Consider the following 144,179-nt stretch of genomic DNA (forward strand, 5'->3'; position numbering starts at 1 on the left):
GTCACATGAAGCCATGCGAGAAGCAGACGTGTGAGCGACTAGCTCTGCGCACTTTGCTAGTTTTTTTATTAATTTCACGTTATAACCGGTGAGATTCGAAACACCCAGTTACATATTTGCTCACTGAGGTAAACCTGGCAAAGAAGTCAAAATCATCAGACTCTAGAGACATTAAAAGACACTTACGTGTTCAAGCTGAGGCCTCTGATGGGCCTGCGAGCTGGGGACTTGATTTGGGAAACACATCGGAAGAAGAATTCAGCATCAATTGTCCAACATCTCAGTGATGCTGACGAAGGTTGTTGCTGACTTGGAGGATCTCGCTGTAATATATTGATCGATTATGGCGATTTGATCGATTATGAATTCTCTAAGTTGGTCACAAGAGTGACAGATGTTGAGAAACGGATCGATTATCTGGAGTCATCAGAAAGGGAATTATCTGCTAATCCGCCCGCGTCCAAAATAGACTTAGAATACATTTTGGAAAAACTGGAAGATCTCGAAAATAGGAACCGAAGGAACAATATTTGGATTGTTGGAATTCCTGAGCATGAAGAGGGCAGAGATATGGTGAAATTCCTGGACGAGCTCTTCCCGAGTCTGCTCGACATAACAGGCCATAAGCTGAAAATTGAGCGAGCTCTTAAGAGTCCCAGCTCGGAGATCTGCAGAGGGAGACAGGCCCCAATCAATTCTGGCCAAATTTCTGAGATCATCCGATAAAGATCTCGTGTTATGCGAGGCGAGGAGCAAAGGAAAGCTTTCTTGGAAGAATCACAATATTTTCTTGTTCACCGATTTTGCAAATTCGATAAGAGAGAAACACGATCAGTTCAAGGAAAGTAAGAAACGCTTACATCAACGGAAGATCGCTTTTGCACTGATGTTTCCGGCCAAACTGAGAATAGACACCAAGGATGGCAGCAAAGTATTTTTATGCCCCAAAAAGGCACTGGTCTTCATACAAACTATGGGTGAGTAAACCATTGGGCGTTTCTTAAGTGAGTGGACTGACTCAATGTTCAGTGTCTCAACTGTCTAAGGAAGCTGGGCGCCATTTTTTGTTTCTTTTTGTATTGGCTCCGCCTAGTGGCTGGAGTTTGTTTTGTGGCATGACTCCAAGAAACTTTTACATTGACGGAAGATCGCTTTTACACTGAAGTTCCCGGCCAGATTGAGTATGGACACTATGGATTACTGCAAAATATCTACATGCTCACATAAAGGACGTCTTTTATAAAGTGGACGGACTGAGTAAGTCATGGTGTATTTTTTATTTTTTTTATGTGGCCTCAGAGTGAATTTGACTTTTGATCATCTGAGGAACCGGCATGCCCGTTTTGTTTCTTTTTGTGCTGGTTCCATCTAGCGGCTAGAGTTTGTTTTGTGAAATAACACTGCTTCGGGACAGTGTTGTGGATGAATCTGTTCGTTCTTTGTGCTTATGTCTCCTGTTGGCTGGAGTTTGTTTTTGTGGAGTATTTTTAAGGGACATTAGAATGATTACATCATCTGCCATACTCATAAACAGCTGGCTCACTGAAAAATTGTTTGTCTGTCCGAGGAAACTGAATGGCTTTATATCAGCCGGAGTTTGTTTTGTGAAGGAACACACCTTCAAGACAGTTCTGTGAATGAATCTACATGTTTTTTGTGTTTATTCTGCCTGTTGGCTTGGGCCTGTTTTACAAAGTATTTTCTGTTATATAATTTTGCCTCACAAAATTTGTAAAGAAAGCACCAGATTTGAGAAATCCGATGGCAAAGTTGTCGCGGGGGCTCTCATAGGCGTACATGGACCTTTTGAGTTTAGAGGGATTGACGCCGGTTGGCGCTGTCGTGCGCGGGGTTAATGCGCACATTTTTCTTTTTTCTGTTTGTTTTGTTTGGGGGGAAGTTTGGGGTTTGATTGTTGCATTAATGGAGAATGTGGTCTGTATGATCTTGCTTTTGACACACACATATTATATCAATATGTCAAATGTTAATATGAGTGGATTATCTCTCTCCACATGGAATGTGAATGGGTTGGGGCACCCCATAAAAAGAAGCAAGGTTATTTCTCTTAAGCATAAGAAATATGAAATAGTCTTTCTTCAAAGAAATCTTTCCCCACAGGAAGCTGAAAAATTTGGGAAGATATGGGGTGGACATGTTTTCTTTAGTGCTGGCTCAAGTAAGAGCAGGGGAGTCATTACATTGACAAGTAAACATCTACAATTCAAATTCCTCAAACAGATTAAAGATAAATTAGGAAGAGTCATTATTGTTTTAGCAAACATTCAGGGGCAAAGGTTGATTTTGGCTAATATTTACGCACCTAATGCTGATGATCAGGGCTTTTTTATAGATCTTGAAGGGATGTTGCAGGCCGCTGGCACCCCTCATGATATAATATTGGGAGGAGACTTTAATCTATTGATGGACTCAGTCCTTGATCATAGTGAAGCAAAAGTGTGTAAGACCCCTAGAGCAACATTGACGCTTCACAGGATGTGTAATAATCTTGGTCTTGTAGATATTTGTCAACTTTTGAACCCATCTGATAGGGACTATACATTTTTTTCATCAGTCCATAAGATTTATATATATATATATATATATATATATATATATCTAAGTCCCTCATTTCTTCTGTTGTTGATTGCTCAATTGGAAACATTTTAGTCTCAGATCACACACTGGTGGGTTTAGAAATCATGGAGAAAAAGAAATCATATAGTTGGCACTTTAATGTATCCCTTTTGCAAAATCCTGAATTCCAACAAATGCTAAAGGCTGAAATCATTGTCTATATGGAGACCAACTGGTCCTCAGTATCCTCTGTGGGCGTGACTTGGGAGGCACTTAAGGCGGTTCTAAGGGGCCGGAACATACAGTATGCCTCATTCACCAAAAAATCCAAAGCACAAGAACTCGTGGAGTTGGAAGGGAATATTAAAAGTTCCGAGGCAGAGCTGAAGCACCGAATGTCATCTAATGGCCTCAGGGAATTGACCCGATTGAAATACAGATATAATACTATTTTGTCACGGAGGGTGGAGTTTTGGCTATTCAGGGCAAGACAGTCATATTTTGAGTCAGGGGACAAGGCAGGGAAACTTCTGGCTAGATATATAAAAGAGTCTTTTTCTAACATTCCTTAAGTGAAATCTGCTGGTGGTGAAATATTTACCTTAGCCATTGATATTATTAATGCTTTTAAAGAATTCTATCTTGATCTCTATAGCTCCACGTCTTCATCTACTGATGAGGATATTAGAAACTTTGTGGAACCATTAGAACTCCCTAAACTGATGACTGAGCAAAATAATTCTCTTGATTCTGAGATAACCTTGGAGGAGCTAGGCGAGGTAATTAAGGCCTTGCCTACAGGCAAGGCTCCAGGGCCAGATGGCTTTTATACGGAATCATTAAAGAATGGAAAACTTCTGCCAACCATGACACAAGCCCGGATCAGTCTGATTCTTAAAAGGACAAATATCCAAGCAAGTGTAAGTGTTACCGTCCAATTTCCCTGATCCAGCTAGACGTAAAAATATTGTCAAAAATTCTGGCTAACCGATTAATTTATGACATCTCTTATACATATAGATCAGGTTGGGCTTATTCAAGGCCGTAGCTCTTCTGATAACATTAGGCGTTTCATGTGGTCAGTGGCGAATGATCAGACTCCGGTCCCTGCCATCTCATTTGACGCCGAAAAGGCGTTTGATATGGTAGAATGCGATTATCTTTAAGATTTTGGAAATGTACAGGTTCGGGAATATTTTTATTGGATGAATTAAGTTACTTTATAGACACCCAGTAGCGGCGGTACAAACAAATGGATTAATTTTATATTATTATTAATATTTTTATTTCTTTTTTTTTTCTTTTTCCCCTTTTTCTCCCAATTTGAAATGCCCAATTCCCAATGTGCTTTTTAAGTCCTCGTGGCTGCGTAGTGATTCACCTCAGTCCGGGTGGAGGAATCCCAGTTGCCTCCGCATCTGAGACCATCAACCCACGCATCTTATCACGTGGCTTGTTGAGCGCATTGCCACAGAGACATAGCGCGTGTGGAGCCTTCACGTCATCCACCGCGGCAACCACGCTCAACTCACCAGGCGCTCCCCCACCGAGAACGAACCAAATTATAGGGACCACGAGGAGTTTACCCCATGTGACTCTACCCTCCCTAGCAACCGGGCCAATTTGGTTGCTTAGGAGACCTGGCTGGAGTCACTCAGCACATCCTGGATTCGAACTAGCGAGCTAGTGAACTCCAGGGGTGGTAGCCAGCGTATTTTACCACTGAGCTTCCGGAGCCCCCAAAATTTTATATTATTTTACTCTGGATAGTGGCACCCGGCAGGGTTGCCCTCTTTTCCCATTATTGTTTTGTATTGCCCTGGAACCATTAGCAGCCATAATAAGAAAAGAGGATAATTTTCAAGGGGTGATGGCGGTAGGTGTGGCGCATAAGCTTTTGCTTTACGAGGTGATATTTTATTATTCGTCTCTGACCCCACTATATCTACACCTTGCCTCCACAGAATTATTAATTCCTTTTCTAAGTTCTCAGGATACAGAGTTAATTGGTCTAAATCCAAAACTTTGGCTCTGACAGCATACTGCCCAGTAACGGCTTTCTAGCTGGGCATGTTCGAGTGGCCCAAACAGGGCATAAAGTAATTGGGTATTTTATTCCCAGCAAATTTGGGTGATTTCGTTAGAGCTCATTTTGACCCTTTAATAAAAAAGGTTTAAGCGATGTGGGCAGGTGGGCTTCATTATATTTAATCTATGATTGGGAAGGTTAATGTTATTAAAATGAATTGTATTCTAAAATTCAACTACCTGCTACAATCTCTCCCTATAGATGTCCCCCTCTCTTATTTAATGCAATTTGATAGCATAGCAAGATTTTGTTTTATTATTATGCATTCAGTCTCAGCCATTTGGTTCATTGGTCGCTTCCACCTGAGAGAGCCCCTCCCTGGTTTTGTATTGAACAGGATGTTCTTGCCCCTATTTTGCCATCGCAAAGCCTTTCTATCAAACTAACGGGAGAAGTTACACCCCGTTATCTCGTATTTGCACGCAGTATGGACAAAAGTGTCCAGAGTGTTTAATTTGGACATTTATTTAAATGTTGCCTCATGGATATGGCTGAAACCTAAATTATGTATTAATAAGTCCCCTTTCTGCTGGTCAGAGTGGATTGCGAGGGAGGTTAATACACTTGGTGAACTATATGAGAGTGGAGTATTGAGATCCTTTGAAAATATGGTTCAACATTTTGGGATTCCCTGGTCTCAATTCTTCAGGTATTTACAGCTGCGCCACCTGCTCTGTACTATTTTTGGGAGTATGATACCAATGGAAAAATTGGGTCCTAGTCAGTGTTATGATCGGCAGACAGATCATTCTTAGGGGATGGAAGTCGGCTGAAACGCCCTCATTTCAAGAGTTGTGCACAGAGATGGGCAGGGTAAGCGGCATTCGAGGAAATGTCATGTAGAAGGCTAGGCAACTTGGATTCATTTAATAAAAAAATGGGGCAGCTATTTGGCCTTTTTGGATGGCTCTCGGGGAGGGACAGTGGAGAGAGATGTGTAGTTTTAAGTGTGTTGATTATTTTATTTGTTTTAATATATTTTTCTGTGTGTGTGTGTGTGTGTGTGTGCATACTCAAGTTGTGACCACAGGGATATTTGTTGAGGGGAAAGGGAATAATGGGGGTTAAAAGTTGATTTTGTGAATATATTTGTTGCTTTTCTGTTTCAAACGTGTGAATCAATAAAAAGCATTAATCGGAAAAAAAGCACTTACATTAAATCTTCTCATTGGTAATTGCACTATATTGCGAAAAAAGTTTATGCTTAAAGCGTATACGTATACATAAGTCAGGTATATGAGGTACTATTTGAAAGCCTAGAATCTGAACTTTTCAGAGATAACCATCACTTCTGCATTTAATAAGGCCTCAAAACATTCACGTTGAAAATTAGCACCCATAGAGATAATGGGGTAGAAATATTTATATGAAAATAAGTCCTACACATAGCACCTAAATGGACAAGTAATATAGCAAATGAAAGATCTCATTCTCAGGATGAGACTACAGTTTATTTTGCTGCCATAATAACACAGTTCGAATGATTTTCAAAAGAATCACAAAGTGAAATATGATTTCGATAAATACAAACGTCTCTTATACACCATTCACTGCTGCTGTAAGACCCAAATAGATAAAAACTTTATAACTGCTTTTATCTTAGGCAGTTTTCTAAAAAAAAAATGAGCCATTTTTTACTTGTCTGTGAGCTTGCTTGGCTGAATAATCTTATGTTATATCTTAGATGTCCAGAACAACATTTGAAATCCAGCAGTAAAAACATATTAAATAAATTCAGGAAAATTACTGGTGATAAATTTATAGATCACTACAGAGGGAAGAATCTCAGATTTCTAATACCACTTAGACTGAGCTTCTAGTCCACTCAGAGGCCGAGATATTCGATGAAATAACGAGGGTGGTGTATTTTTCTAGTGCTTGCTGCCATCTAGTGTAATGAAATAGGACTTTCAAAGTGAGGTGGAGTGAACAGGAGGAGAATTACATGATTACAAAGGCCCCGTTTCGACCTGGTATTAAGATGTGTTTCGGGTGATCCGGTCACATGTGGTCAGGTGAGACAAATCACTGTTTACATCTGGTCATTTAAATGAGTCTCCGGTGACCACTTGTGTTCGGATTTGGAGGGGAGGATCTCTTTTTTTTTAAAAAAAAATTATTTATTTTTTTATTATTATTACAGAACAAGAACACTTACAACAAAATATACATACAATGATCACAATGAACTCTGATACAATTATAGTAGCAACAAAAAGTAAAATTATAAAAGAAAGAAAAAACAATAACAAATAATAATAATTAACCAAATAAAACCAGGGGATAACTTAAAATGAATTAACAAGAGAAAAGGTTTCAAGTATTCTATACATTCGTTTTGTCTTTTTATTTCTTATATCTTTTAGAGTCTCAATATAATGCATCAGTTCAGTTTTAAATGGTATGATGTTAGGTTTATTGTTTGCCCATTTTTGTTTGTGCATATGGTATTTTCCATATATAATTAACAGATTTATCACCAAATTTTGTTCCAAACTCTTATTCTTAAATAATAAAAATATATCTTTACCAGTTAGTCGAATCTTTAATTTTGTGTGTTTAAGTATTAAATATTCAATATCAATCCAAAAAAGTTGGGTAAACACACATTCAAAGAATAAGTGTTTTATGGATTCTTCCTCTAAGTCACAAAAAACACATGTAGTCTTCGTGTCCTTAAAAAATCTTGAGACTACTTGTCTCACTGGGTAAATTAAATGAATAATTTTATATGTGACTTCTTTAACTTTATTGGTGAGACAGTATTTACTAGGTAACTTCCAGACCTTTTTCCATTCAATCTGATTATACAATGAATTCCAATATGGTTTGCATTTAGGTAACGATGTATTTCTGCATATTGTTTTTATAAATAAGTTGTTAAATTTTTGGGAGGATCTCTGTTCCATGACGACATACATCAATGAATGATGTCAACAATGTCAGAAAAGACAAGGAAAGCGCAAAATAATGGTGCTGTTTCTCACAGATGCTATTGAAATTTAATCCAAGCACAAACGCAACCTGTCAATTATTTAAAAAATAATAATTCTGAAAAAAAAAATTGCCATTTTTTGCAATTAGTACACAGTGTTTGTGAATGGTGAGCTTTTAATGAGTGTGAAAAAGTGACAAAAATGCACCATAGTTTAAGGGGTTAAAAATAGTAATTTTTGCAGGATTACAGGGTTTACAGCATTATGTCATCATGGCAACGAAGATGTAAAATTGGATAACTTTACACAGAAAAGCTTAGCAAGTAATTTTATAACAAAATCATGTTAACACGCATATTGTTTATGTCTTGTGGCAATACTTTTGAAATAGTGAGTATTGTAAGTGCCTTACTGTAACCCAGAATTTTTTAAAGAAAAGGAGGAACGAGTTGATATCTTTGTGGTAATCAACATTATTCCACAATTGCTGTCTGAGCTTACCTTGTATTGAACCCGGAATATTCCTTTAAGTGAAAATATCCATTATGCAAGATATTTTCTACACTATTGTAAATATTGTTCGTTGGTGAGCCATATGATACGCCAAACTAATCGAGCATGTTTTGATGACAAGAATGAGTTTGCTATTGACGCAATAGTAAGTAAAAATAACTTGCAAGACACAAAAGTCTTTTGTATGACAAATAACGCTTTGTGATTTTAAATTAAACAAACGCGCACGAGGATCCATCAATCCAGATGCGCCAATCATGAGCGGCGTTGCGAGACAACATTTAAAAGTGCAACAAACTCACTTCAAATAATCTTCGTCACAATTACCTGGTGTAATTTGAAGCATAGAAGCATATCCTTCACGGTAGCTACTAGCGGGCTCCACCCCGTTGTGAGTGTTTTGTGTCAGTTTAATTATTGTTGAGGAACACCTGTTAATTTTAACGCTTTCCTGTGTGGACCAGTTTAATCGTCAGTCTGTGATAACTTCTTTTCGATGTTGGTCCGCGTGAGAAAATAGTTCGAGTGAATCCTGCATTATTAGTGCAATGCACATTTGTCAAATAACCAAGAGCGGTTAAAATGATGATTATGTTGTGAACAAGGATATTGTTATTTTGTACAATAGCTTACAATATTTCCCTTAAAATACAAAATAGTTGCCTTTATAAAAGTTTCTTGAAGAAACTGATCTCAGGAACAGTGCCACAACCGCATATTCCCGATATCAAAATTTAATTTAAAAGATACAGTAAAGCTGAAGTTATTAGGTAAACCTATACTGTAAAATTATTAGACCCATTAAAAAAGCAGACCATGAAAACATTTGAATCAAATGTTTGAATATTCATTAATTAAATCTTGAAATTGATACCAATAAATGATATTGGTATTACAAAATACTAGACACATTTTAGAAGAATTAGACAAATACAAACATATGGAATATACATGTTATATTTATTTACATCCACAACATTAAAACCACCTGCCTAATATTGTGTAGTTTCCCCTCAAGCCACCAAAACAGCACCAACCCGCATCTCTGAATAGCATTCTGATATGATATTCTTCTCACCACAATTATACAGAGCGGTTATCTGAGTTACCGTAGACTTTGTCAGTTCGAACCAGTCTGGCCATTCTCTGTTGACCTCTCTCATCAACAAGGCATTTCCATCCACAGAACTGCCGCTCACTGGATGTTTTTTGTTTTTGGCACCATTCTGAGTAAACTCTAGAGACTGTTGTGTGTGAAAATCCCAGGAGATCAGCAGTTATAGAAATACTCAAACCAGCCCGTCTGGCACCATTTTTAAAAAAAAAAAAAAAAAAAAAAAAAGGAAGTACTTTATCAATAATAAACATAGACATATCTTGCCACAACCTTTTCACATAGCTATAATGCCAGAAAAGTTGGGGCACAGTTTCCAGTTGCAAAGAGAAAAAAAGAAAAGTTTACATCAATGTCCTTCTTAAACTTACAAAGAAAATGTTTAACAGGATAGAATTTGTGTATTATCCTAAAAGAAATGTATTTTACTTTATAACAAAAAAGTTTTGAGGTAATTGACCAAACATTTTGCCAATTAATGTCACTAACAAATTTGGTCCAATAAACAATAGTATATGATTTGGTGGCTACCTCCTTTTTAATCAAAGAGCGAATAGCTTTGTTATTGTTTCTAACTTGCAAAAAAACAGATTTTACCACACACAGTATCGACTGGGTTGATTACGGGCAAGTCAGGTAGATTAGTTACACCTCTGCTATAGAGATAACACTAGAATGAATGGCACAAAATATAAGAGAAAATTCCTTGGGGGTTACAGGAAACTTGAAGTGCAAATTAAATTAATTATAAGATATCCTTGAGAGTTTAACAACTGACAAACCATAAATATCCCTTTGTCTAACCTATTTTTAAAAAAAATAATCTTGTGCTTATGCAAAATGTTACAATTATTCCAAATGTAATACCATTGCAGGGGGAAATTGTGTTTGTAAATCGTCTTCCATACCAATAAATCTTGCCCATGAAAAGCTGATAGTTTCACTGGAATTTTGTCTATTTTATAATCACACAAAGAAAGGCCACCAAGATGGTCAAAAGCAAACTTAGAAATAAAGTTCCACATAGAGAAAGGATTTTTCATGCTGTATTTTAGCCAATTAATTTTGAAGGTGAAAAATCTAATAAATCAAGGCCACCATTTTTATAAAAGTTATTAATCACAGATTTCCAAACTTTGGAGTTGTGCCATGACCTAATTTCAATTTACTGTTTCCACTAGCATAGAGTGTTTTCATAACATTAGTAAAAAAGATCCCAAAACCAAAATGTTCTTAACAAAAAAATATATATATATAAAGGGATGCTCGTTAGTGTTAATGGCTTTGAAAAAGTCTAAAAAGAGAATTAAGCTATCATTCATTATAAGGTCAGAGTTTTAAAAAGGTCAAAAAAAAGTCTAATATTATTAAAAATATGTTGATTTTTCATAAAACCAGATGGAGAAAGAAGCTCAGATAAAAGTTTATAGAATTCACTGTGAGCCCATCATTCCCCAGTGATTTATTATTTTTCAAGAGAGAAATTGCTTCCTTCATTTCGTCAGCAGTAATTGGGGAATCACACAGTATTTTTTAAACTTGACTAATAGAATTAACATTTCCAAGGTGGTTACAGAAAGAAAACATATCAGCCTCATTGAATTTAGATTTGTACTGATTAACAGTTATAACAGAATTGAGAGATTTTACTAGAATTTTCTGTAATAGACCCATCAATGTTTAACTGAAAGATAGAATTGTATTTTCTCAAGCTTAAAAAAACAAGCAGACCTCTGTTCTCCGTACTCTAGCCACTTTTGCCTTGATCTAATGAAAGCACCTTTTTCCCACATTCTATACATATGATCTAACTTATCTTGAAAATCAGCTAAATGTGCTCTCTAACCTTCTAACAGACTCTCAGGCAGCATACTAGCAATTGATGAGATTTCACTGACTACGTTTACATGGACAACAGAAAGTGTGTTATTGCAAGAAAACAGCATTCCAGTTTACATGCACTGTATAAACGGCGAACTCTTTACTCCCATATACATGGGGATCAGTAAGTAAGCAGCTTTCTCCACAGCAACATTCCCCGCGACGCTTGTGTAAATAACAAACATGGTATCGAGGAAGACTTCACTATTTGTATTCCCTGTTGCTTCTGTTTATATCCAGATATATTCCAGAGTTGTTGCTGTGTTTCCTTAAGTTTCTATTGTTACCTGCAGCTGAATTGCGCTTCAATAGTGGGGTTTACCTCTTATCAAATCAAATCAAATCAAATCAAATCACTTTATTGTCACACAGCCATATACACAAGTGCAATGGTGTGTGAAATTCTTGGGTGCAGTTCCGATCAACATAGCAGTCGTGACAGTGATGAGACAGTACCAATTTACAATAGCACCAAATTAACACAACACAATTTAAACATCTGATATACACATAATTACACTCAACAATATACAAACAATAACATACACTGTACAGTATACAGTACACACTATATAGATACACATTATTCAATAAAAAAAATATATATATATAAAAGTATATATAGTATATATAGAATGTACAGTATTGTACTGTATTGACATTCAGCTGTCGGTTGATAGTCAGTTATTAAGAGAGAATATATATAATAATAATATAATTTATGACAGTCCGGTGTGAGATATAAGAGTAAGGGTAATAAAGTGCAGTGCTGATGTATTTGATCGTGAGAGATCAAGAGTTCAGAAGTCTGATTGCTTGGGGGAAGAAGCTGTCATGAAGTCGGCTGGTGCGGGTCCTGATGCTGCGATACCGCCTACCTGATGGTAGCAGTGAGAACAGCCCATGGCTCGGGTGGCTGGAGTCTCTGATGATCCTCCGAGCTTTTTTCACACACCGCCTTGTATATATTTCCTGGAGGGAGGGAAGCTCACCTCCAGTGATGTGTCTGGCAGTTCGCACCACCCTTTGCAGTGCTTTGCGGTTGTGGGCGATGCTATTGCCGTACCAGGCGGAGATGCAGCCAGTCAGGATGCTCTCTACAGTGCAGGTGTAGAACCGTGTGAGGATGTGGTGGTTCATTCCAAACTTCCTCAGCCGTCTCATGAAGAAGAGGCGCTGATGAGCCTTCTTCACAACGACTTCAGTGTGGATGGACCATGTGAGTTCCTCAGTGATGTGGACACCCAGGAACTTGAAGCTGCTGACTCTCTCCACTGGTGCTCCATTGATGGTGATGGGACTGTGTTCTCTGTCTTTTCTTCTGAAGTCCACCACAAGCTCCTTTGTCTTACTGACGTTGAGGGAGAGGTTGTGCTCCAGACACCAGTGTGTCAGAGTGTGCACCTCCTCTCTGTAGGCTGTTTCATCATTGTCAGTGATCAGACCTACCACCGTCATGTCATCAGCAAACTTAATGATGGCATTGGAGCTATGTGTTGCCACACAGTCATGTGTGTACAAGGAATACAGTAGTGGGCTGAGAACACAGCCCTGCGGGGCTCCAGTGTTGAGGGTCAGTGATGAGGAGATGTTGCTGCCTATTCTAACCACCTGGCGTCTGCTTGACAGGAAGTCCAGGATCCAGCTGCACAGCGAGCTGTTTAAGCCCAGAGCCCGGAGTTTCTCATCTAGCTTGGAGGGCACTATGGTGTTGCATGCTGAGCTGTAGTCTAAGTGTTCTTTTTTTCCAGGTGGGAGAGAGCAGTGTGTATTGTAGATGCAATGGCATCATCAGTGGAGCGGTTGTTGCGGTAAGCAAACTGCAATGGGTCCAGTGATGGAGGCAGCACAGAGCAGATATAGTCTCTGATTAGTCTCTCAAAGCATTTGCTGATGATGGGGGTCAGAGCAACAGGACGCCAATCATTTAAACAAGTTATTTTTGATTGTTTTGGAACAGGCACAATGGTGGATGTTTTAAAGCATGTGGGGACTACAGACAAAGAGAGGGAAAGGTTGAAAATGTCCGTAAAAACACCAGCCAGCTGGTTCGCGCACGCTCTGATGACGCGGCCCGGAATGCCGTCTGGGCCCGCGGCTTTGCGGATATTCACCCGTCGGAAGGATCGGGTTACATCCGCTACAGAGACGGAGAGTGAACTAACCTCTGTAGTTTCAGCCGCGAGAGCTCTCTCCGCGAGGGCGGTGTTATTTCCCTCGAAACGAGCATAAAAAATATTTAGCTCATCCGGGAGAGAGGCAGCGGTGTTCATGGCGGAGTTTTTATTCCCTTTAAAGTCCGTGATGATGTTAATTCCCTGCCACATGCTTCTAGAGTTGGTGGTGTTAAACTGTCCTTCAATCTTGTTCCTGTACTGGCGTTTTGCTGTTCTGATAGCTTTTCGGAGGGCATAACTGGCTTGTTTATGCTCCTCCGCGTTCCCGGAATTAAAAGCGGAGGTCCGCACATTAAGTGCCGCGCGAACATCGCTATTAATCCAAGGTTTCTGATTCGGATAGATCCATACTGTTCTGGTCGGAGCCACGTCCTCTACGCACGTTCTGATGAAGCAAATTACGCTATCAGCGTAAAGCTCAATGTCGTCATCAGAGGCGGACCGGAACATCTCCCAGTCCGTGTGATCAAAACAGTCCTGTAGCGTAGGGTCTGATTGGTCCGACCAGCACTGGATCATTCTGAGGGTGGGAGCTTCCTGTTTCAATTTCTGCCTGTAAGCGGGCAGAAGCAGAATGGAAGAGTGGTCCAAATTGCCAAATGGTGGGCGGGGGGTGAGTAGCAATGGTCCAAAACCCGGTCCCCTCGTGTGTTGAAACTAATGTGCTGGTGATATTTTGGTGCGACTGATTTTAAACTGGCTTTATTAAAGTCCCCGTGGTTTCCTGCTTGCTTATAATCCCATACAGTTCCTTGAGTGCCCGGTCTGTGTCGGCTTGTGGCAGGATGTACACAGCAGTGATAATGACCGCTGTGAATTCCCTCGGTAGCCAGAATGGTCGACACAGAAGCATAAGAAATTCCAGATCAGGAGAGCAGAAAGACTTGATAGAATGTACATTCCTCTGATCACACCAGGATTTGTTGATCATAAAACATACACCACCACCTCTAGTTTTACCTGAGAGGTCTTTCGCTCTGTCCGCTCGGTGCACGGAGAACCCCGTGGGTTCAGTGGCTGAGTCTGGAATCTCCGCAGACATCCAAGTTTCCGTAAGGCAGATAATGCAGCAGTCCCTTGTATCTCGTTGGAAAGAGGTCCGCGCTTTCAGCTCGCAGAGCTTGTTATCCAGAGACTGAACATTTGCCAGTAGAATACTGGGTAGCGGGGGTCGATTTGCGTGGCGTCTTACTCTGATGAGAACGCCGGCTCTGTTTCCCCTTTTCCTTTTGCGTTTCCGCGGCCGTGCTGCCCAGACAAAGGGCTCCGCTTGCGTGTTTGTAAACAGTGGGTCGGCATTGAGGAATGTGAAGTCCGGTTTACGGTGTGAAATTGCTGAACCAATGTCCAAAAGTGTTTGTCTGTCGTAGACAATAAGGTAGACAACATCCAAGACAAAAAAAACGTAAGAATTGTGAACAAAACAAACATTACTATGTTGTGTCGGAGCTCGCAACGCAGCAGCCATACTCGGCGCCATCTTGAGTCCAACCTTGGGATTCCCCCAATGTACGAGATATATAAGCAAACGTGAGGACAGCCGATATTTTACATTGGTGTGTATTAATGGGTTGTGTATGTGCTTTTCCCACATTTCCCACATTTTGAAGGTATTTGGTATCATGATTCTGTGAGATTATTTCCCAATAGCTGTATTCTGTTTGCTTGCTTGACCAAGAATGTATGTGAATGACGACATGTTTCTCATGCTAACTAGGTCTATCACCTTTTTGCCTGTGTTGGTTCTTGATGGCTCAGTCCCATTCTTTGACAGGTTGCCATTGTTTCTGACTCAATCACTTTCTGAGTATCGCGAATGCAGTGCCTAGGTGTGAACCCCTCAAGCACTTTGGAGATACTATTTATGTAGATTAGGCATGCTGGAGCTCACATTAAATTTTCTCACCTCTGTTTCACCCCTGTGTGTAAGGCCAATATGAATAAGTACTGTCAACTGAATGCCTATAAGATACAATGTATGCCTCGCTAAGTCAGACTTGATGACTGCAGCGCAACATGTTCTGATGTGTAGACTGATGCTCCTGATCTTCTACAGTAAAGAACCTTGCTGAAACTTTATCCAAGTCTCCTGGTGTTCTCTGAGAGTTTCCAACAATGCACATGTGCACTCTTCAAACACCCATCAGAGCGCCGCTTATGTGTTTGCATGGCCACATAAACTGCGTTCTCCGGGAGAAACCTATGTGTGTTAAACCGCTTCCTCTTAATCCCTTAAACGGTGTAAGGAAATCGGAAATTAAGGAAATTCTCCTTTACATGATTTTTTTATTTTTAAAAATTGTGTGGGTAACAGACCTACAGACCAAAATTGCACATGTTGTCAGCCATTGACTGTGTCTTGTGAGACACAAAGTTTTATTCCTGCAGGGGGCGCTTGATGCTCTCAAAACACAATCCTCCATGCATCCACATTTAAATCTCTTAAAAATTAAGTGTTTTTTATCCCTTTGGAGACATTTTACACTGAATAGTTATTTTAAATAAAAACTGATAATTGCAAGGATTCATACCAGATGGAATGGATATCAGCCTCAGCATTATCTATAAAAACATCCTCATCCAGTAATAATAGAGGACTGTGATTGGCCCATTCTGGCAAGAGCAAAGAAAAGTAATGGGTACTATGTGAAACTGCCATCTAGCTAGAGGGGGATTGCCCAACACTAGTTGGGTGGTACCAACTCGTACAAGGCAGGGGTGACGCCAAATTTTTTTTTCTTTTTTCTTTTTTTTTTTCTGATCATGACAGACTCACAGTGTCTGTCTTTAAAGGTGCTGTAAGTGATTTTTACACACACACACACAAAATTGCCTCCACATGACGTTTTGATTTAGCTCAATTAGAACAACATTTTATTAAGTATTTCCCAATCTCAAATTTTAACACTTCCCAATTACTACTAAATAAATGTTACTTTTTAGCCATATTCCAATACTATTTAATAAGACTCTCCAGCTATATGGAGCGAAGATAGGTGTCCAGACTATGACGAATTCCATGACGTCATCGGGTCTGAAGGCGGAAGTAAGACAAACAACAGAACACGGAACAGTGGTGGACGTTCTTGTTTAGTGTCTAGAAACAAACAGTCTCAGGAGGATTTTTTTGGGTTTCCCGTACTTTAAAACAAGATGTCCGTATTCGGCAAATTGTTCGGCGGTGGCGGGAAAGGCAACAAAGGCCCAAGCCCACAAGAAGCGATCCAGAAACTCCGCGAGACAGAGGAGATGTTAACGAAGAAACAAGAGTACTTAGAGCAAAAGATTGAAGCTGAACTATCGACAGCAAAGAAAAACGGCACGAAAAACAAACGAGGTATGTATTTAAAGATAAACATACGAGTTATAGGGATGGTTTGCGTCTGATTTGCTCTTCTATAACTTTTAAAAGAAGACGATTCCCCTCTCTCGCCCTACCTGTCGTCGATTTCGGTGGGGTGTTAGTTAGGAAGCTACACCCATGAGTTTCCTACCTTAAACTGAGACATATTCATTAATTGACCGATTATAAGACCTCTGTCTAATAAAAAGAGCGTTGGTAGAGAAAATGTAACTTTCAGGCCTGCTGTCAAAGAATTGTTTTCAAGTGTTTTGGGTGACTGAATGTCATATCACTTAGTTACGTCTATTAGTGTCATGTGGTCTGTTGTGAAAGAACAGCCATTGACAGGAACCATGAACTACATCAAATGTATTGTTTGTCCATTTTAAACATCCCACGACATGGGCCGCCCATTTCTTGTTTGGATATGATTTCGTTGATCAAGTATTTACAGTTTAAAACCGAAAGTAAATTTATTTATTTCCATTTTGACAGTCCACATGTCTTGGGAAGGCAATGACATCTTCTGTATTTAGAGTTTACAAGTTTTTTGTATTAACAGTTTAACCTTTCTTAAAATGTATTTCTGTGTATGTTTCTCCACAAGTATGTTGCCTTTTTAAGCTGCTTTACAGGCCCTGAAAAGAAAGAAGCGATATGAGAAGCAACTTGCTCAGATAGATGGCACTCTCTCCACCATTGAGTTCCAGCGAGAAGCATTAGAAAATGCTAATACAAACACAGAAGTGCTTAAGAACATGGGCTTTGCAGCCAAGGCCATGAAGACAGCCCATGAAAATATGTAAGATATCTGAAATGTCACATTGAATGCAATTGGTAGTGACCAAATATTCCGAAGTTTATTTTCCTGATTGACTTTCTTTTCAGGGATATAGACAAAGTGGATGACCTCATGCAAGACATCACAGAACAGCAAGAGTTGGCACAGGAGATTTCTGATGCTATTTCACGGCCTGTCGGTTTTGGAGAAGAATTTGATGAGGTAAATCTAGTCAAAAGGAACAAACTTATACTGAGTACAATTTTTAGATATTTATATGCATACTTCTACCAAACTAATCACAATGTTTAGATGTGGACCTTTTCTTGGATGTTTCCGTAAACAGCAATGTGCCATACATTCTCTACAAAAACAGTTATTATGGATGTTGTGACTTTCACTATCCTGAACAATAGAAGTCGACCGATAGTGGATTTTGCTGATACCGATAACTTAGGTGGTGGAAAAGACAGATAACCAATTAATCGGCCGATAGTATTTTTCAATCATAATCCCAATAATAATAAGAAAAAAGGATGACAGGGTGCATAACATGGAACTTTTACCACTAAACAAGCCTGAAACACACCAGGGACTTTTCTTTTTAAATGGTGTAGACTTGGCTCCGTTACAATGTTCCATATTTAATATGTACCAAATTAAGCTTTTTATAGCCCATATAATATTATTATTATTATGATTATTATTATTATTATTATTATTATTATTATTCACAATATGAAGTTGGAGAAACAATGTATGTGCTGACGAGGGATGTTTCTATATAGTCACATTTTTCTTTGCATGCCCTCGCTTCAATTTAAAAAACATCATTTTCAGAGGAACACCGAGAAATAAAAAAAAATTATTGACAGCTATCGGCATAGTTTTTTGGCAGTAACCGATAGTTCCAAAAAGCAACTATCGGCACAGATTAATCAGTAAAACCGATATATTAGTCTACCTCTACTGAACAGTATCATTCTTGTCCTTTCTAGGAAGAGCTTGAGGCTGAATTGGAGGAGTTGGAACAGGAGGAGATGGATAAGAACATGCTGGAAATCAGTGGCACAGGGGATCTCCCTCTGCCCAGTGTGCCTTCAAACCCATTACCCAAAAAAACAGGTGTAAATTCTTTCTATGCTTTCCAGTACATACCAACATGTGATTAGATTTAGTTTTGTTGTAAAATTAAAAGATTTAAAAGATTGGCTGGCTATTGTTAAACAAGTCATACTCCTGTAACCTTCTGTCTTTGTGTTTTTTCAGCCCACAAAAAGAGAGAAGAAGAGGATGAGGATGATATGGAAGATCTTAAAGCATGGGCAATGTGAACTTGCCCCAATCAGACAGACTCTCATTGCTCACTATGGTTGGCTTGAATGGGCAAACCTGAGCACCTTCAGAGGGTTAACACTACGAAAAAATTTTTTTGAATAACATTAGCTCTTGCATTATGGCTAAAATAAGTCCAGACAAGAGTTACAAATGACAATGGATATGAAGCAGGTTTTCAAAGTTAATCAGACAATACAAATCTGATGACATAAAGACACATGAGAAGAACCTTAAATGTTTTGCCATGATTATTCAGATAATGGATTGGTGTCTCTAATTTTCACTTATTTGATAGGAGAGTTCATTTGAATTCTCTACTTTTCAAAAACGAGTCATTTTGTTTTGTCATAAGCATGTTGCCGATACACAACGCGTTTTACATCATTTACATGCTCTATTTCTCAACCGAGTGACCTTTCTCATCTGCTAAATTAAATAGATTTGGTACTTGTTGTTTACTTCAATCTTTGATCTCAGTGTGTTTTGTTAAATTAACATAATTCAGCACTTCCAATTGCATAAACTTTTTTACCATTTGTTGACAGTGACATATTACAGTTTAGTAACAAAACAAAAAAGTATTAGAATAAATTATGTTAGCTATTGCTCCATGAAAACAAATCCTCTTTGACTGCCCTTCATGAGTTATGTGTTGTTGTTTTCAAATATTTGCAAAAAATGACCCATTTAATTGCAGGTCTTGCCCATTATGCCCATTCCTGGCCTAATACATTAATGTGCTTAGGGTTTTGTCTGACAGTAGATGGTTGTAATTATTGAAATATACAAAATAAACATTATTACTTTGTTTTTTTTTCCTTCTTTGGAAGCATAAACCTTTTGCTGTATGCTGTATCTATTCAGGTTGAGATGTAAGTGGGATTTGTGTACATTTGTATGTTTGAAAATTTTCAGATGGCTTATTTGAAAGAACATTAAACTTTTGGATTCCTTTGCTCTGGTGGTGTTAGTTTTTCTCTGGTAAAGATAATATCCTAGTTCTTAAAAAATTATAATAATAATAATAATAATATATCTCCAATAAAGTAACTTGTCTTGATTCATGCACTCTAGGAATATGAACATTTGTGCTATGTGCCTTAATAATTGACATGCTTCTGTAACTTGAGTGGCATGTCTTTAAATGACAGACTGAGTGTAATGCCTGATAGTTGACAAGGGAGATTCATGGAAATATGGGGCAAGGCATGATGTATGTTTTGTATATTTTCTTTTCACTGTCATGCCTGTATATTCCTTGTAAAATAAGTAAAAATAAAAATGTTTTTTTTATTTTATTTTATTATTATTTCCCCCTCTTATTTGAGTGGTTTTGGGGTGGGCTAATAATTTTCAATAAAGCATACTGCAGTTGACTTTTCCCTTTTGTTCAGTTGTTTGCTGTTTTCAATTGATGACTTAAACATAATTTAATAATTATAATTAATTAATTAATTATAGGCACATAATAGGAATATTATAAGTTTAAACTCAAATTAAAATATATGAGAACAATGTAACACATATGTGAAATGTATTTCATAGAAGAGATCGTTTAACTTCAGCGCTTCGAGTACACCTGACGCTGATGTCACGGACAGTCGCATGATAATAGGCACGTTAGAGATGAGCGAGTTCTGCGCAGTACGGAAGTCCGGAGAGCTTTTTATTTGTGGACACGTAACGTGTACAGACGACATAACATGTGTTCGCGTTATTGCGCCTACATACGTCTATGTATTGTCCAATGGCGAGCCCGAAAACTTGCATAAAATTGATTAACCATGTGATGGTGACCTAATCATCTACGTATGTCACTAATTAATAATGTGTATGAAGATGACGTGCCGTCATGCGTGACGTCATTTCCTCTTTCCATATATGCCAGCGCTATCAAAAGTCATGTGATGATGACGGGGCGTTAAGAACAAGATAAAGGACGACTTTTAAAATACATAGTGGAAATATGGCTTTACGAAATTTCATGAATAATTGCAAACGCATTTTGCAAGAATGCGCTCACTTGTGTATGTATAAAATTACGCAGTGCAATTCTTACATTATTTATTAGATTATGGTAGCATTGAATTGAGTCCGCATTTGTAACATTCATTTTTAATTGCATCCATTCACGTTTAAATCAATAAGCGTCCTATAAAACTCGAAACGATCCAGCATGAAAATGACTGAAAATGAATTCATCACAGTTCCTTGAGCTTGTGAAGAAGAATCTCTCCACTGGACTTTATCTTAACTTCCAAAACTATAATTCCACTAGATGACACAGGTGTGGACCATTTTAAACGGCGTATGCAGGACCATACGGTTCCGTTTTTTATTTTGTTTATTTATTTATTTTATTTTGCTGCGTTAGCAAATAGTTTTTACTACCTAGTATTTATTTAGCTGTTATGCCCATAAAATAAATCGTACATATTTGCTTGTTATAATAGGCCTATTGAGTCTCAAAAATAATTATTAATATGAGTAGCCTATACTTGCATCTGTGTAAATATCAGTAATTAACCATTTATTCATCTGGAATTTTTTGTATGGAGTGGGAACATTTACAGTTGGTAGTAGATAACTGCAATTTAATAAAATATGTTGTCTTGAATGCAGGGGTTAAATTGAGATTTTAGAGGTGGGGAACCTTAATAGTGTGACTGCTGTTATAACATCCATTCAATTAAAAATATGTGCGTCTTAATATGTATATATTTATAGGCCTGTGTATGGTATTTCATTTATATATGTTTTTTTTCTCTCAGATGAATCTCTTTGGGATTATGTTATATAATTTATCATATATATCATTTTTTAAATTGAGAAAATAGTTATTTGATTTACATTAAATGACAAAAATAAATGTTTAATAATGATATTAGATGTATTTTATAAAAATTAGATGACAGCTGGGACAAGTTTATCTTCTTCTTGCCCGAGGTAAGGTGTCACCTTGCCTTTGAACATGCTAAACTATCCAATTATTTCACAATTTAAAAGTAAATGCACATTTTATGGGGTGTACAGCTTTGAAATAATCTAAGCAAAATTGCTATTGCATATTGATCTCAGAAATGGGTGAGCAGTTGATTCTTACTGCAGTTCGTTCACCCTCCGGCTATGACTTGGAAATATATAGAAAGACTTTATCAAAGACAACAAAGCCGGTATATTTGTCAAATTTTAGCATGTTTTTGTTTAAGGTGGTTTGAAGTGTCAGTTTTTGCAGTGATGCCTCATAAATGATTACAGACCATGGAACTACAAAGACTAAACTTTGAGTAAGATTTTAGTCACCTATCGGTTTCAAACATCTCAATTTAATATTCATTAAGTTAATAAGAAGAAATGAATAAAAAATGTCAATAAAAACATCAGCAATAAACAGAAATGAACAGGAGTGAACAGTCAACAAGACTAGAATAACATTTAGAAAATTCTGAACATTCAGTGAACTGAACAATAACTCAACAACAAATGAATTATTAATAAAAATCATGAGCACTCACATGAGATAAAGATTCCAGTCATATTAGTAACCTTATAAAAGCTAACTCAACTTTAAACATATTTATAATTGCAATGCCTATTTTATTTTATTTATTTATTTTTTATTATTATGTTTACTAAAGCTTAATTCATGTCAACTATAGTTTGTTATAACAAGTCTATGACTTGGTTGCCTTAAAATTCATTACAATTATGATCTATATTCTTTAACATACGTTAACATGACAAAGCCCTCTATCTAGCTATTCTGGCATGACTGGTGTGACAAATAAACCATCATAACAATAAAAGAGCACATTAACATTCATGTTTATTTTAAGTTTACAACAGAACAATTTACTGCATTCTCTGGCTAAGACACAAAGCATATATGTATAGTCTATTGGCTTTAGTTTTGTGAGAGCCAAATGCTTGAAAATGTCCCCACAAATATAGTGAAACGTCAAAATATTTGAGATTGCCATACAACAGCAATCTTTATGACAATTTATTGGATTACCTCAAATCATGTGTATTTCAACGTCTTGGGTACCTGATGTTTGGAGCATAAGAAGCCCCATAAGTACAGCAAAAGCATATGTGACATCCTTTAAATCACTCAGAAATATCTCTTTGAAAATCAATGTCACATCAGTGATCTGCTTTAGGAGATGGTTTGCAGCATTCCCTTCTGTAACCCAGGATTCCCATTCCTTTAACCACCTTTTTGTCATCAGTTGGCTATTCAGAAAAAAAGGAAATTATTTTTAAACATAACACATTACATTCCAAAGCATTTTGGTGAACAACAAATCATTTACAGACAGAGTTGAGTACACACATCAGTGAGTGTTAGTGAATCAGCCATAGTGTGGATATTTAATTTACATTTTTATTTTTTCATTAATTTAAAAAATACATACAAAATGTATTTTAAATTGAAGCTCTTTAGCTTTATATTCTATATGATATAATAACATATAATAATAATCATTTACTCACCCTGTTGGTTATCGTCTGATTTACAACTCAAGTGAATAAGTAGGCCTGCTAGTGCTGTCAAGGTCATTCTCATTATTAACTGAAAATCGTGAAATCTTTACTAGACTAGACACGTTGTCAGATTCATGAAATAGTCATTGTTTTGAGTCGACTCTTTTTAATGAATCTCTTAATACAGTTCAGCTCTGGGTGCGTTTCACAAAGCATCTGAACTGAGCTCTTGAAAATCATAATAGATCTACAGGCGCTCTGGCACTCCTGCAGGACAACAACAAAATTACACATAAATATAATATAGTTAGAATGCTTACACTCTATGTGCGACTTTAATTAAATGAATCTTTATATTTTGAATTTATAATCTAAATATATATAAATTAATTTATATCACATTGAATTTAATTAATATCACTAAATAATATCAAATAATTTATATCTAATCTAATAATTTAATTAAAATCTAATTATAAGTATTAAATAATATTTAATACATGAAAGAATATAAAATGAATGAATAAATAAATAATAGAAAATACATACAGACAGTAGCCTACACTGTACTTATAGTTAGTACAAGCAAAGTGTTGTGGTGATAGCTGCAGACAACTGTGCAAATGAAATTCTGAGAGATTATAGTCTATATCAATGAGTGGTTGCCGTGTTAGTTTGTCAGATTATCATCTCACACCTCTGACCCTCACCGTGCACACAATGTAAAACAATGTGTTGTCAAGTAGCCCATCAAACGTGGTTCACGTCGTAACATTTAAATTAACCAGTTTTATCCTGACTATATTTGAATTCACCAACAAACAGAATTTTTAAAGATTACATATGGTAGATATATCTCAACAGCCTGTTGCCACTTTTGATTAAATATAATACATATGAAAAATACACAATATTTAAACAAAATCTACAATATATTATCCATATTAAGTAATATAAACGAACATACACTCGGTATACGTTACGCCTAAAGATGTTGATCAGCGGCAGGTGCATGCCGGTTTTCTTTCTTTCTTTAAATGCTTTATTTAGTAACAAATCACACAATAATCAAATACAAAATAGCAATAACAATAATTGCAAGAAAATCAGTAAAAAATAAATAAATAACATAATACAAATAGATAAATAAAATAAACAATAAAATAATACAAAAAATAAGAACTATATACATAGGGGTATTGAAATCAAATCCATATCTCTAATTGCTAAATAAACACAAAAAACCTTAAAAATGATAATATTTCAAGGTTTTACAACAATCGATAGTCTTTTTTGCTGGCAGCTGCATGCCGGTTAGAAATCTGTCCGACTTGCTGTGATGTCATGGTGACGTATGCCAAAAAAGTCTCGTGAGAGCGAGGCACGCGCAGTTAAGTTTTTCCTGCTGCAAACTGCAATCATATGGGCTGCGTGCCATTTCAAATTTTATCCGCTTCCCTTGCAAACTTCACTCCGTCTCATGGACTCGGATGTACGTCACTGCTTACATTGTGCGAGTGTCCACTACTGGCGGAAGACGTGCAATGGGTTTAACTTTAACCACCTTTAAACACCTTTAACCCTTGATCACTTGGAGCATGTTCGGACGGTCAGAATCAAGGGGTTGAAGGTCTGTCAATAGAAACTTCCCTCGATCACTGAACGAAGTGGAACAGACTTCAAAATGGAGGCAGAGATTCCCCCGAGGGGAAGTGCTTAGGGGGGAGTTAGCGAGTGGATGTTTAAAGTGAAGTGGAACACATTCCCGGAGCGTGAAAAAGCTCTGGTGTCGTGATCATGATGTAACGTTTAAGCACGCATGCGCGCTAAACTATCCTGTGCTGATGCAAGAAGATATGTGAAGAGAAGCTGTGTGATCGAGATTAAACAGACCGAAACCATTTTTGGACAAAGCCATCATGTCAGAAGACGAGGTATTGTGGCCTTTTATTATCATATTTTGTCATTATTCAAAGTCGAGGGGAAATATTGAGTCATGCGACTCAAGTCATTATTCATTGCTCGCAATAGACAATTTAACTTAGCATTTTTTCCTTTGACAAAGTGAGTAATGTTTGAACAAATGAGCATGATGCATTATTTGCCCTCAGATTTTATTCGACCCTACAACAACAAAGAAGAAAAAGAAGAAGAAGAAGCCCTTTATGCTGGATGAGGATGGAGATGGTCTTGGAGAAGAGGTGCAACAGACTGAAAGGCGTGAAATTGAGCCTGAAGCAGCAGAGGAGCGAGAAATGGAGCCTGAAGATGATGAAGTCAAGAAAAGAGGTGAGAAGAGTGTGTTGTGATCACGAGTGTTTGTCTTTATTTCCAAAAACATGATGTTGTTTGCTGTTCTCTTGTAGATTTGTGCCATGGGGTTACTCAAATTCTTTTCTGGCAAGATATAAAATGTATTTAAATGGGAACCTTACAGCTGCATACAGTATTTTTTTTCCACATATAAAAATTTTTCCTCCTAAAGAACATAATAGTAATTTTAAAACATATTTATAAAACCATGGCCACTCACATGAGATGAAGACTCCAGTCATATCAGTAACTTTATAAAAGCTGTTTTAATCTACATGGAGAGGGTCCCCTCATGGGGGTGGCCATGTTAGAATCACATGACCAGCTGAATACTTCTATCTTTTTGCGCCCATGAAGAGTGAGATGCAACTCTAAGGTTCATTCCAAACGAAAGATATATATATATATATATTTTTTTTTTTTTTTTTCCAGAAAGGGTCCTTCCACAACACTGTTAGCGAAGGGTACATTCCTACAGTAATGTCATGCTCCCTTCAGAAAGTCCTTTGGAGTGAGTAGGGCATATGGATAATCCCTTTTGAATGGAATTCGCCCTTAATCTCAGTAATCGCCCTGTAATTGGACATTTTCACTCATGGATTAATTAAATCATGGTGAATAGTAAATTTCTACAATAGCGTCGGTAACTGAAAACTATTGCATTTGAATGATGCTGCATCCAGGCCCCTAGGTGTAATTCCAAGATGACATACTGTATTAAAAAAATACTTTGTGCACCTTTAAAAATTGTACGCTCAAGAGCAAACTAGTTAATGCCCTGCATCCGAAACTGCATACTGTCACTGTATGTACTGTATTTGATAATGGATGCACTTCTTGGCCTGTAAAACAGTATGTACTTTAGGAATACAGTGCATCCGGAAAGTATTCACAGCGCTTCACTTTTTCCACATTTTGTTATGTTACAGCCTTATTCCAAAATTGATTAAATTCATTTTTTTCCTCAAAATTCTACAAACAATACCCCATAATGACAAGGTGAATGAAGTTTGTTTGAAATATTTGCAAATTTATAAAAAATAATGTACATAAGTATTCACAGCCTTTGCTCAATACTTTGTTGAAGCACCTTTGGCACCAATTACAGCCTCAAGTCTTTTTGAGTATGATGCTACAAGCTTGGCACACCTATTGTTGGGCAGTTTCTCCCATTCTTCTTTGCAGGACCTCTCAAGCGCCATCAGGTTGGATGGGGAGCGTCGGTGCACAGCCATTTTCAGATCTCTCCAGAGATGTTCAATCGGATTCAAGTCTGGGCTCTGGCTGGGCCACTCAAGGACATTCGCAGAGTTGTCCCGTAGCCACTCCTTTGTTATCTTGGCTGTGTGCTTAGGGTCGTTGTCCTGTTGGAAGATGAACCTTTGCCCCAGTCTGAGGTCCAGAGCGCTCTGGAGCAGGTTTTCATCAAGGATGTCTCTGTACATTGCTGCATTCATCTTTCCCTCGATCCTGACTAGTCTCCCAGTTCCTGCCGCTGAAAAACATCCCCACAGCATGATGCTGCCACCACCATGCTTCACTGTAGGAATGGTATTGGCCAGGTGATGAGCGGTGCCTGGTTTCCTCCAGACATGACGCTTGCCATTCAGGCCAAAGAGTTCAATCTTTGTTTCTCATGGTCTGAGAGTCCTTCAGGTGCCTTTTGGCAAACTGCAGGCGGGCTGTCATGTGCCTTTTACTGAGGAGTGGCTTCCGTCTGGCCACTCTACCATACAGGCCTGATTGGTGGAGTGCTGCAGAGATGGTTGTCCTTCTGGAAGGTTCTCCTCTCTCCACAGAGAAATGCTGGAGCTCTGTCAGAGTGACCATCAGGTTCTTGGTCACCTCCCTGACTAAGGCCCTTCTCCCCCAATCGCTCAGTTTGGCCAGGCGGCCAGCTCTAGGAAGAGTCCTGGTGGTTCCAGACTTCTTCCATTTACGGATGATGGAGGCCACTGTGCTCATTGGGACCTTCAATTCTGCAGACATTTTTCTGTACCCTTCCCCAGATCTGTGCCTCAATACAATCCTGTCTCGGAGGTCTACAGACAATTCCTTGGACTTCATGGCTTGGTTTCAAATCAAATCAAATCACTTTTATTGTCACACAGCCATATACACAAGTGCAATGGGGTGTGAAATTCTTGGGTGCAGTTCTGATCAACATAGCAGTCGTGACAGTGATGAGACATATACAATTTACAATAACATCAGATTAACACAACACAATTTAAAGTCTAATATACACATAATTACACACAACACAAGATACAAATAATAACATACACTGTACAGTATACAATACACACAATATAGATACACATTATTCAATAAAAAAAGTATATATAGTATATATAGAATGTACAGTAGGTTGTATTGTACTGTATTGACATTCAGGCTGTCGGTTGATAGTAAGTTGTTAAGAGAGAATATAATAATAATATAAATTATGACAGTCTGGTGTGAGATATAAGAGTAATAAAGTGCAGTGCTGATGTATTTTGATCGTGGGAGATCAAGAGTTCAAAAGTCTGATTGCTTGGGGGAAGAAGCTATCATGAAGTCGGCCGGTGCGGGTCCTGATGCTGCGATACTGCCTGCCTGATGGTAGCAGTGAGAACAGCCCATGGCTCAGGTGGCTGGAGTCTCTGATGATCCTCCGAGCTTTTTTCACACACCGCCTGGTATATATTTCCTGGAGGGAGGGAAGCTCACCTCCGATGATGTGTCTGGCAGTTCGCACCACACTTTGCAGGGCTTTGCGGTTGTGGGCTGTGCTGTTGCCATACCAGGCGGAGATGCAGCCAGTCAGGATGCTCTCTACAGTGCAGGTGTAGAACCGTGTGAGGATATGGCGGTTCATTCCAAACTTCCTCAGCCATCTCAGGAAGAAGAGGCACTGATGAGCCTTCTTCACAATGACTTCAGTGTGGATGGATCATGTGAGTTCCTCAGTGATGTGGACACCCAGGAACTTGAAGCTGCTGACTCTCTCCACTGGTGCTCCATTGATGGTGATGGGACTGTGTTCTCTGTCTTTTCTCCTGAAGTCCACCACAAGCTCCTTTGTCTTACTGACATTGAGGGAGAGGTTGTGCTCCTGACACCAGTGTGTCAAAGTGTGCACCTCCTCTCTGTAGGCTGTTTCATCATTGTCAGTGATCAGACCTACCACCGTCGTATCATCAGCAAACTTAATGATGGCGTTGGAGCTATGTGTTGCCACACAGTCATGTGTGTACAAGGAATACAAGAGTGGGCTGAGAACACAGCCCTGTGGGGCTCCAGTGTTGAGGGTCAATGATGAGGAGATGTTGCTGCCTATTCTAACCACCTGGCGTCTGCTTGACAGGAAGTCCAGGATCCAGCTGCACAGCGAGCTGTTTAAGCCCAGAGCCCGGAGTTTCTCATCTAGCTTGGAGGGCACTATGGTGTTGAATGCTGAGCTGTAGTCTACAAACAGCATTCTCACATAAGTGTTCTTTTTTTTCCAGGTGGGAGAGAGCAGTGTGTAGTGTAGATGCAATGGCATCATCAGTGGAGTGGTTGTTGCGGTAAGCAAACTGCAATGGGTCCAGTGAGGGAGGCAGCACAGAGCAGATGTAATCTCTGATTAGTCTCTCAAAGCATTTGCTGATGATGGGGGTCAGAGCAACAGGACGCCAGTCATTTAAGCAAGTGATTTTTGATTGCTTTGGAACAGGCACAATGGTGGACGTTTTAAAGCATGTGGAGACTAAAGACAAAGAGAGGGAAAGGTTGAAAATGTCCGTAAAAACACCAGCCAGCTGGTTCGCGCACGCTCTGATGACATGGCCCGGAATGCCGTCTGGACACGCGGCTTTGCGGATATTCACCCGTTGGAAGGATCTGGTTACATCCGCTAGCATGATTAGGGGGTTACATCAGAGCATGTCAGTGCTCTGACATGTTAACTGTGGGACCTTATATAGACAGGCGTGTGCCTTTCCAAATCATGTCCAATCAACTGAATTTACCACAGGTGGACAATTTTGAGTGTCATGGCAAAGGCTGTGAATACTTATGTACGTGATTTTTTTTTTCGTTTTTTTTTTTTAATAAATTTGCAAAGATTTCAAACAAACTTCTTTCATGTTGTCATTATGGGGTATTGTTTGTAGAATTTTGAGGAAAATAATGAATTTAATCCATTTTGGAATAAGGCTGTAACATAACAAAATGTGGAAAAAGTGAAGCGCTGTGAATACTTTCCGGATGCATTGTACATGTGAGTAGTATGAATAGATTTCAGACATCATCCGGGGACCTGGGTATTGACCTGTGGCCCAAATATATGACGTAAGAACAAGAACCGCGAAAATAATCCACTCTGGTTTTGTTAAACAAGCACCATTTGAGCATAAGAAACAATTTTCTTGGTATGTATAGCACTTACATTTGAGAGGAGCCATCCGACTCACAGTTCACTGCTGTTCTTTTAAATCCAGTGTTTTGAACATTGAGGGATTATGGGATTGTAAAGTGTCCAGTTGATCCGCATTTCAGAATCTCACCGGAAATAGTAAAACATCCAGGTATTTCTCGCTTACTGCTTCATGATTATTGAGGATTCTGACATACTACTCCATTGGCATACTGTTTTTGGCATGCTATATAGTAGGGGAGGATGAATATTTTCAGACCCAGCGATTGTATGTGGTTACGTGAATGAGTATTACTATAACGTTTTAGGATTAGACTTTGGCACTTATTGAATGTATATTTCTCTTCAACTCTCTTCACAGAGCCTTCGGATGATTTAGATGATCTGAACTTCTTTAATCAGAAGAAAAAGAAGAAGAAACCAAAGAAAGTGTTTGACAATGACATTGAAGAGGGCATGAAGGTTAGTAATTGTTTATCAAGAAACTGTACAAATGAGCATTACTAGTTTTCTGATTATTCATGATGCAAGACACTTGTAACATTTTGCTTTCCTGTTTTACATCGCAATGGTGACCAGGAGCTGAAAATTGAGGGAGACCAGCAGGAAATGGTTGAGGATGATGATATGGACCTGATGCTGCCAGCTAAGAAAAAGAAAGCAAAAAAAGTGGAATTTGTTGAGGAATGTGACGCTGTGGAAAAGGATGATGGTATGGAGATTCACTTCATTTATTTGATGTTTAGAGTGTACAGCTATATGCATGTTATGCTGGGGGTAAAAGTATTTACCAGAAATAAAAGTTGTGACCATAAATATATTTAGCAAGAAGTGGCATCTACACTAATTTTGTACTGTAAATTCACTTACAGCAGTGTTTCTTGAACATAATTTCAAAGGGGCCATAGAATAATTTTTAAATGTATAAAATCTGATTAGTATGGCATATAAGTATCTTTATATTTCGACATATATTTCAATAAAAGAAAATGCAGCAGAATTAAAAGATATGACCGAAAATGTTGTGGAGCAAGTGGTGGGACAGTTAACACGGGTGGTTAACCATTTACAAATTTTGCTGTACAACTAGACAAGTCAGCTAATGTTAGTATTGAATCATACTTGGTCGCATTTGTTCATTTCATGCACATTAATTAAATCAATAACTGTTGCGTTTATGCAGGCAATGCTGTTTTGTTTGACAGCAAAATATTTAAATCCCCAAACCTGATTTTCACTGTTTAAACATAAGCACAAGGTAATTCAATTAGTTTTTAAGTAGCTTTTTAACTAGATTAACTAACTGTAGCAAGTTTCTGCAAGTTAATGAAAATAATTCTACCAGCAATGATGAAATACTTTATCATCTGCATTCTTCACGTATGATTTACTACAGTCATCGATGATGATAAAAACACAGATGGAATCATGTTCAGCTCACAGTTGGGCCCAGCATGGGCAGGGTCAGAGAGAGACTACACGTATGATGAGGTAAACACACACTGTTTGTGAACATCCTCTTCTACCTCATATAGGTACATGTATAAACATATGAAGTTTTGCTTCAGCCTGGATTGCCATTATGTCTGTGCTCATCTCTTTGCAGTTGTTGAGCCGGGTGTTTAACATCATGAGGGAGAAGAACCCTGATATGGTTGCCGGTGAGAAGAGGAAGTTTGTGATGAAGCCTCCTCAGGTGGTCCGAGTTGGGACCAAGAAAACATCTTTTGTCAACTTCACTGACATTTGCAAACTGTGAGTGCAAAGATATAGCAAATTGTAGGTTGCAGAGGAAAAATAGGAATAGTTACACTCTACGGTGCCGGGTACTGCACGAAACCCATCTACTTGGTGGTAGCTCGTGAAAGGAACAGTGGGACGCTCCTTCCCTCCGTAGTGCTAGGGTCTTCTCCTTGGGCAAGAGAGAATAACCTTTGAGCCTCCCTCATGAGGGTTACAACTTTGTTGATTATACCTTTTGCACATGCCTTCTCCATCTAGATGTGGTAATACCATCCTTCATCTCTCTGTAAGGATCCAGAGTAAAATAGATCCTCAGTACCCCAATGCTGATCGCAAGGAGCGATAAAAAAGTGGCGACTTGTTTGTCGTAAGTTGCGACCCGTGTCGGTGGAGGCAGAGATCCTGGTGCCTGAGAAATACGGTTTGCTGCGGCTGCCACTATTTCAACACTGTACTTTGGCTCATACTTCACCTAGATGGGAGGTTGGAATGGCTCACTCCAATCAATCAGCTGGTCAAGACATGCTCTGAGAGTTCTGTGATAGCTCAACAACTGCTAACTTCCCAGAGTGAGATGAAGACTCCAGTCATCCCAAGTAAGCGTTGGCTAAGGGTCAATCGAGTGGATAGAGCAGCTTACAATCTGCTCTACCTGCTCGAGTGTATCATTCTTATAGCCCTGATGCATATTCTGCTGGAATTCCGTGCCGCAGTGCACCCCTTTTTTGGGGGGCTCCAAGGTGGGTGGGGAATAAGAATGATGAAACAAAAAACTTAAAATATGGCTTCAAAACACACTTCCAAAAAGCGGTTTTTAGACTTGGAAACAGACTGTATTTCAGAGAGTAAATGCCAAAATAGTGAAGAGTGGACAAGGTTTATAATCCTCGAAGCAGCACTAAACTCACTAAACTTTCTCCATTTGCTATACACAAGGGTATCACAGGAATAACAGGAACAGTGAAAGAAGTAAAAAAGTTATGATCTGGACAAATTCTAGTGGAATGCTGTAAAAAGGCAAATGCAGAGAATTTACTACGAGCCACGCTACTCGCTGGAGTTCAGAGTAAGGCATCACCTCATCCAACATTAAACTACAGCAAAGGAGTGATCCGCACCAAAGAATTGGATGATGTAAATGAAGATGAAATTACCTGTGAGCTCAAACCCCAAGGAGTAGTAAATGTGAAAGGAATAATAATCAAAAGAGAGGACCGAGTTATCAAAACTGGTACATACATCCTCACTTTTAATAAGCCTCTTCCCCCAGAAAGAATTCAAATCGGATATCTCCGTGTCACAGTGGATTTATTCGTGCCCAATCCATTACGATGTTTTAAATGTCAAAACTGTTTGACCCATATGGACATGGGTCAAACAGTTGCAAAAATAAAAGCATCTGTTGCAAGTGTGGTGAAGACCACAACATGGAGAGCTGCCAAAAATCACCAAAATGCTGTACTTGTACAGGAGACCATTCGGCTGCATCAAAAGAATGTCCTACATGGATCAAGGAGAAGGAAATACAGAGAATCAGATGCACAAAGAAGATCAGCTACCCCGAGGCAAGGAAAATGGTAGACGCTGTCCCTTCTTTTACACAGAGTAAAACATATGCCTCTCTTGTCAAGAAATCTGTGAAGACCACGGAATGCCAGACAGACATCACCTGGATGCACAAAGATAAACCTCAAAATGTAAACAGCTATAAATCTCTCCCAAGGACCAAGAATACAGGAACCCAAAGTGAATCTACCTGAATCAATACTCAGTCTAATCAGAACTCAATAGAAAATCAAAATACAAATAGAAATACAAGAAGATTGAGTTGTTCGCAAGCAAAAGATGAAATAGCAAAGACAAAACAAACCAAAGATGTCGAAATGAAAGAAAGGGATAGTCGGAATAGAAGTTCATCCCCAAAAGGAAAAATCGGGAAATATTCCTATTTTTCCTACGCGAGAATGGAAAATATTTGTTTCCAATGGAATTGTCGTGGACTGCAACGCCTAGCTACAATTCTCATCCCCCTTGGTTTTTGTCTTCAGGAGACAAAACTACCACCAGATTTTACCTTCTCTTTTAAAAGTTTTAAAATTTTAAATACTTTTGGTCCTACTAATAGACAGACTTCTGGTGGTACAGCCATTTTAATCAGAAACAATGTGATTCATAGTCGCATCAATGTGAACAGTAATTTACAGGTAACAGCAGTGCGTTTGACCCTGCAGAGAACCATTACAATATGTTCCATATACATTCCTCAATCTTACTGTAACACAAGGACCTGGATGGCCTAGTAGCCCAACTTCTTTCTCCATATATACTTATGGGAGACTTTAATTGTCACAACACTCTATGGGGAAATACCCATTGTGACACCAAGGGGAAGAGGATAGAAGAATTCCTAGACAATCACGCCATATGTCTTCTAAATGATTGATCCAACACTTACCTACACCCAGGGCACGGAACATACTCGGCAATTGACCTAACAATTTGCGAACCCAAATTATTTTGAGACTTTTCATGGAAAGTATGGCAGGACCTATGTGGTAGTGACCACTTTCCATTAATATTAACCCTAAAGGAAGAGAAGAAACTCTAAGAATACCAAGATGGCAGTTTAAAAAAGTAAACTGGTATCCTTTTCAAATGCTATGCTATGAAAGGTTTAATGAAGTCTCTGAAGATGATCCAGATGCTATTAAACAGTTCACCAGCACATTCCAAAAACATCATCAAACACAAAATGCAAACGGATGCCATGGTTTGATGATAAATGCAAGACAGCTATAAAAGAACAGAAGAAAGCTGAAAGATTATTCTTCAGAAGGCCAACAAATGAAAATCTTGTTAAGGTTAAAATAAGTAGGGCACAAGTTCGAAGAATGATAAATTAAGCTAAAAGGAAAAGTAGGAGACAATTTGTATCTGGTCTGACATCAAGTACCTCAACAAGAAAGGTCTGGAATCTGATTCAAAAGATGAAGGGCAGGAATGATGGAGCTCAAATTCAGCACATCAGATATCAAGACTCTGTAACTTCAAAACAAGAAATTGCAAATACCCTGGCTAACTTCAAAACAAGAAATTGCAAATACCCTGGCAGAAAATTTTGAAAAGAACTCCTCCATTGAGAATTGCCTTAATGCCTTCCAAGGTTTGATGAAAAGAAAGGTATAAATTTATCTAATAATAACGAACCCTATAATCAAATGTTCACAATGGAAGAATTGACACGAGCTATAAACAGAGGACATGATGTGGCAGTTGGACCAGATAATATACACTATCAGTTTTTAAAAAATGTACCTCACATTATCCTGTCTCTACTGTTAAAACTTTTTAACTCTATTTGGATATCAGGGAATATTCCACTCTCTTGGAAAGAAGCGATAATCTTTCCCATCCCAAAAACAGGAAAAGATCATAATGACCCCAACAATTACCGCCCAACAGCCCTGACAAGTTGCTTATGCAAAACCATGGAGTGAATGTTTAATGAAAATCTAGTATGGATCCTGGAATCGCAACATCTCATAAGTAAAGTTCAGTGTGACTTCAGAAAAGGGAGAAGTACTGTAGATCACCTCATCAGCCTTGAAAGCTACATAAGAGATGCTTTCATCAGAAAAGAACTTTTTTGACTTGGAGAAAGCTTATGACACCACTTGGAAGTTCGGTATTTTAAAGGATTTATATCGACTTGGTTTTAGAGGACACACCCATTTTTATTGCTAATTTTCTATCAAACAGACATTTTAAAGTCAGAGTAGGTAATACCCTATCTGACCCTCATAAACGAGCTAGGAGTACCACAAGGATGCATTTTATCAGTTACTCTTTTCAGTATCAAAATCAATGGCATTGCAAAACCCATCGGGATTTACAAAATCTCAAAGTAGATCTGAGCCTACTGGAACAGACACACTTCTAAAATTCCCCCCTGGAACTTAAAAAAACCAAGAAACAAAAAATCTGAAACCCACCAAAATGACTTTCAACAACAACTTTTCATTAGAGAAATATTTCCATCACATATCCCTATATATACAGATGGATAAAAATCTGAGGATCATATATCATCTGCATTTGTGATCAACCATAAAAAAAAAAAAAGGAATATCCATCCCCAATCACAGCTAAATTTTTACAGCAGAGGCAAACGCTATCATCTTAGCACTGGACTTCATAAAGATTATGCAACAGAGAAACTTTCTGATAATTTCAGGTTCAAAATCATGTCTTCAAGCAATGTCATTTCTAAAAAATGATCTCCCAGTGCTTGTAAAGATTCTATGCAAATTGCTGGATCTGGAGGACCAAAATATCTGTATCAATATCAATATCTGCTTCTGCTGGGTACCTGGACACTGTGGAATCCCAGGAAATGAGGAAGCAGACACTGCTGCAAAAGAGGCTTTATTAGCAGATTTCAAAAAGTGTCCAATACTTCCCACTGACCTAAAATCCATAATAAATTAATATATAAAAAACAAATGGCAAACTGAGTGGGATCAATGCACCATGAACAAACTCCATGAAATCAGCCCTACTTTTGGCAAAAGAAGTTCCTCTCTGTTTTCAAATCGCTGGGACCAGATCGTCTACACCCGCTGTTGAATAGGTCACTCCAGGATGACACACGTTTTTAATATTAGGAGAAGATTCACCAACATGTACCTTCTGCCAGAATCCATTATCCCTGAAACATGTTTTATTAGACTGTACTGGTCTTAACCCCGTGAGAAACCTTTTTTTATTCAGTCAGCAATCTGGAAGAAATTTTTAACAAAGTCAAACCGAACGCAATTTTAGAGTTTTTAGGAAAAATAGATTTTAAAAACCTTTTATAGAATTCCTCACACATTTCTTGCCATGGAAACAGCCATAGAAGCTGGCATGGCGTTAACAAACAAACAAACAAAACACTCTACAGTGTAGTGAAATATAACAGATATTATAGATTGTATTATGTGAATGTAATCAATGATTTCTCAAGTCTTATTTATTGGCCTAGTGGCTTATTAATATCTTGGTCAATGACGTGATGCTTTTTTTTTTTTTTCCTGGAACTTTTAAGTTATTCAAAAATAAATTCAAAATGCAATTCACACAAACAATAACTTGAATACACCTCTTCTACAATTAACATGTTTTAAATTGCTGAGTTAAGTAACTGAGCTTAAAGTAAAAAACAAATGGCATGTGGTGTAACTGTCCAGAGAAATAAAAAATAAAATAAAAAACCGTAAAATAGTCTTATTAAAAGCTGAAATTCTTATGGCATGATTATTGCAGAATAAAATATTTAATGTATTTCTTAAAAAAAAAAAGTAGTGCCACAGTTTTGTGTTATTTATTTATTTTTTTTAATATTGAAAAACATTTGTGTAACATGTAGGTTGCCATTTGGTTGTCACATGAAAAAAACAAAAAAACAAATAGGACATCTTTAGACCCTCAAGACGGTGTGTTCTGGTCATATGGAGTAACTCTTAGTAAACGTCATGATATTCTTGACTCAAAAATTCATGATATTTGTAAAAACAACATTTTTACCTTGAAAACGTATTAATTGAAATTGAGTTGCTTACACTAATGTATTCAAAGTTAAGGAAATATTTAAATATCATTTTACTTGATTGTTATACAGCATGATATTTTTTTAAGGTCATCAAACTAAACTAGGTTTTTAAAAGATTTATCATTTTTCTTACCTCTAACAACCTTTTTTGTCAATGACCTATCCACTCTGTTGTTCAGTTTACCATATGGTTGCTCATTTACAGGTTGCATCGACAGCCCAAACATCTTTTGGCGTTCCTGTTAGCTGAGTTAGGAACGAGGTAAGCTTTTAATTGCAGTCCTTAAATTCTAAGGTGGAAAAGTGGTGTTACTTTCTTGTAACACAAATGATGTGTTCCCTTTTCTAGTGGTTCTATAGATGGAAACAACCAGCTTGTGATCAGAGGACGTTTTCAACAGAAACAAATAGAGAATGTTTTGAGAAGATATATAAGTAAGTCAAAGGTTTATAATGGGATATGTTTTTTTTTGTTTGTTTGTTTTTTTTTAATACCAATACTACTTGCTGGTGTATGTGGGTAGTTGACATGAAATGCTTTTGGTTGTTATATTATGCAGTTATGCATTTATACTATGCATTAATAGTTATTTTTACAAGTATGCATGCAGCTTTTATGAACTAATAACAATTTAGAGACTACATGGAATATTTGTACTTTTAAGCATTAATTTGTCACACTGACTGCAGGGCCATTTAAAATGCACTTGTGAAGGCAATTTGTGAGAACAGAATGTAATCTTCACTGACCTAAACTTGAATATTACTAACATGCTTGCTGCAGTATGTGATAGACCATTTCAAGGACGTTAACAAAACAAAGGAATTGGAACACTACTGCGCATGTCTGGCAGCATTTCCGGTAGCAGAATTTTTATAATCCAGAACTGTCAAAAAATGACTAGCGCATACTTTTAGAGTCTAACTAAAACAGAACAAATGAGAAATTTGCAATAACTGAAAATAAACAACACATTTTCTCAAAGAACATCAAACGTTTACATAAAGTGAGTTGTCCAAAGTGTTGCTGATACTGAGCGCATCTACGCGAGAGAGGCGATGAAACTATCATAGTTTAGATGGTCACAATTATTTCGAGAATATTGGATCGCTCCTGTTATAATCAATGAAAATGTGACTTGCAGACAAGGTAAGGGTTTTCTTTTTCATTATAAAAATCTTTCCTTTTGTATGTCTTTCTGTGTGTTGCTTCTATACTGCTCCTGCTACTCTGAGAACTTGGCAGTCCAATACTGCAGATGTTGTTGACTTTTGTATGACAAATTACTTGTTAGGTTCCTCATTTCGCTTTGGATAAAAGCATCTGCTAAATGACTGTAATTGTAAATGACTTGTGCAGCTTCATTCATTGTAAAGTGAGCGATCTATAGTCAATACTTCATACTATAAAACTTGCTTATAGTTGGCAAAAATGTTGTTTACCTACCAGAGATAAGATGTGTGCTACAGTTGTTGGTACTGCACGTATCCATCCAGCATTCTCGCTTCACTGCAGTGGTACATGCGCCCATTTGTGGTCGCTTTTTCGGAAATGTATACACTTTAATTTTTATCCAGGAAGCATCCAGCCACTGAATAACATGGTCCACATTTTAATAATGACATTCTATTACAATCATATTAATGTTATTCATTTTAAAGTCACTATGAATGAAGTGCCTCCAGCTGTTGTTTCGAATGAGTTTGACAACTAGCCGGAAATGTTCAAGGAACAAAGACGTAATTTCCTTAAACAGACGAATAGCCCTTGAATTGGTCTATATTGACATCTCAATGGTCAACCGTGTATCTGCTGTTGACAATATACATTTTCTCTTTGTGTTTCACAGAGGAATATGTGACTTGTCATACCTGCCGCTCACCAGATACAATCCTGCAGAAGGACACGCGTCTCTATTTCCTTCAGTGTGAAACCTGTCACTCCCGTTGCTCTGTAGCGAGCATCAAGACTGGCTTCCAGGCTGTCACCGGCAAAAGAGCCCAGCTTCGAGCCAAAGCCAGCTAATATGACCACCCTGTTCTGGCCTCTTAACCAACATGAATGCTCTGCCCCTCTGGTTGGCAACTAAAGCCACAATCCATCATTGCTGCTCTCCTCTGAAGCAGGGTGGACTGGTCTGTGGAAGATTTCGAACTGGTGTAATTTTTGTTGATACATTTTTGACATGAAACTAGAGGGCTGTAGCAAACAGACTGCTTGGTCTGTTTATCAACTTACCTCCTTCCTCCAGAAATATTATGCATTTTATGTTTTTTTTTTTTTTTTTTTTTTTCATTAATTAGGCATATTGTATAACCTGAGCAGATTACTGTTTATTTGTGTAAATATTATTCTCGGTAGCACTTATTTTTCAGAGAAAAATGCAAGAATGTTATTAGATGATAAATGGACAACAATTTCCTTTTATTTATTTATATATATTAAAAAAAAAAGAAGAGAAAAAAAGTATTTTCAAAGATCTCCAAGTCTCTTAAATTATTTTTTGTAGGACAGTCATTGCACGGCCTCTGTGACATGAAAAAGAGGTTGGATCTCAGTCTCGCAGCGTGTTTGGAGATTCAACCAGCAGAAGTGTGACTTTGGATCTCCTCTAAATAATAAAAAACGAAAACACTGTTTTTATAAAAACATTTTTAAAAAAAATACAGAAAAAGTACAAATTATGTTGTTTGCTTTGGTAGAACATTAGGCAGCAGATGTTTGAGTGTGTTCAACAGTGCTTAGATTGAAACAAAGGCTTTTTGTTGGCATATTTTAAAGAGTTTACTAATATATATATATATATATTAGTGCAGTTATCAGGGTTCCCACGTGTCCTGGAAAACCTGTAATTTTGCTTCGCAGTTTTCAAGTCATGGAAAACTTATGGAAGAAATTAGAAAAATACCTAAATGTCCTGGAAAATTATTTATCCTGAAAAATATTTTATTATAATAAAACTGTTTGACTGTTGCTTACAAGGGGTTTTCTTGCATGCACAAAATGATAGGTGTCAAATACACAAATTTGTGTAGTTTTATCAGAACAGGAGTCATGAACAAACGAGTCCACGCGAGAAATTGAGTCCCCATCTGACATAGCGATTCAGTTGGCTCATAGAATTTCAATAGGTACTCTATTCACTGCCTGACTAGATATCCTACACAATCCCTTTATGATGAATGTCTACATAACTTTTGTAAATACAACATATAATGACTTTCATATGTTACACATAATTCTACATAACCAAAGCTATAGATTGTGACATTAAAAATGTCTTGTTCTGTGTTTTTCAGTTAGCTTACAATTCGCAAGCTATCCGCTTCAGAATTACTGAACCGCAATGTTACAAAATATGACATATTTACACACCTTAATCTTGTATGCACGCCAGCAATTATGAGGGGGGAAAAGTGTCCTGAGAAGATTTGTGTATGTTTAAGAACATTTTGGTAAAACCAACTTTCCTAAAACGTCTTGAATGCATTAATGTTTTTTAATTAAAAATGTTCATTATGTATGTGATGCCAGTCAAGTTATTTTCATATGTAGAGTGCTATAGGTTTTTAATCAGGTATTACAAACAGTTACCCCCTGGGGGACTCGTTTCATCATGACAGGCAACAGCACATTTTGAAACGACTTCAGCGGGTCACGAACGAAGCGCAGTCGTGTACGTTCTCTGCACATCTGCAGTCATCTCTGCTTTAATCTGAAGAAAGTGTTGAAGTATTAAAATTAATTCATACACCGAGGCGGTCTTCACACCTAAGCATGTGAATTAATTTTCAATAATTCAACCCGGAGTCCGCTTATACTGCAGTTACCACATGTAGGGCCCTATGATTTCCGCGATGTGGAAAACGTGGCTGGAATCACTAAATACAGTCATAAAAATGGCATCAGCTATAAAATGTGGAAAGAGAATTAGATTTATCTGGGATGAAGATTAATGTTTTGAATGCACAATAAATCAAATTAAAATCTCAATATGTCATATTGTGATTATTAAACCACAAAAGGCGGAAATTAAATATAGTCTGCATGTGCTGTGCTCCTCAAAGTGAACGTGTGAAGCTGGCCCTCATACACTGAAAATACAGAGTCATGAGTGTCTGGCGCTCTATGTGTGAACGGCCTCTAAACATCCGTTCACAGATGTGAGAAACTTCCGGTTTCTCTGGGCTCACTGGGCCCCGGTCAGTTTGTAGACCTCTAGAGTGTTGCTGTACAGTTAAAAATTATAAATCATTATTTAATCACCCTCATGCCAAACCAGATGTGTATGACTTTCTTTTTTCTGCTGAACACAAATGAAGACTTTTAGAAGAATATTTCAGCTCTGTAGGGCCATACAATACAAGTGAATGCTGACCAGAACTTTGAAGCTCCAAAAAGCACATAAAGGCAGCATAAAAGTAATCAATATGACTCCAGTAGTTTAATCCATGTCTTCGGAAGCGATCCAATTGGGCTTGGGTGAAAACAGACCAAAATATAACTCTTTTTTCACTATATTGACATCAGCAGTCTCCTTGGTGATCATGAATTCAAGCTTGATTACATTGCGTTCTAGCACCATCTAGGAAAGTGCCTGGAAGTGTATCGAGCTTTAAATCAGGATGGTGCCAAATTAATTTGATTTGTTCGGATTACTAGATAAGGATTTTATTATTATTATTATATAGAGATTGCAATCACGCACTTTTTAGCCAATTAAATATTTTAGAGCAGAGCATAACTAGAAAAATGTATATTCACTGTAGAAATTTCCATGACTTATTAAGATTTTACTAATTTACCATGACTTTCCCAGGCCTGGAAGTCCCTATTTTAAAATTACCTCATATTTCCAGGTTTTCCATGACCATGAGAATCCTGATTCCCCCTGCACACCTGGATATAAATCAGGTGCTCCCACCGTCTTCGTTACTGGTCAGTGTCAGAGAAGAGACTTGATTCCTGCAGATTTAACATATTTTAATTTCTTATGTCATTTCTTATGTGGGGCCACTCTATCAAGAAAACTGTGAAAAATATTTCTAAAACAATTAATACAATATAATATTCTAAATATTATATTCTTTTGCTGTTTTGTTTATAGATATTTTTAAGAAAATCAAAATACGTAATGTGCAGCAAAATAAGACTGTCCCTTGCTAAATAGTTTTTTGGAAATATAAAATATTTAATTTAAGTTCATATTTTTATTTCAGAAAGTAAATCATTAACTTGTTCCCCAATGGTTCAGTCCTTCTTTTCATATGGCACAGCTGACATTTTACCAGGTAACTCTTTTAATTAATTTTTTAATAAGTCATATTTCTGTGGCTGTATGCTATAGAGATGCTTTCTTCTTATTTCAGTTGATAGAACATCCTGAAATAGAATTAGGTCTCCTTTCTCATTGCCTAAAGGACAATTTATGTAAAAAGTGCCACTACCTCACAGGAAAAGTGGCACACGTGTATGCAGACAGTGATATTTAAGAATAATATAATACAGATTTCAAAAACACAAATATAAATGTATTTTGTGGCTCGTTGATTAGAAAACTAATATCCTGCTTTTGTGCATCATGTGTGTATAATTGCTTGTCATTTGGTGGGTGCACTATGCGCTGTCCAAAAGCGTTCTTACAGTCACTCGATTCGTAGATCTTACTATTTTTCCATAAAATAAATATGTTGTTCCTAGTGCCAAATAAATGTTACACAACTAAAAGTTACACTGGGAACGGTTTGCAGGAAGCGGAAGTGGTACTACCCAGAACAACCGAAGAGCGAGGCAGAGGACGAGGATCCAAATTGTGACTTTTTAAACGATTAAAGCAAGTGTAAACGCCATTCAAAACGTGAGTGTTGTTCCTTTGTTCGTTATATCACTTTCCGTGTATAATGCACGGATGTTTTCAGTTATTTAATTCTGTGCAACAATCTTGTCTTCCGCTCTCGCGGGCAGCAGACGCTCTTCAGGCCGCACAGACACTCTTCATTATTACAATGAAATGAACAGCTCACTGTCCGCCTTTGTGTTTGATCATGAGATGATATTAACAACATTGTTTAGAAAGTCGAGAATATTTACCTATTATTGGCGAATTTTGTCCATTTTAATGAAGTGATGTCTGGTTAGCCTGCTAGCTAACGTCACCGTAACCTGACAGAGTTCAGTTGAATCCAGTGGCTTAAAGTCATTACCGAGAAAAAGGACCAATTATGTGATGGAAATTATGTTTGAGCCTATTGTTGAATTGGGGCACAGCGAATTGTCTTTGCTGTTTTGTCTCAGTTAAGTGCACATGTATGTTGTTCGCTATCATGTCGAATGCAGAATACTTTATTCTTCACAATCAGTGCTTCTCAGTACATTTCCATCCAAGGATTTTTGCGAACAAAGTTTTAGCGCATCAAAATAAAGCTGATGGAAACGCTGAATTATCGCTAAAATTTCACACAAGTGTCGACATAATATTTTTCCGCTTAACTCTAGTGCATAAACACTATGTCGATACTTCAAATGTCGCGGAAAAACTCGTTTGGAAACACTTTTTGTAGAGGAAATTGGCATTAATGCAAAAATATTGTGTCACATGACAGAGTTTACCCCAATCGTTAGCCTGTGTTAATCACGACGACAGTATACATCCGTGAAAGCCAATTTATTGTAGGTGAATATGGATTTATCTTAATGACATATAGATCTGATGCTGCAAACATGATGCACACACATCTCGAGAACAAATTAATGGCCACTCTTTGTGATTAATTTAATCATGGTAGACATCTGTTTATTTATTAAAGTTGCTTTTCCACACCATTCAAAATAATAGACGGCAGTCACGGAATTAGCCCACAATACAAAAAACATATAATTTCTGTGCACAAAGATGTTTTAAATTAAAAATTAATACACAATAATAGGAGAAAAGCATCAGTGTGCTTTTTTGGAACACTAACGTATAACCCAATTCTATTAAATTATTGTTTAATTTCCTTTTGAAAAAATGCCGGCAAAATTCCCTGTATTAAATTAAATAAATTACCAAACGAAAAAAGTATTAAATAAAATAAAAAAAATTACCAAACTAAAAAAATTACGTTTTTAGACCTATATATACGCCTTTTCTTTACATAAACTTAAATTAGCCTTACCCTGATCTGTAGATGAAAAAAGTCAGTTGAATGACATTCCCAGAATATTCTGCACTTTTTTTTAAGACTATAAACTATCAGAACTATTTGTCCAATGCTGAAGTTCACTTTCAGAAAACTAACTTTTGAAAATTGTAAAACTTTTAAATATTTTAAATCTAACCCTCTTTACCTCGGATCGCATTTGCTGAGCTTCTTCAGACAATGTAAATTGCATTATGATACTAAAATTCATTTTAGATGACAATCAAGTTCAGTTGGACGTTAAAAGTTGCTGGACAAATATGCAGGACATAATGCAGTTGTGATGGCAATGCTTTAGATTAGATGATTGTTCAAAATAGCCTATTGAATATCAGGAATGTATCATATATATAAACCCTGATATTACACCGCATCAGTTTTTCTTTAATAGCTGTGCACACAGCATATACACATCGATGGATGACCTTATACTAAGACCAAATATTTTCCCCACTACTTGGTGCAGGTTGTCAGCTTGAACAGGGCCATGACGATTCGCTTTAGGGTCGGAACCGGTGGCAACCTGCGATAGGTGCAACATCAGGACCAATATTACAGTCCTATCAGAAGGGCAACTGCTCCCTTTCGATTGCAATTCCTCGTCTTCTGATTGCATTTATTTGTGACATTAAAATGACAGTAAGCTGGCTAATTTCAATGAATTGTCTCAATACTCTCCCCATTTTACCAAAACTTCGGAGGGAAAAAAAATTAGGGACATCTGGGAGGCGAAAGGTACACAATTTAGCGATAAACACATTTCTGTATGGAAAGGCTTAAGGGCAGATTTCTTTTTTAGGCACGACGACATCATATACACCATTTTTATCGATAAAAGGCAATTTAAATGGAAATAGGCAGAAGACGGCAAATTTCCCAAACTTTTTTTTTTTTACACATTTTCACTTTGTTGATAACAAAATAGCGCGAAAAGTGGATGGAAACTAGGCTAATGAGATCATAAACTGAACCGAAACCCATGATGATTAGTATTGACCATCTTTTTCTGCTAAATTAAATTCTAATAAAACCTAGTTTTGTGTTGGGATGTCTCAATACCACAAATACTTTTCTGCACACCGAAACCTGTTTTTTTATTTTTTTTTCTGACTTACATATAAACCGTTTAAAAAAAAAATAATTGTCCTGCTGGAAAAAACAATCTTCAGAGTTGGGAAAGATTGTCAGAGCAGAAGGAAGCAAGTTTTTTTCCAGGATTTGATTCATGCGTCCTTCACAAAAACAAATCTGCCCGATTCCAGCCTTGCTGAAGCACCTCCAGATCATCACCGATCCTCCACCAGATTTCACAGTGGGTGCGAGACACCTGTGGCTTGAAGGCCTCTCCAGGTCTCCATTTAACCATGTGGAGGATTGGTGATTATCCTGGATGAAAACTTGCCTATTGTCATTTTCTGCTCTGACAATGTTCTCCAACTCTGAGGATTGGTTTTTCCAGCAGGACAATGCTCCATGCCACACAGCTAAAGTATTGTGTTGTTTAAAAATGAATATGAACTTGTTTTCTTTGCATTATTCGAGGTCTGAAAACCTGGCATCTTTTTTCTTATTTTGACCAGTTGTCATTTTCTGCAAATGACAATATTTTTATGTGGAATTTGGGAGAAATGTTGTCAGTACTTTATAGAATAAAACAAAGATGTTCATTTTACTCAAAAACATACCTATAAATAGTAAATCCAGAGAAACTGATAATTTTGCAGTGGTCTCTCAATATTTTCTAGAGCTGTATATAAATTCTGAGTCTACATAAAGGCTATCACAATTTTATAATTTCAAATGTTGTTATTCAGAAAAACAAGTGGTGTTTTTTTTTTTAGAAAATGTGCCCATGTTTAGAAATCTAATGCATACACACACATACTGGTCTCATAAGCTTAGAGTTCAATTCACATTTTCTTTCTCTCATAAAAGCTGATCCTCATCCATTGGTTTTCTTGACTCCAACGAGAACCGAATACAAATTGAGTAGACTCAAAGTCGTTCTAGCTAGTCAGTCCACTGGCGGCTATTTGGAACGCTCCCGGGAGGCTATTTCCAGTCATGAAAGTGCAGTTTCTATGTACTTGAATGGGTAAAGGCTGAAATCTCAAAAAAAGTTGGTCAAGATTACAACCAGCGAACATATTTCATATCGGCAGTAAAATCTGACAACTATGGTATTATAAATTGTGCTGCTTTACCTCAGATTATGCCAGAAAAAAAAACAAAATTTTGTATAAAACTTGGCTTTGCTTTAGAAGCACAGACACCATGAAATCTTCTCTCATCCAACACCTCGATGACACATCCACAGTGCCCCCAGTGGACTCAATTGTAACTGCGAGACTTGATGAGAGATTTGGAGTGAAAATACAGTGTAATTCAGCGCTGCTCATGGCAGCCAAATGCGTTAAGGAAAATGAATTTTCTGTTATCGAGTAGTGAATTTAATACTCGAGTAACTGGTGCAGAACAAGTACTCGATTACACAATTACTCGTACGCATCCCTATTGTTAATTAATTTCTTCATATTTACCCTTTCACTTTGTCTTGTTCTTAGTCTGAAAATGGACAAGACTGACCTGGTGCAGAAAGCCAAGCTCGCTGAGCAAGCAGAGCGCTATGATGACATGGCAGCAGCAATGAAGGCTGTTACTGAGGGAGGTGAGGAGCTTTCCAATGAAGAACGCAACCTGCTCTCTGTGGCATACAAGAACGTAGTGGGTGCCCGGCGCTCCTCCTGGCGTGTTATTTCTAGCATCGAACAGAAAACCGAGGGAAACGAGAAGAAACAGCAGATGGCACGCGAGTACCGTGAAAAGATTGAGACTGAACTGCAGGACATCTGCAATGATGTGCTGGTATAGTCACTCTGTTCTTTTGATCTCCTGAAGCCTTTTGTCCTGATAACATCAATTGCTTCGGAAGAAATTTAAACACTTGAATTCTTGAACCAATAACAAAATATTTAAGTTTGAAATTTCACAGAACTAGGATTTTATTGCAATATTAATGTATTAAACTGTGTTAAATGTTGTTACTCATCAGTTTAAACTTTCCTCTGAAAGAAATGGCATTGCTTGCTTGACCACTAATATAAGTCAATCCTGATAGTCCCAACCTCTCTTCACAGGATCTTCTGGAGAAGTATCTCATTGCACACTCTACTCTGGCAGAGAGCAAGGTGTTTTACCTGAAAATGAAAGGCGATTATTATAGATACTTATCTGAGGTTGCATCTGAATCAAACAAGAGCAGTAAGTGGAATATAGAATTGTAGATCTTGTTTTTTTGTTTTTATGGTTAAAACAAATTCCTGAGCAATGCATGAGTAATTCTCATTGTGGATTTGATAAGTTGTCAAATTTAAATTGCTCAGGTGTCAACTGTGCGCCAAGTTGCTTGTTGTATGTTCTTTTCAATATATTGGTGAAATGAAGACCGACACTGATATATTTATAGGGATGGGAATCGTTAGGAATTTAACGATTCCGATTCCTCTTAACGGTTCCAGTAACGATTCCAGTAGTTATTTTAGTACTTTTGAGGAAGAATTATTTGAAAATGAGAAATGCAATTCTTATTGGATTTACTGTCCTCTGCAGTCTGTTGCCAAATGATGAGATCATTTCAGATTTCTACAGAGCAGATATAACAAATCAGAAATAAATGTAATACAATTCTTGTAAAAGGTGTGTTTGCTGACTTTTTAGAGACATATATCCAATCCAATAATTGATCCTAACTTGGCTATAACTGGACTGTATCTAAACAAACAAGAAATGTGATGGCATATTTCCAGGGTTCCCACAGATCCTTAAAGTCTTAATGTCTTAAATTCAGTTTTCCAAAATTTATGGTCATAAAAATTCTTAAATATCTTAAATGATACAACAAAAGTCTTAATTATCATTTAAAGAGGTCTTAAATTTGGGGGCAGAAAGACAAGAATCTTGATATGACTTAATGTGATTATCAAATTTCATAATACATTTTTGAATTTATTTCAAATAAATGCATGCACTGCGTCCTTCAAAGTGAAAACGCGGCACTGTTGATTTTCTCCAAGCACGCGGGGGCTTGTGAGTGTTTTCAGCTGTTTCATAGCAGTTCACAATCATTAGGCCATATCGGAAATTTATGACAAGCTATCACTAAATATCAACTGTTGATGATGATGATATAGTGATGATGAAATATGACAATGTTTACTTTTAATTGTTTATATCGTAATATGTTATAGATTATTGTAGGAGTGTAAATTTTATTTTCCTTATTTGTTTGAATGAGCAGCTGGAAGCAGTGAAGTGCACACATTTCAAAATAAGAGTCCCCGGTGTATTTCAGTCTTTAAATTTAAAATTTCCGTGCAATGAATCAAATCTTTTTCTTTCTTTTTTTTCCCCTGGTAATTGGTATGTTGGTTGCACCATAAAGTGCATCTGGAATTTAATTTAATTCAGTTTTAACTCTTGTGTCCTCTGTCTGGCCCTCCCCATCACAGGAAGGAAAGACTAAGTGTAGCGAAGGGCTACTTAAGACGCTGTAGGGCTAGTTTCGGATAGCAGTGAACCAGGTGTGTCGGTCAGAACACTACAGAGAGAAGTATCAACTTAAACTGATTTATTGTCACAAGTATGCGAGTATCAAAATCAGAGGGAGAAGTCAGCATTTACGTGCACGTTAGTCAGTGTCTGTTTAACAAGTGGTATGAGCTTGAGGACTGCAGTGAACTTTAGAGGGTTCGAGTATTAGAGTCAACGAGGCCCCCTTTGCGGCATCCAGTGGGAATGGGTTTCCTTAGATTAGTATGTGCCTTTGGGATGGTTGCAGTTTAGCATGCTAGGACTGGTGGGAATGATGAGATGCGGAGCAGGTTAAGCACATTTAGAGGAGAAACATGGAGTAAAGTCCTTCATTAGATGAGCCTTGTCTTAACCAGTGGGGGTTTGACGCATAAGTGGGCTGGGTTGTATATCAGCTCGCATAGGTTTGGATTTGTATGAGTGTGTTTGAGTGTGGTTTCTCTGCAACAGACAAGAGCAGAGCTCTAATAACAGTAATCACCATTACATATTATCAGACCATTCGCATACAAACTATCCCCTCACACGATAACAGAATGATGCATGAACACTTGATATAACATCTTTCATAGCATTTACCATCATTATTTACCCACATGACTTACTATAACATTATAAACTTTATAATTCTAAACATTGTAGATCGGCAGATAAATTAGTAGAGCTAACACGGATTAATTAACATTATCATGTAACATTTCACAGCCAATAACTTTATAATTACTGATAACAACGAACATAACTCAGCGAACATGGTAGGATTAACCGTACTCACTCATATAAATGCACATGAACACAAGATATGTCCAAGCAGAGGCTGATAATAACTTTTAATGCACGTCTCCAGCACCCGTTTATGCAGTGAACTGATCTTTTGCAGTTGCTGATGCAGTATGTTCTTCTCTTCCTAGTGAACAGCGCCACTTCTGAACTCATGCGCACTACGTGCTTTCATAATAACAGTCTCGGCCATGGTTAGCGCGACAGTGCTCTTACATTCTCTTACTCCTCTTAAGTGACCTTTTGCACACTAAGAAAGTTTAATATAGGCTACCAATTTTAAAAACTATTGACAGATTAATTGCCTTTCAACACATTATCGTATCAGCAAAATCCTATATTGGTCGACCTCTAATTTGTATTTAGTTATATAATGGTACATAAACCAATTTTATGTGATATATTAGGGCTGGGAGAAAAAAAATCTGTTCTCTTACAAATCATGATTCTTGAGCTAAATGATTTTAAAATCATCTCCCTGATGAAAAATAAAAAATTTTATTTAATAAAAAAATACATGTTTATCTTAATGCTACAGTGATTTATAGATACATATAGTAAGCTATATTTGTGCATAGTTCCACACTAACAGGTTTTTTTCTCTGAGAAGATTTGTCTCTTTAATTCTTTACATCAATACAGCCATCAAGTGCCATTTGTTAACTATCGATCAATATTCCCATTGTTATGCATAAACCAAAAGTTTATTTGAGAGGTGTTATGGACAGTATTTGTCAGAAGCCATTCTGCAGATTCTGTCTGATACTGCTTTAATAAATAGTTTAGCTGTAAAAAGTCTTATCAAACTGTTGGATGGCGTAAACTACATGTCACGCCCCCGCAATATTTAGCCTATAATTTAACAGCCAGGATATTAATGTGCAATGGTGGGTAATTTTGCACATTTTGCACGTTTTGACACTGTTGACCAGAAACGCCGTTAGACACAAAGACACGTGCTTGAATAAACAACTGATTTTACAAATTTTGAAGAACAGACAAAAGAAATGCTGGCAGTGAGTGTGTCTGATTTGCTTTTTTGTACATAAGTATGGTAATAAGTTATATTTTATATTCTAAAATAACAAAATTAGTTTGATAAGTTAAAATTATGTAATGTACATATTTATTTGTTGAATACAAATGGACATAATGCAGCCTTATACATGGGTTCCTTTGCACTAACTAGTTGCCTAGCCTGGTCGATTGGTAATTTTGCACATCCCTACCTTTTACCTGCAAATGATATATTACAGAGTGAAACAGTTGTCATTTCAGACACAACTGTTCTTCAGTAGACATTTCTTTCTGAGAAAGTTAAATGTTTTTTTTTTTTTAATCTTTTTAAGAAGATTTTATATCAAAACATCAAATCTCAATACTTTCAGAATCGCAAAATCAAAATACATATAGAATCGGCTAGGAAATATTGTTGTAATATTGAATCGGGAGGTCTGTGGCAATTCCCAGCCCTATGATATATATGTGGAAAACATGTCTTGAGTATTTTAACTTGCATATATCCTACCCTGTTTTACTGATAAGCATCGTTAAGGCCATGTTGAATGTGTGCCCCTGCCTGTTTAAGTAAGAGTCTGTGATGCATGATTTATTTTGAGATTGTGTGGGTTTGTTTTGGTATGGAGATACGGTATTCATTTTATTTGTTCAGGTCTTGGAAAAAGGTTTTAAAAAGTCTTACATTTGATTTTAATAATGCCGCATTAACCCTGATTTCATTCATTTTTTTATATATATAAATCCTTGTATTAGAAAACTCATGTATCTTTAATTAAACATTGTCATATGAACAACCAGTCAGTAACTGCACTGCTTGATTAAATTCTCACAGGTCTAAAGTCACATTACATAACAGTAAAAGTTTTAGAGACAGTTTAGACTGTGTCAAGGTTCCCATGCATCCTGGAAAACCTGGAATTTTGCAATGCAGTTTTCCAGTCATGGAAAAGTCATGGAAAATTAGAAACATACCTAAATGTCCTGGAAAATAATTATTTGTCCTGGAAAATATTTCAGTATAATAAACAGTTTGACTGTGTAGCTGGCAAGGTTACATGTACAAAAACATGGTAACGATCGGGACTCGGAATAGGAGTTAAATACACATTCGTATCGTTTTGTCTCTACCGGCGGCTGTGCATTGTGAAACAACATCAACGGTTAAGGGCGCTTAAACCCTCATGATTGATTACAGCAGCAACCAATCGTGTGCTTTGCAGTCGCAGCCCAACCGAGGCAGATCGCTTGATTGGTTACAGCTACGGCCAATCGTGTGCTTGGCTACAGCACAGTGAGAAGCGGCACTTATGAAACTTCTCATTCATAAACAAACTGAGTGACCTGGTACATGTACCGACCGACTGAACAAGAGGGGCATGTTTGTTTACTTCAGCATCGGCATGTGAGTCTACCTTGTTCATCATGGAGAGAAAAGGGTGGAGGAGCTATTAATATGTAAAAGTAACTGATGTTTATACATGTTGAGGGTCTTTCACATGACATGCGTCAGCGCTGCCAAATACATTGAAGTCTGTGATGTGACGTGTCAGCGCGTAAAGCGCTGCTTGACGCTGGCGTTGAATGGAGCGTTGACGCCTCGACTCGATGTGAAATGCGATTTTACAATGACCAAAGGACATTTTTGAAACTCAAAATTCTTATTAGGCTATTGTTGTCTTTTCTGATAAAAGTTATGCCCAGCAGCTTAAATACTGTAGGAAAGTGATACAGTAGGTCTGCTTTGTTCTTATAATGCTCAAACATTCTACTAAAGTCAATAGATTTTGCATGCAAATTTTAATAAAGGAGAAGGTAAGGATGTTATTAATACTCATTATTAGACTATTGTCTTTTTGGATGAAAATCATGCTCGGCAATTCGCAAACTAAAAGGAAATTATAGATCTGCTTTGTTCTTATAATGCTTAAATACTATAAAGTTTCTCTTGGCAGATTCGGTCGTGAACTTCTCAAAATGTTTCAATGACTCACTCATTGCACAATACGGTCATTTGTCACCACCTAGTGGCATCTCCAGAAGTGGTCACTAAACTAATCAATTAATGAAACTGAACAAATTTGTGAAACAGAAGCAAGCCACACCAACATACCCTTTATTTTTGCAGCTAATTCTGCACAATTGTGCAAGTAATTTTCATTAATCATTAACATACTGTAGCATAAGTTGGCTCTTTTAGCTTATTCTTTAAAAAAAAATAATAATAATAACCTCGGCAAACATGTCTGTGGATCAGTGATTGTCTCAACTTTTTAGACCCTCATGAGTTTGCAGCCCTTTGAGTTATAAACTTTAGACAACGATGACAGTCAAACTACTTATTTTTTTATTTTTATTAATTCACACTGGGTTGGTAGCATGGTGATTCGGCCTTAATACCTTAGGATGTAAATTAATTTTAAATAATTCAATGATTTGAGTAAGCTTATACGTGGTTACCACATGTAATATGCAGAAAACACAGAATCTAGTCATAAAAATGGCATTAGCAATCAAACGCAGAATGTCATGGAATGACATATTTGGACGAAAATGGATGTTTGAATGTACAATTAATCCAATTAAAATTGTGATATGTCCTAGTGTGATAGTTAAACTTAAGTCTCAGATTTAATTGAATATATAAATCTGCAAGTGATGCGTGCTTCAAAATGAATTACACTGAAAACACCCTATAATGATCATCCCATGCAATCTTGTGTGTGTGAGATGACGGAGACAGAGAGCACTCTGAAGTGTGCAGTACATACAGACTATGTATTTAAATAAATCACAGCTTTACAGGGATTAATAATCACACTGGGCCATGGAGCAAACTGCTTATCTGGAGGTGAGAGACTACCATCAACAACACACAGAAACGCCAAAATAAAAGCTTGATTTAAATGGACGCATGTGCTCTTGCTTAAATATTACACTTGTTGGGTGCATAAAATATCCTGGAAATTTGTGCCTTGAAAAGAGTGGGAACCCTGTGTGTTCTGTTGTCTAATGTTGTACTTCAAGCTTCCACAGTTGTTATTTAATTTTGAGTTGGACATTCATAACTTGCACATCAATGTAATATTAATACTTTTCTGAACTAAACCGGAAGCACTGTATGTTTCGCGCTGTAGATTCAAAAGAACCGGCTCATCTAAATCGTTCTTTTGGGAATCGGACCATACCGGAAGCACTGTCTGTTTCGCATTGTAGATTCAGCAGAGCTGGCTCATAAGAGTAATTTGTTTGTGAGTTTTACTCTTTTGACCCAGTAGAGGGCAGCACTGTTGCAGAAATGCACTGCTGGAAACACTGTCAGAGTATTTCAGTACAGTGTTCCAGCCGCATCTGCAGAAAATTCATGCAGGGGAATTGTTAATGGAACCAAAAGTCACGAAGATCATCAGATTTAGGTATTTTGTAAAGAATGGAACCGGTTCTGAACAAGAACCGGTTCTTTGTTCCCAACCCTATTTATTTAAGTGCCATTTGCGGCTAATAATAAATACTGAATATATTGATTGGGGTTGGGGGAAAAAAATTGGTTCACTTTAACACCGGGGTGTTTAAGGGGTCATGAAATGCTTTTTCTTTTTTTTTTTTTTTTATGTTCCTTGAAGTTAGCTTATTATGTTATCAAAGTTTTTGAAAAAATGGTCAAATATTTGTAAAACATGAGAATTTTCCATCCTTATTCTGACCCTCTGTCAGAAATGCTCATTTTTAGGCTGCTTCTTTAAAACTAGAAAGTAAACACCCACTTTTCTGATTGACTAATCATTGCATCAGAACAATAGTATCTAGACCCCCCACTGTGTATGTTTGTACAGTGTTTCACAACCTTTTTTCTGCCATGGCACACTTTTTACAAATAAAAAATCCCACGGCACAACACTATCCCACGTAACCATTATCGATAGATTTCAAGAACTTGTTCATGTTTTTTGTGTCTTAGTAGCGTGATTTTTTTTTTTTTTTTTTTTGCAAGTTAATTCTTGCAATGCCACAGCAAATAATTTTTGTATTATTTTTTTATGTATTTATTTAGCGTATTGTCCAGAAATAAAGTCTCATCTGACTATAAGTCGCACCGGGACAAAATCGCATTGTTGACAGAAAAAAACCACATATACAGTAAGTCGCATCTCTGTGTAAGTTGCGCTGACAGAGGTTGCATCTGGCAGGCACTAGGACCCGGGAGTAGCCGCCCGGCCTCCATTCACTTGTTCAGATGTCAGTCGCGCTCCGTGAAGATTACAGTCCCTCGGAATCTACACATCGTATCGAGGTGGTTATGGGATTGTTTTAAATGGGAGAATTTGCTTTAATTAATCGTGTGTAACATTTTCTCGTATTCTGTTAATGTTTCATGAGAGAAATACGAAAAGTAATCCACATCTGTTAAGAAAATCTGTAACTCTATGCTGTGCACAAATAAACAGCTTTTAGTCTGTGAGTAAAACAATTCACTTGTTGCATTCATTAACGTTAGCGACTGTGGATTTTTCTGATATTTGCAACCCCCTTTGCTATGCATTATTTATCTGGTTCACTGACTGAATGTTTTTACTATGAGTGTGGTGAAGCATGTGAGAAGTTGCAGGACCTTTCAGATGATGAAAAAAATCACGAATTATATTCCAGAAAACACAGTGTTTATTTATTTTGTGGAATTTGATAATTTTCCACGGTACACCTGACAATCTTTCACGGCACACTAGTGTTAGTATATTACTACACCGTAATATATTTAATTTCATACATAGTCTCAAGTTGAATAATTGTATTATCTCTGCTAAATGAAATCTTCCTCTTTAAATTATTGCTGGCATCCCTAGAATGCATGACGTCATTTCCATAGCTGAAGGAAATATTACCTTCAGTTGCAGGAGACACTCCAGCGTTACACATGGCTCCGACCAGTCAAACTCACAGATTGTGTTTCATTAGTTGCGCCACAAGCCTCTTCTAGATTTAAATGGAGTGTTTGTTCATGGAGCAGAGTGTCTAATGGCAGTTCTTTGACGGATTGATTCTCCCACTGATGGCGTGGTTTCTAGAATGGAGTTAATGCTGTTGTGCACCTGACGTGACTTTTGACTGAGACCGATGGTGACGAATCATGGATAGACGAGAGAGTAAGTGTGATCTTTTTGTGTTTATTTTTGGTGGTATTGTGAAGCAATTTCTTTATATTTAATATCGGTCGGCCGATATTAGCCTTTCATCAATATATCGGTATCAGCGTATTTGTTGACCGTTGAGCGCAGATATGAAAACTTTTTTTCAGAATATATAATGCAGAAAACAATGCTTTATAATTGGTGTCATTACGTAGTTTGTCCAGCAGAGCGCACTCCATTGTTTACAGAGCTGACTCTGAACTGACGGTGGCTCTGCAGACAGGGCGGAGTGAAGCGGTGCGGAGTTGAGCGGTGTCTTATCGGTAAATTGCTAACTAGTTTTTGAAATACATACTGGAAAGGTAATAAACAATGACCCCATCATTTTCCCTTTTCAAGATAACTAATAAAACGTTAACCCTGTCCCTGACAACCATGTCACTCATGTCTGTTTGCTGTTAGCCAGCTATAGTTTGTCAGTGCAGTCAGTAATGTAGCAGATTGAAAGGTAAACATCAGAGCATCTTTTTGCAGCTCAGCAGACAACGGTGCGGTGGTGGATTGTGTGTGTTAAGTGTTGATTTCACGCTACGCTGTTACCTAGTTGGTGAGACGCAATGCTGGTTCATCTGCTCTGTGACAACGAGCTTATAGCTAACTAGCTAATCACGAAGCTACTTCCATTGCTTGTCAGCTGAGTGGAAGCTAAACATGTATTCACCAAACTGTCTTGTTTAGGATTCACAGTTTGGTACCCCCTTCAACTGAACAATTCCAGTTGTTGCATTTATAAAATGTAATATTTAAAAGTCTGGTTTTCCACCGTTGAAAGTTTCCCTTGAACTTGTATAGCAGAATACGGTGTAACACCACTGCCGCTGTTTATCTCTTGACTCAACAGGTGTAAATGCTTCTTGTTTTACAACCTGCCAATAATTAACTGGCAGTATTAAAATAGTCAGCATTTGAATGATACTAAACATACAGTACTGATGTTTATTTAGCTATTTATTTTTATTTTTATTTATTCTTTATTTTAATGGTCAGCAATTGACATACTAAAGAGTACTGATGTTTATTTAGCTATAATTTTAATTTATCTTTTATTTAAATGGTCAGCAACTGATTCTAAACATATAGTACTGATGTTTATTTAGCTATAAATCAAATCACTTTTATTGTCACTCAACCATATACACAAGTGCAACAGTGGGTGAAAGTCTTGGGTGCAGTTCCTAGCAACATAGCAGTCATGACAGTGATGAGACTTATACCAATTTACAATAAACATCAGATTTACACAACACAATTTGCATATCTAATATACACATAATTACAACACAATATGCAAATAATAATATACTATGTACAGTATACAATACACAAATATAGAATACACATTATACAATAAAAATAGTATATATAGTAAATATAAAATATACAGTATGTTTTATTGTACTGTATTGACATTCAGGCTGTCGATTGATAGTCAGTTGCCAGTGTGTTGTAAGAGAGAATATAATTTATGACAGTCCAGTGTAAGATTAATAAAGTGCAGTGCTGATGTATATTGATCATGAGAGATCAAGAGTTCAAAAGTCTGATTGCTTGGGGGAAGAAGCTATCATGAAGTCGGCTGGTGCGGGTCCTGATGCTACGATACTGCCTGCCTGATGGTAGCAGTGAGAGCAGAGCAGCCAAATGCCAGTACAGGGACAAGATTGAAGGACAGTTTAACACCACCAACTCTAGAAGCATGTGGCAGGGAATTAATATCATCACGGACTACAAAGGGAATAAAAACTCCGCTGTGAACACCGCTGCCTCTCTCCCGGATGAGCTAAATACTTTTATGCTCGTTTCGAGGGAATTAACACCGCCCTCACGGAGAGAGCTCTAGTGGCAGAAGCTACAGAGGTTAGTTCACGCTCCATCTCTGTAGCGGATGTAACCCCATCCTTCCAACAAGTGAATATCCGTAAAGACGTTGGTCCAGACGGCATTTCGGCCCACGTCATCAGAGCGTGCGCGAACCAACTGGCTGGTGTTTTTACGGATATTTTCAACCTTTCCCTCTCCTTGTCTGTGGTCCCCACATGCTTTAAAACGTCCACCATTGTGCCTGTACCAAAGCAATCCAAAATCACTTGCTTAAATGACTGACATCCTGTTGCTCCGACCCCCATCATCAGCAAATGCTTTGAGAGACTAATCAGAGACTATATCTGCTCTGTGCTGCCTCCCTCACTGGACCCATTTCAGTTTGCTTACTGCAACAACCGCTCCACTGATGATGCCATTGCATCTACACTACACACTGTTCTCCCATTTGGAAAAAAAGAGAATGTTGTTTGTAGACTACAGCTCAGCATTCAACACCTTAGTTCCCTTCAAGCTTAATGTGAAACTCCGGGCTCTGGGCTTAAACAGCTCGCTGTGCAGCTGGATCCTGGACTTCCTGTCAAGCAGACGCCAGGTGGTTAGAATGGGCAGCAACATCTCATCACTGACCCTCAACACTGGAGCCCCACAGGGCTGTGTTCTCAGCCCACTCCTGTATTCCCTGTACACACATGACTGTGTGGCAACACACAGCTCCAATGCCATCATTAAGTCTGCTGATGATACGACGGTGGTAGGTCTGATCACTGACAATGATGAAACAGCCTACAGAGAGCAGGTGCACATGCTGACACGTTGGTGTCAGGAGCACAACCTCTCCCTCAACGTCAGCAAGACAAAGGAGCTTGTGGTGGACTTCAGGAGCACAGCCCCATCACCATCAATGGAGCACTGGTGGAGAGAGTCAGCAGCTTCAAGTTCCTGGGTGTCCGCATCACTGAGGAACTCACATGGTCCGTCCACACTGAGGCTGTTGTGAAGACGGCCTCAGTACTAATACTAAAGAGTACTGATGTTTATTTAGCTATAATTTTAATTTATTCTTTATTTAAATGGTCAGCAACTGACTGATAATAAACATACAGTACTGAGTTTTTTTAAGCTATTTATTGTATTTCTATTTATTCTTTATTTTCTCAGTGTTCATTTCTAGAATTTGTTGACAATGTATAATAATAATAATGTAAAATATTCTTTGATAAAAATATTTAAGAAAGCAGCCTTCTGAGTACCTTTGCATAGTCATATCGGTGTAAAATCGGTGCACAATCCACATAGAAAAGGTCTGTTTTCATTCCAGCTCAAAAATTAACTATATCGGCAAACATATCGGTAATCGTGAATTTCCCCCCTCTAAAATCAGTATCGGTCTCAAAAATCCCATATCGGTCGGGCTCTAATTTTTATTGTACGTTCTGTTGATTTGTCTGAATTTTGGGGTGGGGATTGAAACAGATTCCAGCCTGTGATTTGAATGGGAGCTTACATGGAAAAGTGTTATTCTGGACTGTGAATTATGATCTATAATCTTTTTTGAGTCATTTTGTGCAGATGATCTGTTGGACTTGAAACCCTTTGTAAATGATGTTTGTTGTGTATTATAAATATATAAAATGCATTTAATTAATTTTTGTTTTGAAAGTGATGTGTGAATTGAAAAATTACACGTGATAAAAAAACAGGATATTTAAGGTACCATATGAAAATCATAAATTAGTTTTTGACTTGGTATGTTTCCTTTGTGTGGTTAAGTGGCTGACTGACTGACAGAAATTTGTCTGGCTATGGCCAGGCTGGCACCCCTCTTCAAAATTAAACCGTTACAAACTAAAACAAATATTCTTTATGCATTTATGTATTGATTTGATAAGCAGCAGTGTAATAATGAATGCTTGGTGTTGGTGTCCTAATCAGAGGTTACTTGGCAATAAACGATGGTTTACTGTTTGTCACAAACACACTGATATAAAAAGATTAGAAATAAATGGTTTAATTACCGGCATTTCTGCAGGGTAAAATACAGTTGGCATTGTCGCATCTTTCAATAAAGGAAACATTGAAAAGCCTGCAGGATATTCACAGTGTGATTCACAGAAGAGTCCGCTGTAAAATGTGTTGTACAAACAAGAATTAATGCATTGTAGTGATCAGGCATGTCTTTAAAAATAAACTTAAGCAATTTATTCATAACGCTGGGATCCCTCGGTGCACTTTCTCCACATCTAGGCACAACAGCGTCTGATACTCGACATCCTCACCTCACAGCAGTAACTTGAGCCGTTCTCTCCTTTTACAGTACACCCATGATGATGATACGTTATGTGGCGTGTACATGCAAATGACCAACGTCTCGTGACATCACAAACACACAGTTTTCAAAACAAGACTTTTCAGCAGGGTGGTAACTAAAAATGCTTATAGGACAGTTATCTCTTATATGTCTAAATATAAAGGAGAATTTGATTCTACATTTCATGACCCCTTTAAGATACCTTTTGTGTGATCCATTTGAAACAGGAAGATGTTAATAGGGTCCAAAACATTTAAGACCACAACCACATGTGAAGGTGGTCAAAAACATGTGACACATTGGGCTTATACTAAAAACGATAATCTAAAGCAACAAAGCACTGGCTACACACCTGTCAATTTTTTTCTTTTTTTGCGCATTATTATCTTGCACTGACGTAGTGATTGATTTATGTCGTCATGAAATCAGACACTACCCTTAAAGTCCAAACACAAGTGGTCAAAAGAGAAGCGTATTACAACCAGGTGCAAATGGGGATGTTTCGACTGACCACTTGTGATCGTATCGCCAAAAACGCTTTTTAATACCAGGTGTAAACGGGTCCACTGATGTATTTCATTTCTTTCTCATTATATTTGGCCTTTGTAAATGTGATCGTATCTAGTCAAGTTTACTGTTCCCTTTTTGTTGTTTTTAGCCACAGTTGAGAACTCTCAGAAATCTTACCAGGATGCCTTTGAGATAAGTAAGAATGAAATGCAGCCCACACACCCCATACGGTTGGGTCTTGCCCTCAACTTCTCCGTTTTCTACTATGAGATCCTCAACTCTCCTGATAAGGCCTGCCAACTCGCCAAGACGGTTGGTGTCTTTTTAAATCACTAGCAGTGTTAAACCAGATTACAAATGAAGCACTTAGAAGTTTGTATAAAAGTATATTTACAGTGTGTATTTCTATATATCTGACTTTGCAAATCTTGACTACATTTGAATGGTAGATTAAGTGCATCTAGTTACATGGTTTTAACCACATCCAGTAGACACCTTGGAATCACCAGTAAAGTTAACATTCACTCCAAAAAAGAAAATAGCTGAGAAATAAAACCATCTGTTGCAGGCTTTTGATGAAGCCATTGCTGAGCTTGACACTTTAAATGAGGACTCCTACAAAGACAGCACCTTGATCATGCAGCTTCTAAGGGACAACCTCACTGTAAGTTATCCTCAATACATTCTACACATATGATGCTATATGTCTGATTTAGTGATTTATTTGCTAAAAAAGTTTTCTAATTATACCTACAGCTTTGGACATCAGAAAATCAGGCCGACGAAGCAGACGCAGGCGAGGGCGAGAACTAGGGAAGCCGCACTGATCTCCAAGCACTCACACACATCCATCTTAAATACACAAAAGGCTTCCAACCTTCCCACCTCATTTCACCCTACATCATCCACCCCTCTCCATTCAGTTCCCAGCCCCATTCTCGTATACATCTGTATGATGATCAGCATTAGCTGTACTCACAGGAAGACACTCAGTGATGCCCCTTATGCAGTCACCAGTGGCTGGGAGAGGGATGGGGGATGCTCACAGGGTGGCATGCTGACGTTATAGCAGGTCCAGTAATTTTGTTTGTGAGTTTAACATGTACTGATTATCTAAACCCTATCCTTGTGTGTGTTCGTGTGAATGTACGAGTGAGTGTGCTGCTAATGGAGAGAAACTGAGTTGGAATAATGACTGTGTGAATGCGAGAGAATGAGTGTATTAAGGATCGGGGGTTTGTGAACTCTAATTGTCCTTGCTGATTATTCCCTTTTTTCCACTTTAGCTGGTTGTGCATTTTTTTTTATTTTATTTTTTACTATCATTTTTTTTTTTATTATTATTTTTTTTAGTATAATTCATCAATATTTACAGGTTTTATTGTATGGTTATTAAACTGGCAGTTTATTTTCACCAAACACTGAGTGAGTGTGAGTTCTCTGCTTATTTGGTTTATTTGTTTGGTGTTTTATACTTTAGTATTTTTTTTTTTTTTTTTTTTTTTGATGAATGTCATGTTCTTACTCATGAGCAGTAATCATTTTAAACTGAAATTGGGGTAAATTAGGGAATTTTAAATTTTTTATTTCAATGTTAGTCTCATCATGAATGAGAAAATCTAGCTTTTTAAGTTCTCTCTAGCAAACAAAGCCCTGAATTATATAAAGTGTACTTGTTTTAACATGTTCAAAAACCAATGGCTGTTTTACATATTGAACATAAAATACCATAAATAAAACCACCAAAAATATTTTCAAAGAATTTATTGCAGTGGACAAAATGGGGGGAAATCCCAATTAAATGTATAAACCAAGCCATTATTAAATGCTTTAATGCTGCTTCTGTGGCTTTTTAGATATATTTACATTTAAGCAAAATATTGAGATTCATCTTATAATTCCATGTGACCAGTCACTGAGCACAGAAGTGAAGAGGCTGATACAGAATTGAAGAGGCCGAAATCCAGATGATCAGCTGCTGTATTCTGCAAGATAATGAAAGCCATCATCAGCACTTCTAATGAGTATAAATAAATGAAAACAAATGTGATGAACAGATGAGTTACCAATTTCATCATTCTTTAACAGTAACAGACAGACACAGGAATATGTGATGTACAACATGGATCCTAGAAGACATCATTGGAGGCTTGTATGGAGCAGCTATCTTTACCTTCACATCTACACCATAAAAAAGTCAATTAATTAAACCTTTGCAAACAGGTTGAATTACTCAGAAGTTTTTCTTGTACAAACTGACCCCTTAGCAACTATTGCCAGGGAATTTACAGCATAGCAGTCAGTTTTGGCAAGCTGAATTTAGGTTGTCCAGCAGAACATGTGCTGTTTTCAGTCTGGCCATAGTTATTGCTATGAATGTGCATACGAGTGCCTTCGTCTGAGAATAACCATTCAACTTTTTACAATAAACATCTCTTGGAAATTTCTTGAATGCAGAAAGTAAATAAAAAACTATGATCTTTGGTTGTCAGTTTTGGCATAAAGTTTCAAACCTATTTCTATATAGGCATACTTACATGTGTATGTACAATCACTGAGCACTTAATTATGAACATTATGGTCCTAATAAAGTGCCTGACATGGTCTTCTGCTCTTTTAGCCCATCTGCTTCAAGGTTCGATGTGTTGTGCATTCTGAGATGCTATTCTTCTCACCACAATTATACAGAGCAGTTATCTGAATTACCATAGACTTCGTCAGTTCAAAGCAGTCTGGCCATTCTCTGTTGACCTCTCTCATCAACAAGGCATTTCTGTCCGCAGAACTGCTGCTCACTGGATTTTTTATTTTTTTTATTTATTTATTTTTTTGGCACCATTCTGAGTAAACTCTAGAGGCTGTTGTATGTGAAAATCCCAGGAGATCAGCAGTTACAAAAATACTCAAACCAGCCTGTCTGGTACCAACAATCTTGCCACAGTCCAAATCACTGAGATCACATTTTTTCCCCATTCTGATGGTTGATGTGAAAATTAACTGAAGCTCCTGACCTGTATCTGCCTGATTTTATGCATTGCACTGCTGCCACACGATTGGCTGATTAGAAAATCACATGAATAAATAGGTCTACGAGTGTTCCTAATGAAGTGCTGAGTGAGTGTATTGTATATATACTGTATATACAAATGTTTTAACAAATAACAGAAATTAAAATAGAAATAAGCAACAATCAGTAACAAAACAAAGAGTACACACCACATATCAGTGTATTTTCCTGATGTCCACAAATTACAATGGAACCTACAGAAAACAGAGATGTTTTATAGTAATTTTTATGATAGAAAAATTTGTAATATGTTTTTGTGTGTGTGTGTGTGTTTGCTGTGTATACACTGGGAGTATGTTTTTTAAAAGGTGGTAACTGTGGTTGATGCAGGGTTTTTGCTGGCACACAGGAGAGAAAAAGCACTGGATAGCTGTTCAGTTGGCTTGTTTTATTGGGGGTTTTGGGCACTTTTAATGTGGTCTGGTCAGAGTGGAAGACCAGCTGGCATCCATTCTAAAACCAACTGAATACTAGGCTGAGAGACCAGCTAAAACTTGCTATGACCAGCTAACCAGCTTATGCTTGTTTTAGAGGAATATTCTGGGTTTATTTCAAGTGACACTCAATCGACAGCATTTGTGGCAAAAAATTGATTACCATAAAAAATATTTTCAACTCATCCCTTGTATATTTAAACATTGCGGTTACAGTAAGGCACTTACAAAGGAAGTGAATGGGGCTAGTAAAAAAACAAACATTAAAATACACATTGTTTCAAAAGTACAGCCACATGATGCAAACATTCTATACTGTATGTTAACATGAATTTAGTGTGATGAAATTGCTTATAGTGTTTACCGGAATATTGTAATATTGGATTTACTTTACACAGATAAGCGATTTTATCACACTAATATCCTGAAAGGGTTAGTCATATATAATGTTTACATCTTGTGGTTAATTTTTAAAACACTGTGTATTTTAATTTTTGTGGACAGGCCCCATTTACTTCCATTGTAAGTGCCTGACTGTAACTACCTCACTGTAACTGTGACTTTTTTTTTAAGCTTTGTGGTAATCAATATTATGAAACAACATGTCAGTTTATGAGTTAAACTTGTAATGAACAAGGGATATTCCTTTATCCAATACTGTATTTTATTTTTATTTTTCAGCAGGGAAGACTGGTTTTACTACAAACTTTGAGCTTTAAATTATGTGTTGCGCTGTGCTTGTAACATTCAATAATGTACTTCAAGTGAAAGAGTGGGTTAACCCCAGTCTCTTTAGCCTATTGAGGAGTTGAATACATGTACTAGCGATTGTTTTAATCAAAAGGTAATCAAAGTGTTTTAATCATCTGCATTTATTCAGGTTATAATTTATGAATGGTACAGGTCATTTGTGTGTTTGTCCTCTGAGGTGTGATTGAGGGTCTGATTTATATCAGGAATTCAATAACAGTGCTTGCTTATTTAGCTCGGCTCCCAGATAACAGTTAGAATCAGAATCAGAATGAGCTTTATTGCCAAGGAATGTTTTTTGGTGATAATGTTCTGTGTGCAAGTGCACACAGACCATTACAGTGAGACAAAGAATATAAACAAGGTAAGAGTATAAATAGACATACAAAAATAATAAAAAAATAAAATGCTATTACTATCATCTCCACTGTTTTGAGCGTGTTCAGCTAAAGGTTGATGTGACCGCACCAGACAGCCAGCTGTACAACCTCCAGTCTGTATGCAGACTCACCACCATTGCGGATGAGGCCAATGACCGTGGTGTTGTCTGCAAACTTCAGGAGATTGACAGAGGGGTCCTTTGCAGTGCAATCATTTGTGTACAGGGAGAAGAGCAGTGGAGAGAGAATGCATCCCTGAGAAGCACCAGTGCTAATAGTGAGGGTCTTGGATATGATTTTCTCCAGTCTCATTAGTCTCTCAGAAAGCTGTTGATCCACCGACAGATTGTGGTTGGCATGGAGAGCTGGGTCAGTTTGGTTGAGAGAAGAACAGGCATGATGGTATTGAAGGCTGAACCGAAGTCCACAAATAGGATCCTTGCATATGTCCCAGGTCTGTCGAGGTGTTGCAAGATATAATGCAGTCCCACGTTGACATCATCTACAGACCTGTTTGCTCAGTAAGCAAACTTAAGGGGGTCTAGCAGGGGTCCAGTTATGTCCTTCAGATAGGCCAAAACCAGTCTCTCAAATGACTTAATGACCACAGACATGAGAGCAGGTCTGTAGTCATTAAGTCCTGTGATTTTAGTTTTTTGGGGACCGGAATGATGGTGAAGTGTTTGAAGCAGCAGGGAACTTCACACTGCTCCAGCGATCTATTGAAGATCTGTGTGAAGATGGGGGCCAGCTGGTCAGTGCAGACTTTCAGACAGCCAGGTGAGACACTGTCTGGGCCTGAAGCCGGAAAGAAGATTGAAACTTACATTTTAACTCCTAGACTTTATTGTTCATACTGGTCTCTTTACTGGGCAAAACTGTATTTCCTTACACAAGTTTCAATGATTTTCTCTCTCTCTCTTAAATAGAAACATTTTAAACACCTGGGTGGATAATGAATTAATTTGATGATGGACTGATTAATGAATACTCAAGAATTGCAGGTGGGAGGCAAAAATAGGAAATTGCGAGGTACTTGTATATGTAGGAAATTAGCGACTTTGTGGCAGGGTATATTTACAAATGTCAGCAGTCATCACCAATAATATGTAAGAATTGTATAATAGAACGCTAAATGTAATGGGCAGATTTAAACATGACGCATTTATCCACCAATAATATGTAGGATTTTATATGGAACTTAGTTTAGGAATCTTGGCCACATTCGACCACCATGATATGAAGGATAAATGACAAATGATCAGATTAGAAATCTGAATACAAATTCTCCACCATGAAATATGTAATACAACAGGCTCGTTGTATCTGCTCACAATTTATATGCGAGGAATTTTAGCCCAAGAAAAAATTATGATTAATTTGGGGAATATTGAAAGAATTAAGGTGTACTCGATATTCAGTAGTTAACTCTTTAGAGTAATACTATTCTCATGGCCATTGAAAATAATATCACAAATATGTTGAAATATTGTTCAAGCACAGTACGTAGATCTTTAAGAATCAATTGACCAGATTATTTATCAAAATATACTACAGTCAAATCCTCTTTGAATACAAACAAGTTTTTATTGCTAATCTACAACATAAAAACTAAACTAACACACAAAGACAAACATAAAAACAGATTGGTGAATGAGCTGTAACAGAAGGTGAATGGAAATGACCTGTAATGGAGATAATTTAACTTTATGGAGTCTATAGGCCAAGCCCTGAGAACCATCAATACTTCATTTATTATAGCTCAATTTGCAACCGGGTTACCCGAAGTATTTAAATAAAACACCATCACTTTCTAGCAAAAGTCTGGAGATGTACTTGCGTTTTGTTGTGTTGGTTCTTTGGCTGGGTTCGTAGAAATTTCTGGTTGTTCCCGTCTATGTTTTTGGACGTCGTATAGTTCGGTGCTGGAATGATCAGGTGGGGCTTTGAAGCGAGGCCTCCCACAAGGGAGACTCGCGACTCTCCATCACGTGTGTAAGTCATAGCGCAGAGAAGAGAACTTTACGAGGGGGAAGAGGCTGGTCCTTTTTAACCCTTCCTGTTCACACCCCGAAGACGCTCTAAGCCAATCAGAGGCGGCATTTCAGATACCATGTGATCATCTCTCTGTCCCTTCTTCTGGAATATGATTAATGAGTCTTTGTTCTTAAGGTTTGTTAGTTTTCCCACTGAAAAGTTAACATACTTTTATCCTGACTTTTATATAATGAAATCGGTGCAAGAGACATGACATCTGTTAACATCAACATTCTCTACATAAACAGGCAAGCATTTACACATAAAACATGACATACTTTCTGTTTATGGTTACTTTACTACACATTAACTTTTGAATATATATTGTTCTACATTGTATAATTGAGCATCATGTATGCATGAGGTCAGAAGAATGCATTATATGATTCTAACCACAGTTAGGCATCATGTGATGCATCTTAGCATTTTAAAATGAGTTATGTGCATTGTGAAGTGTAGAATGATGATACAATGGAGTCTTTTTATAGTGTTATAGCCAGGGTTGGGAGGGTAACTTTTAAAATGTATTCCACTACAGATTACAGAATACATGCTGTAAAATGTAATTTGTAACATATTCCGTTAGATTACTCAAGGTCAGTAACGTATTCTAAATACTTTGGATTATTTCTTCAGCACTGGTAGATTTTTTCACTTGTTTTGACTATAAAAACTCTGCCAGTACAGTAAGACAAAATACACATGTTAAAAATGCATTCTCTGAAAAACCTGAATATCTTATGCAGTGTTGTTTCTAAAATAAGATAAATCAAACTGATCTTGTTTTAAGGATTTTTAGATATTTTTACAGAAAAACAATACAAACATTCTCATCAAGAATAAGATTTTTATCAAACTATCCGGAGAAGTTAAGTTACACCCAGTTATCTCGCATTTGCACTCGGTATGGACAAAAGTGTCCAGAGTGTTTAATTCGGACATTTATTTAAATGTTGCTTTGAGCATATGGCTGAACCCAAAATTATGTATTAATAAGTCCTCTTTCTGCTGGACAGCATGGATTGTGAGGGAGGTTGCTAAAGATAATGGGGTACAGTAGAAAATAGTTTCAGACAGAAGAGCTGCTAACAGTTAAAAAAGAGCATGAACATAAATATATAAATGACAAAAAAAAAAGCACATTTATCTTAACCACCTTTGAGATAAAGGAGACATTTGGAGAATAACAGCAGGTGTTCTGGGTCTGATTAAACTGACGCCCTTCAGAGCAGGTGATTTTGTCAGTACGTCCAAAGTTTGCAGTATTTATCTTAATTCAACCATCTTCTACATGTAGATGAAAAAAAATAATAATAACAGCATTTTAGAACAATTAATAAATCTGTGCAACTACTTCAAACCCCATTGGTTTGAAGTAGTTGCAGTCATTACAGAACATTTGCCCACTGGGTAAGCTATTACAGATATGGTATGTATAGGTGAAGCTTAGAAATATGAAACAAAATTAAAAAGATGTATGTTTAACTACTTACCACAGTTTAAGTAACTGTATCCACCTTGGCAAGTCACACTTGTTTCTGTAAGAAGAGGACAGTTACAAGCATGCACAAAGCCTTGATGGCTGCTTCCAAATCAAAGATCAACAAGTGATATCAACTTGATCTGCGCCTTGCTCTACCGATCGGCAAGATTTGCCGGTTGCAGTTGGGAGAGGAGTTGAAAAGAGCAGGACACTTTGTGCTTCCCGCCATGTGCTAAACCTACATCAGCCATGAAAGATCACACAACGTTTGCTTTTTTAAAAAAATTGTTTCTATTGCAGACGAAGTGGAATTCAGATGTTTGAATTTAACATATAATAACATAAAACATTATTCATTTGAAAGGTTTATGTATTGCTTAATACAGTGCCTGCTGTGTGTACAAGAAAAAAGTCCAATAAAAGCCTAAATTAAGAAGTCAGTATTTGTATTCATTTTGTATTTTATTTAAGAATAAACATGATATTACTATATGATAAACAAAATATAACATGGTATATAAACATGGTGTACTGTTACAAAAACACAAGGAACAGAAGGTGTCAGAATAAACACCTACTAATGGTATACTACCATACTTACTATTTCTGCCATAGACAAATTTCATCACCCATTTAGGGTACAATGGGGCTAAATCCCTAAAATAATCAAATTTATTGTGAGCCAAAATACTCATTTGTCATTTTCAGTTTTGTTCAAGGTGATTAACTCAAAAGTTTTTTTTTTTTTTTTTTTTTTTTAAATAACTGTCCAATAAGTGAAAGGATAGTATCTGGGGTAAAAAGCAGCCCTGTTGACAGGGCAAAAGGCCCCCATAAAACACGCTTTTTTATTTTTTTTATTTTTTATTTTTTTTATTTGTTTGTTTAGTGGGAGGAACAGATTTTTGAAAACATTTCAAAGTGAGCTCACACTGAGTGATCCAATCACAATGGAGATTAATTTGTTTATAGAATACTTGAGATGCTATGAAATGCCAAATGTGATTGAAATTAAAAGAGAATGGTTAACCCTTTTCTGAAGTGGTTATTTTGAATAAGTATTATCTTAATTTTGTTTTTGTTTTTTTTAAATAAAAAATACAATCTGCTCCCTCTATTTGCCTAAGTTGACAAATTTTGCCCTATAACTATTGTCCCTATATCGACACGACATAGAGGTAGATTTAGGTAGGGATGCAACTTCCAGAATATCGGAAATGTCCCAACCAACATTTGAGCAATTTTACCACAAAGAAATTATCATCCTGGGCCTTGTTTCCCAATAAGTAGTGCTGCTCGTCATTGCAACTTCATTATATTTGTGGATAACTTTAAAAACTTTTGTCATTTATTTCGCTGGAAATATTTTAAAATATTTTCTTATTATTTTAAAATTGTGGGGTAGAGAAATAAGAAATTAATTTAATTGAAAGAAATTAGACTTGTTATATCCACCTGTATGCTGCTTCAAATTTGTTTGTACCAAAACTGCATACTGTTTCATCTTTATAATAAATAATAAACGCATTTTACTCTCTTTTAGCGGTGTATAGTAAACAGACACACAGATGTCACATTCAGCATATGAAACCTTTGGAAATAAATAAATAAAGGCATCATTGGAGGTTATGCAGGTACATATAAATGGAGGTTTAAATGGAGACAAGAAACACTGCATCATCACGATCTCTGTAAAATAAGAAGCAGATTTTATCATCGTCTCTTCAATACAACACACAGCAACAAATGAGTGATTTACTTACTCTTTTAATATAAATGCTGAAGTTAGAATATGATCCGACATAAGGCCATCATTCTGCTGTACATCCTGTGGTTTTGTGATATTTTATAAACTTATATCACTAAACTCTGGTATTATTATTATTATTCTATTTATTTACACCGAGGTCAACAACAGCTGAACTTTTACACATTCACCGGAAATGCAGCCGCGGTTTACTTCCGCGTTACACAATCAGGTGCCTCAAAAATGTATCGATAAAATAACGTGCCGATCAATAATCGCTATATCGATATTTTATTACATCCAGCTACTATCTGTTTTTCATAAACACTAGCTTTCACATGCAGTGCCCAGTACTGGCTTATGAAAGGAGTCGACCAATGAAACCTGTCCAGCGTTTTCATGTCATGAATATGATTAAATGCATGCTAACTTCACGTTTGACCTTAGATAAGTCCATATTCTTTTCATTCCATATAATGAAACTAATGATATCAATTATATACAACAATACGCATTAAAGTGTTCAAATAAAACAAGAAGCCTAAGTTTGTAACCACCGCGCAGAAAGCAGTAGTTTGAAGACAGATTGTTTCGAGGTCCTGTTTACGTTGATCCTTCTGGTTCAGACAAATGATGATTGGTTAGGTCACGTCTTTACGTGACATGTGCTACCTCCTTGTTACGCAAGCACATTGACCATCTGATATGTTGCAATGTTGTAAATATAAAGTGAAGAATAGTGTTTGTAAATAACACTAGTCGAAGAGCATATTAAGATATATGTAAATGTTTCATCAGTATCAACGAAAACACCGTGAACACTGAAGAACAAACAGCTCGTAAAAAAGTTAAATGCTCATGTTTTGACGTTGTTTATAAGAACATATTTATAGAATCAATTGGGATAACATTAATGAGAAGATACATTGTACTGCTCCATATTTATATGTGAAATATCCCGCAAACACGTTTAACCCACCCAGCAGCATGTTTTTGTTTCTGTCAACATCATGATCAAAGCTGGCGGAAGTATTACATTTTCTATTTAAAGTACTTTATTGGCATGATTGTTTTGACATACAATATATTATAAATTAATAATAATAACAATAATAAAACAGTAACAAATGAAAATAAGAATATACTTAAAATAAGGTGCCAGGTAATTAATAAAATACAAACTATAATAACAATATACGCTGTACAATTTCAAATAGAAAACGAATTAAAATGACATTATGAACATTCAAATATCGCGAGATTTGAGTAGGTCATCGTGCCAAGATGGCCGCTGCCAGTAACTTCCATGTGCTAATCATTTGATCGCATAAGTTGATTTAGCTGTCTTAAAAGTTTTTACCACTTGTTTAATTGTATCCGATTAGCAGTGCTGGCCACGTATCAAGGGACGGACGTTCAAAGAAGGCTTCAAAAATGCAACACGACGACGTAAGTAAAGCTATCTAAAACGTATGAAACGCTATAGACACAACCAAGTTGTCTGTTGGGATTAATTGAATGACAGCATTTATATGCAGTTCAGTTAAGAAGTGATAACGTGTTTACTACAACTAAACATAGATAAGTAATGGGGCTGCTTTGGCAATGCACACCTCGAGTCAGTGTGGTTAACGTAAATGACAATATAATTTCTTTTCCATGCAATACACTGTTAAATGCTTCTTCTTTTTTTTTTTTTTTTAAAGGTTATATGGGATCTTATCGGCAATAAGAGTTTTTGTTCCTACAAAGTAAAGTAAGTAAATGTGGTTTTGGTTTTCTTAATCAGTCTTAAGAGTTTTTATAATGTGTCCATTATCAAAGATGTAGAAGAACATGAAATCTAACTGTTTGCTTTCTTTCAATTATTGAAGAACTAAAACCCAACAGTTCTGTCGAAATGAATACAACATCACAGGACTTTGTAATCGGTCGTCATGTCCTCTTGCTAACAGTCAGTATGCTACTGTAAGAGAAGAAAAAGGTAATCCTATTGAAATAAAGTGTCATTGCAAACAGGTGGGTTTTCCAAATGTTTCTGAATGTTTCTTGCCCATTACAACAGTTTTTTCCCCCTCAGGTCTTTGTTATCTCTACATGAAAGTTATTGAGAGAGCAGCATTCCCCGCTCGCATGTGGGAGAAGGTATGAGCATTCATCAGTCAAGATCAGTACAGTGAAAATAACAATAAACTAGTAAACATGCTCCAGCACAGTGATATAATTGATGATGAAATGAATTTAATTTGAAGTGTGCTACGTGCCATGTTTCCATTACATGCTACGGTTTCTTTTTTCTCAGGTGAAACTTGACAGAAACTATGCGAAGGCCTTGGAACAGATTGATGAAAACCTCATCTATTGGCCGCGATTCATACGACACAAATGCAAACAGCGCTTAACAAAGATCACACAGTATCTCATTCGAATCCGCAAACTCACGTTGAAAAGACAGTGAGTCCCTTTCTTATTTGTCAATGCTTATCTGTGTCCAGCTATTTATTCAAATCTGTGAGAATCATTTTCCATATTGTTTTGTATTGATTGTTTTGTTTTTGTTTTTTAAGGAGAAAATTGGTTCCACTCAGTAGAAAAGTAGAGAGAAGAGAAAAGAGGAGAGAGGTCAGTGACCATACTGATAATATGCAGCCTTGAGTAGGGGTGGGTAAAAATATAGATTTTTCTGATGCGTTGTGATCTTCATCTTGATATCGGTCCTTAAATCCCAAGATCAATCTTTTACTCTATGCGCAACCTCCACTACAATAAGAGGAATTCACTCGCATTTGCAACCAAATTTTTTCGCTGTGTGACTAAAATGTAGGCTATATATTTGGAAACTGGCTGGTAAATGTTTATATTTCATTCAGCAGTAATTCTGTAGTATAGTGACAGAGTATTCAGCAGTAAGATCCTTTCACAGCGTGTTGAGAGTAAAAGTTGTTCTGTGAGTGTCCAAAGACAAGATCCACACCAACCGATTTGTCATTGAATAAGGTCTCTTTTAATACCCTTTCTGTTCTTTACAGTCAGTTGTTAAACAAAAAACAAAACAACAAAAAAAGAAACTTTAAATTCTAATCATGCATAGCACAGATGAGGTAAATCCATTCGAGTCTCTCTCGTTAACATGCACTCATCTACAGACGCTCTTCACAGAAATGCTGGTTTTCTTAAAGAGACATTACCAGTTTTAGTAAGTGTTCAACAAATTCATGTAAATACTTGTAAATAGTACAAATTATGCAATTAAACAATAAACATGTAACAAAATATAATATAATATTTATTGTTTGAAAACATAGATTTGTTAATTTTTAAAAAGCCAAAATGTGACAACTAATTAAATATAATTGGTCAAATTAATATTTTCACATTGTACCTAGATAGAAGGTCCCCTGTATAATTAACAGCATTAGCTGGGAGAGAATTTATTTAATATGTAAGCAAAAAGTGACATTATAACTGAAATATACCCATATAAGTAGAATCGAATCAAGAGCTTGTGAATCGAATCAGGAAATCTGTATCAATACCCAGCCCTAATCCTGAATATATTTGTATGATATTTAATATATATATAATTTTTTTTATTTTATTTTTTTAATCCTTTATCATTTTATGTCAAATGTAGGTTTTAACTTGGGGTTATATTTATTTTAATAACATAATATTCACTCACTTTTCACTAACAGGAAAAAGCCCTGATTGCTGCTCAGCTGGAAAATGCCATTGAAAAAGAACTGCTAGAACGTCTAAAACAAGGAACTGTAAGTGGATCTTCACAATAGTTACATGGACACCAATACACTGAGAACTAAAAAAAAATGTAATTTATTCAAAAAAATCTGACAACGCAGGAAAACTGCATTTACATGAGATTTGAAATCATCTGGTTATTCTCTGCTTTTGACGTCAAAACGTAAACAGGCATGTGCAAACCACTGCACATTGCATAAGCTGGTAAGAAAACCTGGTTATAACACCGTCATTTCTCCATCATTTGTTTATCTATGATCATTTGTTGAGTTACTGTTGCCATGATCAATGGAAAATGTACACAAACATCTCTTTTAAAGTAAATTCTGTTTACCGCCTGCTTTCCGTGGATGGTAATAATGCAGCGTTTATTGCACCGGGCAAATAGTAGAAGTTTGTGGGTATCACTTCATAATAAGGTTACATTAGTTAACATTAGTTAATGCATTAGGTATCATGAACTAATAATGAAAAATATATATACAATTTATTTTATTTATTAACCTTTGTTAATGTTAGTTAATAAAAATACAACTGTTCATTGTTAGTTCATGCTGCATTAAACTACTTTTGATTTTAAAAAGTTTGATTTTTAGTATGTGTTGAATTTAGCATTCACCAAGATTAATAAATGCTATACAAGTATTGTTCATTGTTATATCATGTTAACGAATGGAACCTTATTGTAGTGTTACTGAGTTGCAGCGCAGTGCTTTCTGATTAATTTCATTCTAATTGTGCTTGGTTAAACTGGATTGCAGGTGTTTAGAGAGAAAAGAAATGCAGGGTTTTGCACACACCACACGGAAAAATGGTGAAACTGTTTAGTGAATTTGCTCCATAATTTATTTCCTGCTTTTTTTGCCGAAACAGTCATTACATTTGCAAGTGTTCTGTTTTCATTTTAGTATGGAGACATTTACAACTTCCCCATCCATGCCTTCGATAAAGCTATGGAAAAACAGGATGAGATTGAATCTGAATTGGAGGAAGAGGAAGATGATGAAGAGGTATTAACTGTTGTTTTGTTGATGTTGAGTGTAAATCTTTATTACAAGAAAAGTGCATGTGAATTGCATTGATCATACATTTAACCATGCAGGATCACATGTTTCTGTGTTTAGGAGTCTGGGCAGAGAGAATTTGTTGCTGATGAGGATTTTGAAGAGAGTGATCTCAGCGACTTTGAGGTGATTTAGAACTGAATAATTTTATGTACTTCAAAAAAAACAACATGGTTGAATATCTCAGAGAGTGATTTGTACATAATGAATGTTGCATTATTTTAAGCAGGAATTGAACAACCTTAAGGGCAGCAGTGATGAAGAGGAGGAATCCAGTGAAGAAGAAGTAGAAGAAGAGATGGAAGAGGAGAGCAAGGCAAAATCGAAAGGAAAAGCTCCACTGAAAGGGCCTATCAGGAAAAAACGGGCGTATGTGGAGATAGAATATGAACAAGAGACAGAACCAGCTCAGAAAAGCAAAGCTACATAAGGACTAAACTACCGATCACATCACTCTGCTGCCTTTCAAATTATGGAGCTGTTGTTGTAGAACAACTGTAATCAATAACAATGTACAGTGATGCATATTAACACACACACATCCACCAAAACCCCAAATCTGGGATTGTTTGTTTAAACTGAATGCTGTTGCTAAGCATAAATGTTCTCTTTTTCTTTTTTACAGTTGTGTACATCAGGGTCAGCTTTATTTGACCCTTATTCATATTATGAGAAACCTTAGAAGTAGCTGGTAAAATAATAGCTACAATAATGCATTCTGACAGCTGTCACTTAAAATATGTCTGAATAAATTGAGAACTATACATTTCTGCTCTTTAAGTGTTTGTTTTGTGTAATCTCTTAAATATGGCTTGACCACTTTAAAGGCACATTTGATAGACCTCAATGGCTGTTTTGGCCTTGGTGTTAAGATACAGGTGCATCTCAATAAATTAGAATGTCGTGGAAAAGTTCATTTATTTCAGTAATTCAACTCAAATTGTGGAACTTCTGTATTAAATAAATTCAATGCACACAGACTGAAGTAGTTTAAGTCTTTGGTTCTTTTAATTGTGATGATTTTGGCTCACATTTAACAAAAACCCACCAATTCACTATCTCAAAAAATTAGAATACATCATAAAACCAATAAAAAAAAACATTTTTAGTGAATTGTTGGCCTTCTGGAAAGTATGTTCATTCACTGTATATGTACTCAATACTTGGTAGGGGCTCCTTTTGCTTTAATTACTGCCTCAATTCGGCGTGGCATGGAGGTGATCAGTTTGTGGCACTGCTGAGGTGGTATGGAAGCCCAGGTTTCTTTGACAGTGGCCTTCAGCTCATCTGCATTTTTTGGTCTCTTGTTTCTCATTTTCCTCTTGACAATACACCATAGATTCTCTATGGGGTTCAGGTCTGGTGAGTTTGCTGGCCAGTCAAGTACACCAACACCATGGTCATTTAACCAACTTTTGGTGCTTTTGGCAGTGTGGGCAGGTGCTAAATCCTGCTGGAAAATGAAATCAGCATCTTTAAAAAGCTGGTCAGCAGAAGGAAGCCTGAAGTGCTCCAAAATTTCTTGGTAAACGTGTGCAGTGACTTTGGTTTTCAAAAAACACAATGGACCAACACCAGCAGATGACATTGCACCCCAAATCATCACAGACTGTGGAAACTTAACACTGGACTTCAAGCAACTTGGGTTATGAGCTTCTCCACCCTTCCTCCAGACTCTAGGACCTTGGTTTCCAAATGAAATGCAAAACTTGCTCTCACCTGAAAAGAGGACTTTGGAACACTGGGCAACAGTCCAGTTCTTCTTCTCCTTAGCCCAGGTAAGATGCCTCTGACGTTGTCTGTGGTTCAGGAGTGGCTTGACAAGAGGAATACGACAACTGTAGCCAAATTCCTTGACATGTCTGTGTGTGGTGGCTCTTGATGCCTTGACCCCAGCCTCAGTCCATTCCTTGTGAAGTTCACCCAAATTTTTGAATCGATTTTGCTTGACAATCCTCATAAGGCTGCGGTTCTCTCGGTTGGTTGTGCATCTTTTTCTTCCACACTTTTTCCTTCCACTCAACTTTCTGTTAACATGCTTGGATACAGCACTCTGTGAACAGCCAGCTTCTTTGGCAATTAATGTTTGTGGCTTACCCTCCTTGTGAAGGGTGTCAATGATTGTCTTCTGGACAACTGTCAGATCAGCAGTCTTCCCCATGATTGTGTAGCCTAGTGAACCAAACTGAGAGACCATTTTGAAGGCTCAGGAAACCTTTGCAGGTGTTTTGAGTTGATTAGCTGATTGGCATGTCACCATATTCTAATTTTTTGAGATAGTGAAATGGTGGGTTTTTGTTAAATGTGAGCCAAAATCATCACAATTAAAAGAACCAAAGACTTAAACTACTTCAGTCTGTGTGCATTGAATTTATTTAATACACGAGTTTCACAATTTGAGTTGAATTACTGAAATAAATGAACTTTTCCACGACATTCTAATTTATTGAGATGCACCTGTATAGTTTTAAAAGTTAAGCTGAACACTTAGTGTAGAACTAATATTTAAATAGTAAAAGTTACTTGGTAAAATAGACTAGGTTTGCTCTCACATGGTTCTCGTATTAATAGTACTGTCAGTGCTGATCTATTATCATACAAACGACTAACATGACATAAGATTTTATTACAACATTTGGAAGAAAATCTGACAAATTTGCTGGGAATCCGTTACTGGGCAGTACGCTGTCAGAGCCAAAGCTTCGGATTTAGACCAATTGACTCTGTAACCTGAGAACTTAGAAAAGGAATTAATAATTCTGTGGAGGCAAGGCATATATCTAGTGGGATCGGAGACTAATAATAATATATCATCTGCGTAAAGCAAAAGCTTATGTGCCATACCTCCCGCCATCATCCTCCTTTCTTATTGTGGCTGCTAATGGTTCCAGGGCAAGACAGAACAATAATGGGGAAAGAGGGCAACCCTGCCAGGTGCCCCTGTCCAGAATAAAATAGTCTGAAATTAATCCATTTGTTTGTACCGCCGCTACAGGGTGTGTCTATAAAGTAACTTAATCCATCCAATAAAAGTCTTCCTGAACCCGTATATTTCCAACATCTTAAAAAAATAATCCCATTCTACCATACCAAACACCTTTTCAGTGTCAAGTGAGATGGCCGTGACTGGAGTCTGATCATTCGCCAGTGACCACATGATATTGACAAAATGCCTAATGTTATCAGAAGAGCTGTGGTCCCGAATAAACCCCACCTGATCTATATGTATAAGAGATGTCATAATCGGTTAGCCAAAAATTTTGGCAAAATTGTAACGACTAGCTGGATCAGGGAAATTGGACGGTAACTCTTACACTCGCTTGGAACTTTGTCATTTTTAAGAATCAGACTGATCCAGGCTTGTGTCATGGTTGGTGGAAGATTTCCTTTCTTTAGTGATTCTGTATAAACGTCTAACAAAAGTGGAGCAAGTTCTGTAGCATAAGATCTAAAAAATTCAGCGGCAAAGCCATCTGGCCCCGGACACTTACCTGTAGGCAAGGCCTTAATTACCTCGCCAAGCTCCTCCAAGGTTATCTCAGAATCAAGATAATTTTTTTGCTCCGTCGTCAGCTTAGGGAGTTTTAATGGTTGCACAAAGTTTCTAATATCTCCAACAGTAGACGTAGACGTGGAACTATAGAGATCAAGATAGAATTCTTTAAAAGCATTATTAATATCAATGGCCGAGGTAAATATTTCACCACCAGCAGATTTCACTGAGGGAATGGTAGAAAAAGACTCTCTCTGCTTTATATATCTAGCCAAAAGCTTCCCTGCTTTGTCCCCTGACTTAAATATGACTGTCTTGCCCTGAATAGCCAAAACTCCACCTTCTGTGACAAAATTGTATTATATCTGTATTTCAATCAGGTCAATTCTCTGAGGCTGTCAGACAACATTCAGCGCTTCAGCTGTGCCTTGGCACTTTTAATATTCCCTTCCAACTCCACGAGCTCTCGTGCTTTGGATTTTTTGGTGAATGAGGCATACTATATGATCCGGCCCCTAAGAACTGCCTTAAGTGCCTCCCAAGCCATGCCCACAGAGGATACTGAGGACCAGTTGGTCTCCGTATAAACATTAATTTCAGCCTTTAACATTTGTTGGAAATCAGGATTTTGCAAAAGTGATACATTAAAGTGCCAACTATATGATTTATTTTTCTTTATATGTGGCAACACCTCTAAATTCACCAGGGCGTGATATGAGACTAAGATGTTTCCAATTGAGCAATCCACAACAGATGAAATGAGGGACTTAGATATAAAAAAAAAATCTATTCTAGAATAAATCTTATGGACTGATGAAAAAAATGTATAGTCCCTACCAGATGGGTTCAAAAGTCTCCAAATATCTACAAGACCAAGATTTTTACACATCCTGTGAAGTGTCAATGTTGCTATAGTGGGCTTACACACTTTTGCTTCACTATGATCAAGGACTGAGTCCATCAAATGATTAAAGTCTCCTCCCAATATTATATCAATATTATATCATGAGGAGTGCCAGCAGCTTGCAACATCCCTTCAAGATCTATAAAAAAGCCCTGATCATCAGCGTTAGGTGCGTAAATATTAGCCAAAATCAATCTTTGCCCCTGAATTTCTGCTAAAACAATAATGACTCTTCCTAATTTATCTTTAATCTGTTTGAGACATTTGAATTGTAGATGTTTATTTATCAGTATAATGACCTCCCTGCTCTTACTTGAACCAGCACTAAAGAAAACATGTCCACCCCATATCTTCCCAAATTTTTCAGGTTCCTGCGGGGAAAGATGTGTTTCTTGAAGAAACACTATTTAATATTTCTTACACTTAAGAAAAGAAATAACCTTCCTTCTTTTTATGGGGTGTCCCAACCCATTCACATTCCACACTGAGAAAGATAATCCACTCATATTAACATTTGACATTTTGACATATTAGAAAACATAGATTGTATGTCAAAAACAAGATTATAAAGACCACATTCCCCATTAGTGCAACAGTCAAACCCCGAACTTCCCTCAGAACCAAACAAACAGAAAAAAGAAAAACGTGTGCATTAACCCCGCACACGACAGCACCAACCGGCGTCAATCCCTCCAAACTCAAAAAGTCCATGTATACCTACGAGAGCCCCCGTGACAACTTTGCCATCATATTGCTCTAGTCCGGTGCTTCTGTACAAATTTTGTGAGGCAAAACTACACAACAGAAAATAACTTATAAAACAAACTCCAGCCAATAGGCAGAATAAACACAAAGAACGTGTAGAGTCATTCACAGAACTGTCTCGAAGGTGTGTTCCTCCAAAAAACAAGCTCTGGTCTCTAGCGGAACCAGCACAAAAAAAATAAAATAAAATAATAATAATAATAATAATTATTATATATATAAAGCCATACAGTTTCCTCAGACAGCCAAACGAATGTTCAGTGAGCCGGCTGGTCATGACTGCAGCAGATGACGTAATCCTCCCAAACAAAGAACGTGCAGATTCATCCACAACTGTCCCAAAGGAGTGTTATTCCACAAAACAAACTCCAGCCGCTAGGCGGAACCAGCACAAAAAGAAACAAAACAGATGTCCTGGTTCCTCGGATGGTCAAGAGTGTATTGAGTGAGTCAAGTTCACTCAGAGGCCAGATAAGAAACACACCATGACTTCCTCAGTCCATTGATTTTATGGCAGACATCGCTTGTAGGCATGTAGATATTTTGCGGCCATACTTAGTATCCATTCTCAATCTGGCCGGGAACTGTGTAAAAGCGATCTTCTGTTAATGCAAAAGTTTCTTGAAGGAATGTTATTCCACAAAACAAACTCCAGCCACTAGGCGGAAACAACACAAAAAGAAACAAAAATGGCGCTCAGCTTCCTCAGACAGCCAAGAGTAAGTACAGCAAGTAAATCCACTCACAAGAGAAACACCAAATTGTTTCGTGATCGTCCGTTGACGTAAGAGTTTCTTGCATTCCTTGAACTGATCACGTTTCTCTCTTGTCGAATTCGCAAAGTCCGGGAACAAGAAAATGTTGTGATTCTTCCAAGAAAGCTTTCCTTTGCTCCACGCACAACACGAGATCTTTATCGGATAATCTCAGAAATTTGGCCAGAATTGATCGGGGACTGTCTCCCTCAGCGGATCTGAGAGCCGGGACTCTGTGAGCTCACTCAATTTCCAGCTTATGGCCTGTTATGTCAAGCAGACTTGGGAAAAGCTCCTCAAGGAATTTCACCATATCTCAGCCTTCCTCATACTCAGGAATTCCAACAATTCGGACATTATTTCGCCTACTTTGGTACTCCAAATCTTCAGTTTTTTCAAGAACGTGTTCCACATCTATCTTGGTCATTAGCGGATTAGTGGCTAATTCTCTCTCTCCGATGACTCCAGATAATCAATCCGTTTCTCGACGTCCGACAATCAAACCAACTCAGAAAATTTAGTTTCCATAGCCGTAATCGATCGACGTTTTACAGCAAGATCCTCTAAGTCGGCAACAACGTTCGTCAGCATCACAGACATGTTGGACAGTTGACGCTGGATTTCGCCCGCTGCACCATCCAAACTGAGTCCCTGGTCTGCAGGCCCATCAGAGTTTTCAGCTTGAGCATGTAAGTGTCTTTTTATATCTCCAGAGCCTGAGGATTTTGACTTCTTTGCCATGTTGACTTCAAAGAACATATATGTAGCAGAATGTATCGAATCTCACCGGATTATGACACAAAAATAATTAAAAACTAGCAAAGTGCGCAGAACTAGCCGTTTACACGTCTGCTCCTCGCATGGCGTCACGTGACTCCCACGTGACACCTTTTCTGGGTTTGACAGTGGCTTTGAAAGACCAGGGCCAAACTCCAGACATGAATTGTCAATTGATAGTGCATGTAAGTCACCGACCCATTTTACTGAGGCCAGAGCCAACAGTAGTGCGGTCTTAATGGAGAGAATGCGCAAATCAACAGAGTCCAAAGGCTCGAAGAGGAGCCCTTAGAGCACTTTTAGGACCAAAGTTAGGTCCCAAGTTGAGACTGAAGTTGACCGTGGTGGATTTAATCATCTTGCTCCTCTAAGGAACTTTATGATTAAATCATGTTTGACTATAGTGGCGTGGCTTTAGGTGCGTGATATGCAGATATAGTCGCCACATAAACTTTGAGCGTTGACGGAGTGAGTCCTGCATCTAATCGCTCGAAGAAATATAAGAATTTCATGTATGGGGCAGTTTACTGGGTCTTTGCCATGTGAAAGACACCAATCAGTAAACACATTCCATTTTATTACGTAGAGGCATCTCGTGGACAGCGCTCTAGCCTGTAAATGGTGTTCATGTCTGAATGCGTCAGTTCTGGTGCGTTTCACGTGCTCCATTCAAAGGCCACACGTGTAGGTTTCGCAGCTTTGGCTAGGGATGCCAAACCATGCCTTATGTTTGAGAGAGAAGATCTTTCTTCAGCTGTATTTACTATGGAGGCCTGTCCAGTATTTCTACCATCTCCGAAAAAACAGGACTGATTGGGCCATTTCGACGCAATTAACAGAACTGTTTCCATGTCCACTCAGACTTTGCTGATGACAGAATGAAGGAGGCGCAGCAGGGAAGCGCATACTTGCATTTCACTGGCCAAACGTGGGCCAGAGTGACATGACGACATATATACGCCATTACTGTTGTGTTGTCCGAACGAATCAGAATGTGGTGATTCACAAAATCAGAATGAAAAGCTCTCAAAGCTAGAAAGACAGCCAGTAGCTCTATGCGGTTGACATGTCACGGCCGTTTCACACCTGTTTCCAGGTGCCGAAAGTTGGCCGTCCATTACACACCATGCCCCAACCTGTGTTGGATGCATTTGTGGTCAGCATTTTTTTTCTGAAATTTGACTCAGCATAACACCCTGTTGGTAGAAGGCTGGCACTGTCCATGGTGCTAGAGCAGCCAGACAGGGGCGAGTTAACGCGATGCACATGAAAATTAAATGACTTCAGTGATAATGTCTTTTCAGTTTGAAGTGAAACAGAAACAGAAGAATTGTCTGTACGTGCTCGTTCATGAGGTGATGTATGAGGTAATGCATGAACTCCTAAAAAGGAGATTTACTGACTGGGGAAAAGTGTGCTTTTCGCCCAGTTGACATTAGACCAGATTTTCCAAATGGCAAAACAGCAAGTCTCTGTGTTTGCTCAGTAGTGCCTCTGATTGGCTAGTACTAACCAATCGCTGAGGTCATTCAAAACACACACACACCATTCATTTTCAATAGGGCGAGCGCTGCATCAATACATTTCGTGAAGGTGCGGGGAGTCATAGACAGACTGAAATTAAGGACTTTATATTGATACGCAGTTCCCTCGAATGCGAATCTGAAAAGCTGCCTGTAACACGGTGCAATTGGTATATGAAGTACGCTTTCTTCAAATTCCGAGGACGGATGTGCAATAAGATCTGTTTCTGAAATAACATTTTGAATGGGTGCGTGCGGGCACACAATTCAAGCGTCTCAGAACTAGAATGGGCCGAAGTCCTCCATCCTTCTCCAGAACAAGGAAATAATGTCTGTAAATCCCACTGTGTGTGTCGCAGTCTGTGCATGCGACACCGGCATATCGTGTGGTCGGAACACAGATTGTGCTCAACTATTGTAAACACCAGCTTTGACACGCCCGTGAGGACTTGCCACGCATTCGTGCAGTGGGATAGCAGGCTTATTAATTCATACGAAATAACCTCTATCGCGTTCTTTGCGAGAAGATTGTGTATTTCGGCTTGTAACATCGGCACATCTTCGGACAGAACCATGGAAGACAGAACACCGTTGAAACAGGGCGGCCGATGTGCAAATTGGATCATTTAATCATGTTCAATTGTTTTTTTATCACCCAGTCGGAATGCCAGTAAGAGCTCGCCACGCGTCTGCCTAACGGAACAGAGGGCAATCTGGTATGTTCATAACAGGATATAATGCGCCGCTCAGCTTTGGGAAGCGGTTGTGCATAATGTGTGGGCTTTGGAGTGGGAAAGCCCTTATTCAAAAATTGTGAGCGTCTTGTGCAAACGCTGTACTCTTTTTGCAACCTTTGTATGTTCATACATGATATAATGTGCCGCTCACCATTGGGAAGCGGTTGTGCATAATGTCGAAACTTTATTGCATGTGATTAATGTGAGACACATTCCCGTCGGTGCAGGGCTTGCGCTGAGGCGGCTGCCTTTGTTTGGGCCATGGCTTGCGTGGCTTTCCCAGCAGCTGGTGTGGGGTTTTTAGCCAGGTGCTGGACCGAGACAGAGCAGGAGCGAGCTGGTTGTGATGAAGTACTGCTCCGTTTTGGCATAAGATGTCTCATAGCCTGTGAGTGTTGCTGAGTCGTGACATAGCACTCAGCATTTCTATTCACAGAGCCTACAAAAAGGCCAGCTGGAGACACCGGAGCATCAAATAGAGTGGCTTTTCCCGCGTCACGCATTTCCGTGAGGGTCAGTCAGATGTGACAATCCAAAAACACCAGGTTGCTCATTGACTTGCCAATGGCCCGTGCAGTGACTTTCGTAGCTCGCAGCGCTAAGTCCGTAGTGGTGCGGAGCTCTTTGAATGTCTCTGGCTCATAGCCTTGCTTGTCCATTTGTTTGAGGAGCTTGGCTTGGAAAACTTGGAGCACCATCATCATGTGGAGTGCTGAATCAGTTTGGCACGCCGCTGAGTATGCTCTTCCAGTCTGTGCGGACGTTAGTCGACATGGCTTAGAAAGATGAACGGGGCATGAGTTCCACACCCTGCTACTCACCAGGCAGAGATGTGCCACTACCACCTCTTTCAGAGGGGATAGTTGAGCATAACCGTTTTCTTTCCTGTGATCCACATTAGAGAGGATGTAATTGCTGCGCAGGTGAGCTGAATAGGGCACGTGCCAGGATTTTGACAGTTCATTATGAACTTCAGGGAAGAATGGGGCAGATCTACGGGATGCGGTCGCTTGACGGCGTCCGGACTGCAGGAACCATTCATCAAGGCGAGACTGTGTAGGTTCCTCTGGAGGAGACCACTCGATATCGAGCTCTTTGACCACCCTTGAAAGGATGCAAAGCATCTCCTTATCAGTGGCACGTACACACTCCTCGCCCTTGCTGGGGGAAGGGGCGGTATCATCATCCACTGATCACTCATTTTATGCAGCGAGAGACATGACATCGTCATCATCCCCAGCGTCAGAACCGCTGAACGAGATGAGGCCGTACGCTCATGCGGAGGGCCGGAGCTCGTTACGCACATAATGTATCGGCATAGACGCATTACATGGAGATTGAGGGGCTCGCGGGGTGGGTGCCGGCACGAGGACCACCTTAAATTTATCCTGCTTGACCTTGCAGCTCCGCCGTGCCTCCTGGTGTGATCCCTTGGGTGTCACAGAAGAGGTGGGTGGGAGGCCGCGGGAGGCTGAATCGCCCCTCAGAATGAGTTCATGCCCTCACAGTGATGGCAGTCTGTCTCTATGAGAGCTGACTCTGCGTGGGTGCGGCCCAGACAGTGAATGCAGCTCTCATGCTGATCTGACAGTGGGATGTGCCTCTCGCATAAGGAACACTTACGGAACGACGTCTTTAAAAAGACGCGAACACGTAAGCAATTCTTTTATATATATATATATATATATATATATATATATATATATATATATATATATGTATATATATATATATACACACACACTACCAGACAAAAGTTTTGAAACACTTGACCGAAATGTTTCCCATGATCTTAAAAATCTTTTGATCTGAAGGCGTATGCTTAAATGTTTGAAATGAGTTTTGTAGACAAAAATATATTTGTTCCACCATATTAATTAATTTCATTATAAATCTAAAATTTAATTAATAAAAAAAGTTTTAGAAATTGATGACTTGGACCAAATAATAAAGAAAAGCAGCCAATAAGTGCCCAGCGTATAGATGGGAACTCCTTCAATACTGTTTAAAAAGCATCCCAGGGTGATACCTCAAGAAGTTGTTTGAGAAAATGTTGAGTACATTTCTGAAAATTCTAGGCAAAGCGTGACTACTTTGAAGATGCTAAAATATAACACAGTTTTGATTTATTTTGGATTTTGTTTAGTCATTCCCATAGTTCCATTTATTTTATTCCATAGTTTTAATGACTTTACTATTATTCTACAATGTGAAGAAAAAAAATTATAATAAAGAACGAGTAAGTGTTTCAAAAACTTTGACCGGTAGTGTATATACACACAATATAACAAAATACAATTACTTATAAGGATACACAACTCTTGCCGAAGTGCTGCGGGGAATCAGGAAGCTGAAGTGGCCCATTCACCAATGAAGCATCAAGCGGCAAGGTGGAGTGATGTTAACCGGAACACTGCAGGGGAGCAGAGAGTCTTCTCGTTGCTGTGAAGATCCCGCCCACTGACACACATAGTCGATAGCAAAGCAGCAGGGGGCTTCTAGATGAGAGATGAATCGCTGTCTTGAATGAAGAAAATTCTGAAGAATGGTGTTTGCACGCCTGCTTTTATAGCAAACAGCTTCGTGCCTAAAAGCGTGGGGTGTTATTGTAGAGAGGTTTCAACTAGGTCGTGTGGAAGGACACTCCCCATATGCATTAGCAAACGCAATGTCAAGTGTACTGAGTCGAAAGGGAACTTCTGTTTTCTTTCAAATTTCCTGTGGATCCCCAAGTACCCCCTTGCGGACCCCTAGGACCCCAGGGGGAGCTACAGGCGGTGGCCTTTCCTGATTTTTGTATTAAGTAATTTTCCTCCGAGCACCTGCTAGAATAGCGCTGGGGAAGTGCTCTTCCCTCTCCAGGAGGGAGAGCACTATGGAGACCACATCCTACCGGAGGGAGGTTAACATGTGGAGAATACCTCACATGGACTTACCGATAGGGAAGTTCACATATGGAATGATGCCACTGGGGAGGACCCTATCTATGCAGAGGGTACACAGCAACAGTGGCCAAGGCAGAGCAGAGTTCTGACGAGGGGAAACACAGGTTCACCTGAGGGGAAACCGAACAGTGGAAATGCATAATACGGGATTACTGAGGGGGGAATCACCACGTATGGAGCACTGAGCCCAAGTACACGGGCTCACCTAAAAAGGGGCATACCACGAGTACTGGGCCTGGTGTTGTCACTCCTCCACCGAGTTCGCCACCGAATAGTGCTTAAGGAATTAAAGAGGCGTCCAGTGTTCACCAGTTACGGGCAACTGTTGTGGACAAGATTATCACCTCAAAACGGGAAAGGCACAATGCAAGCGATACACCCAACCGGCCCCCTGGCCTACCTGTTGTTATGTCTGCATATGTCTGCTAGAGAGGCACCCCTCACCAGTGCCCAGGAGGACGCAACACTTCTGGTGGAGTGCGCCCGGACTCCCAAAGGGCACAGCAGGTCTTGTGATTAGTAATCCAGAGAAATGGCATCCAAAATCCAATAGGACAACCTCTGTTTGGAGACAGCTTTCCCCTTCTGCTGCCCTCCAAAGCAGACAAAGAGCTGCTCCGAGCATCTAAAGCTCTGCGTGTGGTCCAGATAGATGTGCAGGGCGTGAACTGGACACAGCAACAACAAGGCTGGGTCTTCCTCCTCTGAAGGGAGCACTTGCAGTTTCACCTCCTGATCCCAGAAGGGAGTGGTGGGAACTTTGGGCATGTAACTGGGCCGGGGTCTCAAGATCACGTGAGAGTGTGCCGGCTCGAACTCTAGGTATTTGCTGGTGACAGAGAGCACCTGCAGGTCCCCCACCCTCTTGATAGAAGTGAGCACCACCAGGAGGGCCATCTTCAGGGACAAAGTGCTGAGCCCGGCCTGCTCCAGGGGCTCAAAGGGGGCTCTCTGTAAGGCAGGTAGGACCACAGAGAGATCCCAAGAGGGAATCAGGCACGGCCTAGGGGGATTCAATCTCCTCGCGCCTTTGAGGAACCTGGTGATCAGGTCGTGCTGTCGAGAGGGTCTCCCATCCAGTGTATTGTAATATGCTGCAATAGCAGCCATGTACACCTTCAGGGTAGAGGGAGACAGCCATCTCTCCAGTCCCTCTTGTAGAAAGGACAACACAGACCCAACTGTGCATCTCCGTGGATCTTTCCCGCGGGAAGAACACCAATTCGCGAAGAGACGCCACTTCAGAGCATACAGTTGCCTCGTGAAGGGGGCTCTGGCCTGAGTGATTGTGTCTACCACCGCTGTCACGTTTAAATGTGTTTTTGTTCATGTTTTGATTCATGTTCTTCATTTAGTCATGTCTTTTTTTTTCATTTTGTCATGCTTCCTGTTCCTGTTTCATGTCATGTGACCCTCTTGTTTCACCATGTTTATTAGTCCTGTCTTTTCATTGGTTTATGTTTATGAGTCTTGTTATCAGTTCTGTTTTATCACTGGTTCTTCTTTCATTGCCTAGTTATCTTGTTATTAGTTCAGTTTTCACATTGGTTGTCATGTTACCCTTGTCTGTGTATTTATAGCCCTCATGTTCTCTTGTCCAGGGTCGAGTATTTTTGGTGTAATGTTGTCAAGTCAAGTCAAGTCATTTATGTATGTTTTGTTTTGAATTCACATTTGGATACCAGCACTGTAAATAAAACTGCACTTGAGTTCTCACATCATCGTCCTCGTCCGTTCCTGTCTTCAGCCTGTCCTGCTTGCTCTGTAACATTTAGGGCTATAAATACACAGACATGGGTAACATGACAACCAATGGGAAAATTGAACTAATAACAAGATAACTAGGCAATGAAACAAGAACCAATGATAAAACAGAACTGATAACAAGACTTATAAACATAAACCAATGAAAAGACAGGACTAATAATCATGGTGAAACAAGAGTGTCACATGACAAGGAAACCACATGACATGAAATAGGAACAAGAAGCATGACAACAAATTTTAAAAATAAAAGACATGACTAAATGAAGAACATGAATCAAAACATGAAGAAAAATAAATTTAAACATGACAGTCACACAAAGTGTCACACTTCCTGTTGTCAGTTGGTGGCGCTATGACCATGACCCACAATAGCCACATCAATGCGATTAGCCGACATGACCAAACATACTGCTCAAGTTTGATCTAAATCTGTCAATGCACACAGAAGATATGAGACACTTTCTATTTCCCTTTTTTCGCCTTAAATGTATTGCCTCGCCATGGCTACACCGTTCGAGATATCAAAAATCCTCTCGCAATTTAGCATGTCTTGGCATCATGTTGACCAAATTTGGTGAGAATCACATGAATCCCCTAGGAAGAGTATTGAAAAGTTCAGGGCCTGCAATTTTCAGAAAATGCACATTCAATCCAAAATGGCTGACTTCCTGTTGGGTGGAGCTAATGACTGTAATTTTTAAAGAAACGGACCCCACCACTTTTGTCATAAGGTGGCGCTACAGAGCTCCCCAGCCACGCCCATATGTTAACTTTTTCCCAGGCCTAATGGCCAACAACTCTGATGTCTGTGCAAAATATCATGAAAATTCAAGCATGTTAAGTACCTCAAAAACATGTGAATATACATAAAAAGGAATAATGATATTTAATGCGTTGCCATGGCAACACTATTTAAGATATCAAGAATCCCTTCAGAATTTTAAATATGCACTGTCTTCACATTATTCTAAAAACATTTGCAGCAATTCAGGTAAACATAAGAGGGATATTTCAAAGTCTGTTAAAAGTGCCACACTTCCTTCCGCCAGTTGCAGGCGCTACGGCCATGACTCACAATAGCCACCTCAATGTGATCAGCCCACAAGGCCAAACATACAGGTAAATTTAGATGTAAATCACACGATGCACGCAGAAGATATAAGACACTTCCTGTTTTTCATTTTTGTACATTATATTATCGCATCGCCATGGCAACACCATTCGATATTTCAAAAATCTGTTTGCAATTTAGCATAGTCAATGTCTTGGCATGATGTCGCCCACATTTGGTACCTGTAACATGAATCCCCTAGGAGGAGTATTTCAAATTCCAGAGCATGCATTTTTCAAACAATCTAAAATGGCTGATTTCCTGTTGGGCAGAGCTTATGACTGTCAGTGTGATAGTTGTCCAACTTGATGAGATCTATATACAGTATGTACCAATTTTGGTGACTGTAGGTGAAAATGGGAGTGCTACAGAGCCCCCCATACATGCCCATTTTCAAAGGGGTGCTACAGAGCCCCTCCTGCATGCCATCCCCCCCCCCCGCAACTTTGCCCAGCCCTAATGGCCGACAACTCTGATGTGTGTGCAAATTTTCAAGAGTGTTCACGCATGTTAAGTACACCAAAAGTACCGAAAACCTTGAAAAGAAGAAGAAGAAGAATCCTTAGAAGAACAATAGGGTCTCCACCACATTTTCAGTGCTTGGGCCCTAATAATCCTTAGAAGAACAATAGGCCTCCGCACTTTCAGTGCTTGGGCCCTAATAATCCTTAGAAGAACAATAGGGTCTCCGCACTTTCAGTGCTTGGGCCCTAATTAAATAAAATGTTGAGACCTAAAATAAATCGGATATGAAGTTATTTCAATCACATTTTAATAACATGCATCACTGTAACTGCAATGAAATAATATGGAAGACTGAGTATCTTACCAAGTTGCCATTTTGGTGAGAACATTGTTTGCATCCTCCAGATGGGAAGAGTGGGCTCTAAAACAGCTACTCCCATGTTTGCAAAGCATAACAACCCTGTAATTTTATACAGGAAACATAATCTTACTCATCATTCATTCAACCCAGCTCCTCTTCCGCTTCATTTACAAATCAGTTTAGTTGTTCACATCCTTAAACATACAGCCGTAATTTTATGGAGCAATACATGTAATTACACATACAAAACTACAGCTGAAGGTTTAACTGTTTTAACTGTAAACGTGGACATTGACATATGACGATAAATTTGATTTTATTGGTTAGACATACAGATACACTCAGTCCAAAATTTCGACACAATGAATTTATGTTTCTCATGATGTTAAAAAAAATTTTTTACCAAAAAGGCTTATGCTTAAATGCTTTACATTTTTGTAGACAAATATAAAATTATGAATTAATTAACTTAATTTTTTTTAAATTACAGGTTGGACTAGATAATGAACATACGTATAAAGGTACTCCTTTAATTCAGTTTAAAAATCATCTCAGGAAGTTGGTTGAGAGATGTCCAGAGTGTGCAGAGCTGTAATCTAGACAAAGGGTGGCTACTCCGATTAAGCTAAAATATCAGATAGTCAATACATACTTCCATTTGATTTATTTCAGTTTTGATCACTATTATTACTATTTGATGACTACAGTGAGGAAAATAGTAATAATATAGAATGAGTAGGCATATCTAAACTTTTGACTGGTAGTGTACTATACACACACACCTGAGTATGTATGGGTCCTTCAACAGGGTGAGCAATGGGGTTCCTTCCACACACTGAAGAGTAAGGACATAAGAGTCACTCTGCTGCGGAGACTTCTCAACTATAGTCTCAAACTTTCAGAACTCGCATTTTAATAAACACTAGTGTGCATAAAGGGACTCACCCGTGGACACATTTTTGAGGGCTGAAGAATACAGAACTGCAGGGCTGCACTGGAAAATCATACGTATTGTAATATTTTAAATAAGTGTAACAGATCATAACGATAAATGTATTATTTGGCAGGAAATACCTTACCTCCATCAAATACAGCCAGGAAAGCTAGGACGAGGAAACTTTTACCCACAAACTCATACATAACACTGCCAAAAGGTGCTCCAACTGAAAAGTAAACATTTTGCAATGTTAATTCATGTAATTTCATTTTTACTTTAATTTACTATGTACATTATAAGTATTGGCCATTTTGAATTGTTGCATTTTGGTGTGTTACATGTTGCACATTGTTACATGATGTTATTGCAGTGTAAAGCACATTACAGGGAAACATAATAACACAGCAGGAACTTTCTAAGCACTCCCATGGCAAGTCCTCCTAGTGCTATTCCCATAGCAATTCCTCTCTCATTGTCATCTATGTACACACTGGCTAGCATTCCCAGACCTACAGAAGTACAGTCAGCAATTTTATGTAATATAGTACACATTCTTGTAAACTGCCATTGATTCAAGCATGCTACACATATACCCTTTTTCCTACCACAGAGGAAACGGAAGATCAATCCCTTGCAATGAGCGGGCAAAAAAACAGCAAGGCATATGTTCCTGAGAAGGCAAACACTGCAGAGAAGCCAGACGATGTCAGAGACCATATGATTTAATTTTGCTATTTGCATTTTTATATTTGCTGTCTATTAATTTTCTACTCAAAATAACCTGTTCATGGTCAAAAAATAATCTGTTGATTGTCACTGTCATCAGGTTTAGTGCACAAAGTATTGAGTTATGTGTACGTAGCTTAATATATCATGTGTCTATCGCCAGTAATTCAAGGTGATGTTGTCGTACACTACATAGCATGCATTAACCTTTCCTGTGGGAAGCTTCTGTATGTCATGTGGTACATGATTAAACATGTGTTTGTAAGCAAAGTTTAAAACATAGCATGTTCAGTAATACTGCATGAATATGTTCATTAAAATTGTACTACATTTATTTAAGGACCCTGTATAAGTTATTGTGTTTATTTTGAATTTAGTTCAATTAAATTTAGTTAGTTAAATAAAGTTAAATTCACTCACTTTAATCAATGTTATGTCATGAAGTTCAGTAGATTTTACTTAATTTTATACTATTAAGATTTACTTAGAAAAACTGTGCAAAAACTTGCAAAATAAAATTAAGTAAATATTACTAGTAAGTTTTTTTCAGTGTAAACAGCAATGTGGCAAACAATGTTGCGGCAAACACCAGCCCAAAAATACACAGATATAATCCAATTATCCAGGTGCGTAGATCCAAAAATATGTAAATGAAAGGAATGATGAATCCGTTCCTAAATGAAACTTGCATCAATTTATTTATACAGAGGCCCCAACGGAGTAAAAAAATGTGCAAAAAAATGCAAAAAGTGCCAAGTGCAACAGCAAAATGAAGTTTCACTAACGTTTTGCTGTTGCACTTGCCACTTTATAAGTGGCACTGGCCTCTGTATAAATAAATTGATGTAAGTTTCATTTTATATAATATTTGTAACTACATGACAAAAAAGCAGCCATTTAGATGATATGATCAAAGCAAAGTACCTGTAAGCGGTGTTGGGTAAGTAAAAAATAAATAAATAAAAAAATAAAAAACAGATTACTAATTTCTTATCAAAAATTATAATCAGATTCCATTTACTGATTACTTCTTGGAAAAGGTAATCACATCACTAATTACTTTACTTTTCAGTTACTTTCTTAAACCTCTACTAACACTTTTAACAGACAAGTTTTAGTTTTACACTCAACAAATTAAGATAATCTCCTCCTTGTTGAAAAGCAGTAACTGTAATCTGATTACAAACCAGCTAGCAAATGTATGTGCTTGAAACATTTTTCCAGTTTCCTTAACGTTAGAACTATGTTACACTGAAAAAAAATAAATGAATTTGTGGTTAAGTAAATATAGCAGAAGTACTTTCTACATTGAATAAGTTAGTTTAAGTGTGAACAGGAAAATATTAAGTAAATTCTACATTTGTACTCAATTCAAACATGTAAAAATTAATGCCCTAGCTTATAAATAAATATTATTTATGATTGTTACAGTGTCTTTACAATGTGTCATCATGTATGAATCATAAAGGAGAAAATCTTGTCATATTCTTCTCATTTGAGTAAATTTCACAGGTAAAAAAAAAGTACATTTAACTTAACTTTTCGAAGCTGGCGTTCCCAGCATGCTTGAATAATTAATGAGTTTGCATAGTTTCACTGTTTGCAAGTTTATTTTACACCAATTTTATTGTTGATTTTGATATTACATTTGGTAACTTTTTTTATATCTGAAGTTACTGTTCTACTCAAAGTTACCCATTCATGATCAAAATAAGTATCTGTTGATTGTTACAGTCATCATGTTTTGTGCACCAAGTGTTTAGGTCTGCGTGCACAGCTCTGGATATTGTTTCTATCACCATTAAAGCAAGGTGATGTCTAATAGACTACAAAGCATGCATTAAGCTTCCCTGTGGAAGGCCTTGGTGTGTCATGTGGTACATGATTAAGTTAGTTAAAAAAGCATTGAAATGCCAGTATACTTTTAAAAGCATGGCTTAATTCAGTGCTACATTGCCTGAGTAAAATATACAAACAAAAAGTGAGTAAAATTTACTTGAAAAAGATTTTTGCAAAGTACACTAAACTCTACTTGAGAAGTTCTAATTAAAGCCACCAAGAATTGTGTAGCCTTTGCTTAAAAATATGGTCAGTTAATTTTACTAGCAATTTCTGTGTAAATTGTTTCCTAGGTTTTTTTAAGTAAACCTCACTCCAAATTTTTGTCAGTGTTATTAAAGATTAGCATAACATTTCTGAAAATTTAATTTGCCAGCTTCTTAATCAGTTTACAGAAGAAAAAAAAAAGCATTGTGAGAACATTTATTGAATACTAATAACATGTTACATTAACCTTAATTTAAGTTGTTAAAACATCCCCTTTTGGGGTGGGAAGAATTTAAAATGTAATATATTACATTACTTTTTTGAACAAAAGCAATTAGATTACATTAACTAATTACTTTGTAAATGAATTTCACCCAACACTGCCAGTAAGTAATGACCATGTATGTACCTGTTAATCAGTGGGCCCACAAAAGGGTTGACCATGAGCTGCATCAGGGCTTTGGAGGTGAACAGCAGCCCCACCCTCACATTCTCCTCTTCCAAAAACTCACTGTCCTCTTTACACCTATCATTATCAGCAGAACTATTGTTGGCTCCAAACCCTCCATCAGTGATGGGTGCAGCAGAGGAGATGGAGAGGTTACTGTTCGTGATGGTGTAGCTGGTGTTGTCGTATAGAGATAGGATGGTGGCGTAGGTGGGCTGAGCAGAGGATGTGGGAGACTCAGACAGGGTTAAAGACGAGTTTGTGACTTGTGTCTGGTGCTTTATGGCATACAGGAAGGTTGGGATGATGGGAACTAGAGAGAATGAAAGGTGACATAAGAATTGGAAAAGGAAGAGCTGGTCCCTGCACCAGGCTTGTATGTTGGTGGATGTGTGTGTGATAGGCCTTTCCTCTTGTATACGGCAGAGGTTAAGGCAGATGCGAGCAGGTAAATGACATGGACTGGTTGAGAGCAGATTCATTTGTCAAGCTTAAAGGAATTGTTCACCCCCCCCCCCCAAAATTGTTTTACTCACTCTCATGCTGTTCCAAACCCCTATGACATTCTTTATTTAGTGAAATACAGAAGAAGATGTTAGGCAGAATGACAGCCTCAGTCACCATTTACTTTCACTGATGTAAATTGCAATGCAAGTGGAAGATTTCTTTTATGTTAAGCCCAAAGTAGCCTATACTTCGTTCAAACACGGACGGTGAGCGCATATGTGTGAAATTGAATCACCAGTAAACAACAGAAGAGGAAGGTTAAAACAACAACAGTGGATGTGCACATCAAGACCACGGGTGTGGGGAGGTCTGGAGATACTTGCATTTGTATAACTCGAATGAGGAATATAAAGACATCTTTATGGGTTTAAACTCCTGAAGAGAAATAGTCCAGTGTTTCATAGCAGTTGCAGTGTGCATGCGCTAACCACCTGTGCATGCGCACAGTCAAATGAAGTGTACTTGGACAGGCTCGCATTCGACTGTATGCAGACGATGAGCATTTGTATGCCTCACGTCAAAATCGAAGTATACTTTGAGCTTTATGTAAGTCAGAAAGTCATACAGGTTTGAAACAATATGAGGATAAGTAAATAATTTGGTTGAACTATGACTTGAAAGTTTGTGGTCTCATTCGCCATGCACTAATGCTGCTTTACTATTCATACTTATTTTTCTCTAATGTTTTAATGTTATCATTTTGTCTATAAGAACGGTTTTAAAAAGTAACCAATGATACACTACATGGCTAAACGTATGTGGACAGGACACCCATCTACATAGATTTGGCTGTTTTAGCAACACCCATTGCTAACATAAAATCAAGCATACAGCCATGTAATCTCCTTAGACAAACATTTAAAGTAGAATATGTCGTATCAACTCTTTGGGTCTTACCAAAGACCCTTTGAGCACAAAGTGAGATCCGTAAACAAATGGTGGTAACACTTTATATAAATGTTCCTTTTGTTAAGGGTTTATAGAGGAGTTTATTTATGACTAATAAGTCATTTACAAATGCATTATAATTCATTGATATACAGTTATAACAACATGAATAAAAAGGGTGACTTTCATGCAATACTTGCCAAATAGTGAGCATTTCAGGAGGAGCTTGTGCATCTAGGCCTGCCAATCGTCTTAAGGATATCTAAGTGGCTGCTTCCGGCATCCCTAACCATCTCCACCTAATCATAACGCCTATTTCAATCATTATTTCTAAATTATTTCTCCATTCCTAGTTTTAGCCAGATTGTCCTGGTGGGGGGTCTCAGAGCTCAAGCCCATTCCTGTGCTCGAGTCCCTCTGTTATGGACAGCATGCCAAATCTGTTTACCTTCATATACTCCAGGACTATATGAACAAGTGAACTTATATGTTATAATACTTAATAAATACACTTGTTCATATGAATCAAAAAACATAAAATGCCCTAATGCATGATTTATGTCTCAATGCAGCACAAATCGACTGTTATATTGAGATTAAAAGGAGGGATGATGTCATTTTGCTACAGTCAGCTTTGTGTTTATATTAATTATTGTAATTTCTTGACTTACTTGTGTTGTCACTTTCCTTGTCGCGTTTGTCAAAAGAATGAGATTACTCCGAGTGGTGTCCCAACTTACCTAGTACTAGATACCTAAAGTCCTGTGCAAACACACTCTTCATGCTTATTCACAGCATAAATCATATAAAGCCTGATGACCAATAAACAATACTGAACTTTATGTACAGGTTTCTTAATGTTAAAATAAATTCTTCATTTGTGTCCACTTTAAGGTAAATTTTCATAGGTTACTAATGTCGAATAAGTGTTTTTAAGCATTTATGTTACATAAAAGTGTTACAAAATGGTAACCAGTTTGGTGTAGAAGAACTTGACTGGCCTGCACAAAGCCCAGACTTGATCCCCTCTGAACACCATGGGATGAACTGTATGGGAACGCATTAATGAAATTAAATGTTCAATATGTACTACATATTGTATGTGTTTGATGTTTAGAACCACATGCTTTTAGCCATGCATATTTAAACGGTGCCCTTTATTATTGGACAAAGAGTGGACATTTAGATATGTCTTATCATCTGTTCATCATGTCTGTTTACTTCATGTTATCCAGTAAAAGGGCCACACACACAATAACAAGCACCAGATGAGGAGAGCCCCTGCTCTCTCTGATCCAATCCACAGGGTTCAGCATAGCCATGATCCACCTCTGTCACTGGACACACAATTAGAAGTCAAATCAGCAGTGCATGTATTCTCTCATTTGTATGTAGGTGGTTAACATGAGTGACATGCTATATTTACATTTATGCATTGACAAGATGCTCAAATTGACTCAAGGGAATCGAACCCATTACCTTGGCATTGCTAGTGCCATGCTAGGAACTTAAACTAAAACTATTTAAAACTAAATGTTTCTAATTCTTGTATAATTATTATGCATGCAGTTTTGAGAAACATGCAGCAACTGAGAGACTACACTGAATATTTGTACTTTTAAAAGTTTATTTGTGACTTTTATTTAGACAAGCCTTCTTGACCTTGGCCATGTCTCTGAGCACTTGGCATCTTGTACTTCTGGACACTCCAGGTAGGTTGCAGTTCTGAAATATGGTGGCACTGGAGGATAATGGGTTCCTGGTAGCTTCACGTTTAATTCTTCTCAAGTCTTTTGCAGTTAATTTGCGCCTTTTCTTCTCCTTGCGTTTTTTGCGCCCCAGTTGACTATTCGTTTGATTGTCCGGTGGATACGCCTCAATAGTTGAGCTATTTCATGAGTGTTGCATCTGTCTGAAAGGCATTTTAAAATTTTTTACTTTTCAGTGCCAGTTAAATCTCTTTTTTGGCCCATTTTACCTGAGGTAATGAAGCTGCCTAATAATTATGCACACCGTGATATAAGGTGTTAGTCACTTTCGCCACACCCTCCCTCATTACACAAATATATATCACCTGAAAATGATTGAATCCAATATGCATTCAAGTTTATATGGTTTGGAGTTGGAAAATTTGCATGGAAATAATGATAAGAATACTAGCCAAATGATTGTGCACACAGTGTAGTTAAGTTTATTCAATACGAACACCAAGTTCATTGAATTTAATTACATGAGTTTTGGAGACGTCATTACACAATTCAATCGAGGGAATGAGTTTACTCAATCAAATGAGTAGTCAACTTTCAGGATTTTCAGTGCAGATTAGTCAATAGTGGACAGCACACAAGCTTTGCCAAACTTGTCACTCCAGTTCCAATCCATTAATAAGGCATACAAGCTCACTAAAAGAACCACAGAACTTCGTCAGGGTTTTTTTTTTTTTTTTTGACTAAATATAACCTTATATGGAAGAGTTTTACCTCTGGAGTTTTACCTTACCACTGTTTCTACTTGCTATCTAGTGAAAATTGTAAGGTATTATTCTTTGTAATCCGGAACAATAAGTAACAGAACAATAAGAAAAGCTACACAAACATATTGAAATGAAAAAGATTGTTGAATTGGAAACATCGAAGTGATATGGCAGGTTCAAAGTCACTCAACAAGGATGAGGAGTTATTGTTCCTGTGCTCAGGTCCATACAGTTTTTTTTGATGAATTAAAGGGCTTATAAACAGGTTTGTTCTAGATGGGCTCTTTGTTCCAGTGCAGAAATGATGTGCTGTGTGATTGAATTTCAACAGTATAATTACAGATGCTGTGAGGCACATGAGGAACAGTTAAATGGCTCTTTTATCTTTGACTGTCAATCTCTTTTTCCAGTTTTATATAAAAAAATAAAACAATAATTAAAAAAAGCATTTGGCAATATTATTTCTTGACTCAAATATGCTTCTTCCACATGCTATGATTCCTAATGCAACTAACATTTTATGAATGTGCGTGTTTCCCAAAGGACAGATGATATGAGAGATTATGAGCCACTGAGAGGTGTTCTGCTTCCTGAACAATCTGATGCTGATTGTGCTACTAATATTTCCACTATATTCCTGTTCATGCCACAGGTGGAAGCACGTACACCCACATAAACATACGTCAATAAGAACTGATCCTCAAGTCAACACTGGAGTCAATATTTGTTAACACAGAGCGGAGACCATGCTTGGAACATGTTAGCAACATTAGTTACCTCCCTCTGTTATCGAGTTATCGCTCAGCAAACACATTTCCCAACCATAAACATTGTGTTACACAAATGTGTGCCAAAACTTTCATCTCTTCTGAATGAGGGAGTTTTCTGCTTGAAACACAGAATTATGGTCAATCATGGATAAAAATCAAGATGAAATCTTTTCAAAACCTCTAAATGATTAGTTGCAGAGTTAAACTGTTGTTATTAACCTCATTAGTATTTTGGTAACTACTGAGAGAAAATTAATAAAAGAAGACTTTTAATCAAGAGTACAAATATTATTATGCCTAAAAAATGTAACCCATAATCAGTCTGTTGCTCAAGGCATTGTTTTGAAGGTCAATAACAGTTATCATATACAATACATCATTCAACATGTTAAATATATTCTATTCACTTTATATTCCCTTTATATGTCTTATTAATGTATAGGTTAAATATTGAAAACATTAATCATGAAATATGTGAAAACACTGCATTAAACAAAAAGTTTTCGAGAGACTAAAGTAAATTAGTCTTACCTTTGGATGTATTATCATCTTCAGTGTATGAATGTATGTCCAGTGCAGGTGCTGTAGACATAGTGGTCACTTGTTGAAATGTTGCTAAATTGAAAGAGGTTTCTGTGTCCAATGATTTCTGTATAAGATTTGTTGAGGGGTCTTTTGAAGGAAATATACACACATGCACGCACACACATAAACACTGCGTCATTCTTTTCATAACAGTGAGCCTTTATCTCTGATCTCTCATCCTGCCTAAATACACACAATCAGCATCCGACTGCTACTTTTCACTAGTTCCTGTGTTTTTACAAAAAGTTGTCTGAATACTAATCAACGAAAGTCAGGTTTCAGTTACAGTTGGAGTCAGAAGTTTACATACACCTTAGCCACCTAATACATTTAAACTCAGTTTTTCACAATTCCATTTTAATCATAAAAAACATTCCCTGTCTTTTAAGAATGTGAAATGTCAGAATAATAGTAGAGAGAATGATTTATTTCAGCTTTTATTTCTTTCATCACATTCCCAGTGGATCAGAAGTTTACATACACTTTGTTAGTATTTGGTAGCATTGCCTTTAAATTGTTTAACTTGGTCAAATGTTTTGGGTAGCCTTCCATAAGCTTCTCACAATAAGTTGCTGGAAATTTGGCCTATTCCTCCAGACAGAACTGGTGTAACTGAGTAAACTTTGTGGCCTCCTTGCTCGCACCTGCTTTTTCAGTTCTGCCCACATATTTTCTATTGGATTGAGGTCAGGGCTTTGTGATGGCCATGACAATACCTTGACTTTGTTGTCCTTAAGCCATTTTGCCACAACTTTGGAGGTATGTTTGGGGTCATTGTCCATTTGGAAGACCCATTTGCGACTGAGCTTTAACTTCCTGGCTGATGTCTTGAGATGTTGCTTCAATATATCCACATAATTTTCCTTCCTCATGATGCCATCTATTTTGTAAAGTGCACCAGTCCCTCCTGCAGCAAAGCACCCCCACAGCATGATGCTGCCACCCCCATGCTTCAAGGTTGGGATGGTGTTCTTCAGCTTGCAAGCCTCACTCTTTTTACTCCAAACATAACAATGGTCATTATGGCCAAACAGTTACATTTTTGTTTCATTAGACCAGAGGACATTTCCCCAAAAAGTAAGATCTTTGTCCCCATGTGCACTTGCAAACTGTAGTCTGGCTTTTTTATGGTGGTTTTGGAGCAGTGGGTTCTTCTTTGCTGAGCAGCCTTTTAGGTTATATTGATATAGGACTCATTTTACTGTGGATATAGATACTTGTCTACCTGTTTCCTCCAGCATCTTTACAAGGTCCTTTGCTGTTGTTCTGGAATTGATTTACACTTTTTGCACAAAACTACGTTTGTCTCTAGGAGACAGAATGCATCTCCTTCCTGAGTGGTATGATGGCCGCGTGGTCCCATGGTGTATATATGTACTATTGTTTGTACAGATGAACGTGGTACCTTCAGGTGTTTGAAAATTGCTCCCAAGGATGAACCAGACTTGTGGAGGTCCACAATTTGTTTTTCTGAGGTCTTGGCTGATTTCTTTTGATTCATGATGTCAAGCAATGAGGCACTGAGTTTGAAGATTGGCCTTAAAATACATCCACAGGAACACCTCCAGTTCGGTACATCTCCTATCAGAAGCTAATTGGCTAATTGTCTAAAGGCTTGACATCATATTCTGGAATTTTCCAAGCTGCTTAAAGGCACAGTTAACTTAGTGTATGTAAACTTCTGACCAACTAGAATTGTGATATAGTCAATTAAATGTGAAACAATCTGTCTATAAACAATTGTTGGAAACATTACTTGTCACGCACAAAGTAGATGTCCTAAACGTCTTGCTAAAACTATAGTTTGCTAATGTTAAATCTGCAGAGTGGTTAATACATGAGTTTTAATGACTTCAACCTAAGTGTATGTAAACTTCTGACTTCAACTGTACATGCATTGATATCATAATAAATATGAAACGTCTTGGTTACAGATGTAACCTCCGTTCCCTAATGGAGGGAACGAGAGGTTGTGTCGATGCAGTGACACAAGGGGTTCGCTCTTGAGAGCCCCAATCACCTCTGATTTATTCAGAAAAGGCGAGTGGAATTTGCATGCCGCTCTCCGCCCTGGACATACGGATATAAAAGGAGATGGCGTGCACCCCTCATTCAGATTTGTGCTGAGGAGCCGTGAGAGAGTCCAGGCCATGTCAGCGGTCGGTTCAGCACTGTGGCAGGAGGGACACAATGTCTCGTTCCCTCCATCAGGGAATGGAGGTTACATCAGTAACCGAGACATTCCCTGTCTGTCACTTACTCAACGTTGTGTCAATGTAGTGACACTAGGGGTCCCTATACTAAATTCCACAGGCGCTGAACCGTATCATGAGGTATGGCGGAGCGGACATGGGCAAGCTTCTGCATGCATCGCAGCGAGCGCTCGACCACGTCGGGACCTACCAGCATGTCAGGTAAGGCGCCTCCCTGGTCCCGTTAAGGGTGTGAGGAGAGCACTTACCAGAGGAGGCTACAGGTGGTGGCATTTCCTGATTTCTGTATTAAGCAATTTCCTGCCGAGCACCTAATAGAATAGCGCTGGGGAAGTGCTCTTCACTCTCCAGGAGGGAGAGCACTACAGAGACCACATCCTACCGGAGGGAGGTTAACATGTGGAGAATACCTCACATGGAGTTATCGACCGGGAAGTTTGCATATGGAACAAAACCCCTGGGGAGGACCCTATCTATGGAGAGGGAACACAGCCACAGTGGCTGAGGCAGAGCGAAGCTCTGCCGAGGGGAAGACACAGGGTTCACCGACAGGGAAACCGAACAGTGGAAATACATCATACGGGATTACCGAGGGGGGAATCGCCACGTATGGAGCACTGAGCCCAAGTACACAGGCTCACCTGAAAAGGGCCATACTATGAGTACCGAGTCTGGCGGTGTTACACCTCCGCCGAGTTCGTCACCGGACAGTGCTTAAGAAATCGAGAAGGTGTCCAGTGTTCACCAGTTGCGGGGAACTGTTATGGACAAGACAGCGCACATTATCACCTTGAGAGGGGAAAGGCAATAATGCAAGTGATACACCCAACTGGCTGCCCCAACTTTACCTGTTGGTACCCAGTAACACTCGAGCCGAAACCGGTTCTATGCAGAGGTTGTAGAACCTTGCAAAGGTATTGGGTGTAGCCCAACCCGCTGCTCTGCATATGTCTGTTAGAGAGGCGCTATTTGCCAGTGCCCAGGAGGACGCAACACCTCTGGTGGAGTGTTCCCGAACACCCAAGGGGCATGGCAGTTCTTGTGATTGGTAAGCCAAAGATATGGCATCCACAATCCAATGGACCAGCCTCTGTTTGGAGCCTTCACCTTCTGCTGTCCCCCAAAACAGACAAAGAGCTTCTCAGAGCGTCTAAAGCTCTGCGTGCGGTCCAGATAGATGCGCAGGGTGCGAACTGGACACAACAACGATAAGGTCGGGTCTTCTTCCCCTGAAGGTAGTGCTTGCAGTTTCACCACCTGATCCCGAAAGGGAGTGGTGGGAACTTTGGGCATGTAACTGGGCCGGGGACTCAAGATCACATGAGTGTGTCCCGGCCTGAACTCCAGGCATTCGCTGGTGACAGAGAGCACCTGCAGGTCCCCAACCCTCTTGATAGAGGTGAGCGCTACCAGGAGGGCCGTCTTCAGCGACAGAGTGCTGAGCTCGGCTTGCTCCAGGGGCTCAAATGGGGCTCTCTGTAAGGCTGATAGGACCACAGAGAGATCCCAAGAGGGAATCAGGCGTGGTCTAGGAGGATTCAACCTCCTTGTGCCCTTGAGGAACCTGATGATCAGGTTGTGCTGCCGTGAGGGTCTCCCATCCAGTGTATCATGATATGCTGCTATAGCAGCCATGTACACTTTCAGGGTGGAGGGAGACATCTGTCTCTCCAGCCCCTCCTCTAAGAAGGACAACACAAACCCGACACGATCGTGTCTATCACCGCACCTCTGTGGATCTTCCCCACGGGAAGAACACTAGTTCGTGAAAAGACACCACTTCAGAGCGTACAGCCGCCTCATGGAGGGGACTCTGGCCTGAGTGATTGTGTCTATCACCACTGGCGAAAGGCCTGCTAGGTCTTCCGTGTCCCGTCCAGGAGCCAGATGTGGAGGTTCCAGAGGTCTGGCCGTGGGTGCCGGACCGTGCCTTGCCTTGCCCCTGAGTGAGAAGGTCCCACCTCAGGGGAATATGCCAGGGATGGGCTACTGCCAGAATGCAAAACTTATTGGGAGGGAATGCAAACTATTGCCAGGGAATGCAAAACTTATTGGGAGGGAACGCAAACTATTGTGAGGGAATGCAAAACTTATTGGGAAGGAATGCAAACTATTGCGAGGGAACGCAAAACTCATTGGAAGGGAATGCAAACTATTGCCAGGGAACGCAAAACTTATTGGGAGGGAACACAAACTATTGCCAGGGAACGCAAAACTATTTCAGGAAAAAAATTCCTGCCCTGTTCTCTTAGGTGCTCCGTACCGTACTACCCAGTCTCATGACAAGAGGTAATACTAGGAAGAGATGTATGAGTAAGAAATCACACAAGTTGTCTCGTACAAAAATGTACAACTTTTATTCCCTAGATAAAAATAAGGGAAGCAACGAGCTAACCATATAATTGTAAGCCCTTACTCAAACCCTAAACCTAACCATAATTTTAATGGTAAAATTTTTGTGTACCACAGAAGAAAGAAAATATTAGTGTTCGGAATGAGACAAGGGAAGCGTTTTACAGATTATTGAAATACGTCAGTCATTTGTTTTGAATAAATTATTATGGAATGAGTTGCCAAATTTGTTCACAGACATTTCCTTTCTTAAAATAAAGTGCTGGATAGGAGTCCAGCAAACATTTGAGGCCTGAATTGTATTGATATGAAATTTTATTTGTTATTAGGTTGGACTCTATGGGAATAAAAGCGTACCTTTTCATACAAGCCAATTCATCCGATGTCTTATGATTTTGCGATCTTGTACGAATTATTACGAGTTGTCATGAGACCGTGTTGGAGGGTTTCTGTTCTTATTTTCCCAGATTGGCTTACTTCATGACATAAAATTTTTTCTGAATAATTCCAAAAGTATATTGGATATTTTCTACCTCCTTGCCTGGTGAGAAACATGGATTTCGAGGTTTCCCCCCTAAGCCAGGGTTCAAGGTGTTGATAATCACCTGTTCCGTTTCAGGAAGCAACTTGCATCCGAGTCTACAAATGCGGTTAAATGATTACTGTCATTTAAAGAATGTAATGTTTTTCATCATAACAACTTTCAAAGGTGTTACATGTGTAAAGGGTCTATGTGGATCTAGGAGCCATGAAAGGTACATCCAAGCTTTCATGTTTGTTATGCGTGAGGGCCATAATTTGCCTTAATTACCACTGTAATGCACATCATACTTCCTATAAACATAAATGAAATATTCAGAAAGTAACCACTAATGAAAGACCTATTCTTTCTTGTCTTTTTTTTTTAATTAGGGTAATCACAGAATGACTATTAAAACACAGGGGCAGATTGCTCTTTCCCACAAGAGCTCATCGTCTTGCTGTTGTGGACGACCTCATTGCAGTCAGTAGAGTTTGGATACAACAATGCAGATAGTTATTGTCATATTTTTGCTTTCTGTTACTTCTGTTGTACAGTGCCTGGATTCAAACATTATCCGGTCTTCCAGAGAAATGATAAACTCTCAAGAGGTAAGAATATATATTCTTAAACCCTTAAGTAATTTACAAATATTATTTTTTGCATTTTGCTTTCATGCTTGACCAATGTCATACAATAACTCATAATAAAAGAATTTAAGAATGCACTCTGTTTGAAAGAGTTGACATGAGCCCTACAATCACTTTCAGTCAGTATTGCATTTACTGAGTGGCACCACTGCAAATTCCCATAATTCTGTTAGAAGAAGAACTTCTGTTATTATGGGAATCAGAGAATCTTTACCTGGGCAAGACTGCACCATTGCACAGGTTAGTAAGGTATTGCTAAATATTTGGTTACATGCCTCAGTTTGTACTTTTGTCTTTTTCTTATATCTTAATATAATTCTACTTATTATCCCAATTTTCATTCAGCATATTCAAGCTCACTAATGGACCTTTAAGAAATTAATAAATCTGGTTGTGATGATTGATCTTTTACAAGGTAAATGAATGCAAAGGCTCCAAGAAGAAACAGCGTACTGCTGGTAAGACAAGGATTCAGTTGGATGGGCAAGGAAGGCAAAAAGGTGAGGAGAGAGTGAGAGGGATGATGTATTTGCAGATTTCTTGACAGTTGAAAGTCAAATCTATAACATTTTAAGTCTTGTTTGGGCCCTTTGGACATACTAAATTGAATGTTAATCATTTTCCTTGTGTTGCCAAGTGGATAGACATAGGGAAAACATTAACAGTGTGTCTTCTCTTGTCAACATCATCCGTAATTTACACTGCTAAACGTTGCTAAACAGGTGAAGGTAGTCAACAACAGTATATTAAAGTACAGTTAGCACAGCTATAAGGTAAAAAAGAAGAAAAGAAAAAAAGATTAAAGAACTAACAATTCCCAAAAGTAGGCAACAATGACAATCCTGTGGCTGATTAATTTAATGAATATGAGAAAATAAATTGAATAAAATGAAATGTATAGTCCATCACCTAGTGCTGAAAGTCTTCATAGACTGGACATCCAAGTTACAAATTAACAAAGCAATTAATTGCTGTAATTTAATTTCTTTTTAGTACAAATTGTAGTGTAGCACATTATATTTCAAATTCTTGTAATAAGATTACAGTTACTGACTTTCAATTAAGTTAATTACTTCAATTACTTGCGTTAAAATATTTCTATTTCTTATGTAGAATACATTTAAAACCTGTGTTGGGTAAGTTGCTCAAAATAATAATCCACTACAAAGTAATAATTACTTCTCTAAAAAATTTAAACAGATTAATTTACTGATTACTTAATATAAAAATAATCAAATTACACATTTTTTTCCTTTTAAGTTACTTTCTAAATCACTTTTCCTAGAAAGGTTTTTGGTTTTCCGCTCATTCAAAATGTCTATATTTCCTCCTCATTCAAGCGTTTTAACACACACAGGTTTCTCCCGGAGAACGCGGTTTACATTGCACACCCCTCACACCCCTTTTTTTCCACATTTTCTTATGTTGCAGCCTTATTCTAAAATGCTTAAAAAAAATCACATCAATCTACACACCATACCCCATAATGACAAAACAAAAACCAGATTTTTTATAACTTTGCAAATGTATTAAAAGACAAAACTGAAATATCACATTGACATAAGTATTCAGACCCTTAACTCAGTACTTACTGTAGTTGAAGCACCTTTGGCAGCGATTACAGCCTCAAGTATTTTTGGGTATGATGCGACAAGCATTGCACACCTGGATTTGTGGATTGTCTGCCGTTCTTCTCTGCAGATCCTCTCAAGCTCTGTCAGGTTGGATAGGGACTGTCAGTGGACAGCCATTTTCAGGTCTCTCCAGAGATGTTCGATTGGGTTCAAGTCCGGACTCTGGCTGGGCCACTCAAGGACATTCACAGAGTTGTCCCTAAGCCACTCTTGCGTTGTCTTGGCTGTGTGCTTAGGGTCATTGTCCTGTTGGAAGGTGAACCTTCGGCCCAGTCTGAGGTCCTGAGCGCTTTGGACCAGGTTTTCTTTAAGGATATCTCTGTATTTTTCTGCATTCTGCTTTCCTTCAAACAGGCCAGTTCCCCCAGTCCCTGCTGCTGAAAAACACCCCCACAGCATGATGCTGCCACCACCATGCTTCACCGTTGGGATGGAATTGCGCAGGAGATGAGCGGGAACCTTCAATGCAGCTGAAATTTTTTTGTAGCCTTCCCCAGATCTGTGCCTTGACACAATCCTGTCTCTGAGCTCTGCAGGCAGTTCCTTTGACCTAATGGTTTGGTTTTTGCTCCGATATGCATTTTCAGCTGTGAGACCTTATATAGACAGGTGTGTTCCTTTCCAAATCATGTCCAATCAATTGAATTTACCACAAGTGGACTCCAGTCAAAGTGTAGGATCATCTCAAAGATGATCCAGAGAAATGGGATGCACCTGAGCTCAATTTCAAGTGCCATAGCAAAGGGTCTGAGTACTTATGTCAATGTGATATTTCAGTTTTTTCTTCGTAATAAATTTGCAAAGTTATCAAAAATCTAGTTTTATTCAGAAAAAATTTTATGTCATGAAGTAATTTTTTTAGCATAAGGCTGCAACATAACAAAATGTGAAAAAAATGAAGGGGTCTGAATACTTTCCGAATGCACTGTATGTGGCCATGTAACACATACGCAGAGTTCTAACGTGTTCTTGAAGAGTGCGCATGTTCGTGGAACGGACCAGAGAACAAACGTCATAGGATGGAGCACAACAATAAGTCAACAAAACATTTCTGGGAGTACAGTGGGAAAAGCACATACACTATAAACTATACCAATTTATAAACACCACTGTAAAATATCGATGGTGCCTCACGTTCACATAAATGCTCTCATACATTGAGGGAATCCCGGAGTTTTACATAAAGGGAAAACCCACTATTGAACACAATTCCACTGCAGGTCGTGATAAAATTAATAAAACTACTGTTAAGTTAATAAAACAAACACAGCAACAACTCTGGAATTTCTGGAAATAAAGCAAAGCGGCAGAGAATAAAACAGTGAAGACTTCCTCGGGTACCATTTTTGTTATTTACACAAGCGTCGCGTGGTAATTACGAATGTTGCTGTGGAGAAAGCTGCTTACTGACCGAGCTGTATACGGGAGTAAAGAATACACCGCTTAAACAGTGCATGTAAACCACAACGCTGCTTTCTCTCAATAACACGCTTTCTGGGGCCATATAAATATAGTCAATGTCGCACACCCTTCAGCTGTCACAGAAACACTAACAGATATATATATATATGATCTTAAAAATCTTTTGATATGAAGGCATATGCTTAAATGTTTGAAATTAGTTTTGTAGATAAAAATATAATTGTGCCAACATATTCATTTATTTCATTATAAAACTAAAATTTAATTACAATTTTTTTTTTTTTTAATTGATGACTTGGACCAAATAATAAAGAAAAGCAGCCAATAAGTGCCCAACATAGATGGGAACTCCTTCAATACTGTTTAAAAAGCATCCCAGGGTGATACCTCAAGAAGCTGGTTGAGAAAATCTGCAAATTCTAGGCAAAGGGTGACTACTTTGAAGATGCTAAAATATAACACAGTTTTGATTTATTTTGGATTTTGTTTAGTCACAATATAATTCCCATAGTTCCATTTATGTTATTCCATAGTTTTGATGACTTTACTATTATTATAAAATGTGAAAAAAAAAAAAAATATATAATAAAGAATGAGTGTTTCAAAACTTTTGACCAGTAGTATATATATATATATATGAATTCATATTTTAAATATATTATACATATTACTTCAGCTCAAGTAATTTACGTAAAAGTAACTGTAATCTGATTACAAGAATTTAAAATGTAATGTGTTACACTACTTTTTTAATTTGGAAGTAATTTTCTAATCTAACTTAATTACATTACAGTAACTAATTACTTTTTAAAACAAACTACCTGTAGAATAGTCATAATAATTACCTACCTTTTTTTTTTTTTACCAACATAAACCCGTTAATAATTGTTCACCCAAACAGTTAATAAATCCAGCAATAAAAGTCACACAATTTTCAGGTAACAGCCTCGACTTTTTCTGAATGGCTCACAAATGCAGGCCGCGACAGTTTTTGCCCTTTAAAGAATAGGGCTGTTATAGACAGGGTTGGGGAGTAACGGAATACATGTAACGGGATTACGTATTTAAAATACAAACTATAAGTAACTGTATTTCACTACAGTTACAATTTAAATCATTGGTAATTAGAATACAGTTACATTCAAAAAGTATTTTGATTACTGAAGAGATTACTTTGCATTTTATTGTCATTTGTTTCATTTAATATTTAGTCCTATCAGATGGAAAACATTTATACATATAAATAATGCGATCCAAAGAGCGTTTGAACAGCGGTGAAACACTTTCTTATGATGTGTTACATTCATACGAGCAGACAGAGAAGTAAGTTTGAAGTAAGTTTGGAGCAGAAGAAATAGAAATATACTTTGTGTAAATTGTCAGCTTTACACTAAACTAAAAAGCTATTTTTTACCATTTTACATGCACATGTTATCAGGCACGATCATATTTTTTATCAAGAAAATTCACGTTGGATAATAATTTCTTTTTTTCTAGTAACAAATTTGATATTAGGGCAAAAATCTTATTCTTGATAATTTTTGTATTGTTTTCCTGTATAAATATATTTAAAAAATCCTTTAAACAAGATCAGTTTGATTTATCTTGTTTTAGAAACAACACTGCATAAGATATTTAGGTTTTTCAGAGAATGTATTTTTAACGTGTATTTTGTCTAACTGTACTGGCAGAGTTTTTATAGTCAAAACAAGTGACAAAATCTACCAGTGCTGAAGAAGTAATCCAAAGTATTTAGAATACGTTACTGACCTTGAGTAATCTAACGGAATACATTTCAGATTACATTTTACAGCATGTATTCTGTAATCTGTAGTGGAATACATTTCAAAAGTAACCCTCCCAACCCTGATTATAGGTATGATTTCTCAGGAGACATCTTTTGGTGATCTGTCAAGTAGTAGGGATGCGGAAGCCCTGAATCGCAAGGTGAAAAAAAATAAAATAAAATAACAGTGAAAAAACAAAAAACAAAACAAAAAACAAACAAACAATTAAAATAGTGTCTCAGTTCTTTCCTGAGCCTAAGTCTTAATTTTTTTTCTCGCTTCCTAATTTTTTTTTTCCACCTTGCGGTTCAGAGCTTCCGTATTGGGATGTCTATGCATGACATTTAAAAAAATAATCAGTAATAGCCATTACTAAAATGATTCTATGAATTATTAAAATCTTGTGACCAAATCAGTCACAAACACCAACTTCAAATTTCAATCAAATTCATGTTTTCAGGTAGCTGAATCATAAATATTTTTTTCTGACCATTAATCTTCTTTGCCTTTAGTGCCCGAGATGTCCACGTGCGTGCGCTCGCGTGACTGCGAGGAGGGTCTGTGCTGCGCTCTGTACTTGACTGGGAGGAGATGTCAGCGCGTTCCCGCGCTGGGCGAGGTCTGCTTGTTGCGGGGACGCGCCAAATTCCGGCGAAGACTGGACCGCTGCGACTGCGAGAAGAGCCTGTACTGCCGCCAGCAACCTGATAGCCCTCGTGGACACGGAGTGTGTTATCAAGATCCGAGGGGCAAAAAGAACTGGTTAAACAAAGAGTAACATTTAGGCTAAATGGACAGGAAAACATTGAGTTAGGTTGTGTTTTGGGACAAAACGTAGAAAGCCAAAAAGTATAACGTAGGCCTGTTATCTTAGGATTTGGTACCTTTTTAGTGATTAACGGCCCTGGAAAAAAATAGCATAAGAGGTCATTTTATAGATCTAAGTTATGGTGTCTCAAAATACTTTCAAGTACATAAAAGTCATGCAATTATTGTGAAAAACACTAACAATCTGACAAAAAGGAGTATGCCCCCCATCATTCTCTCATCATTTACTCACCCTCATGCCATCCCAGATGTGTATGACTTTCTTTCGTCTGCTGAACACAAATGAAGATTTTTACAATAATTTTCAGCTCTGTAGGCTCTTACAATGCAAGTGGATGGTGACCAAAACATTGGAGGTACAAAAAAGTAATTTAAGTGCAGCATAAAAGTAATCCAGATGACTCCAGTAGTTAAATCTGTCTTGATAGGTGTAGGTGAGAAACGAATCAATATTTAAAGGAATATTTCGGGTCAGTACAAGTTGAGCTCAGTCGACAGCATTTGTGGCATAATGTTGATTACCACAAAAATGAATTTTGACTCGTCTCTCCTTCGCTTTAAAGAAAAAAAAAAAAAAAAAAAGCAAAAATCAAGGTTTCAGTGAGGCACTTACATTGGAAGTGAATGGGGCCAATTTTTTGAGGGTTTAAAGGCAGAAATGTGAAGCTTTTAATTTTATAACAGCAGTTTAAATCATAATTTTACAGTTGTTTTAGGGTTTACCTCATTATGTCGTCACAGCAAAAAAGTTGTAAAATTGGATATAACATTACACAGAAAAGGTTAGTAGCGATTTTAACACATATCATATTGTTTAGGTCTTGCGGCTATTCTTTTGAAACCATTGTAAGTGCCACATAGATTTTTTTTTATTTTTTAAAGAAAACAAAGAACGAGTTTAAATTAATTTTTGTGGTTTTCAACATTGTCACAAATGCGGTTGACTGAGGTTAACTAGTATTGAACTCGGAATATTCCTTGAAGTCTTTTTTTTTTTTTTTGCTATAAATGCTCCTCCCTGCCCAGTAGGTGATTATATGAAGGAAAGCCTATTGGCAAAAACAAAAGAACAGCTCTTACAGGAGCAGTCAGGAGGGCTGTTTCAAAGTGGACATTTATAAAAAGATATAGCGGTATTAATAGTATGCCATTCTGAACTCAGCCATAGATTTAACCACTGGAGTCTTACGGATTACTTTTATGTTACCTTTGTGCTTTTTGGACCTTCAAAGCTTTGGTCACCATTCACTTGCATTGTATGGACCTACAGAGCTGAGATATCCTAAAAAAAATTCAAAATGTTTTCAGCAGAAGACAGTCACACACATCTGGGATGCTTGGGGGTGAAAAAATTAGATGACTTCTTTTTTTGTTGGGTGAACTATCGCTTTAAAATCACGTTATAACTAAAGTTTGATTCGAGCGACTTCTGTTGAGCATTTAAAAAATTACATTTATTCGGCTCATGGATATCTCCCTTACCACATACAAATCAGGTCATAGAGCAGTCTAGTAATGAGGTAATGGCTTGTTGGGTGTTAGATAAGAGACAAATTAAACTTGACAAATTGCAATGTTAGGTGGCCTCCAGAAGCATGATTACAAAACACTGCGATTCATTTCTTGAAGAATAACAAATCCAGGCCACTCCAGCCGGATTCAGTACATTTCAGCATCTTTTGACAGTAATCCTCATTTACCCCATTTTGAATAACCTGGAAAAATTTTGTTTTGCTTAACACCTTCAATAATGTCCGAAATTAATGCAATTTAAGTCTTTACTACCGAAAATGTACATAATCAAAACGGTCATTGACAATATTATAACCTTGTACGAACTGTTAATGGATTCATAGTTCAATAAAAGTTTGCCAAATCAGCATAACAGTTTTAAAAACCACATTAATCCTGAATAAAATGTGATGCAATGAATAACATTTGGCTCACAGGCAAAGCAGCCTCAGCTGATTGTGTTACAGGTCAACTATAAAACGGCATCCATTGTTCATGCAGCTAAGATTACACATTTTCCAGCTGGGCAGATAGCATTACCCCTCAAAACAAGAATAACATTATGCTGATTAACAACATTAAGACAACAAAGCAATTGCAGTGATCACATCCTTAACTACAAATGGACACTTTTGAACAAACTGAAATCAAAATGGGCTAAAACCTCCTAAATCATAAGAAAATGCTAGAGGACCTTAAATACTAATTCATAAATGCATATAAATAAGCTTCAAAAGAAACCCGGAAAGTGTAAAAACTGAAGCAAAGGCCAAATACTTCTTTTATTTCCAGATTTTGACAAATAAGCCTACAGGAACTCATTTGCAAATGAAAACGGCAAAATGGTAACTTGTCAAAGGACAATGATGGATGACTGAGGGATGAGGGGGTTATAAAATTTGGAGGAATGTTGCGGTAAGCGGCAGGATTCAGAAGAGGGAGCACTCAGAGGTACTAGACTAGGGTTTGGGTGAAAGTTGGTGTTTGAGGTGTTTACAGCTGGCCACAGTCAGCAATGACAATCTTGGCACTGGTTTTTCCACTGCTGGTGCCATAACCCTCCATTTTCTTGACAACATCCATGCCCTCCACAACCTGTCCAAAGACAACGTGCTTGCCGTCCAGCCTGGGGGAAGAGGTCAGGACACACAAGTTACATTTAAAACAATATTCACTACACTATGGATCAAGCCTGCGAAAGCATGTATGAGTGTGTTCATGCATGCTTGACTAACTCACCATGAAGTAACTTCTGTGCAGATGAAAAACTGGGAACCATTGGTGTTGGGTCCAGCATTGGCCATAGACAGAATACCAGCGCTGGTGTGTTTCAGTGTGAAATTCTCATCTTCAAACTTGTTGCCATAAATGGACTTGCCACCAGTTCCATTGTGCTTTGTGAAGTCACCACCCTGTTTCCAAAAGATTTACATTAGAACAGTATGGCAAACCATAGGCAAAAAGCTCACTGCACAGCATCAAGTCTTAGCAGCTGTGAGATAATAAAAAAACATGAAGCAATTATGCTCACCTTTTAAAGCAGTAATGGAATGCAGAGACATGCACAAAGCCACCCACAAATAAGACATTCCAGATGAGGCATACATGGCCAAACACATTATCCATCTTTCATACCTGACACATGAAGTTAGGGATGATACGGTGGAAGATGGATCCTTTGTAGCCATAGCCAGGCTGTCCTGTGCACAGCTGCCTGAAATTCTCTAAAAGGGAGTGAGATTAAGAGTGATAAGAGCTTCAAAAATCAAACTTGTGAACAACAAAATTAAATAAAAACCAAGGGGGGGAGGGAAGAGTACCTGCTGTTCTGGGTACAACATCAGCTCTCAGCTGTTTAAACAAATAGAAAATTGTATAAGGACACTTGAAATAAAAGGCATATTCATATTAAAATTACCAAGGTCAATTTTTAAACAACTGTTCACTACAGCTGCATGATCACATTGTACAATCTATGCAACAAACTGGGAAACTGCTCGTGTGAGAGGACAAGTGTCTTGCTGGAATGCATCTGCACGTGTGATCGCACTGCAGGCTACCAAAGTCGCTTTCAAGGCAAGTTACTCCACTCTGCAGCAATCTTTTCTATGGAGCCGCTTAGAGGACAGGGCGGGAATTTTTTTTCTGAAATAGTTTGCGTTCCCTCGGAATAAGTTTTGCGTGCCCTCGCAATAGGTTTACCCTGGTTTTACTACAGTAACCATATTTTAATCATGATATTGGTAGTGAAACCATAGCGACAGGAAAACAAACTATGGTAATACAAATCATAATTTGTGGGTATTATGGTTTTACTATGCAAATACAATAGTTTAACTACTGTTTTACTATAGTTATATTGTGGTAACACTTTAATATAAGACTACATTTGTTAACAACATTAGTTAACATGAACAAACAATGAATAATAATTTTATAGCGTTTATTAATATTGGTTAATGTTAATACCAACTTTTGATTTTTAAAATCAAAAGTTGTATTAGTTAACATTAGTTAATGCACTATGAACAAAACAACAATTGTATTTTTATTAACCAACATTAACTAATAATGAACAATATTTTTTGTTAATGATAACTAATGCATTTACTAATGTTAACAAATGTAACCTTATAATAAAGTGCTACCAATATTGTAGACTGTAGCAACCATAATTTTTGGTGGAAAACATTTTTTTCTAGTGTAATATTGTAGTGACTATGACTGTTGCAGGCTAACCATTTTTTTTTTTTTTGGACGGGAACCATGGCTTTACTATAGAACAATTGTAGTAACTATGAAAAGTTAAGTAACGATATATATATATATATATATATATATATATATATATATATATATATATATATTTGTTGTGCAGAAACAATGTTTTTTATACAGTATACTGAATCCATATAGTAACCATGGTTTTACTATAGATTAACCATGGTAAATCTTGTGTTTACTTTAGTAATATCTAAAAATAACCACAAATTTTATTACCATAGTTTTTGTTTTCCTGTATTACCATGGTTTTACTATGAATATCAAGGTTAAAATATGGTTATTTTAGTAAAACTATGATACATTTATTGCGAAGGAATGCAAAACAATTGGAGGGGTCTGTCTGCATCCTACAACACTACTACAAGACACGCCCACTACAATTTGGCCCCTTCCAAATATCCAGTGAAATCCTGAAGTCTTGGAACAGTTAGATGCCACATTCATACACTGTTTGTTGTGTTTATTTGGAGTCCCGCAGCAGCCCTAGACCTTCACCTATCCATCATTCTAAACCTAACCATAACCACAAAGATTTAAAAAATTAGAAGTTTGTAAAATCATTAAATACATGGCAAATTAAAAAGTTCTTTTGAATTCAATCATACCACCGAACCACTAGGTGGCGACAGTGAGGAGAAATTTAATGAAAGATGAGGAGAAACTAGCTGTATGCTAAGCTAATAGGCTAACTGAAGAAAACAGAACAGATAAATGTTTCAAACCATTTATATCTTTTTATTATTGAACAAGCAGAAATTATACAAACACCTTCAGGAATAGAGTACAGAGCACTTCCACAAAAGTTCACACTAAAGAAGTTCAGTTTACTATTTATATCTTCCGTTTAATAACAGGATGTGACAATTCAAGTTACTGTCATATTTAAAGAGTAAAGGGAAAATGAATCATACAGCGATCGCATAGGATTTTAAAAGTTCTTGTAGCCAACAGAATCGGGGGTCCTCTAAGGGCTCCCTAATTTTCTATGGTTACAAGTGAAGAAAAAAAAAAAAAAAAAAAAAAGGACAGCTCCTATCCATTTAAATGGGGAAAAACAGAAATGTCCAAAACGATTGGTCAAGATTACGATTAAAGAACACTTTAAATCAGCAGTAAAATCTGAATGGTATCAAATTGTGCTTCTTTAGCTCAGATTACTTTAAAAAAAACTACGATAGGTGATTGGCTCCTTCCTTTCTACAACCACCATATTGGGTGTTACAATTTCTCCCATTCATTTGAATACAAGTGGTCCATCTCGGACTAAATATAGTCTTTGAAGGCAACACAACAGCCACTAGTTAAATTACAACGTGTGAGGAAGAAAAACTCATGGTCATAGCAAGTAGGCTAAAGTGCAAGTAAGCAGCATAGTGTGTATACTTTTCGCCTAAATACTAAATTATGCAATAGCAGAGCAAATAAGCTGACCATGTGTTCATGTGACATAACCGGGTTTTTACTAAACGATGCATCAAAATGGCCGGTTTGAAAGAATTTACTTTTATCAAGTAAATGCTATTTGAAACTTAGGTTTGTTAAACCATCACAAGACGATTTCAGTAATAATATATAGTAACAGCCTGAAATTCCTCAAGTATATAACAGAGCAGAAATAAGACCGCGCAGTAATGCAAAGAATGCATCGGTTGACGATTATAGCGGCTATATGGAATTTTCCGCAGCGCCTCGAAGACGGTCCCATCCCATCCCCCCTCACACTGAGAACTTTCCAGGAACATGGAAAATAGCTTCCAGTCAGGAAGCACGCGACTACAGGAACTGCTTCCCATTGACAGGAAGAATGCAGCGTTTTAAGATCACATACAAACGGAGATCCGCAGTTGCTTTGAGTCGCTCTGAGGGGCGAGGCGCAGAATTTGGGCCTATTGGCTAAACTCGCCTTCCCGGTACCGGGACTAAACAAAGGAGCGGAGCCCCCTACCCATTCATTCAATGCATGGGACCTTTCCGCAGTGTTCCCCAAACTGAGCCCTAACTCTTAATTCACTCGGCCAGCTATCAAACACTTCGTTGACTTAGATTAATAAATTCACCGGCCCTTAAACTAGAATGATGGCACTATTCATGAAATAAAAAGTGATGCACACTGATTAATGTCTGCATGAACTAAAAATAAATACTTGTTTTAGGCGAGGTGTTCAAGCGCGACCTGCTGCAGCTCGAGTTGTATAAATAAATGACGACTGGCAATTAATTTCTAAGATTATTATCGCAGCTGCACTTGAAGAACAGGTTTACTGAAGCTTCGAAATACCATTAAAAGCACCTTCACATCAACGCACATCCCAGTTAAGCGTCCCGATATGCAGAAACTAAACTGATAACCGAACCACGTTGTGAATTATTAATAAAAAAATAAATAAAAAATAAACACACTACATACTGCCGGATACTCAATACCACTATTGCACCCCTTCGCAATGCCCCTAAAATTGTACACTCTAATTCAATAAATCCCCAATTTAAGCAGCATGTGAATAGCTTTTTGGAAAGCATGACACCGTTAGGCAAGAAAAGACTAAAGGTCCTACTTTAATTTCCCAAGTAGTTGCGAAACTTGTTTGACTATGACTAAATCACGAGATTATAAGGAAAAGAACCCAAGTTGTCTGACCAAAAATAGTATTATTTTTAAATGCACACACCCCTGCAGCTTAACGGTATTCAAGATCAAGTTTTGCAGCACAGTGTGTGCATAAGGTGGTGCATGTTGCCTTTCCACGAGCTTCACTCAAGACGGGCTTTTGTAAGAGTTGCAACCGATCCAAAGGCGCGCGCACAAACTCACTCTCGAGTGGAAAATTACACCGTTGTTACATCAAACAGAGGATTGCAAAAATGAATGAATGGTGCATATATGTTACCTCCATGACCACTCTTCCGAGTGGGCTGCCGTTGGCGGTGATATCGAAGAAAACTCTGGGCCTTGCCATGGCTTAAGATCCCTCTGCTTTTAGATGATGCTGGAGTTGAAGCGCGTAGACCGCTTTTCACGCGTGGACTTAGTGTGGAGAAAAGAGAGGAAGAAGGCCGATGAGCTATATAATTACCAGAGAAGACGCCATAAAGCTGTTTCCATCCAATAAGAGTGTTTGAATGCTCTGAGTGACACAAACAAGAACCAATGAAATATCATCATAAAAACTGGCACTGACACACGCATTAAAGATAAAATTCACCCAAAAAAATTAAATTCTCTCATTAATTACTCACCCTCATACCATACCAGATGTGTATGACTTTCTTTCTTTTGCAGAACACAAACAAAGATTTTTAGAAGAATATCTCAGCTCTGTAGGTCCATACAATGTAAATGAATGGTGACCAAAACTGTAAAGATCCAAAAAGCACATAAAGGCAGCATAAAAGTAATCCAGACGACTCCAGTGGTTAAATCCATATCTTCAGAAGTGATATGATAGGTGTGGGAGAGAAACAGATCAATATTTCAGTCCCTTTTTTACTATAAATTCACCTCCCTGCCCAGTAGATGGCGATATCTACAAAGAATTTGAAAGTGAAAGAGGAGATTTTGAGTAAAAAAGGGCTGTTTCTCAATGTCCGTTCTTTTTGCGTTCTTACATTCTTGTGGACTTGTTTGACGTCATCACCCACCTCAAAAATAAAATAATTATAATATATATATATATATATATATATATATATATATATATATTAATTAGTTAAGAGGTTGTTGAATCTACATTTCGCAGCAGCAGTACTTAAATATTGATCTGTTTCCCACCCACACCTATCATATCAAGGCTTTAGTTGGTGTCCTCCTCAAAACATAAATACCAGGAAAATGCACATGTAATTTTGGATATAAATATGACACACACAGATTAAAGGGATAGTTCTCCAAAAAATGTTGTTCCAAACCTGTTTGACTTCCTTACTTCCGTGGAACACAAAAGGAGCTGTTAAAGGTATAGTTCACCCAAAAAAGAAAATTCTCTCATCATCATTTACTCACCATCATGTCATCCCAGATGTGTATGATTGTCTTTCTTCTGCAGAACACAAAGATTTTTACAAGAATATCTCAGCTCTGTTTACACAATGCAAAGCTAGCAAGTGAATGGGGACCAAAATGTTGAAGCTCCAAAAAGCACATAAAGGCAGCATAAAAGTAATCTATAAGACTCCAGTGGTTAAATCCATATCTTCAGAAGTGATATGATAGGTGTGCGTGAGAAACAAATCAAAATTTAAATCCTTTTATACCATGAATCTTTGGTGATTTGCATTTTTCATGCATATCGCCACCTACTGGGCAGGGAGGAGAATTTATGGTAAAATTAGACTGAAATACTGATGTTTCTCTACATAGTATGGATCTAGAGAGCTGAAATATTCTTCTAAAAATCTTTGTTTGTGTTCTGCAGAAGAAAGTCGGAATGTTATCCTTAGTCACATCTTTCATTGTATAGATAAAAGATCAAATGAAAGTGAATGGTGATTAAGGACCGACATCTCCTTTAGTGTTCAATGGAAACAAGTAAGTTAATTTTCTTTTTTGGGTGAACTATACCATTGAATAAGGATGTTATTTGAACACTAGTGCAGAGGTGCCCAAACTTTTTCCTATGAAGGGCCAAAAATCTAACTTGATTGAGGGCAGTGGGCCAAAACTAAACGTTGTATATATATCAAACTGTATTATTTTAAAATTAAATATTAATACTGCAAAACACACAGAACTCTCAAAGTAAAATCATCAAGTGTCCTATACTTGCACATAATTGATTTCAATATAATTTTTTATGGATGTTGCGTCTCTTTCTCATTTGTGAGTCACTCTGAATAAAATGTCTGCTAAAAATGTAAGCGTCTCTGGTTACTGTTTCTTTTGCAGAGTTTTGGAGAGATGAACATACAATGGCATGACGTAATACTATCAAGTAGGATATTGTTTTGTGACAAAGAAGATATTAAAGATATTTCTTATAGACCTAGGCAACACATTGTCCTGGATTTCACTCAGTATTACCATTTACTGGGACTGCCAAATGTTATAGGATTATTTAATTAAACAATGCTGTAAAATGTTTTTGCGTAGTAAATGCATTTTATTTGACATTAAAACTGTTTTCCTGTTGTGATATCAAAAACTTGAACTGCACTTTTGCTTCTTTTCTTAAAAGGCGACTTTTTAAGGCTGAATGCATTACATTATGAAAGGAAATAAAAGCTACGAAGCACATTTCTGCAAATTAAAAAATTGAGAAGCCTATTAATTTCGTTGAACCAAAATGTGATTATGATTAAGAACCTGCCAAAATATGGCATTGTATTTTATGGTTATTAAAAACTTGCAGCTATCTGTTTTCTGGCATATAGTTTATCCTCACATTTGACAAACGAATTACAGTATGAGGCACACAGATGTTATACACACCCCAAAATGGGTTTTAGTCAAAATAAGAAGAAATATGAAGAATTAGTTTACTGCTTTACCGTTTTTGTCTAGCTGGCAGGGCAGAAAATGTATTTTTGAGAGTTCTGGTCTGCTCAGTTATAGTGCTTGTTGTAATGTCATGCGGTGTTTCTTGTGAATGGAACTGATGTTTATACTGAAATGCTCCCTCACCTGACTTTATCAAGCCCGCTTCACAGGTGCGCTTCAGTGGTCGCGTTCACGCGGATATGAAATGCTGCACAACGTATAGTGCGCGTTCACGCCATATTTCATTTCGCATGACTGTATGCACTGTTCCGCGAGTTCACCTAATTACCTGTCATTTCTTGACACCGCTTCAGTTCCCGCTCCCGCTCCCGCTCCGTTTTAAACCAATTAGGTTCTGTCTGGCGGTATTGAAGGCACACCTCCGACTTTGGAGCTGGCCAATCATAGTGAAGATTTTGGGGTGGCACCTGAGATGGCCAATGGAGCGAACTTTCAGACAACACGTATTTAAAGGTCATTGAAGTACGCATATACATTAAAAAAAATAAATCACTTATACTCTCTACTTTTCAAATAAGCTATAGCTTTTGTAATGCAACAAAATAAAAAATAAATAAAAAATGTTAAAACAAAAAGATTAATTAAAGACGAAGAGCCGCATCAATGCCATATTTATTTATTTTTTCCCCTCTTGTGATCTATGGCAAGGCGGGCCAAATCAAAGGTCACCACGGGCCAACTTTTGGCACCTCTGCTCTAGTGCCTCCTCTACCTGCATAACAATCCCGTTTGCAAAACAACCAATAAAGGAACAACTTTAAATATCTGAGATGATATTGAGTTTATTGAGTAGATGAAGCTAAACTGTTACAAGGACAACATTTTAATCCTCGGAAAACAAAATAAAATAATTTGCTTTCTCTTTAAAAGTGCCAAAAGGATGTGATCTCCTGTTTCTATGTAAAAGAGAAACCACAAACAGATAACATTTTGTCTTATTGTCCTGCTAGACATATCCAGTCTTGCTGCAGCTGGGATGGGCTTTTATGGCACAAGTTATCAGATGGTAAAAGAAGGATTTGTGGGGATTATTTTACATCTGCACCAGGCCACATCAGTGATTGGACAAGTGTGCAGTGCAATCTTTAGGCAAATTATAACAGATCAGAGACAAAACTGCCTGAACAGAGGAACTAAGAATCCTGATTTTGATATTGAGCCTTTCCACCTCCGAGAGACAATCATTTTTACATAAATACATTCATACAAATGCAACACCAACTTTCAGAGAACCAACTGTTTTTTTCCTCTTACCAGAGAACAGTGCAAAGATACAGATAGTGTAATTTTTCCCCACTAATGAGACATTACAAATGTATGTGCCAACATTTTTCCTTATTTTAAATTTAGCCCACAACTGTCAATACATAAAGTAAAACAATTCACAGAAAAGAAACCACGAACATACAAAGTAAAGCCATACAGCTGTTGATAGTTGGGATGCAAGTAGCACTCAGAAAATTGTCCACCAACCATCATGACATAAAACCCCTCAACTATTAGTTTAGAAGCAAAAGATTTCATGTTTAAGAAAGTTCTTATCAACAGGACTGGAACTGTACTTTGGTTGAAAACACTAATATATATATAGGTATATTTCATGTGTTATTAGGTCTCTGTTTATTAAAAGCAACCTTTGTGAATTTGTATCTGTTGCCCTTCATGTGTCTTATTTTTTGGTGTTTAACTGGGAGACACTGGCATAAATGCTTGAAATGAACAAGAGCCTGTTAAACTCAAATTTCAGATACACAATGAGAGAGCTTGGTCTGATGTAATCACATAAACATGAGTGTTTGTCTAGAATGGAGAGTGGATCTTGTATGCTTTAACACAACAGATAAAACTGCATTCTGTAGTCTATTCTTTTTTGGATGAATAAAATAGCATGGTGTTTTTGGTTGATGGGGAATCAGGTGTTTGAGAGTTTTTGTTTTCTTTGCTGATTGGTGGATAGATTTAGATGTGGTCTTTGAAGGCGTCCAGGTTGAAGGCAGTGTCACAGAAACGCTTCAGCTCCAGAAGATGGGTGTTCTTGTTTCCAGTGGCAGGAGCAGCAGCAGGATCACGGCCAGCATACCTACAAACACGAAGGTAGAGTGAGGATTTGTGAAAATATAGACCAACAGGAATATAACAGTTCTAAAAGAGCAGAGGAGAGTTTACCAGACAGGCTTGGCACGACTGATGGTGGTGCGCATGCGGGGCTTGACGTAGTCATAGTAACCCTGGTTCTTATGCTCCTCTTGACACCAGACCAGGTCAGCGTTGGGATACTTCTCAGTCTCAGCCTTCACCAAGTCGAAAGGGAATGGAGAGAGCTGGGGAAGAGTGAGAGAGAGAATTAGAGATTTAATAAACTTTTGAAGAAATCTTCAAATTCTGTCAAATGTCTAAAAATTTGTTTGCAATCTTTTGAGGCCATTTTCTCAACTGGCTGTTAAAAACAGCCAATATTTAAATGATTTTCTCTCTACAAAGAAAATAAATGAATTATTATATCATTAGAAAGCCAAGACTTTCCTTTCTAATTTAATGCATAAAGCTCAAAATTTTTGCTTGGTCAAAGTGACTCAAAATAATGGAGCGGGTCACATACGATAAGGCCTTTACTAAAAGTATGAATACAGAAGACATTGGTACCTGCTCAATGCGAGTGATAGCCACAGAACTCTCCATGTTACGTGCTTTGCGTTCTCGTGTGAGCTCATAGTAGACCTTTCCTGTACAGAAGATGATGCGTTTGACCTCTGAGGGATTTTTGGCCGCGACTCCTTCCTCTGGGATCACACGCTGGAAATGAGTGCCTGAAGAAATACACACAGTTAAAGATCACTTAAGAGTTATCCGAGTTCATCCCCCTGAGTCTTAAAGGGGTCATGACATGAGGAATCAAATTTTCCTTGATCTTTTGACAAACAAGATGTCATCATACTGTAAGTTTCAGAACTGAAAACTTCTCCTTAATAGAAAAAGAGCATTTTTAATTAAACCAAGCTGCAAAAACAGCTTGTTTGGAATTTGTGATGTCACAAGGACCAAATACATCTGCATATGCAATGCCTATTTTTCCATCATTGCACCCTTGGCCCCGCCCACTGGTGCTCAGTCAGTCACAAAGAGATTGGGCCTGTCATGGAAGATTCATCCTAAATGGAATTACATAGGACACCTTCATGTGCCTGTCTGGATTTAAATGTTTTTCTACATAAACATGCACAGACAGATGTCTTTGACCGCTTGCTACATATCTCGGGCCGCTTTTAAAAGACGCAGTGTCAAGTTACAACTCTGAAGAGGAAAAGCTCTCTGTCATGGAAGCGTTCTTTGCCCATCTGCGCTATTTTTAGTTGTTGGCATATGATAACATGAAGGAATGGTACTGGAAACTAGATGTGGATGTAACGCAATGGACACTTCCATGGTAGACAGCATCATTGATTATAATGGATTCTATTGCTTTTGATGCAACTCTTGTATCTGGTGTAGACAGGGTGTGAGTGTTAACAGTTGTGCATGAGATGAACAGTTTAATATATTTTGATGCAATGTGTTGAATGTGTGTTATGTGTAAACCCTGACATTTAGTTTTATAATGTTGTTGAGCTGGTTCATTCTCTTCTGATTGAGTTTCAAATATGGCTGTATTTGAGGGGCTGCATGATGTTAGCCAATTAAAACAGTGGGCATTTACATTGAAGTTTTAAGGAGGTGCTTAGGCCAAAATCGAGTGTTTCAGACAGAAGGCCAGAGACAGGGTGGAAAATGCTAATTTATTACTAAATTATGACTGTTTTAATGCAAAAAATGTGTCTGACCTGGTAGCATCAGGTCAAAGTTAGACTTGGCCTCTGGATGGCGCAGCAGCGATTTGGGGGTGAAAATAATGAGCTAAAAAAAAAGAAAAAAAAAGAAATTACATTTAAATTTGAATCAATTATTTAAACAAACAATTAATTTGATGAATCATTAAATGGTTCTGATGCTCTCAGACAAGTGAACTCACAGGTTTCCTGAAGGGAAGAAGGATCTGCCTCCTCAGCACATGGAAATAGTTGGCGGGAGTGGAACAGTTCACAACAATCCAGTTACAGTCATACAGCTGACGAACCTCAAAGTCATCTGTGATTTTCTGCAGCCAAAATAAAAAGCACGTAAACATTGTTCAGCTTGGTGAATAGTTATGAAATCTTTGTTTATACGAACATCATGTCCTAACCAAGCACAACATGATAAAGCTTAAAGTGCTAAATCAAATCTCTTGAGGTATTGTTATGGTTTCAATTTTTTGCACTTCAGGTAGTCCCACCAACTGTAAAATCTGACTGGTCCAGAATGACACTATAAATAAACAAGCTAACAAAAGATGTCACAATACAGCAGTCAGGGTTGGGGAGTAACGGAATACATGTAACAGGATTACGTATTTAAAATACAAAATATAAGTAACTGTATTCCACTACAGTTAAAATTTAAATCATTGGTAATTAGAATACAGTTACATTCAAAAAGTATTTTGATTACTGAACAGATTACTTTGAATTTATTGTCATTTGTTTCATTTAATATTTAGTCCTATCAGATGGAAAACATTTATACATATAAATGATGTGATCCAAAGAGCGTTTGAACAGCGGTGAAACACTTTCTTATGATGTGTTACATTCATCCGAGCAGACAGAGAAGTAAGTTTAAAGTAAGTTTGGAGCAGAAGAAATAGAAATAAACCTTGTGTAAATTGTCAGTTTTACACTAAGCTAAAATGCTATTTCTAGCCATTTTACATGCACGTTACCAGGCACTATCATATTTTTTTTTTTAATCAAGAAAATTCATATTAGATCATAATTTCTTTCTTTCTTGTAAGACCTTTGATATTAGGGCACAAATCATATTCTTGATAATAATTTTTGTATTGTTTTCCTGTAAAAATATCTAAAAATCCTTAAAACAAGATCAGTTTGATTTATCTTGTTTTAGAAACATCACTGCATAAGATATTTAGGTTTTTCAGAGAATGTATTTTTAACATGTGTATTTTGTCTAACTGTACTGGCAGAGTTTTTATAGTCAAAACAAGTGAAAAAATCTACCAGTGCTGAAGAAGTAATCCAAAGTATTTAGAATACATTACTGACCTTGAGTAATCTAACGGAATATGTTACAAATTACATTTTACAGCATGTATTCTGTAATCTGTAGTGGAATACATTTCAAAAGTAACCCTCCCAACTCTGACAGCAGTCAAGTAAACCTGTTTTTAGATGTTAAGAGTTGTGTTAGGTAGATATGGGCAGTCTTACAGGGTTGAAGTCAGGGTCATCATTACACATCTGCAGGAAGCGCTCCGGACGGGCAGATGAGTGTTCTGGACCCTGCAGAGAATGAACCAGAAAGAATTACAGAATAATAGACTACCACATGACTGGGCTGGTGGAAATGGCTGTAAGTATAGCTTGAAGACATACAGTACATAATATGTGTATGTCCAAATGTGCAACTATGCATTTCTGTGTAAAATGCTCGATACAATACAATATAAATTGGACCAAAGAGCTTTTCAATTTGCAGAACTAAAACCCAAGAAAATTAGCATTTCCAAGCCATAGGTTCCCTCTGGAAATTCTAGTGGGTTTTTTGAATAGCAGTTTCGATTATTGTGTAAAATAATGTGATCAACATTACTTGAGGAGAGTTTCCTGTTTTGCTCAACAACATATCAATTTTGAAGACACTAGGGCCGAGTCGATACAATCAAATATTGATTATTTCTTTCTCATGATACTGAGGTGTTACTTCAGATCCATGTATCGATATTATATACAGCTATTTGTGCTTTCATATCATGTCCAGCATTTCAATTAAGCAGCAAGATGTCTGAATAAGTACAAACTTTGAGAGCTGCGTTCTTCAGTGCAGTCAATTCTATGAGGAGCGTGTGAGACTAAAACTGAGCCCTTTTCTCAAGGCCACACTGGGTCTCTCTCACACATTTGGCTCTAGGGCCAGGCTAAGACTTTCCTATTATTCGCAATCTTCATTAGCATGACCCTGACATCAATTCTTGAAATTCCAAAGATTGCTTTTTTACTCTACAGCGTGCGCAACCCTCTAAATGTGACTAAAACAGTAAGTGATTAGCCACTGGCTGGTAAATGTTCAGATTTCACTCACCAGTGATTGAGTAGTACAGTGGAGAAGTTCAACACGATCTTTCACTGCGTGTTCAGAGTAAAAGTTTGCTTTGACTCGTTCTGTTTGTGCGTCCAAAGACGAGATCCACACAATCTATTTATCGCAGAATAATGTCTCTTTAAATATCCTTTGTTCTTTACAGTCATGTGTTGATCAAAAACAGCAAAAATAGAAACATTTAATTCAAACCACAAATAGCACGGATACTATAAAGAAGCCATTCTTCTCCTCTCTCATTAAAGCTCCTGCTGGCGTTTTTTTATAAGGCAGCTCTGTTTTTAGCATGCGTTCAATCAATTTAAATACTTGCAAATAGAACAAATTAGGCATATAAAAAATAAACATGCAACAATATATATTATATATATATATATATATATTATATATATATATATATATATATACATATACACACACATACACACACACACACACACGGTCAAACAGTTTATAAACTCTTGACTGAAATGTTTCTCGTGATCTTAAAACTCTTTTGATCTGAAGGAGTATGCTTAAATGTTTGAAATTAGTTTTGTAGACAAAAATATAATTGTGCCAACATATTCATTTATTTCATTATAAAACTAAAATTTAATAAAAAAAAATAAAAAAAACATTTTTGAAATTGATGACTTGGACCAAATAATAAAGAAAAGCAGCCAATAAGTGCCCAACATAGATGGGAACTCCTTCAATACTGTTTAAAAAGCATCCCAGGGTGATACCTCAAGAAGTTGGTTGAGAAAATCTGCAAATTCTAGGCAAAGGGTGACTACTTTGAAGATGCTAAAATATAACACAGTTTTGATTTATTTTGGATTTTGTTTAGTCACAACATAATTCCCATAGTTCCATTTATGTTATTCCATAGTTTTGATGACTTTACTATTATTCTAAAATGTGAAAAAAAAAAAAAAAAAAAAAAAAAACACAACTGGTAGTGTATATATCAATTTAAATACATCATATTTACTGATGTAATACAAGGAATATGCACATTTTTAAAAAGCTAAAATGTGAACAAAATGATGAATAACTAATGATAAAATAAAATTTGCAAAATGTATATTTCCTCAGTTTACAAAGTTAGAAGGTCCCCTGTACAATTAATAACAACATTAGCTGAAGGAGAATTTATTTCATACTGTATGAAAGCAAAATGGACATTATAACTGAAATATACCAAAATGAATTGGAATTGAATCATGATATCATGATATATTGTGATATCTTGAATTGTGATGTGTAAAGCAATACATCTCGTATCGTGAAGGTGGCTGGCGATACCCAGCCCTAGAAGACACATGTGGGGCAAATTCTTTAAACAGTTACGGCACTTTTTGCGTGTGGTATTTCAGTGCTAAATCTTGCATCTTATTCACTAACCACCCGCAATCTAGTTTAAGCAGACGCAATCAGCACTAAAATTGCACTGCGTCTCAAGTATTTAAATGAAGTCATAGTCATTCCTTTCCACGCAAAATACGCCACCTTTTGCCTGCCGCAATATAGATCGCGCTTTTATCATGAATGAAAGCAGGCGGTAAAATTAATTTTATTTAAAAGAGAAGTTTTTGAACATTTTCAACCGATCATATCAGCAGTAATTTATCAAATAACGATCAAATGATGGAGAAGAACGTTATAAGCTGGCATATATGCTGGTGTGCGGTGTAGTCACGCGCACTTTCCGCAAGTTTAAGAGATAATTTAGGTGTCTGGATACCAGTAATGCTGTTCAGTTTCGGCAGAGTGCATCAAATACGGTGGTTTGCGGCATCCTCCTGCGATATAGCGCTCAGAATCGGCTCTCAAGATTAGAATTGTGCGTGCTAATTGCGTTCAGCAGCGATTTTGTGGGTGCTTATGCACCACTGCCTGATCTGCACATTTGCTTTTGTGAATCAGCACTAAACGAGCGCAGACAACACATGCAAAAAAAAAACAGACAAATAAAACAGCGTTTTTACCAGGTGCAATTCATTCTTAGTGAATTCCCCCCTGTATGTTTTAAAAAAGAAGTTGCTAACAAGTTGCTAAATAAGGATTACAACCAGAGGTTGCGATACAAAAAAATCTTTATCCATTACTCTGATGGACTGATTTGTAAAATTTCCATCATGGTCTATTTTTATCTGTCATTCTTGTTTTACATTCCTTAAGTACTAGGGCTACATTCAGGGCTGTAGCATTCCAGTAGATGACAGTAGATTTTCGGATAATAGATTTTTGACTCCCCAAGTGAGTGTGGTGATACCAAGGAGTTCCAGGGTGAAAGTTCTAATGATCAATTAACTGCTGCACTAGAACAAGATTTTTTATTTACCTGTGGCTTTAATAGAAAATATCTGATAGGAACATTTGAAAAAGCACATACACACATGCACAGGTTCACAGAACCTTTTCAGTATGCCCGATATCAACATAAATTTACACTGATGACAAACAGAATTTGGAATTATCCATCAATGTTTAAAATGTAAAAAAATTACAGAATTTTCAGTTAATGGAACCCCCATATTACAACTACCACAAAGATGAGTTAACATGATGGATAATTCAGACAACCGTTGTAGTATGTATGTAGCAATTTGTTAGCAACTTACTTTGAAAGCACACAATGGCTTTAAAATTCAATTTTGAGGTATGACTGTATGTAATTTATGTTGTAGAACAAAACATTTAAGTTTCTTGAAGTAATGTTAAGATCACAGACCTTGTTTTACTCTGCTATTCTAAAAAACATTATGAAATTCCTGAGGCAACCCATGATGAATTAGCTTTCCGGGTTACAAATGGACGTCATAACTGAACAGCTCTATACAATATACAATACAATATCAACTCATTTACAGTCAACTTGTACAGACAAGTGGGGAGAGAAAAGTGGAAGACTGATGACAAAATAACTTGAGAAAACAGATTAACAACAAACAAAGCAAATGTTAAGCAGTTTATAAGGTCATGAGAAACTGATTTTTAGAAGGCGATGAGGAAGAATGAATTGTCGATATTGTAGTCTTACCATGCCCTCCATGCCATGTGGCAGTAGTAAGACAATGCCGTTCTGACGAACCCATTTAGCTTGACCAGGGCAGATGAACTGGTCTATTATACACTGAGCTGTGTTATGGAAGTCTCCAAACTGGGCTTCCCACAGAACCAGGGCATTAGGACTGGCCATGGCAAAGCCTAACTCAAAACCTAAGAAAAAAAAACAAAAAAACAACACACAAACGTAAAATGAAAGAGAATAGAAAAAGAAGGTTTACATGAGTGAGAATTCATTTAAAAGTGTTGTAAGCGATTTTAGCCGTTGTACTTCCACGAGACTGAGCCGTTGGCTTAGCCACGCCCCCTCTTCAAAAAAAAAAAAAAAAAAAAAAAAAAAAAAAAAAAAAAAAAATCGCACTCCAAAGACACCAAATTAGCTTTATTGAGACCGACATCATGCAAAAACAGTTGTTAAAAACAACATCAGCAAAACAGCACCCTCAACAGACAACTGTTATGAAAAACATGGCTTAAAATGGCAGTAAATCTCAATAATTCACTTCAACTACAACACTATGAGAACGTGCAAAATGATTGACAGGTCGAAAGTGTCATTGTCCGTGGTTTGGAGTTTAGTGTGTACTGTGAGTGTTTGGATACCTAGTACTCCATACTCAGACAGAGAGCTGTTGCAGACAGTGTAAGGGGCTTGGTTAGAGGATATATGATTCATGGGGATGCAGATCCTCTTATCTACATTCTGATCGTGGAGAACATGGTGACGGTGACTGCAAAGAGAGCAAACAACAGGTCAGTAACCTCTCACACTGGGACCTCAGGCTGAGATCCACAATAATGTTGCGTTCATGTCATGTCGGAATTACAAGAACTTTGTACCTGAAGGTTCCTCTCTCCACATCTTGGCCACTAAGACGCACATGTATGCCCTCCTTGAGCAGAGAGCCAAAGGCCATGTACTCCCCCAGAGCCCAGTCCACTGTCCTGTTCTTGATCATTTCAGCACGACTCTTCAAAATACGACTCAGACCTGTACATGTGAGTGGAAAGCAAGCATTATTGTAATACCCTCGTTTAAGAATGCATAAAAATGTGTATATTTATGTGCCATTGCATTTGTGTCTAGTGCACCTCCATGAATAGTAAAGTCCTCCACAGGTACTGATGATGCAACTTGTCCAATGTGGGTCAGCTCCTCCTCTGAAAGACCAGTAGATGGGCAGCTCATACTCTTGGGCTGGCCATCCAGAGTGAAAAAATCTGAACACAAACAACAACTATTTTGTACCATCTATACACATGTCTCTTAGTCTCATGCTGGGTGCAGTTAATTCCGACCAAGGACCGCCCACTTCCAGATGTTTACCGGAGTTGTTTAACATGACATGTAGAGGTAGGAAAATCTGTAACTGAACTCTGGGAACAAAGCGGAACATACAGGTGTCCTCAAATTGCTACTCAGAGCCTCAAACAAAATATGTTTGTATTCTGAATACTGTGTAAAGATTTGATACCATGAACCTTGCAAACTTAAGTGGCTAGTTCTTCAGAAGCACGCATTGTAGCAGCCTGGTATCTTCTAAACATGACTTTGCCTTACGACAGACTAAGAAAAAAATGTGCACCTTGACTCAAAGCTATTGTGTAAAGCTAGCCAATCAGATTGGAGCATGTGATTTCAAGAAAGCCATTTCATCAGACAAATTTCCTTGGGCATAATTTAAAATGTATATAAACACACCTGGCCAGGGGGAGTCCAGCCAGTGCTTGATGTGAAGAATCTTCTCATCCTTTGAGCGAGCATAAGCTTCCTCACAGATTTTATCATACTTGGCAATCTCTTCCTGTGGACAGAGACAAAGGGGGGTAATTGGTGCTTTAAAGGTTAGTTCTCCTCATTTCTAGCCTGGGACACAATATAACTCAATAAAAATGTAAAAACAAATATACACCAAACACAATGGATTCACATCTCAATAGTGAGACTGCCTGGACTAAATCACTTTTACTGATAGGCTGAAGTTTATAATATGAGACAGCTGATTGGTCGTGGGCAGAACTGACTGACAACGCACCTCATACTCCTGTCGGGATACGGCACCTTCGGTGATGAGCTTCTCAGCATATTTCTGCAGAACTCCTTTCTGTTTCTTGATCTGTTTGTACATCAGGGGCTGGGTGAACATCGGCTCATCCATCTCGTTGTGGCCATTACGTCGGTAACACACCTAAAGGGAAAAAGAAATGGCAGATGGATGCCAAAAATGCCCAAAACACAACTATGACTGTGTTTATAATGAAACCAAAAGGCAAGAATCCCATAAACGCACATTCGTCCAAGTATTTAATGCCATTACTGTGTTATTACTGTGGATAAGAGTGTTTATGATTGTTTATACAAATATAGGCACTTATGGCCCTGTGGACTTTAAACTTGGATTTTTTGGTTTTCACACTCTCACTAGTTAATTGAATTTGTCTACTATCAATGTCTGAAACTCTGAACCAACAACTGTAATATCCATATTATGTATTTTGTTTAATAACATTCTGAGGTGGAAATAACAATAGTGGAAATAATATTTTATCCTCGTGCGACCCTGCATACATGTGTGGACGTTGTCTTTTGGCTTCGCTCTATGCAACGCATAATTTAAATTAATTTAAACTGACTGATCTCAGTTCAGGAGACTCTGTGCTGTCAGTAAATGGTTAAACTTTTGACGAATGGAGTCATGTGACAAAACAACATGGTGCCGATCACAGTGGAGTTTGTCTTTGGGAGAAACGCCAACAAAACTACATCTGTTAAGAAAATTAATTAGGTTTTTACATTGAAACCTGTTTGAGTCAAAAGACTAGAGTCTCTATTTTCATTGATATGCCATATTTAAAACTTGAGCGATTTATTGCGAAACACAATGTACACTAATGTGTACTTAAGCGCTATTTTTCCATAGAAATCTTATTTATGTACTGTGCATTAATCACATTGAGAACACTGTAACAAAAAAATATTTTTTTGGTTTCTGGGTAGTAAGTGTTATTTCCTAATTGCTTATGCCTCAAAAGTATAGAAAATGGCTATTATTCCCCACAAACTTTGCTTTTGTGACCAGGAGTGATATTTTGAAATATACCTATTTTCCAGAACATTCCAGACAGATTCAGCTGAGTAAACTTGGAGTAACTTCTAGAACTTTCTAGAACTTCCCAGTAATATAAATAGTAGTATAAATACAGGAGCCTTAAGCCTACCGGTTCAGTTTATTTCCAGCTACCTAAGTGGATACATATCTGCATTTTTCTGAGATGGTATCAAGAGGCTGCAAGCATCCGGCAGATGCATTTTGATATGTCTGCGGCCAATGTATCAAGACGAGCGAAAAAGTACTCCGTGGAAGCATCTGCTAAGATGTGTGAGGCCTACAAGGCATATTTCGGCATGCCTGTCAGGGTTCAAGACAAACCCTGGGCACCTCATTTCACCTGCGAGCACTTCAAAAAAACTCTGGAAGGTAAGATGGCCAATTGTTGCTTGGAATTTTATGTTACAAAATTTGTAAATTTATAAAATTGTAAAAGTTTTTAATTTTAAAATATTGTTTTTTGGGATGCCTTTGGGACAGCAGGGACACCAAGGCGCACTACCACAAGCAGGAATGGCCACAGCGGACCGAGTTCTCTGTGGGGAGGAACAACGTCAAGTGGGAGCCACTGGTGGAACCCCGGAAGGTGCTGATGCCACCACTGCACATCAAATTGGGCCTTATGAAACAATTTGTCAGAGCTCTAGATAAGGAGTCGGCAGCCTTCAAGTACCTTCAAGACTTCTTCCCTAAGCTGTCTGAGGCAAAGGTGAAAGCAGATAAAGAAGATCCTGGAGTGCAATGAATACCCCAAGAAGCTCACTAGTAAGGAGAAAGCGGCTTGGAACAGCTTTGTCGCTGTGGTTCGGGGCTTCCTGGGCAATCACAAGGCTAAAAACTATGTGGAGCTGGTTGAGACTCTGGTGAAGAACTATGGCACAATGGGCTGCAGGATGTCCCTCAAAGTCCATATCCTTGATGCTCATCTTGATAAATTCAAGGAGAACATGTGCGCATACTCGGAGGAGCAAGGCGAGCGCTTCCATCAGGATATACTGGACTTTGAATGCCGCTACCAAGGACAGTATAACGAGAACATGATGGAAGACTACATTTGGGGGCTGATTCGTGAAAGTGATTTGGAGTATAATCGTAAATCTCGAAAAACTACTCACTTCTAAATCTTTTGTAGTCATTTTTGTATTACTTTAGTATAAATACATGTTAATTTGGATTCATATGTTGTTTTTTTCTGACTATATGGGATCAAAAATTGTGTTACATAGTGGAATCAATGGATGCATCCAAAAGCCGAAAGACGTTGCTTTCAGAGATTTTATATGGAGTTAGGATGAAAATTAGGTGCACTGGGTAAGGTGCGAACTGATCTGAGACCAGTGCAGACAGACAGCGCACTGGAGGTGAAGTCATTCACTAAATAGGGAGCAAGGGAGCATCCTATAGCTTTTCTATGCAGCTAAGTGCATTCACTCCTAAAATCTGACCAAAAGTTCAGTTTCAGGCTGCAGAGGAGGTTTTGACCACTCAACATGTTAAGCAGACATGGGACAATGATAATCAGTACATAGATTCAGAATTTATAATGTATAATTTTATTTTAACATGGTTAGCAGTGATTGGATGATGCTGGTCATTACTTTAAATCAGAATCAATTATGCTAATTTCTGATGTAATGTCTGTAATGTCTTAAAAACATGAATAACAAACACTCTTGGAAACATAATGAACAATTTGATTAAAAGAATCTGACTTTCTATAGCTTGTATTATTTAAAATCACAAATTAGTCCTGCTGTCTACATATGTTGCCATCAATTTTTAGGAAAACTATTTGCTCTAGATTATTTTTTTTCATGTTTATTAGGTGCTAATAATTACAAATCAAAAAGGGAAATGGAAAATGCAGACAGCAGTCACGCTTGGGTCTCATGAGGTTAAACAAATTTTGTACACAAAATTATTAGTCGTGGTGGAAATTACACCACAACTGTGGGACAGTTGTAATTTGTGTAAACATTGCTATAAAGAATTGTGTTATTTACTGTGGAAAAACTATTTAATCTATTCCGATTGATTTAGATTTTCAAATATAAAGATGTAAAATGTTTCCTGAAAGTCTGGGTCAGAGACAGGTAAATCAATAAAATTTATACATAAAATCAAGACAGTTATAATGTGACATTCACAAAGCAAAAGATAAAGTTAAAATCTGTTAAGGGGTGGTCACACTAGTCAATAAGCATGCAAAATGTTTTCGTATAACACAACAGACCAGGATATGAAGTCACGTGGGAGGACTTCTGGTGTAAGTATATAATAGATTACAAAAAACAAATAAAATTATATTAAAAATGTTGAAATATTTTGTCTACTCCCTTTCCTGCAACAATAAATCTCACAGCTTTGAAATGTGAAGTTTCAGTCTCCTTTTGGTCGAGCGTCCTCTTGTCGTATGAATTTACGGTTCAGAGCTCACCAAGCCTGAACTATGGTACGCTGCGTAGAATGAAATTTCTTCACATGAGCTTGCGTTTCCGCTCTGCAGCATTTGGATGCGTTTGAATGGGAGTGAATGGAGTGCGAAGTGTAGTGTGACAGCCCCTTTAGTTTGAATAAAAACCAACCTGGGACATAAAAGCAGGGTTCATACAGAAGCTTCAAAGTTAAATTCAAGGACTTTCAAGGACTTTAAGCACATTTTTATTTGTTTTCAAGGACTATGCTCGAGAAGTCATTAAAACAAATTCTTTGTTAATTTTAAATAAAAATAAATGTTATTCATTCAGTTAATTTATTTTTATAAAACACCACTTATTACAACATATCTCAATGAGCATCTTTAACTACATATTCTCAGTAACAATTCTTGGTTCATTCATGATGAAACTGATGTGCAATTGTAGTTTGCGCCCTTAAAACGCACTTCGCTTTCCAACACAAGTGAATAACTGGGTCCGTAAACATTAGTCCATATCACTCATGTGCTACACAACAAATTTATGTGAGGAACTGAGCGAAATTGCAAATGGGTCATTCTCAAAAAAAGTTTGCATTTCCAACTTACAAAATATTGAAATTTTCCATTCAGTCCAGTTTTTGCCTATAAACGCTGAGGGTAAACATTTTGTAACATGTTGACAAATTTTTACTCATAAAAAGGGACAAATTGCCAGCTGTTGTTCTTTCTTTTATTATTTAATTTTGTTTCACAAACAAAGCTTGTTAACACTAAGTTAAAACATAAAAAAAAAAGGTTTTAACATTGATAAAACCAATAACATGAAATCAAGGGACAAACATTCTTTTTAAATTGTTTAAATTACTAATAATAATTTTGTTTTGCTTTTTTGCACACTTGTTTGGCCTTGCACTAATGCTTTTATTAAAAATAAGTACAAAATAAATACATAAATAATTGTACAAGTCATAGAAGTGGTGCACCAGATGAAGGGAACAAGGATTTGTTTCAAGCAATTGACAATTTCAAATATATTTTCTAAAATGTTTTTTAGAGTCGAGCCATTTCATATCATTAAAGGTTAGGTTATAGAATGATTCTTTTTTTCACTATTTGAAAGCTTTTTCATGAGTAAAAAAGTCAAGGGACATGTTTGTCAACATATTTTGATATTGACCCAAATGTTGTCAGAAATAACCTATTTTGTGAGACAAAAAGCTTTCTTTACAGAAGGGGGCACTAGACGGCTCACAAAACTGAATCCTCCATTGATCTGCATTCAAATCTCAGAACGGTTTACATCTCATATAATTTTTTTCAATCTGGAGAGTAAATTGTAATTAAAACTGATAGTTGTAAGGATTCATACTTGTTAAATCCGCCACAGCAGTATCTATAAAATATATTTTTAAAATCCTTCGGTAACAACTGACTGTGATTGGCCCATTCTGAACAGCACTGCCAAAAGTAACAGGTGCCACATGACAGCGCAGTCTATGCGCTGCCTGATTCAGCAGTGGTCTAGTGGTTCCACATCGTGTTTTTCCGAAAATAAATACATTTCATTTATTAAAATGATTTAAGCAACGTATTTTACGATTTTCTATAATTGAAAATGGCTATTTTCAAGGGTTTTCCAGGACTTAAATTTGAAAAAGCCAAATTCAAGTACTTAAAGCACTTCAAGCACCTTGTACAAACCTTATAAAAAGTGCCTGTAGTCAAAGAAACACCTCTATAGAAGATGTATCAGTCACTTGACACAAAAATCACTCACCAAGTCCACCACAACATCTTTGTGGAAGGTGGCTCTCCACTCTGCGGCCACATTACACACATACATTACAGCTTCAGGGTCATCTGCGTTGACATGGAATATGGGGGCGTTGACCACACGGGCAACATCAGTGGGGTACGGAGAGGAGCGCGCCACACGAGGATCTGTGGTGAAACCAATCTGAGAAACAGACAAAGCATGGTCTTTTAGTGATCATTTGGTGAAGTGTGTATTAGCATGTATCATCATGCATTGGTTTGCTTGGGTATGTGTACCTGGTTGTTGACCACCACGTGCACAGTGCCGTGTGTGGTGTAGGAAGGCAGATCGCTCAGATGGAAGGTTTCAAAGACAACTCCCTGACCTGCAAATGCAGCATCACCATGGAGCAGAATGGACATCACCTAATACAAAAACAGAGAAACAAATAATTAAGACCTGTTGGTTTTTAAGAGAATTTATGCCATCCACCAGACCACTTATTGAAACTAAGCCGTAAAAACAGCTCATTAATTTTTTTTATTGACGTCTCAACCATAAGTACATTAACATACAACCGGCAACATTTATTTATCAGTGCTTATCAAGTAATCAGAAATTGTTGCCAATTTCACATGCTAAGAGCCAATCACAATGGTTAAATCTTAAAAGGTACAGTAGCAAATTATTAAAGCTAAATTATGTTTTTGTTGCCGCAAATATTGACATTTGTTGACCTTAACAATACATGTGGACTCGAGGAAAATGCAACAAAAGTGTAGAATATGGCCCCTTTTCTCCCCAATTTGGCATGCCCAGTTCCCAATGCGCTCTGAGTCCTCGTAGTGGTGTAGTGACTTGCCTCAATCCGGGTGGCGGAGGATAAATCTCAGTTGCCTCCACATCTGAGACAGTCAATCCACGCATCTTATCGCGTGGCTTGTTGAGTGTGTTACTGCGGAGACCTAGCGTGTGTGGAGGCTTCACGCTATTCTCCGCGGCATCAACGCACAACTCACCACGCACCCCACCAAGAGCGAGAACCACATTATAGTGACCACGAGGAGGTTATCCCAACGTGACTCTACCCACCAATTAGGCCAATTAGTTGCTTAGGAAGCCTGACTGGAGTCACTCAGCACGCCATGGATAGAATATGGCCCCTTTAATCATTCAACACTAGTGGCAAAATGAACAATTGACTAAACAAATCACTCAAGATGTGGAAAGAACTGCATATGGCACTAGGGCTGTCACAATTATGAAATTTAGCTGACAATTAACTGTTAAACAATTGCAATTATGACGATTAATTGTCTGTTTCAGTGATGTCATGATTATGACGACTGTCATAAAAATGGTCATACTTCTAAAGATATATTTGTGCTTCAGTTCATATACCTTAAGAAGTCAATTATACATGTTTAACTTGAAATCATATGATAAAATATTATTTACTTTACTGCTTTAAAAACTTGTGAATGACATGCAAATCTCAAATTATATTTAAATCAAAAAATATTTACAAATACTTAAAATGTCTCTTTTTGGTCAACTTTGAGTTTTTTTGGAACCCAGCCAACCTGAATATTATATTATATTTAGTGCTGTCAGTCAATTCAATTTTTTTTTAATCGTGATTAATAGCATAATTTTTCATAGGTAATCGTGATTAAACGAAAATTGTGAAAGTGCTGAAATTTTACTCTAAATGTACTTCTTTTCTTGTCAAAATGCATTTATTTCCATCTTAGGAAAGAAAACAAAACAATATGTAACAATATAATGCTTTATTAACATTTTACAAACAAAGCCTTCCACAGTATAAAGATAGAAATGCACTAAAATATTAGAGGTGTAAATCGCCAGTTTCATCATACAATCTTATAATGATTCTCTTAGCCAGCGATCCGATGTTTGCTGATACCTCAAAGTCTGCCACGATATAATTTCAATTCAGGGGCCTGCAATCGATATCACAATATTATGTGCCTATTTTACGCAATCATTTATATTTATTACCTCACAAATGCAACCAAAATGTAATTTGAATATTTTACTGAACTCTCTGAAAAGTGCAAATCCAGTATCCACAGTGGGACTTCCACAACAAAATAAGGTACTTCAGTTATTGAAAAAACTACAGAAAAAAATTATATAAAAAATGAAGTCACACACACACACACACAAGTGATCATCTATCGTTTGATGACAGCTCATTGCCTTGTAGGATTAGGAAAACACTACAGAGACAATTTGTCATCTCTACAAAGTCAAGCAAGTCTTTCAATCCAAAATACATACCCACGACAGAGTAGTATTTGCACGACAAGTGTATGTGCTATCCATGTTTTTTCTTGGCTACATCTTCCACAGTTGTATCGAAAAATTATTTTACAGTTTACTGTGATAAATGTTAGTAAGGGTGTTGATGTGAAGATGTGAAAAGTTTTGTAATTGATGCTAGTGCAGGGCGTATTATATCACACTTCCCATTAATGCTGGGATAATTCCATCGTGACTCTCGAGCTGAAATCTCCAAGCTGCACCGGAGTTCATTTAAGTGTTAACAGCCGTTTATAATCTAAATGCACTGCATGAAAATTAAGCACCAGTAGTTAGTGTTGCACTTTTGTGAGTGTGTGAGCATTCATGCACGCATGTGTGTGTGAAGCAGATGACAGAGTAGAGCGGCACCTCTTGTTCATTCTGTAGTGTGCAGTGCATGTGACTGTATATTATTTAATTAAATTACATCCTTCTGCTGTTTAATGATCACATTTGGCCATACCCAGAGGTTTTTTATTTTATTTTCAAATGGTCATTGTTTTTATCTCAAAACTGTCTCATTCATTTTGCTAATGACAGCATACTGTAATATGGTACCAGCAACAAGATGATATTGTACAGTTTAAATTACTAAATTTTTATTGCAATACTTTGTTAGTAACGGTAAACCACGCAACACTACAAAGTATTAATCTGCCAGTAGATTGTGGCTATATGCTTTTCTACAGCAACTGTGAAGCATTCATGATTGGCATCGGGATGTATATCCGGTAAATGCATTAATCGGGATTAAGAAAAAAAGAACACGTTAAACTTAATCGCATGCGTTAACGAGTTCATTCTGACAACTCTAATTACATTATGCAATAGTAAAATATTTCTATCCTAAATTCTTCACTTTAATCTGTAATTTTGAGGCTTTTCTTTTCTTTTTTTTTTTAAGGCCCACCATTTCTGATGAAGGAAGACCTTTTAGATTCTGTGTATTTTTGAAAATATTTTTCTTCATTATATTTTCGCGGGAGTTTGGCACGAACCAGGTGTGTGCATCGCAGGGCTTCAGTAACAGTTAATTTTCACGCGCTCTTCAAGAGCTGCTCTGGGTGCGGTTGGTAGTGATCAGAGTTCAATTGAATGAGACACAGAAACACACTGTTCGTGGCATATAAACATTCACTACTTTTTTTTTTTTTACTTTGGACCATAAAATGTGATTGGAATTTAAAGTGCACAATAAATCTCAGGTTCTCTCAAATAACCGCGATCAGACGATTTAAGCATTGCGACTTTTATATAGGGATGTGCAAAAGTAATTGATTAATCGAGTACTCATTCAGCTTTAAACATTCAACTAATAAAAACACAACATGGATATTGCAATTTGATTTTCCTTTGTGCCTTTGCCTGCTGTGGGCAATATTATAACCGCTTCTCTCACCTAAATCTTGCCGTTAGTTCTCCTAAATAGAAAATGTCATTTTTTAAAGTGACTGTATCGCTTTAGAAGACTTGAAAAGTATGTTTCTATGTGTGAGTGCAAATGTTTTTTGTTTTTTTATCTTGTTGTTTATGCATAGTGCTTATTTTTTTATAAGGAAAACAGGTTCTAAAGTTGTTGTTTTTGTGTGTTAAGAGTACTCGACTTCAAAATTAAAATAAAAATAAAATAAAATGCCCATCCCTACTTTTATAGTACACACTCGGGTTGGTTTGAGGCATTGTATATCTCACCCGATTGCCTTCTGTGTCTCCACAGTAGAACTGGTCTGCTTTAGTCTTCCCCTGAACCACTGGGTTCACTGCTTCTAGATGGGAAGGGTTGGCCACCAGTGAGAGGGTAATATTCCTGTCAGTCACACGATTTATCCTCCTGTGGTACATCCCCAAGTGGTACTTGACATCTCCTGAGCCCTGTTACACATACAAATGATCAAAACACTCTGATGCATGTAATAAGCTCATGAGGATTTTAAAAAGTAATAAAGCAATATCTCTGTAGCTATAAATAAAGTTCCTTAAAACGTCCCCTACAGACCTCATCAGCTGCCTCCAGTTTAGAGTCAAACTGGCAGAAAATCTGCTCCAGTTCCTTACGGATCACATTGGCAAGCACGTTCAGACGCCCTCTAGAGAGACAGACAGAAATATAGAGAATGAGTTTGTCATCGTTACAATAAAACAATCACCATAACAGCAATTTCACTTCCACAATAACCACTCAAAATAATCAGTTTTCCTCTCTGCATCCTCCTATCTTCCCAATCTCTTTCTTCACCTGTGAGGCATGCCCATGATGACTGCGTCCACTCCATTCTGGCTGGATTTGTCGATGATGGTTTTGAGTGCAGGGATTAGACTTTCACAGCCCTCCAGACCAAAGCGCTTCTCAGATGACCATTTTCTCTGCAGGAACTCCTCAAACCTGCACAAATCAACATGTAATACATTAAAGAACTGTGATAAATGGTGAGAATGTTTTTTTCCTACTCACCACTTTTCCCATTTCAAATAATAAAATATAAAAGTATCTCACTACAAATACTGTGTATAATATTGAATAAACATACAAAGGCCTCTTTAAGTGAACTCTCTTAACATGGTTCTGTTTGCATTGAAAGTAGACTTGGATGTCTTTTTGGTGGATTTCAGTCTACTCGCCATTCACACTGTTGTTTTTGCAACCCAGTGTAGGCTGCCGCTAAAGTTGTCATGGTAGGTTTCCAGTCCTACTTCTTTGTAAAATACTAAAAAAGAAATAATACTTCTTCAAGAGCATGTCTTTGACTGATTACTTCTATAGGGGTGTATATGCAAGTGGCCTTAGTAGCCGGGTTTCCACTATCAGGCCAGTGTTAGCCAGGGCTATCAACTGGTCAGCCGGGGCCAATAGCCTCAGACCTCGAGACATAAAATCTATCTGCCCTAAAATCTGCCCTTAATGCACTACCCTGGTTCCAACGTCACACACACCTCCCCTTTCACAAGCAAGAGGGAAGCTTAAGCTTAGGTATCAGACTCTTGAAATTAATAGTGTAGACTGAACTTGCCATTTGTTTTCTTATTTTGCTCTTTGCTTGGTGGAAAGCAAGACCTATCTTAGCGAAACTCCGCCAATGACATTGACCCCACCTCAATCCCCAGTTGGCCTTCTTTGGCCCAAGGGTAATCAGCGGGCCAAAAGGCCATGAGAAAGCACCGAGGAGGCATGATGAAGCCCTGGAAGTGACAATGGGAACGCAACTGGCTCTTGCACTAGCATGCCCTCATTTGGCCCGATAGTGGAAACGCGGCTAGTGAGTGAGCTTGTGCTACTTCCTACTTGAAAATAAGCAATAGAAAGCCACTGTATTTTGGACTTCAAAAACAAATGTTCAAATTGCCATCTTGTTTCTTCCAATGTCACTGGAGCATCTGACAACAGAACACTTCATGTCGCAAGTCAGAGATATGAAGTTGGAATCTCCCACATACAATTTTACAACTATGATGTGTGTGTACCTGGTGGAGCGGACCATGCGAGCCAGAAGTGTTCTCTTCTCCTCCAGACTGAACTGCATGACTCCAGGCGTCTCAATCTTCTGTCTGATCCACTGGCACTGGTCCAGGTCGTTGATGAACATAAACTCGACCCCTATATGCTGGCAATATGCCATCTGACACAACATCCAACATCCATTAGAAGCTGTTTTTCTTGTAGTTAAGAGACATTCATGAACCTGAGTCTGGTTCTCGCTCACCTCCAGTCGGCGGATGATTTCTCTGAGAGGCAGAGCG

The 144,179-nt window shown here is 37.7% G+C and overlaps 6 protein-coding genes, 1 long non-coding RNA gene and 1 other non-coding gene across 12 annotated transcripts in view; 5 read left to right on the top strand and 3 right to left on the bottom strand.

Annotated features, from left to right (window-relative positions):
* The first annotated feature begins 16,314 nt into the window (after nt 1–16,314).
* LOC127414657 (charged multivesicular body protein 4c) lies at nt 16,315–20,130 on the top strand. Its single transcript, XM_051652856.1, has 5 exons — nt 16,315–16,624; nt 17,255–17,432; nt 17,519–17,633; nt 18,410–18,536; nt 18,681–20,130. Exons 1-5 carry the CDS (start codon nt 16,441–16,443, stop codon nt 18,743–18,745), a joined length of 669 nt encoding a protein of 222 aa, XP_051508816.1. The 5' UTR covers nt 16,315–16,440; the 3' UTR covers nt 18,746–20,130.
* A 4,412-nt stretch (nt 20,131–24,542) lies between these two features.
* LOC127414649 (eukaryotic translation initiation factor 2 subunit 2-like) lies at nt 24,543–40,810 on the top strand. The gene is made up of 9 exons (XM_051652846.1): nt 24,543–25,171; nt 25,349–25,526; nt 30,317–30,417; nt 30,535–30,667; nt 31,352–31,446; nt 31,562–31,710; nt 37,494–37,550; nt 37,638–37,723; nt 39,139–40,810. The coding sequence occupies exons 1-9, from the start codon at nt 25,157–25,159 to the stop codon at nt 39,312–39,314; spliced, it is 990 nt and encodes a 329-aa protein (XP_051508806.1). The 5' UTR covers nt 24,543–25,156; the 3' UTR covers nt 39,315–40,810.
* A 2,192-nt stretch (nt 40,811–43,002) lies between these two features.
* Nucleotides 43,003–62,739, top strand: LOC127414655 (14-3-3 protein beta/alpha-A-like). The gene is made up of 6 exons (XM_051652852.1): nt 43,003–43,146; nt 47,035–47,335; nt 47,608–47,731; nt 60,834–60,997; nt 61,254–61,349; nt 61,442–62,739. The coding sequence occupies exons 2-6, from the start codon at nt 47,042–47,044 to the stop codon at nt 61,496–61,498; spliced, it is 735 nt and encodes a 244-aa protein (XP_051508812.1). The 5' UTR covers nt 43,003–43,146; nt 47,035–47,041; the 3' UTR covers nt 61,499–62,739.
* On the bottom strand, nt 62,121–71,697 carry LOC127414663 (uncharacterized). 2 transcript variants are annotated; one of them, XR_007892825.1, is made up of 6 exons: nt 69,438–71,697; nt 68,847–68,891; nt 67,153–68,640; nt 63,902–66,114; nt 62,752–62,866; nt 62,121–62,670 (listed from the first exon to the last, which is right to left on the bottom strand). It is a non-coding gene; the product is annotated as an uncharacterized LOC127414663 (long non-coding RNA). The 2 variants fall into 2 exon arrangements; XR_007892824.1 differs by having other exon boundaries at nt 68,847–69,074.
* LOC127415514 (small nucleolar RNA U13) lies at nt 71,195–71,289 on the top strand. Its single transcript, XR_007892959.1, has one exon. It is a non-coding gene; the product is annotated as a small nucleolar RNA U13 (small nucleolar RNA).
* Nucleotides 71,698–71,865: 168 nt separating the features above from the next.
* LOC127414650 (protein MAK16 homolog) lies at nt 71,866–76,170 on the top strand. The gene is made up of 10 exons (XM_051652847.1): nt 71,866–72,032; nt 72,290–72,339; nt 72,458–72,567; nt 72,664–72,728; nt 72,886–73,037; nt 73,151–73,205; nt 74,279–74,353; nt 75,251–75,352; nt 75,467–75,532; nt 75,636–76,170. Exons 1-10 carry the CDS (start codon nt 72,018–72,020, stop codon nt 75,834–75,836), a joined length of 891 nt encoding a protein of 296 aa, XP_051508807.1. The 5' UTR covers nt 71,866–72,017; the 3' UTR covers nt 75,837–76,170.
* A 37,900-nt stretch (nt 76,171–114,070) lies between these two features.
* LOC127414660 (peptidyl-prolyl cis-trans isomerase-like) lies at nt 114,071–119,148 on the bottom strand. The gene is made up of 5 exons (XM_051652860.1): nt 118,980–119,148; nt 115,128–115,158; nt 114,943–115,031; nt 114,547–114,719; nt 114,071–114,433 (listed from the first exon to the last, which is right to left on the bottom strand). Exons 1-5 carry the CDS (start codon nt 119,046–119,048, stop codon nt 114,301–114,303), a joined length of 495 nt encoding a protein of 164 aa, XP_051508820.1. The 5' UTR covers nt 119,049–119,148; the 3' UTR covers nt 114,071–114,300.
* A 3,203-nt stretch (nt 119,149–122,351) lies between these two features.
* Nucleotides 122,352–144,179, bottom strand: part of LOC127414636 (2-oxoglutarate dehydrogenase complex component E1-like) — a 50,128-nt gene continuing 28,300 nt past the window's right edge. For all 4 annotated transcript variants that reach the window (XM_051652820.1, XM_051652819.1, XM_051652818.1 and 1 more), the window contains 19 exons: nt 144,143–144,179; nt 143,904–144,058; nt 142,681–142,827; nt 142,441–142,531; nt 142,137–142,316; nt 138,413–138,541; nt 138,138–138,317; nt 132,868–133,020; nt 132,534–132,636; nt 131,924–132,052; nt 131,672–131,822; nt 131,435–131,562; nt 130,806–130,984; nt 126,889–126,960; nt 125,592–125,717; nt 125,404–125,476; nt 124,229–124,392; nt 123,752–123,906; nt 122,352–123,665 (listed from right to left, as the gene is read on the bottom strand). The exon at nt 144,143–144,179 is cut by the window's right edge and continues 79 nt beyond it. In XM_051652820.1, the coding sequence (XP_051508780.1) occupies nt 123,545–123,665; nt 123,752–123,906; nt 124,229–124,392; nt 125,404–125,476; nt 125,592–125,717; nt 126,889–126,960; nt 130,806–130,984; nt 131,435–131,562; nt 131,672–131,822; nt 131,924–132,052; nt 132,534–132,636; nt 132,868–133,020; nt 138,138–138,317; nt 138,413–138,541; nt 142,137–142,316; nt 142,441–142,531; nt 142,681–142,827; nt 143,904–144,058; nt 144,143–144,179 (2,473 nt within the window). In that variant the 3' untranslated portion in view covers nt 122,352–123,544. The remainder of the gene's footprint in view (nt 123,666–123,751; nt 123,907–124,228; nt 124,393–125,403; nt 125,477–125,591; nt 125,718–126,888; nt 126,961–130,805; nt 130,985–131,434; nt 131,563–131,671; nt 131,823–131,923; nt 132,053–132,533; nt 132,637–132,867; nt 133,021–138,137; nt 138,318–138,412; nt 138,542–142,136; nt 142,317–142,440; nt 142,532–142,680; nt 142,828–143,903; nt 144,059–144,142) is intronic.

This window comes from Myxocyprinus asiaticus, chromosome 24, assembly GCF_019703515.2.
Source record: "Myxocyprinus asiaticus isolate MX2 ecotype Aquarium Trade chromosome 24, UBuf_Myxa_2, whole genome shotgun sequence".
NCBI classification, from domain to species: domain Eukaryota; kingdom Metazoa; phylum Chordata; class Actinopteri; order Cypriniformes; family Catostomidae; genus Myxocyprinus; species Myxocyprinus asiaticus.

Bases quoted from the DNA above. Each gene is read 5' to 3' on its own strand.
- LOC127414655 (XM_051652852.1), top strand. From the start codon at position 47,042: ATGGACAAGACTGACCTGGTGCAGAAAGCCAAGCTCGCTGAGCAAGCA. The intron at 47,336-47,607 runs GTATAGTCACTC...CTCTCTTCACAG, and splicing joins ACATCTGCAATGATGTGCTG to GATCTTCTGGAGAAGTATCT. The intron at 60,998-61,253 runs GTTGGTGTCTTT...CATCTGTTGCAG, and splicing joins CCTGCCAACTCGCCAAGACG to GCTTTTGATGAAGCCATTGC.
- LOC127414649 (XM_051652846.1), top strand. The intron at 30,418-30,534 runs GTTAGTAATTGT...AATGGTGACCAG, and splicing joins ACATTGAAGAGGGCATGAAG to GAGCTGAAAATTGAGGGAGA. The intron at 30,668-31,351 runs GTATGGAGATTC...GATTTACTACAG, and splicing joins CGCTGTGGAAAAGGATGATG to TCATCGATGATGATAAAAAC.
- LOC127414660 (XM_051652860.1), bottom strand. From the start codon at position 119,048: ATGGCAAGGCCCAGAGTTTTCTTCGATATCACCGCCAACGGCAGCCCA. The intron at 115,159-118,979 runs GTAACATATATG...TTGTTTAAACAG, and splicing joins TCGGAAGAGTGGTCATGGAG to CTGAGAGCTGATGTTGTACC. The intron at 114,720-114,942 runs GTATGAAAGATG...TTTTGGAAACAG, and splicing joins TCCCTAACTTCATGTGTCAG to GGTGGTGACTTCACAAAGCA.
- LOC127414657 (XM_051652856.1), top strand. From the start codon at position 16,441: ATGTCCGTATTCGGCAAATTGTTCGGCGGTGGCGGGAAAGGCAACAAA. The intron at 16,625-17,254 runs GTATGTATTTAA...TGCCTTTTTAAG, and splicing joins CGGCACGAAAAACAAACGAG to CTGCTTTACAGGCCCTGAAA. The intron at 18,537-18,680 runs GTGTAAATTCTT...GTGTTTTTTCAG, and splicing joins CCCATTACCCAAAAAAACAG to CCCACAAAAAGAGAGAAGAA.
- LOC127414650 (XM_051652847.1), top strand. The intron at 72,568-72,663 runs GTAATCCTATTG...TTTCCCCCTCAG, and splicing joins TACTGTAAGAGAAGAAAAAG to GTCTTTGTTATCTCTACATG. The intron at 72,729-72,885 runs GTATGAGCATTC...CTTTTTTCTCAG, and splicing joins CCGCTCGCATGTGGGAGAAG to GTGAAACTTGACAGAAACTA.